Here is a 144179-nt window from a genome sequence, read left to right as displayed (position 1 = left end):
CAAAGGACCAGCATAAACCAGCAAAGGACCTGCTTAAACCAGCAAAGGACCAACATAAACCACCAAAGGACCTGCTTAAACCAGCAAAGGACCAGCATAAACCAGCAAAGGACCTGCTTAAACCAGCAAAGGACCAACATAAACCACCAAAGGACCTGCTTAAACCAGCAAAGGACCAGCTTAAACCACCAAAGGACCAACATAAACCACCAAAGGACCTGCTTAAACCAGCAAAGGACCAGCTTAAACCAGCATCACAACAGTTTTTTTTCAACAGGGTTTAGATGACAACAATGTATTAAAAAATGGAAATGTTTTTTCTGTGTGCTTTTTAAAAAAGTTTTATGTACAGACAATGAAATCCACGAATCTGCAAAAATCAATAAAACGCTGTATTACTCATTCTAGGTCAGTATTGGCAATGTCACTTTATAAAAAAACACACACTATTTGCCAGCACACATATGCCTAAAAACTGAACATACAATATTTTATGCATGACATTATCGTTTTCACAAAGTTTACCCTGTTAAAAAAAAACACCATATGCTGATTAAGTATGTTTTGAATCATGGCTGCTGGTTTGAGCTGGTTTAAGATGTTTTTTGCTGGTCCTGAGCAGGAGCTAATTGTTTGGGAACAGCTCAAACCAGCAGCCATGCTTCAAAAGATACCAAATCAGCATGCTGTTTTTTTTTCAACAGGGTACACAGAGGCGATAATGGTATTGTTTTCAAAAACTTGCATTTGGAGTTTTCAAAAATTAGCCTATTCAGGCCCCAAAATGCTGTTGTTTTGTAAATGAAGGGCCAAAATCCATACAATATTTAGTTTTTAGTTGAAAACAGTGTCGTGTTAAGACCCCCCATGAAGTTGTTGATTGCGTGTCTGTGAACTGGGCTGAGTTTTCATCAGGTAACCACAGAGATGAGACATGGAGCTTGATTGTGATGGAGGGAAACTGCTGACCAGAAAACACTCTGTAGTGATCAGCCTGTCATTTGCTGCCTGATTATGCAAACACCAGAACACTCTGTCAACATGAATAGTAATCCAGAGTGTCATAGCAGCAATAACAACCTGCAGTCTGAAAGAGGGGTTCAGAGACTGATAAAGAGAAACATTTATCTAAGTTAAATTTAAATGATAATGTGTGTGGCTGTGAATTTTGGTAGACTAATGTTAAGCACATCCTGCACAAGCCATTTGGACAGAGCATGTAAATACAGCACATGATTTAAAATATATAAAACTCTTTATATACCCAGCAAACATAGAACATGCCTCTAACGTTAGTTTTTATATCATGTTTGTTTTTTTGTTTGTTTTTTGAGAACCAAGAAATAACATTCTAGCAATGCTCTTTTTCATTTTTTTTTTTTTTTGCAACCATAAAACAACGTTCCCAAAACGTTGCAGGGTGGTTATTTTTCAATAACCCAAAAATATCTTACACAGAACATTCCCTAATGGTTATTCTTTTATAACTCTGTAAACTATATTTCCACTGAAAATGTTGCAGATGTTTTTATGTAATAACCTACACACAGCCGTGAAATTTATTTAATACACCATGAACTAAAACACAGAAATTAGATCAATCAAAATGTTTTAAATTATAATATTAAGCCAGGGTTTTTTTTTTTTTTTAACACAGAGGGATACCAGAAATAATAGTCCTGTTCCAGGACATCTGGCAGCAGATCTTGAGGAAGTCTTCCACATAATCTTCACCTAATCTTCCAGAGGGCAGCCACCTTGTTGTTTTCAAGGGATTTTTGGCTATGACCTGTGCTTTTGTTATTGGTCTGCTCTTCTGTCACAGAAGCTCAGGATGAGACAGAAACTAGACTCAATTGTAAGGGTTCATTTACAAAAGAGCTGATCTATAAAACAAAGAGCAAAAACACAGGCAAACTAATCCAGGTAAGAGCAGATCTGCAGTCTGTGTAGAGAAACATACATTGACAACTGCAGACAGAGACTGAGTGTTTGCACTGGGGTTATATGCTGTCTTTGATTGGATGCTGATTGAAACCAGGTGCAGGTGATTAGTCCAGGAGCGTGAGCAGAGTGAGGATGGTGAGGGAGAACTGAGGGAAACCATGACAGACATAAACCTACAAATCCACTATTAGTAGAAAGTTTGGTAACACTTTAGTATAGGGACCCATTCTCTATTAACTAGTTGCTTATTAGCATTATTTTATAGCATATTGGCTGTTTCTTAGTACTTATAAAATGGCCGTATTCTACATCCTTAATCCTATCAAATAAACTCTTAAATATAAAGGTGCTTTAAAGGGTTCTTCAAGTGATACCATGGAGGATCCTTTTTTGCTTCCACAAAGAACCATTCAGTCAAAGGTTCTTTAAAGAACCATCTGTTTCTTACCTTTTTATAATCCGAAGAATCTTCCGCCACAAAGAACCTTTTGTGAAACAGAAAGGTTCTTCAGATGTTAAAGGTTCTTCATGGAACCATTTACACAAAAAAGGTTCTTCTAATGCATTGTGAAGAACCTTGATTTTTAAGAGTGTACCTAAACTTAACAACTACCTTATTAATAATCAGTAATTATGAGTTCACTGAGGCAAAAGTCATAGTTAGTAGTTAGATAATAGTAAGAACTGAACCTTAAATTAAATTGTGACCAAAAGTTTACATTTCTAATGACAAAGTGCTAGCACTTTATACATTTGTATTAGTCATTTTAATAATTTTTATCAAAAAAAAATGGTCAGCATCAAATGCACACAGATATTTATTTCATTAGTAAAACTTTATAAACCAAGGCTTCTACCAGAAGCACATGACCAAACTATCAAACCTTTAAAACAGAAATGTATTAAAAGAAAGTTTATTTTACTCAAATACTCCTGAAAGTTCACTTTACTTGACAGAAAAAAGTAATGTGAACTCAGTTGAGATACAATGAATGAGATACAACAAATTTCATTTTCATTTTCAATTGAATTGCTTAAGGAAGAGTATATCTTGCTATTAAATGTTTTTTGTGTGTTTCTGAACAAGATTAATATAGGAGGAGATCTGTTAGTGGTGAAAATGCTGGGATTTATGCTATTTTTGAGGTAGGTTTAATGCAATATAGTGAATATTTAGGTACTGTAACGCTTTATTTTGATGGTCCCTTTTGAAAATTCTGTTGACAACAAGTAGCATATGTCAACTAACTCTCATCAGAGTTGAGACTGCTTAACATCTGCTAGCTTTATATTGTGATGGTCACCCAACAGACATTCTACTGACTAAAAGTAACTTTGTAAGTACATGTCAACTTATTCTAACCCTAACCGTACCAGTCTTGAGAGTTAGTAGATATGTAGAAACAATGTAACAGTCAACAGAATGTTCAAAAGGGACCATCAAAATAAAGTGTAACCAATATTTAATATTTAGAATTTCTCAGATGAAGTTCACGGTACTTGAACATTAGTCTCAAAACTTAAATGGCAATTACTTCCTTAAATTAGTTACATTAACTCATTGTGTTTTGAGAGGTGTGCACTTACACAGACATTACATTTAAGGAGTAAGGCACGTGAGGTGATGCAGTCACACAGTCGCTGTGACCCTGAAGCTGCGGTCACTAATCTGCAGGGATTTACCTCTGCTGGGGCTTTTCAGCTATTTTTAGCCTGGAGGAGAATGAAGACTGTAAACCACCCTGAGGACCAAATCTATCACATTAACCCCCTCTTACACCACCTGAGAGGCTCTGAGCTTATGATCACATACCGTCTAAAGTTGCACTATAGATTTTGCCTCCAGTGTGCCCTAGGCTATGTGTCTTCATGTCATGCCTACAAAAACCAATTCATGCTCTCATATAGTAACATAACAGTTTTTAAACCTTTATGACTTTTAAGACCTGCTTTAAGACAGGGTTAGTGTCACTGAAATAGTTTTATACTTTTTGATAAATAATGAATGAATTACACTTTGATTTTTTGTTTTAGTAATTTCTAGTTACGTGTAATAATTAATCCACTGAGGCGAGCGTGCAGAATCCAATTGCAGTTTTATTTACAGTGACGTAATCCAAACATAGACGTCAAGACGTGACTTGACGTGGCTTGAACAAACTTAACATAAACAGACTTGACTTGAAACATAGACTCACCAAACAGCAGGTACATACATCAATACACAACAAGGAACAATGGAAACATGAGGGTTACTTATACTAAACAAAGCAGGTCACATGACAAGAACCAACAAATGGGAAACAAGACACATGACTAAGACAACCAATTAGAACATGACACATTGAACTAAGGAACCAATGACAGGAATACATGAGGGAAAGGAAGGCAAGTCTAGACAAGGACCTAGTGATGGGTCGTTCTTGAACGATTCGTTCATTTTGAACGAATCTTTAATGTGACTCGGGAAGAACGAGTCGTCTCGGGGAGTGATTCGTTCAGTCGCGCATGCGCAATTGCGCAACTATGAATGAACGACTCAAACCCGATGACTCGAGAAATGAACTAATCAATTCTGTTTCCGGCTCAGGCAGCATCGGTAAAGCGTATGGGGCTGTCACGTGATGAACGAACGACTCAAACCTGTACAGATAGAGGTGAGGGAGCTAATCATAGACTGAAGACCCAGGTAAACAATGAATTAACCTTTTCTTTTTCTAATAGTATTATAGTTTTGTCTTGTTTGTAGTGTAATCAACGTTTGTACAAGCAGTACATGTGTTATGAAAGTAACACGTAGCTTTTTAATTATATTTTGGTAAAATGAACTAAATGACTCGAAAAAAGATTCGTTCATTTTGCTGAACGAGACTCAAAGATCCGAGTCGGTAAAATGATCCGAACTTCCCATCACTACAAGGACCATGGCAAAACTTCAAAATAAAAGACATGAAAACATGAACATGAACAAAACCAAACAAAAAAGTTATATTATATGTCTATATTGTTTTATATAGTCTATATAGTATGTATGTATGCATGTATTTATTTATTAGTTTTTTGTTTTGTGCAGTATTTCAAGTTAAAGTAAATGAAAATAAGAAATTAGCCAAAATACACAATATATACAATCAGAAGCCATTGTCCATTAGCATTGGGTACGTTACTTTAGAAAAGTAATTAGATATAGTTACTAGTTACTTTTTACAAATAGTAGTTAGCAACTGAGTTACATCATTATAAAAGTAACTAATTACCAGAAAAAGTAACTTGTGTTACTTAAAAAAAAAAAAGTTTAAATATATCAAATAACTTGGATGTCCCCAATATTAAATATGGTAAATGAATAAAATATTGTAGACTAATCTACACTATTTTAATGTTTCTGTGGGACAATGTGAGAGACACCTTCTAGGGGCTAAATATCAGGTTGTTGTGGTCGCTTCAACCTTCGGACATGAAAAACATCCTGTGCCAACAGGATGTTAAACCCTCTGGGGTCAAAGACCGCACCAGTGAGATCTGTCTCATTTTTTTCTTGATGACTGCATAAAGAACTAAAAAAAAAATACTGTTACTCTGTGAAACTGCAAAGAGTCTACTTTAATTTGTGTATAGTCACAATAACAACAAAACAATGTGCTTTTGTAAAATAAACTAAATAAACAGGGTGCGCTCTCTGCCGTCTCGATCTCCGTCACCTCTCTTCACAGACACGCAAATAAAACAACCAGAATCTCTGTGAATATGTGCCTCACAGACATGAGAAATATATAGAAAGTTTGAAATGTTTACTTTTAAACGAAGTAAGTCATGTCGAAAACAAATATTCTCTGATAAAATAATTTCTATGACACCAGCGCAAGCTCCAGTTTGTCCTGTATAAACTGATCTCTAATTTAATCACTTTTAACTTAATTAGGTAAACACCCAGCACAGTTCATCTGGCTACTTTTCATTTCTGAAAGAAGACGCGCTGAGAGGAATAAGCCAGAATTTAATTTAGAAGAAGAACTCAATGCGAAAATTATGAAAAGCCACATTTTATTGTCAGTAACGGTAACGGTGTTTTAATGGGGGAAACAGTAATTACTTTGATTACTTGTTACTGAAAAAAGTAATGGCATTACTTTTTATGGAAAGTAATGCGTTATGTTACTTTTGCGTTACTTTTTAAATCTGGGCAGGGCTGGCTTGTTTGTTTTTAATATAAAAAGTTCTGTTTTTGGCAAATGTAAAAGCCTTTTCATATCAAAAGCCGCAGAAGAAAAAATGTCAACTCTTCAGCAATAAAAAAAGGAAAACAAATGTTAGATTATCTTGAGTAATTTTTACTTATTAGTATGGATGAATTGGATCATCGAAGGTTGGCAGCAAAGACATCGGTTAACAAAATAGGATTGAATACATAAAGGATATTTGTATTATTTAACATATTTAATTATTGCAGGTTTGCATTTAATTGCACTGTTTTTATTCATTTTGAGAAATACTGTATCTGTTTTTTTTAGTGAGTGAGAATATTTTTTTGCATGTTCACACTTATTCTACTCACAATTTCTCTCAACATGGGGACAGAAGAGCTTTTAATCAATAAATTGGGGGAAAAGTAACTGCCGTTACTTATTTGAAAAAGTAATTATTTTTCATATTTTCTTGTCAATTAAAAAGTAATGCGTCACTAGTTACTTGGAAAAAGTAATATTATTACGTAACTTGCATTACTTGTAATGCATTACCCCCAACACTGCTGTTGTCCATACTGACAAAAAGTGATCATAAGTTGTCTACAATAAATATGAATGAATAAATTAGGTTCTAAACAAAAGCAAAGCTCTTAATGGTGGGAAAACTGCATGTAAATGAGATGGTAACAGCGGAGTGTATTCCATGTTGATTTACCTTCTCGTAAATACAGTCACAGCCGTACAGTGTAACTCCAGCAGATGTGTTCTGACTTCTCAGGATGACTTTCTTCTGTCTTACAGATACAGATGGCAACACGCGTCATATTACTGCAACAGCCATCTGCCTTCAGGATATAGTTAGGTTTGAGTTTGAGGTGTGGAAACAACAGATCCGGCATGGAAGGATTTATAACATGTACATTATATATTATATACATTATATTTATATATATATATATATATATATATATATATATATATATATATATATATATATATATATATATATATATTTAGAATTGTTTTTTTCAGTGTAGTGGCTGAAGGAGACAATTACCACATATTTGTTGTACAGTATCACATCATAGAAATTCAACTCCAGCCACTGTCCCAAGTTTAAATCTAAACTCAAACAAACACAACCACCTGTAATAAAGACCTGGACTGGCATGTTCATGTGTATTTGATTAAGGTTGGAAGTAAATTTCGCAGGACAGTGACCCTCAAGACCGAGGTGAAATATTGCTGGTCTAGAGAGCAGACATGCCCCACAGTTTCTCACAGGATTGAATTATGTGAATGCTTGGGTCAAGACCTGAAATTGGGCCTGTGCCAACAGAGAGATTTTATTAAGCTGTTTGGGCTACAGTTAACTAAGTCCATAGTGGATTAACCAGCTGAGATCTACTTAGAGGAATTTCAATAATATGCTTTCTCTGAGTAGACTGTACTATCTGACTAAAGAACGTTGTGTTGTTTTTGGGAGATTGTTTTAATTGAAGGTCGGGCCATGCAAGCAGTGATACAGATAGATCGCTTACAAACTGTAGTACATTACTAATTTCAAATTAAGTGAAGAAAAATGTAATTGTGACCCTGGACCACAAAACCAGTCATAAGGTTAAATTTTACAAAACTGAGATGTATACATCATATGAAAGCTCAATAAATAAGCTTTCTATTGATGTATGGTTTGTTAGGATAAGGCAATATTTGGCCGAGATACATCTATTTGAAAATCTGGAATCTGAGGATGCAAAAAAAATCAAAATACTGAGAAAATCACCTTTAAAGTTGTCCAAATTAAGTTCTTAACAATGCATATTACTAATCAAAAATTACATTTTGATATATTTACAGTAGGAATTTTTCTAAAAATCTTAATGGAACATGATCTTTACTTAATTTCCTAATGATTTTTGGCATAAAAGAAAAATCAATAATTTTGACCCATACAATGTATTTTTGGCTATTGCTACAAATATACCCCAGCGACTTAAGACTGGTTTTGTGGTCCAGGGTCACAATTAGTAATGTAATCTGTTAGATTACAAGCTTTAAGTAATCTAATTAAGACTTCTTTTTGATTACTTTTAGATTTCTAGTGATCAGTAACATGATGTGCATTTAAGTTTAATGTGCATTATGTCAGAATTTTCCAAACTGGGGTTCATGAAAAAACTGCGAGATGTATGGGAGTTGATGAAGTGAATAATTAATTAAGTCATGCAAATGTCAAATTAAAATAATTAAATCATTTTAATATGCACATAATAAACAATCTAAATACAATACTTAGAAAACAATACTAAAAAATGATGTGACCACTAACCAACATCAGAGAATTGTGAATTGTGAAATGTCTTGCCAATATGTTAACTTTAATATTAATACTGTATATAATTATTAACTTCAAAATATCTGCAGGCAGTTAAACGAAAGAAAAGATTAAGTTGAGGAAAAGCAATAAATTATGAATTATGTACTGCACTGTGTGAATAACATCAATAAAAATTTAACTAGTCTGTTTATGAGCATTTTAAGTACTTAATTTTTGGAATCTGATTACTTAATCCAGATTACATGTAATCAGTTACTACCCAGCCCTGCATGAACTATACCCAATGTACTGTATATGACATTATACAAGAATTTCTGAACATTTACTTCCTCATTTATGTAGATAATTGTAAGCATTTTAATCTTAAGAATATTACTGTTACGGAGAGATGAGAGCGAGAAGCGGGTGGATCGAAACACAAAGCTTTATTAATAACATTGCCAAAAAAGGATCAAACACAGGCAAACAGGTATACAGAGGGCAAGAGTTACAAAAGGGTAATCCAAACAGACAGTCAGCAGATCAAATGAGGGGTGAACAGATCTGAAACGGCAAGATGAAGGGTTAATCCAAAACAGGCGAGAGATACAGGGCAGGTGTTGAAACAGACAAGACGAGAGAAACCAGGTGAGGAAATCAAAACACGAATAACTAGACTAGGTGACAAGACTAAACTCATTCAGAACACTAGAAATGGCTCCGTAATGTGTTAACACAGAATGATTGTAATGGCCTCGTATTTATACAGATCATGATTGGCTACGGCTGTGTGCGTAATGAGTGAGGTGGAGCATGGGAAGTGTAGTCCGGGGTGTAGTGCAACAGTCTGTGTAGTGTGAATGTCCATAGATTGGTGAGGCGACCTCGGGTGGCGGACAGAAGCAAGACCATAGACAGTTCGTGACAATTACACATATACAAATATATTTTCCTGAGCTATTGGTCTACGATAAGAGCACACTTCAGTAATTCCACCAGGCTTCTTCTTCTGCTTGAGCTAGAAGAACACAAATGGATTCACAGATGGAACAAGTGCACCCTAAAATTACAAAATGATCACAAATTGTGGGTGGAAGTTAACTGCTCTTCTTGTAGAAAGAAAATAAGGACGTTTACTGTCAAAAAAAAACACTGGAAAAATGGTGTAGGATTTATTGTTATAGAATTTTTGAAGACCGAAAAAAAAAAGTTTTTCTAAATTGCAAACTTTAAGATTATTGGAGTACATTTTTTCCTGTAAACCATGCACCAATAATTAAAACCAATAGCTACAATGAATCTAACAGTGATGCAGTCTTACTGCATATTTTATGGTCTAAGACAACACAACAGAAGATGAAGGTGACAAACTGACCAATAACGTTCCTCCCTCTTCTCTTTTTGTGTTGAAATTGAGGTCACTGTAGATCTGCTCACTTTAGACTGAACCCTCTGACCAGCCTCTGTCTGATTCATGACATGTTCAATTAGAGGAACTCACTTCATTAATCAGAAAGACTCACTTCTTCCCTTTTTGCGCTCCCACAATTGTGAGCATTGAAATCTCTCCCTTGCTTCTCATCTTCCTCCAGGGTCCTCATTATTTGTTTGCCCTGGGTTTCCGCAGGTTTCCGCTTTTATAAAATGCCAAGTTATGATGTAGTAGTTGTATGAATAATTTATCACACAGCGTTTTCAGTTATTCTTGCATTACCAAGCTAGCAAAAATATGTTTTGAAATAAAAATGTGTATAATTTGAAAATTCAATAACCTTTTCATATTCCTTTTCTGTTTGACAGAAAATAATAAGAATCATAATAATAATAATTACACATAATTACACAAGATTTCTGTTCTACAATATTAGTGCACCAACAGAATTGTAGATTCCTGTCAGTATACCCTTTTATTTATTTTTTTTTTTATTTATTTTTTGTGGATAAATTAAAAACATAATACACAATGAAAATCTCCAGTAATAATTTATCTATTTTTCCACTGCTATACTAAATTAAAACAAAAACATTATGATAATAATAAAGCTGTTAATTGGTTAACAATAAGTTTATTGCAAAGTTCCGGCAACCACAGATTTTTTTTTCTTTCTTTTTTTTTCATACAGTGTATGATGGCACAACAACCTATTTTAGGTGAATAATTCTAATAACACTATCTCAGTGACAACTTCATCACTGATGAGGTTCATGAAGTTCATCTGCTTGAGGCCTGTTTCACACTTCCTGCGCCTGAGCATCGCGTTGTGCTTTCACACTGACAGCGTTTCAGTCATTTCTGGGTTACTACTGTGACTGCACTGAATATTTCATGAGAAGAGCAAGATTTGCATCCAAATGAAAAACTACACAGAAATCAAACATAAAAGAATCAGGATTCAGTAATATTTACTAAATAGAATGTGTTAGAGTGTGTCACTGTGTGTTTAACCTGTCTCAATCACAACAGGTGTTTGTTCAAACCAATTTGTTTGCTACACTCTACATTGCTTTATAAAAGCTTATATTGCAAATGATTATGTTAATAAATACACCGAAAAACATAATTGTGTAGGATTTACTTTGAAACAATTTCTACTCAGAAATTGCTAGTAAATTTCACAAATGATTACAACAAGAAATAACAAGTAATGCATTGAATTAAACATGACATTTTGAGAATGACTGAAATAGCATTTTCTTGTAAACATAGGCTACTCCATTAATCTTTGTTTTATTTACAACTTTGTGCATTTTCAACTTGGTTTTTATTAAGATGAATGTGAGAAAAATAACCTCTGCACAAAAAAGCACTGCTCAAGCCTCACAGATGCAGGATGTGTGGAACAGACTAAAGGCTTAGAGCGCAAACTGAGGGCACAGAGTCATTTTACATATGCTTTTTTATCCACAAAGACTAACAGGACATTAATTGCAGGGACAGTTCACCTAAAGCCCCTCTGGAAATCCTCTCATGTCACATCTCTGCTCAGGTCAGTGCACTGCCAGCAGAGGCCAGAAGCGAATTTAGGACACACCAGGAAAGTCACTCTGACTGCCTACAAGCTCACTTAAAACCTTCAAAAGTGCAATTTCCCTTAATTTAGGTTGGACTTAATTGTTATCAACTTGCAATAAAGAGAACTGGATATTATTTACAGATATTGGCTGCTTTTTAAATATACAGTCAAGCCCAAAATTATCCATACCCCTGGCAAATTCTGACTTAAAGTTACTTTTATTCAACCAGCAAGTTTTTTTTTTTTTTTTTTTGACCGGAAATGACAGGCTTCTCCCAGAAGATATTAAGACGATGTACAAGAGGCATCATTGTGGAAAAAAAATTTACTCATATTTTATTTACATTTGAACAAAAAGTGGCATGTCCAAAATTATTCATACCCTTCTCAATAATCAATAGAAAAGCCTTTATTGGCTATTACAGCAATCAAACGCTTCCTATAATTGTTGACCAGCTTTTTGCATGTCTCCACTATTTTTGCCCATTCATCTTTAGCGATGAGCTCCAACTCTTTCAGGTCAGAGCACTGGTCTCAAACTCAATTCCTGGAGGGCCACAGCTCTGCACATTTTCACTCCAACCCTAATCAAACACCTGATCCAGCTAATCAAGATCTTCAGGATTACTAGAACTCCAAGCAGGTGTGAGCTGAGCTGGTTGGAGCTAAACTCTGCAGAGCTGCGGGTTGGAGGGTCTCCTTGCAATCACCCTGATCTTTGCTCCCTCCACAGATTCTCAATTGGATTTAAGTCAGGACTCTGGCTGGCCCACTGCAAAACGTTAATGTTTTTGTATGCTAACCATTTCTTTACCACTTTTGCTGTGCGTTTTGGGTCGTTGTCATGCTGAAATGTCCACTGGTGCCCAAGGCTTTCTCTGCAGACTGCCTGATGTTGTTGTTGAGAATTTTGATGTATTGCTCCTTTTTCATGGTGCTGTTTACTGTGATTAGGTTCCCTGGTCCACCGGCTGAAAAACACCTCCAAAACATTAGGTTCCCACCACCATGCTTGACAGTGGGGATGGTGTTCTTAGGGTTGAAGGCTTCTCCTTTTTTTACACCAAATTAAGGCTACATCATTGTGGCCAAACAATTCAATTTTTGTTTCATCTGACCATAAAACAGAAGACCAGAACGAGCATTTGCAAAGGCCAAGAGGGCTTTTGTGTGCCTTATCTGGAGAAGTGGTGTCCTCCTTGGTCTGCTTTCGTGGAATACAGCAGTGTGCAGTGTCCGTTGGACTGTCTGCCTTAAGATGTTGCCACCAGCAGAGCTCAGATTTATCAGGATGGCCTTGGTGGTGATCCTTGGATTCCTTTTTTACCTCTCTCACTATCCTCCTGGCCAGCAGAGGTTTCACTTTTGGCTTCTGACCACATCCTCTGAGATTTTTCTCAGTGAGGAATGTCTTGTATTTTTTAATAATACTTCACACTGTAGCCACTGGAACTTCAAAACATTTAGATATGGTATTTTAGCCCTTTCCTGACTTGTGAGCAGCCACAATGCACAGCCGCAGGTCCTCAGTGAGCTCCTTTGTCTTAGCCATGACTGTCCACAAACCAACAGCAGAGAGCTTCTGTTTTTCACCTGCTGAGTTGATTAAAACAGCTGTTTCCAATTAATCAGGGTAATTAGGATGCTTTATAACAGCTTAGACTATTTGGAATGGTATAGAACGTTGGATTTCCCCATAGACTGTGACAGTTTGCAAAGGATATGAATAATTTTGGACATGCCACTTTTTGTTCAAATGTAAATAAAAGCTGAGAAATATTTTTTTCCACAATAATGTACATCGTCTTATTATCTTCTGGGAGAAGCCTGTGTCATTTCCGGTCAAAAAAAATTGCTGGTTGAATAAAAGTAACTTTAAGTCAGAATTTGCCAGGGGTATGAATAATTTCGGGCTCAACTGTATATAGGTAATCACAGCCATGCTGATATAGAGCTATATCACATGGCTACAAGAGCTATGCTGCACAGAAATGTGAGAAACAATGAATGACCTTTAAATTTGCTGTTTGTTGAATGAAATGTGGTGAGGCGGACAGGATTATGAGGATCTAATCTTAACCATAATCCTAATGTTCCTATCCTTAACCCCAATCCTGTTAGGCGGTGCTTTAATTATCTGGACGTGATTTGAAATTTTCTGATCTTATTTTTTTTGTTCTTATGGATCAGATTGCTTTTTTCTTTTGTAAGTTAATGACAAAGAATTCCTTTTTTGTTTTTTTGTTTGTTTGTTTTTTACAAAAAATCATGAGCATTTAAATGAGAACTGCATGAGCAGATTTCAAGAATGAACTGAGAAAAAGCTATAAAGTTTTGTTAGCTGGACCATCCTGTAAGCACACTAGTAGAGTTGATTTAGATCCACTCATGCATACACACAACTATAACCACATTCAGAGGCACAGAACCCTGTGAACATAACGCAGTGAATTTGAGTGAACTGAGCTGTTGGAAGGTTGCCAGTGTTGACAAGATCCCTCAGGCCTGCATTTGCCCTCCACATCACTCCAGGCTGGCAGAATTTCCCTGCTGTACTGCTGGAGCCCCATACTGATTAACAGCCAAACTATATAATTAAAAATGCATAATCACCTTTTGTTTCTTTGCTCTAGGGAATCCCTTGCTGAATGTCTTGATGCACGTCTATTCTCATTTAACCAGACCCCCCACTGACTAAATGACATCAAGCCTGTTTGATCCCAAAAGCAAAACTTAATGACTCACAGCAATGTTTTGTCACAGTTTGGAAACATATCAACTGCATTTTGGTAAGACAATACACTGTAAAGAGGCCACCTGCAATTGGTACCTATTTCTACCTGATTGTTTTTGATGTATGTAGGTTGTATTAAATGTACGTTACCATTTTTGTGTAAAATTAATACAGAGGTTTGCATGTCCTCAAGCAAGGCCCAGACCAGAACAGAACAACTTAAGTTACTGAAGTGGTTGTTTAAAGGGGCCATCGGATGCAAAACTAACTTTTACATGTTGTTTGAACATTAATGTGTGTTGGTAGTTTGTGTACACAACCACCCTACAATGAAAAAAATCCACCCAGTGGTATTTTTTTAATCTTTAAAAGTAATATCCCCTTTTTAAAATCAGATCATTCTCAGCTTCTTGTGGGTGTGACGGCACACAGACAGAGGCCGCTCCCACTGTAGATAGTTGACATGAACGCCTTACCTTAGACCCACTCTCACCAAGCTGAAACAGTCCGATTCCGATCGCCATTGTGTGCCTCAGGTGCAGGGGAAGACAAGAATGTCTCTGATTGACCGATTGAGGTTTTCTGTTGTTGGATGTAGTAATGAACATAGCAGTCGTCATTTACTCCCAAAATATGAGCCGCTGAAGACGCAGAGGATTAACATTACTTTCGTTTTTGAAAGGAAAGTGCCAATCCCGATCTACATATGCGTCTATGTTCGTGCTAATCATTCCTGATGCAGCTTCACCCACAGCAGAAGTGAGGGTATAAGGGTTTTTTATGCATCTTTGCAAATGGCCTTTCTTAATAATGTGCTTGTTGGCAAGTTTTGCCTCTAACCCACTCTAGATCAAGTTCAACGTCAGTTTTTTTTATTTCCAGCTCCCTGCTTGCTAATGAGAGAAACCCCAGTCCAAGTGATTTTGGAGAAAGAGAAAACACACTCTCGCTGTAACTAAAATCACTTTTGATAAAGAACTTACTTAATGAACATAATATTATATAGTATGCAAATGTCTAACTAAAACATTTTAGACAAAAGTTGCATTCCAAGGAACAAGGAACTCTGGCTAATGTTCTGGCAAAATTCTCATGGCTAGCCCTTACATTCTAATCCCCATCCTGTTAGAAAAGCATCAGTCGAGACTAGAGTCCAAACGATAAATGTCCACTAGTGGGACTCCCAGAGTCAAAAAACTGATATCCACAGAAGACAGGTGCAAAGACATCCGTACATAATTTGCATTGTTCAAAATGGGTGCTAACAAAGCATAAGCCTCTGCTGCTGATTCACCACCACTGAAGCGGTGTCATATGGAGCAGGCCCAATGAATTCACCAGGGACGCTGTTGCCATGAGATCCAAAAGCCTTTTTAAACAGACTTAAAAGGGACTTTTTGGTGTATCCTGAACAGGCATGGATCAGCTGCACACGAGCGGAAGACAATGTGGCACAGATTGTGCAAAATTCCCATTGAACCGTCTGTGCCAATAGCCTTGTGGGCACTGCGCCGACATATGGTGCAGTTGCGTCTTGGGTGTCCAGAGATTGAATCCCGACTTGTGGACCCTTCCTGAACCCTCCTTCTCTTTCTCCCACTCATTTCCTGTCATATCTCCACTGTACTGTCAAAGAAAAATGGAAAATGCCACAAAAATAGTGAATCCCATTGAACCCCGGCCTAAATGCTAAACCGCCTAATCTTCAGACTGCACTAAAATCAGCCAGTCATCAAGGTTTCAGCACACAGATGCCCTGGAGTTGCAACAGAGCCAGAGTTACATCCATACACTTTGTAAAGGTATTAGGTGATAGGGATAGGCCAAAGGGAAGAACCCTAATTTGGTAGCTTCACCTCCAAAAGCCAACTTCAATTTCCTGTGCATGTCAAAATACGTTTTTTTTTTTTCTATCGTGACAAACCAGTCTCGTAGTTATATTTGAGACACAATGTGTTTGTGTGTCAGCATTTTGAATCTGCACCTCTCCAGAGTGTGATTCAGACATCACAGATCTATGCAACCTCCCTGTCTTTTTTCGGGACCAAGAAATAACAGCTGTTAAAGCCAGACTCTCTTAGAAGAAGAACACTTTCTATAGCCAATGCCTCCCAGACAGTGTCAAAAGCCATTGAACTGTGGTGGACACAGCTAAAACTAGATGGGGTATCCATTGCCCACGGTTTGAAGACCCTCGAGTAACAGATTTGGCAGAAGTGGCCTCGCAGCCTAAATGTTGGAAAAGGGTATTAATTGATAAGGGTTGAAATGCTCCTTTTGGTGCGCTGAAATGTCTCGTCAACAAGGCACAAGCCAAACTCTGGAACCAAGAGCCTCTACTATCAATCTCTTGAACCTAAACACTCTGCAAAGAGGGGAAAGCCCTTTTGTGTGCAGCAACAGCAAAACACCCGGTGGGAAACGTTGCTTCCTGAAACATCTGTAGTGGGTTTAGTGAAACAGACCCCTGAGGGCATAAAGGAAATATGTATGTGGAAATATGTAAGGGCAACGGGGTCAAACATAGTTCCTGGAGGGCCACAGCCTTGCAGAGTTTAGATTCAACTCTAATTAAACGTACCTGATCCCGCTAATCATGTTCTTCAGACTTATTTTAAAACTATATGGTATGTGTAGCAGTTAAATGAACTGGAACCAAACTCTGCAAGGGCTGCGGCCCTCCAGGAACTGAGTTTGACAAAGGTTGTAAGTTGTAAAGGTTGGGACACACCAAGTTGTCAGTCAACATTGGGCCGTCGACCAGTGTCAATGGGGCTAGTTTGTAGTGTGTGTTCCATACGCCGGCTCTCATTGGGCTCACGTCGATGAGAGTTTGCCAAATTCAACATCGGCGTCTGGATGCTCAGTTTAATGAGCAAGTCAGAGCCAGAGAATTAGTAAATGAAATATGTAAACCAAGCATTCCAATATACGAATATTTTCATAACAACATGAGCCAGTCAAAATGAATAAAGTTATCAACATAACTGATATTAAAAATTGTAAGGGCTGCTTTGTTTATGTTTCGTATATCTGTGTATCAGTGTCGGCTTTTGTTGACACTAGTTCTTTAAAGTCGGCTTGGTGTGTCCCAGCCTTAGAGGGATTATTAGGAGGCCATGAATGATAAAGGCCAATGAGGCCAGGACACTGGTTTTACGATAAGTCCCATGGGATTTTTAATGACCACAGATAACCACGGTTTAATATCTCATCTGAAGGACAGTACCTGCAGTAGTGTTCCCATCACTATGGCTGCAGGATAAGCACCCCATGCTGATCTCACTAATACTACTTTCAACAGCAACCTAGTTTCCCCAGGAGGTCTCCCATCCAGGTACTGGCCAAGCTCAACCCTGCTTACTTTTAGTGGGCAACCAGTCTTGGGCTACAGGCTGATATGGCTACTGGCAAGAACAAGAAAGCTTTCTCCTTATCATTTATGCCTCTCCGCAGCTATCAAGCCTGCCATAGAACAGCCCATTGAATATGCCATCTGCTTAGTAGCCTTAAGGGATAAATCTGTGGCCCGACAAAGCTCCTTCAACAGTTCCGGCTTTTATTTCTTGCCTTTATCCATATCTTTTAGCAGGTCAGCCTGGTACACCTGCAACACAGCCATTGTGTCCAGTGCTACACCAGCCTGACCCGCCATTACATAAGCCTTACCAACTAAACTCAGTAATTCTACAAGGTTTAGTTAGTGAGGATTTTGATAACTTGTCATGGAAAAAATGCACGAAGATCTTTAGTATTTTTTGTCTTGTTTCTGGTCAAAAATGTAAAAAAAAAAATTCTCGAATCAAGATGCATTTACTAGATAAGCAAGATGACATGGGTGGGGTAAGAAACATAATCTTGTTTTAAAAGTATTTTTCTTACCCCACTGGCAGATATTTTTTTTTACAAAAGAAAGATAAGCCTTTTTTATTTTTTTGCTGTGTAGAAGTTGCCTTATTAATATTGTGCGCACTGAGTAAGGCCAGTCTAAAATGAGTTTGGCCACGGCACACATTATAACATTCATTGACAGTAGACTTTTGACTTTTGTGACCATGCATGCTTTGACATGGCTCAGCATATAGCTCCTCAGATGAAGTAAATTAAACTTGTGCAATCCAGACCTCAAGAAATGACAGCACAAGATTCCAGATCTGGCTCGGATTGAATGCAGTAAGGAGAGAGTATGAGAGAAAGGTACACATCCATCAGTTTACTCTCTACACTCAAGAAGAAAGCAAAATTGAAGTAAAGTACTTTTATTCTGAAGTTTCATTCTAAATCCTTGCAATGCACACAGTCAGTGCTCAAGGGCATCTCTGAGTGTGTGCGTTGCAAAAAGTTTAGGAGGAAAATTATTCACTCCCGGTTTGCTTTCCTCTTCAGAGCTGCGTTCCGAGATACTTTCTTAACTGCAAATCAGTGAACAGACAACATGGATTGCAAGCTTATTGCACCCCACTGTTTTGATTTGGAGGAGTGATACCCAAAACAGTTATGTAGTGTGAAAAGAACAACAATCCAATTACATTGAAAATGTCTTAAGATGTTAAAGAGAAGATGACTGATCTAAAGATCTTTGTTCATGACTTTTGACAGAACCTTCTGAGAACATTCTCTGTTTGCTGAAGTGTGCATATCTCTACTTTAGGATATTAATACGCACCCTATAGGTGTAAATAAGGTACAATTTTAACTTTATAAAATTGTATAATATTATATATAAGCCTGTATGAGCACCACACTGCACATGTACAACTCTCCACATGTTTTTGTTTGCAATCCCAATCAGCCTTATGATGAATAGTAGAGCCAGACCTCATAAACTCTATTGATTTAAGCAGCCAATCTGCAGGTTAAACCAGAGAGAGAATTATGTGTGTGCGAGCAGTATTGCAGCTTAAACAAAGCTCCATCATTCACTCTGCTCACTAAAGCTTCAGTAATAATTGGAATAGAATAAATGGAGCATGATTTGTCAAACCATTAAAATATGGATTCTGGGCAAGCACAGGGCAACTCCTTGTTCTAGGAAATCCAGTGACAAGGAATAAAACTAAGTGGAAGCAGAACTAAGAAGAGAGATATGCCGGTTTTCAGGTACAGCAGCACTGAAAACCCCAAGAGAGAGCGCTTGCAAAGAGATGTACTGTATAGAGTACTATATTAGAACTAGATTTTTAACACTTTACAAGAAAATGTAATGCTTTGCTGGTATTTTGTGATTGATATTTTGAAGAATTCTGATAACCAAACAGTTTGGTGCCCATGACTTTTATTGTATGTACAAAACACACAGGCATTTCCTAAAATATCTCCTTTTTTAGTCTCTAGATATGGCTTGGGTCCTTCATTTAATGAAAATCTGGGATTTTTTTAAACTGTTGTATCATCTGTCAGGTGAAAAGCAAACCCCTGCTTCAACAAGACACACGATCTGAGGAAACATCCATGTTTAATAATAGCATTGGTTCTTTTAATCTCAAACCTTCTTTCCTTTTCCTCTCTTTTTATCTCTTCTCCTGTCCTGCATTTGATCTCGTGATTCATCTTGTTTCTCTCCTCCTCTCAGTTCTCTTCTGCAGTAGAGATCACTGCCAGACCCCTGCTGAGGCCCAGATGAGCAGATCTGAGCAGATCTCGACAGGAGCCTGTGCTGCAGACCCAACACATGTGGATGGCAAAAATTCATCTCTGCATTGCTGCGTATCTTCCAAATGACGTCTATCTGAGCCTCGTTGTGCAGTTCATTTAGCTACAGCAAATACTGGGCCTAAACACAGCTGTGTTTTGATCACAGCAATATCTTCGCTGGCTGAAAATATGAAGTATTTTCTCATTAGTGGGCTTTCCTAAATGGAGAATCACTATAATTGCTTAGTGGTAGCCAAAATGATTAGAACACTAGTATTTTTTTTACCAGGTTAAAATGGTTTTAAATAAGTTATTTTCATTGTTTGCTGTATAGTGCGTAAGTAGGAAATATCAGTTTACATTTCCAAACATGAATTTAGCCATTAATTGTTATAATCCAGTGAGATTTTTGTTTGCACAAATGAGTCTGACACATCCAGTGCTCCACATAGAGATCTAATTCCATCATCCATTGTCTGTCTGCAGAGAAACAGAACAAGCTGAGACAGATTCAATCCAGAAGAACTGTGGCAACGTCTTAAAAATGCTCTGCAAAGCTACAGTACTGTTAGTTGATAGTTCACCCAAAAATGAAAATTTGATGTGTATCTGCTTACCCCCAGGGCATCCAAGATGTAGGTGACTTTTTTTCCTCAGCAGGACACAAACAAAATTTTTTAACTCAAACCGGTGCAGTCTGCCAGCCAAACAATATGAGTAGATGGGCACCAAACCTTTATAAGTAAACAAAAACATCCAAAACATCCAAAAACAAATCCAGATTACACCCTGCGTCTCGTGACGATACATTGATGTCCTAAGACACGAAACGATCGGTTTTTGTGAGAAACTGAACAGTATTTATATCATTTTTTACCTTTGATACACAGCCACGTCCATCTGTCCTGAGCACGAGTTTAGCATCCGGCATGTGAACACGCTCTAGCGTAAAATACGCAAACGCCGGAAGCGATCTGTCGCGTGTATACGACACTCATTGTTTACATAGAGCACAGAGATTGAGGGTATTAGCGGCTATTCAAAATGGTAATTACGTGCGCTTATCCTGATTGTTCAAACCGATTTAAAGCTAAAAGATTACGTTTGCTTGCTTAAACTCATCCAGGACTTTTCACTGATTTCCCCTTACAACGTTTGCGTATACTACGCCAGAGCGCATTCATATGTCACGAGCCGGAAGTTAAGCTCGTGCTCAGGACAGATGGACGTGGCTGTGTATCAAAGGTAACAAATGCTATAAATACTGTTCAGTTTCTCACAAAAAACGATCGATTCATGTCTTAGGACATCAATGTATCGTCACGAGCCGCAGGGTGTAATTTGGATTTGTCTGTGCATGTTTTTTGTTTACTTTTAAAGGTCTGGTGCCCATCTACTGCCATTATTTGGCTGGCAGAAAAAAAATCTTCGTTTGTGTTTTTCTGAGGAAACAAAGTCACCTACATCTTGGATGCCCTGGGGGTAAGCAGATAAACATCAAACTTTAATTTTTGGGTGAAATATCCCTTTAATGTTTGCCTACAAAACCACCACTGGCTCTGCACCCCTTTATCTAAATTCATTACTTCAGATGATGTGCCCACAATAATGTCGTTCACTTGTAGAACGCAAGCTTCTAGCCCCCATCCCAAAGAGGCACAAAATCACTTTCCCAGACTTTCACATTAACTGTTCCCTCCTGGTGGAATGACCTGCCCAACTCAGTCCGAACAGCTGAGTCCTTAGCCATCTTCAAGAATCGGCTAAAAACACATCTCTTCCATCTTTATTTGACACTCTAACTCTAGAATCCTCTATTCTAATTCTATTCTTAAAAAACTTGTCCTTTTAGACTTATTCTCTATTAATTAAAAAAGAACATTACCTTTTCTGTTCTTGTCATATTCTATCTATCTATTTTTAGGCCTCTACCACTAGCTTGCTTTTTTCTTCTTTTCTTCTATTTTCTTTTTATGTATTACATAATTAAGAAAAAGCTTGATACATGTACTGCATTAGACTAAATGAGACTTGTCATAGCACTTGCATGTTATTGCTCTTTTGTTGTTTTTGATTGCTACCATTGTCCTCTTTTGTAAGTCGCTTTGGATAAAAGCAGCTGCTAAATGTCTAAATGTAAATGTAATTAAGTTCTATTAAGCACTTGCACATAGTTTTTCAGGTAGCTTTGCAGGTAGGTTTCTTCAGACATCTTGGAGAAATTGCCACAGTTCTTCTGGATTTAGACTGTCTCAGTTTGTTCTGTTTCTTTATGTCATTCCAGACAGACTGGATGATGATGATGAGATCAGACCTCTGTGTGGAGCACTGGCTGTTGTCAGGCTGCTTGTACAAACAAAATTCTCACTGGATTATTACAATTACTGGCTGAATGAATGCTTGTAATTGTAAAATGATATTTCCTGCTGACACACTACAGCAAAAAACAAACAAAAAAAAACACATTTTTGCTGGTGAAAATACTAGTGTTCTAATAATTTTGGCCAACATCTAATGCTAAGTATTAAGCCTTGTCATGTACCTTGTCCTGGAGTCTTTTTGTCTTCATACAGATGCTGAATGTGTGTTTTAAAATGCAACAACACACTGAAGTTAATTGAATCAACACTGAATTGCTTGCTCTAGCATTGTGTGTATGTGGCCAAACAGCAGTCACTGCAGCTTCACAGTAGACATCTTGTGTTACACTCAAGTAGAACAGTACAAAATGTGCTTTATAATATCCATAAAATGTCCATAATCTAGTGAAATCAGAGAACATCATATTTCTGGTTTAGAAGGCATTACAGTATTTGTACTGCTGCGATCCGTCAGTCAGACAAGCAGAGGTGAGGATAAAGATTTTTGACGTGTGGAAGATGCTCAGTAGCTGCTAATTGGATAAGCAAACATATTTACTGGTTTTATAGCCAATAAATTTCTAAATGTAACAGGAATGGTTCACTTCAATTTTTACTTTGCATTACATTTATAATGCCTTATTTCTATTACATTCTTTGTCATATGGAAAACAATGTTGTTGTTGTTGTTGTTGTTGTTGTTGTTGTTGTTGTTGTTGTTGTTGTTGTTGTTTAAAAAGAAAATGGCTAGTGTGCCTGTATATTTTCATTGTGACTGTCAAACTACAATAAGAAAATGTGTGTGCTATACAGCAAGTTTTCTGTGGCCATATAGTGCCATGGCTTTGTTTGTGTCGAATCTTGTTAAATTCATCATGCATCATACCAGGTCTGACGTCAAACATCATTGATTCTCACATAGCTGAAATGCATTTTTGAAATATGCGTTCAAGTTTTAATGCCGGTGCATTCGTCGGATTTGCCTCAGTATATATCTTTCAGGAAATGAAGTATTCTGAGATATGCGTATAAACGTATAAAGGCAGAACAGCACAATGTTGTGGCCTAAATAGCAGCGGTGCTGACTGTGAGCTGGTGAGATCCTGCGGCTTAGATGTAGGTTCAGTAAGCTGTGTTTTTTGGAGTTTGCAGTTTATGTGAGCGAACGGTGAGACGAGCACATGACTCAGCAGCTCCACAGAAGGGATGACTCGAGGAAATACAGACATTGCATTATGGGGATGTGATCAGGCCTCTAAAAGCATAATTCCTTATGGTTATGACAGGAAAGAGAGAAAGTGAAGTAAGAGAACTTTTAGATGAGCAGAATATGAATACACTTGTTCAAAGTATGTTCTTGTATGTCAATCTCAAGAAACCTGATGAGAACAAAATATCATATCCACTAATTAATTATCAAATAAATCAAATTAATCACATGTCACATTTATACATTTATTGTATTAAGCACCTTTCCTGTAGCGCCTTTTCTCACAATTGTAAAATTCTCTCCAGAAAAAAGACAAAATATGCATTAATTGAATATTTAAAGTAGATTTTTGTACTGCACTTTAAAATGGGCTGATACAAACAAAAATAATTGAGTTACTGTAATTTTACACTATAATACAGTAAAATATTACAGCATAGCAAAGTATTACTTTTACTAACTAGTAGTGTGTTTGACTCATGACCTCAATAACAAGGTGTTGTATTGCTTAATTAATGATTAAATAAATCAAATTAATCACATATTTGAATATTTGCTGACAAAAGTCTCCACATTAAGTTCTTTCAAGGATATTACGTTATTGCATAAGATTAATATTTTTTAAGGACAATTAAGCACAGTTTATCTCAGATTTTCTCTATTGAAATGAAAAAAGTATGCATTTGCATTATTTACAGTAGTTTTTTGTATTTTTATATGTTTTGATATAAACAAATAACTGCTGTATTTTTACATTGTAATGCAGTAAACTATTACTTTTCACTCATAGTGTGTTTGATTTATCCTAATGACATTGTAATATAGAAAATGACAGTCAGCCATCATTATTGCAAAATAAACCCTTACATGTTTAGTGGACTGTACTTGATACTGCTTACATGCTTATATACCAAATAAATAATTTGTGTATATAAAATATTGATTTGAAATTGTTTTATATTAATTCCATTCGTAATTGTTTATTTAGAGTCATAAATGTTTTATCTGTTATCTGTTTAATGCATGGCTGTACCAATGTTATGAATTCAAGTTGGCCGGTTTAATTAATAATGTAAAAGAGCACACTGAAAAAATGACTTTCTTCCTTAGTATTTTTGTTTTGTTTTCTAGTATAAATATCTCTTCGATGATGTTGACACAAATGTTGAAAATGTACAAATACCTTATTTTGAAGTGGAATACATGAATATAAATAAAAGATTCGGAGTATGATTATAAATTACTACAAATGAAATCAGCAGGACATAGGCGTTCTCTTACTTTCTAGCAGCTCTTCTATAAAACTAATAAACTTTGACCCATCTACACTTGTCTACATACAACTCTACACGGCAAAAAATATTTTCTTCCTTCGTATTTTTCTTTTTTTTTTCTCGAGTGTAAATATCTAAAAATTCTTGAATCAGGATGCATTTACTTGACAAGTGAAATGACTTCAGATATTGACTTGTTTTTTTTTTAAATATCCAAATTTTGTTATTTTTTGCTTATAACAAGCAAAAATATCTGCCAATGGGGTAAGAAAAATAATCTTAATTCAAAGGCTAAACAAGATAATTTTTCTTGCCCCATTGGCAGATATTTTAACATAACATAACACATTTTTACATAACATCTTTCGTCATTTTACTTGTCCAGTAAATGCATCTTGATTCAAGAATTATTTTCGTTTTTACAATAGAAAACAAGGCAAAAATACGAAGGAAGAAAATAATTTTTGCAGTGTAGACCCAGCAAGCAATTTTTGGTCTAAAAGACGTCTATTAGCCGTGAAAACACAGCCCAGACATCTAGGCTAAAACAAGTTTGTATTTGGGCTGTCAGTGAAAATTTAATAGACGTCTAAACATATCCCAATATTAGACTAGCCAGCAATTTAAAAAAAAAAAAAATTAAACCATAAAACCTTGTAAACGTTGCTGAGTTTGCTTACAGGATGGAATATCATACATAGTTATTTTGCCAAAAAAAAAATGGCATGCAACCAAATTCAAGGTTATTCGGGCTGGAAGTGGGTTACACATAGCCGGACTATATCGGGTTTATAGTTAACCCAGATGGTGAAATGACGACTATTGCTTGCTGGGGAGTTACTGTATGTAGACGCGTCAAAGTGTACCTGTTTTATAGAAGAGCTGCTGGAAGGAAAGAGAACTCCTGTGTCCTGCTGTTTTCAATTGTGGTTGTATAAAAATTCTCTGAATCATTTATTTGTATTCATATATTCCACTTCAAAATAAGGTACCGGTATTTGTACATTTTCAACATTTGTGTCAACATAATCATCATTTTTCAAAGAGAAGCGTTGAAAATGACAAAAGCAAGTGATCATTTTCTCTAAAATATTCATGCCGGTTGTGACACAGGGGAAATCCATGCTGGAAATAATCATTTGCTTAAAAGAATATACTGTATGTAAAAAGAACCAAATCTGGCTTCATGCCTTTAGAGGGTTAGCATGGCGTTGGCGTAGAGCTTGGCTCTTGTTGAATGTAGCTGTGCTGGGCTGCAGGTGATTGATAGCGCCGCCGCTGGGATGCGGCCTGCATAAATTCTAGCCTGAACTGCTGGGGAGGAGGGAGGCCTGATGGGAAATGAATCACACCATAAAACACAATCCGATACCAGAGGAGGGAAGTGCGTTCAGTGCCATAAACTGCTGTGCCAAACTGGACACCTATTAGCGTTCCTCTGAGCAAACAATTCAGTCAAGCATCACACCTTATATTTCTGGCTTACAAAGGGAAACGCAGGGAGACAGTAATTGTTTTAAATGTTACTGACACAGTCCAAATTGCAAAAAGCTTTCTTTAGATAATTTTGGATTAAGCATTAACTCATTTTTAACCACCAATGGGCAATACATTTGTTACAGTAGGGGAGATATAGTTGCAACAAGGGGTAGATGCAACATGGCTTATTTCTTCAAGCAGGAATAAGATACAGAGATGATATTCATACAGCATGCTTTATTGGCCCCTCATACTTACTAGAAGAAATCAGCCACATGTGATCAGTCCTTCTACCAAAAATCATATTCATGGTAAAAAAATAAAAAAATTTAAAGATGAGATTTTTGGTTATAGTGTCTAAGTTGTTTGTGTGACGCATTGTAAAAAAAAAAATTACATTTTAATCAGTGCATTCTGAGCTTCTAATAGGCATAGCTAGCGTGTGTCAATGATATGTTCTCAAGCTAATATACCAATTTTATCATGGCTATCACTGTAGGGACAGCTGCAACACACTGTTGCAACCATCCCAACATGCTGTCCCTTACCACAGCATTGATTTAAAAGCTTGCCATAACATTACATACAGTTCCTTGTGAAATTATTCATACCCCTTCATTTTTTTTCACATTTTGTTATGTTGCAGCATTATGTTAAACTACTTTAAATTACTTTTTTCCCCACATCAATTTACACTCCCTACTCCATGGCAAAGCAAAAATAGGTTTTTAACATTTGTGCAAATTTATTAAAAATAAAAAACTGAAAAGATCTCGTTGCATAAGTATTCATACCCTTTTCTGGGACACTCGAAATTTCGCTCAGGAGCATTCATATTGCTTCTAGATGTTACTACACTTGGAGTGGAGTTAAACTGTGGCAAATTCATTTGAGTATGAGTATGATTTAGAAAGGCACACACCTCTCAGAAAAGGTCTAACAGCTGAAAATGCATATCAGAGCAAAAACCAAGTCCTGAGGTCAAGATAACTGCCTGTAGAGCTCAGTGACAGACTTGTGTTAAGGCAATGATCTAGGGAAGAGTTCAGAAACAAATCTGCTGCATTGAAGGTTGACAGAAGCATTATCCATAATGGAAGGTGCTTCAAATAGTCAAGGGTATGAATACTTATGCAATGTACTTCAAAAAGGTGCTTCAAATAGTCAAGGGTATGAATACTTATGCAATGTACTTATTTCAGTGTTTTATTTGTAATAAATTTGTACATTTGCTTTGTCATTATTATGGTGTATGGAGTGTAAATTGATGTGGGGAAAAACTAATTTAAAGCAGTTTAACATATTGCTGCAACAAAATGTGAAAAATTGAAGGGGTATGAATACTTTTGCAAGGCACTGTAATTATAATTTTATAATGACAATAATAATGAACCCCTTTAATAGTATCTCTCTTTTTTAAGTGAATAGGTAAAAAAATCTACTTGTTAACTAAAAATGTTTTTCATTTACTATTGTTTTTTTTTTTGCATTAAATTTACCTTATTAAAGACCGTGACTGTGCACAAATTCAATAAAGAAATTGCAAAATTATATTTTAAGAATGATTTAATTACATTTTATTGAATGTTGCAACTGTCCCCTGTTGTGGGGATGGTTGCAACATTTCACTTTGTCTTTTAAAGTGTAAATTGTACGTATATTATCATATGTACACATGTTGCAGCAAAATGGGTGAGTAGCTGACAGATGTGGCTTTATTGTATTAAAATTTTGGCTTTCTAATACAAAGAGTCTCTGAGAAACTAAAGTAAATGCAAAAAGTGTTGCAGCCGTCCCCACTCTCCCCTATTTATTCATATTTGTTAAACGTTAAACATTAATGTAGTTAATAACAAACAAATGTGTCATATAGCATAAAATTGCACACAGCACTGTTATGTTAAAGCTAAAAAATATATATTTTTGTATGCCTTTTTAAATTGCAATAAGACTCTTGTTATACCAAAGCACCATTTTCCACACCCATGCGGCCCACGCCCTGAGTAATGCATGCAGTCACACCCAGCGTGTCCTCTCACACCCCTGCAGCGCTGCAGAGGACATCCCCGCTCTCATCCCGTCCCGCTGCAGCTGTTCCTCACCGTCACGTGATTGCAGCCCTCCCTCCAAGAGAGACCAGCTTGCAGCCAGTTGAGACCCACAGAACTTCATCAAAACACCACGACCTCTGTGAAACAGTGACAGAGCTCAAGATCAATTATGCAATGTTCAGTTGTATGCAAAAAATATTAGTTTGAGAATGCAAGAAGAAGACCCACATTATTACGTCATTTGCAGTGTTTGATGGAAATGAGAGAGCACTGCTGAGACCATTTTCCTTTATTTTCATTGCCAGTAACACAGATGGTGGATCTCTCTCCAGGATTGTGGGGTATGTAGTTTTGTGTAGGAAAGGACTTCTAAAGATGATATTTTAAAACACTAGGGGTAACACATTTTTTTAAGGTGTCCTTGTTACTCGGTACATGTACTTACTCTTATAATAGCAATAAATTATGCAGAATTATGTGCAAGTAATCCCAAACCAACCCCTAATTCAAACCCTAACCATATCGTAAGTACATGTGGTTAATTAATATTACTTAGTACTTAAATGTGTAATTACACTGTAACTAGGACAAACTGTAGCAAACTAGGTTTTACAGAATCTTATATCACCACTGAACCTCAAAGCTTATATGGTTTCTGTATGGAGAAAATGAATGAGATTTTTACTTCCAGAACCACTTACTTATAGAGTTTTGTGACATCAGAATGGTTCATTAAGGCATATGTATATATATAGGCAGATATATTTCTGCAGTCAGAGCCCCATACAGTGATAAAGAAGGCCTGTTCTATTGTTTTCATGCGATCCAGATTCATTCAAGAGCAAGTATGTGTAAAATAGATAATAAATCATATAGAAGGTGTAGTAGAAACATCTGCAGAAACCTCTTATTAATAAGCAGGGTGCAAATGGTGCATTAACTAGGTTTACAATCCATGAAAGGTTACACTCCTTGGTATGGAATATAGAATTGTTTGGCAATAGTTGTGGTGCAAACGTAATAATTTAGGGATCAAACAGTGAATATTGTGTGGGAAAAAAGGAAATCTCTATTACAGTGAAAAAAGGTAACCTAAAAACAGTAACATTTTAGTCAAAAATCACTTCATCAAACCCTATACATCAATTTACATTGACAAAACTCATTTTATATATTAAATCAGGTAGAAGTAACTATTTTTGGTAATATTTGCAGATAAGATTTTTAGCCAAGACGGTTATTTGCTGACATTAAAAGATTACATTATTCTTTATAAAATTAATAAACTAAACAGAACAAACATTTGTTTCACATTTTTGAGTCCCACATTATATCAGGTGTCTTTAACTACTATATACTTCAAAACTCTGGTGCACTCTTAAAAATTAAGGTTTCAAAAGCATTTTTTGCAGTGATGCCATAGAAGAACCATTTTTGGTTCCTCAAAGAACCTTTCAGTAAACAGTTCCTAAAAGAACCACTTTGAAGAACATTTTAAAAATCTAAAGAACCTTTTCTGCATTTGAAAGGATCAATGGATGTTCAAGGTTCTTCACGAAACCATTGATGCCAATAAAGAACCTTTATTTTTAAGAGTGTGGTACCACTAGGTAGCTGGTTAAAGTGTAGAGGTTAGGTTGACAGTGTATTATTGATTATAGATAACTAAGAAATCAATTTAATTTAAAAATCAATGTTGTTATTTTTCTCATTATTTCCCTATAGCGGCTAATGAACTGAAATTCTCACCCATAGGCTTTCTTCTGCATTGAGTAAAAGGTGGATATGCAGGTGTTTTTCAAATGTTAGTATGTACGTACAAAATATGTCCGTTGTTAAAATTTAAATGTAAGGACATAGAAGTTAAAGACTATATAAAATGATTCCCATTTTTGTGGCAGAATCCAATTCTGAACCACCAATATTGGTTCTGAACCTTCTTCAAGATGGCTTCTCTCTGTGCAATATAAACTTTTAGACTTATTATTTCTTTACCTCTTCCCCCATTTGCTCTTGCATTTGCAATACCACTTTCTTTTTTTCACTCGCTCAGTCTGTTTAGCCGGCTCTAATCTTGTTAGACAGAGAACAGCTTTTTTAGTGATTCGGGTTGGTCATCCGGTGAATTTTATTGGCTGGCAAATGGTGCGTATCGTATACATTTATCAGGAACAATTGGTCTGGCTAAGAGGGCTGCTCGCTTCACCTGACAGCAGGGAGAGAGAGAGAAAGAGAGAGAGAGAGAGAGAGAGAGATTGCTCTGGTTGACAACAAATTACAGATAACATCAGGAAATTATTGATTTGTCAATTCAGCAGGCTCTAATTGGAAACTATCAGCTTGATTTTCAGTACTACATGTTAATTAAACCATTAGTGTGCATATGCATATGAATATACCGCAACAACCATAGATAACCCTGATAGTTTTCATCTAATGAAATGATTCCATTGCTACTGTTAGCACTGAATGACAGGCATCACCTTGCTCTGCAGGTGCGTGTGTGTGTGTGTGTGTGTGTGTGTGTGTGTGTGTGTGTGTGTGTGTGTGTGTGTGTGTGTGTGTGGGTTGAAGCTCTCAGAGTAATTGCTTTCATCACACTAGTGTAAGATGCGGTTAGGTTAAGCTGTGATCCAGAACGGAGCCATAATGAAAATATGTTTTCATCATGTTCCGACAAGGATAAAACATCAACCAACGTCTTTGTGGTGCATATATTTGATGGCCTTTGGCCTTTTTGGATTATAGCACTATCATACTATGGTGTCAGTCATTTTTTGATATTTTTACATCAACTTTTCTTTTATTAAACCACTGTTAAATAAAGGTTTCAATTTGTTAACTGTTATATATGTTAAAAATAACTGTTTCTTGGTTTCAGTGATTGATTCTTGAAAGAACCTTTTAATAATCTTTAAGAACCTTTTGTAGAATGGAAAGCGTTCAGGAATGTTAGAGGTCCTTTATGGAACATCTACCCCAATAAAGAACCTTCTTAAAAATCGTAAAGGAGCTTCACGATGCCATAGAAGAACCTTTTTTTTTTGTCTAAATGGTTCTATAAAGAACCTTTAACATCTGAGGAACCTTTCTGTTTGTGGCAAAAGAAGGTTCTTCAGATTATAAAAAGAAAAGAAAGAGATGGTTCTTTAAAGAACCTTTGACTGAACGGTTCTTTGTGGAACCAAAAATGAATCTTCTATGGCATCACTGTGAGGAACCTTTGAAGCACATTTATTTTTAAGAGTGTAAGAACAATTTCAGTCTGTTTTTATACATGCAAATTGAATTCATAATCTCCCATAATAAAATACAGATCATTCTGACAGAGAAATGAGCTGATGTGTGGGGTGGTGAAATCCTGGCCAAATCCGTAACAACACTAATCATGACTTCCAGATCTTGTCAATGACAATCAAAAATACATCAGAAATGTTTTTCATTAATTAACAAATAAACAATAATAAGATGGATGTGTATTTTAAATTAGATATTTATTTTTATTAATAGCTCTTTGTGTTTACTTTGGAAACCTATCAACATCAAATGATTTACACAATACTTTGACAAACATTAATATACACTAATAATATACGGACCCCATCTCCCTGTTTAACAGTCTTTAAATAAGATCATACTTTGACATTTGTGCTACTTTTCCATATCCCAATTAACACAGACACACAAGAAGCGTTCACACTGAAGAGATTTCCAATGCCCATGTTCAGTGATGTGCAGGTGAGAGCAGTTGTGCATTGCAGAGTTTCTGCGCAGCCCTTCCAGGACACTGCAGTTCAGTGAAATCTCAGAGGAGCGGCATGAGTGAGTGTGTGTGTGTGTATGTGTGTGTGTGTGTGTGTGTGTGTGTGTGTGTGTGTGTGTGTGTGTGTGTGTGTGTGTGTGTGTGTGTGTGTGTGTGTGTGTGTGTGTGCGCGCGCAGAAAGAAAACAAAAGATCAGGCCCATCACTTGTATCACCATCTTTGTAAAGAAGTGGATTTAATTCACAGTATATCATCCATCTTCATTTCATTCAGTTTACACATGTACCATCCTCAAAACCACAAGGACTGGAGGCTCAGAAAGGAACAGCCCGGCGTTTTCCGCGTTCACTACATGCAAGGCCCTTTTTATCAATATGCAAATCGATCAGGATAAAATTACAATGTATATGAGGTACTGCGACATTACACGCTCATATCGTCGTTTGCTCTCGGATGATGAAGCTCCAGGGAGAATCGCCTCCTGAAAACAGAAAAAAAGACTGACAGAACTCTTCATTTGTGTACCTGCAGTAATGGCATCCCATGCTAACGTGTTTGGTCATCTCAGGCCTGCAAACAAGACATTTTTTGTTGGTTTTAACTGCAGTGGAGACATCTCAGCGTGCACAATGCATCTCAAGAGCCTCTCCGCCTGTGGGTTCGCAGCACACGTGAATGCGACCGCATCGCCTATCCTCTCACATGATGTATGACACATCACAGCATGCAGAATTACATTCATACATAACCCAATCATTTTGTCATTTAGGAGGAGCTGTAAAAACACCATGTCGGCTCTTGCAGAAAATGCACGGGAGAGAATGAGAGACACGGTGAGGGGAGGGAGGGAGCGGAGACTGCAGTACATATAAGGCAAGAGAGATACGAGTTCATGTTTTATTAAAGCTTTGCTCTGTCAGGTCCAGTACAGTCCTTCGGCTCTGGTCTTTCTCAGTAAGGAGCACAAAGTTGTTGTAAAAATCTCAGGAGTCCTGGAATGCTTATCCAAGGAGAGAGGAATTACTGAGAGAAAAGGGAAGATTGCACCGTACAGCCAAGCCGATTTTTGTTCCCATCCCCACCACCCGCCCCTTCTCATAACACCAACTGTCCATCCTCCCGAGGGGCGTCCCGTCAGGTTTGATCCGAGACGGTCCGTCCCGAATGCTTCTTTATCCTCGGTGACCTTCAAGACATGTCAGTTCTTAAGCATCAGTAAACTGGGGGTGGGGTGATGTATCGATACTCGAGCAAATGCCGCATAGATTTCATTTTCCCTTGAAAGTGTCCAGATTCTCTTGAATATAAGTTCTTAAACATGCAATACTTTCCCTTCAAGCTCAGAAATACAGAGAACGTCTCCTCTCTGTGCACGCATTTGCTTGTCATAAATATATGGTGGCATAATCATAAAGAACCATTCAAAGAGGAGAAACAAAATGACATCCTAATGATCAGACGTTAAACGATAATGCACCGGATTTCTGAACAAGGCCTTAAACCAGTTTATGATGAAAGCGCACGCCTGCTCGGACACGCTTGCATTGCCGTCGAGAGTGGAAGAGATACAGCAGGCGTGGGCTCTCTGCTTAACAGTACATGAATTCCGAAACAAACTACTCTGCTTACAAATATTGCTGGAAGTGCTGGGTGAAAAACCAGCACCGGAGCACAAAACATTGCTGAAACATTGTTCTGTCATTTGTTGGCAAGAAAACGTCGCTGTCCTGTGTAGAAAAAAAGACCAGCACTCTGGTCGTTTTTTCGAAATGAAAGAGAAGGAAGAATGCATTATGCCATTTTCAGTCCATTTACAACGAGTAGAGCTAAAGCAGGTCTGGACGCAGTAAGCATAATTCAAGCAATAAATCTGCTTTATGGATATGGTTATATTCTTCAGAATAGATTTTATATGTATATATGCATATATTTATATACAAGTATGGCACTTGATTACACTTAAGCGCGAAAAAACACGTCACAAATGAAAGCAGAGGGCGCTTTGGTGTTGAAATTAAGGAAATCATCATCATCATCACAGACTTTAAGCGTTTGCAGCAGATTCACCCCTGCTCTCTCTCTCTCTCTCTCTCACGCACACACGCGCACACGCACACGACAGCAGATTAGCAATGGAGCTCATCACACAGCCTACGTTAAGGTCAATGGTGCAGTACAGGCAACCAAAAACGAAAAACCGTAGCAGAAGCGATAGCGTTTGATACATGAATGATGTGTCGAGACTCTCCCGATGTGCGATATTATTTCAGCATCACGTTCACTTTTTAGTGCAAGACGCATTTACTCCCTTCAAGTACAGTAGAGCAGCTTGTTCGGTCACACTTCACATGTCAGTGCTCATGTCACAGCAGTTGTCGTGGAGCCGCTTTGTAGTTTACTGTAAATGAATCATATAAGCATGCATTGAGTGCAACACGGACAGTGGCATGTCAAGTGTCACCGCAGCTTCTAGAGAGGCAATACGCATTCAGGTATCAGCATTTGCTCTTTGTGTACGTCTCAGAGTACAAACGTTGCTAAAAAGTTGCATTATACAGTAGTGAACCGCGTTACAAACGTGTTGGTCGTCCACAGTTGCCAATGGAGTCTTTAAAACAGTAACAAAAAAGTCCTACCCCGTGTTCTTGCATTTCATGAACCTTACGTGGCGACGGGACTCGACGTCCACGGTCTCGATCTCGGCGGCGCGCGGGCTTCGGGTTCTCGTTCCGCACCCGTTACACGTAGGCGGAGTCACTGGACTGAGTGCGGCCGAAATTGGGCATACTCATCCGGGGCAAATCCTTGTTCCGGATCTCGTAGATGGACTTCCTGCGGGCCCGCACGCCCCGCACGGCCGTTTTGATCTTCCTCCAGCCCAAGTGATTGAGCTCGGCCAGATTGAGCACCACACAAAAGCCACTGACCGCGAACATGAAGACGAGGAACACGGTTTTCTCCGTGGGTCGGGACACGTAACACTCCACCTCTTTGATGCACGGGTATCGATCGCACTCGTACACGGCGGGCACGTTGAATCCGTACAAGAAATACTGGCCCACCAGAAAGCCGATTTCCAGAGCGTTTCTGAAGACAACCTGAATGATGTAAAACCTGGAAATGCCCTCCTGCCGCCGCATTTTGGACTTGCCCGGTTTCGTGCCCGGGGGGGCCATCTCTTTGGACTCTAGGCAGTCGGGCTCGGCTTCTTTGGTGGAGTTCTCCGTGTTCTGCAGTACTCCGTTCATGATGGTGTTCTTGATCTTTTGGTTCTTGGCCTCCTCTCGTTTCAGCGAATCCTGCTCCTTACTATCCAGCGTGAGGAGGACGGTGGCGGTGGAGTAGCGTCGCTCCTTTTGCTTGGCCGACTGATGGACCGAGTACGTGATGAAACAGAGACTCGGCGTGCAGACCATTATGATCTGGAAAACCCAATATCTGATGTGTGATATGGGGAAAGCTTTATCGTAGCACGCCTGGTTACAACCCGGCTGTAAGGCGTTACAGACAAACATTGTCTGCTCGTCGTCATACACTGTCTCTCCCACTATAGCTACGATTAGGATCCGGAAAATCACCACCACAGTGAGCAGGATCCTAAAGAACAAGCACACACAAAAATAAATGTGTCAATATACGAGCTTGAGCGACAGGGAGCTGTCCGGTGCTGAAACCGGGCTGCGCTTCATTTCGCCATCAATGAATGCTGCATATGGATTATGCAGATAGCACTTGGAATGTCACGGTTGATACTGTTACGTTTCACAAAGCAACACATTAAATACAAAGCAAACAAGAATAAATCGGAATAGTTCACTAGCAGTGGCCAGTTCTGAAAATGTGGTGCATTCTCAACCACTGAATGTTTTTTTAGTTTCACTCCAAACATGCTGCTTTATATTTTACATACACATACAGATATGTTATAGCATTCATTTTCTGTTGTGTATAAATTGCGCACAGTTGGCAAAAGAATCACTTTGCCTTAAAGGGTGGCTTTAAATAAAGCAATGCAAAGAAACTGATACAAATAAAGGTATAAGTGGCAGGTTTAGTAATGAGAGTGGGCTATTAAGGGAGCTCAATAAATACAGGTGCGTTCGCAATCAATAAACGACGCATTTCAGTCACATTTCACAACAAATGTGTTGCGTACTTGGTTTTGATATACGTGTTGAATTTTATTTTCTATGGTATTTGAATAGGTCAAATAGGCGGTAACGCCTTTTTTGTGCACACCTGGCAAGAAGCATCACTCTGCGTTCAAACATGGCTTCGAATGAAGCAAAAATATTAAAATACATAATGAAAAATAATGATTTCAATATAAGGCCGGTTCAGTGTCGTTTTAACTAAAGGGTGCTGTCCAGTGCTGAAACCAGTCGCGTTGACAAACGATGGCATTATATTTTTTATGTGTACTACGGAAGAAAAATCTGACATGTCATGTTTGTTTGTTATTCTTATTTTATACTGTATTTTAAAGGGTGAACGGGCGACTACGCCCGTTGAAAGGGATAAATAACGTCTTTTTTTTCTCCAAAGCTTGAAACGAGCGGTTGCAGATGCACTGACATTATAGCTCTTACCTTCCGATCATAGTGGAGTGCTGCTGGACAGCAGCCTCCAAGAGCCTCTCTAGTATGGTCCATTCCCCCATCGCTGCTCATCCGCAGACTCTGCTCCAAATCCAGGGAAAAGCGTGAATATTTCCTCTTACTGTTCGCCGTTATCGTGTGAACGCATGGATGAGCTGCGCCAGCTGTGGCAGTGCTGATGCTGGAAGATGCCACACTTCTCCTCGTCTTCCAGTCTGGAGTGGAGTCATGTGAGCCCTCCTATCTTCGATCTCCACATCAGATTGATGGTGTGGGTGGAGGGCGGCGGGCTTTAATATGGCATCAGTGCCGTGGAGAGCCCTGCTGCGTCATATGGGGCTTTATCTCGAGCTGCCAAAACGCGCGGATTTCATATGTGTGATGCTCATACGCTGGGAATGAAGCCGGATTCGGTCCGGTGATGGTGAACTCGTGTCATGGCGAGGACAGCGGAGGTGACCTCCACCTTGTTTTATTTGGGGGACTTGAGTCTCATACTTGTTGCAGTGTATTTTGAAAGACGACACAGCTGTTGGAGCGCAAATGTCCTTGAGTACAGTGAGGACCTTCAGCTCCGCCCTGTTCACATGAAGCAGCAGTGCTCTTGCTCTGGATACAGTAAGGTGAAAGTGTCAGCTGATCCTCTGTTTAAGTAAAGACACTTTTGGCCCCGCCCATCGAATGCCCGTAGACATGCGCAGTTCCGCCTTTTGACTATTTTAAGGCACTACAGTGTCCCCAAAAATATTTGTTCACGTTGACAAGCACATAGTGTCACAATATGTTATGTCTTCATTTTAAGACTTTATCAGTTATCACCTCAAGTCTTGAAAGTATGCTTGAGATCTTCAAAATTATCCCACTTGCACTGATAGGATACTTTCAAATACAGAATGATTAGTTAAAAGGAATTTGGCTCATCTGAAATATTCGAATACACATTTTTATAATTAATTGTGGTAATAGCATCTACTAAAAATTGTATTGGTAGCTTTTGAGATGAAGATATTTTATATAACCTTTCATCAAAATGCAATTCTGTCATTTCATCTGATTAAATTTAGTAGGAAAGATTTTCACCTACCTTTGTGACTCACTGACAAGTGACTCACCAAACAGCACAGCAAAAATAATGACTGTTTTCAAGCAGGTTTCCTAAACACTCTCCCACCAGCCACACAAAAAGATAGCCCCATCACAAACGCACACCATTGCTGATGGCTGAACAACATTGATTTATTTGCAAATGCCAATAATGAGTGTGAAAGAAAGAAAGAAAATGAATCTTTGTACAAAGCTGGCAAAAGCAGACCAGCCCAGGAAGACAAGAGATTACACTGCATTGCCAAAAGTGTTGGGACACCCCTTCTAATAAACAGGTTTGTCAGCTTTAGTAATTTCCATGAGTAAAAATCTTAATTCTTAAGCATATAACAATATTCTAGGGAATAGTATGCTTCTAATTTTACAGCAACAGTTTGAACAGGACCATTTTCTATTCTAATATAACAATGCATCTGTGTATAAGGCAAGGTTCAAAAAGAAACGATTGATTCAGTCAGTTTGGAAGAACTTGACTGTTCTGCAAAAAGCAAAGTCCTAATCCCATCTGAACACCTCTGGTGTGACTTTAAATGCAGACCTTGAGCCAAAAACAAACAAATCAACAAACACCAATGACATGTACAAACACTATGGATGAGACTACTGGGACACCCCTTCGTTAGAACAAAAAAGGCACTTCCAAAATTGTGGCAACAATGATAGAAACATAATTCACGTATTTAAATTGTATTTCCATCTCTAGAACAGTTTTGGAAGTGTCTAAAATGACTGTACACACATGAACAAGTAATTGGTATTTGGTGATGAGTTTATAGCTCAAGGTCTGCATTTAAAGTCAGATGGGATTAGAATTTGGCTTTACCCAGACCAGTCAAGTTCTTCCACACCGACTGAATCAATTATTTGATTGTGTACCTTGTCTCATACACAGATAGCACTGTTGCTATAAAATTAAAAGCGCATAGTTCCCTAGAACAGGGGTGCCCAACCCTGTTCCTGGAGATCTACCTTCCTGCAGAGTTTAGTTCCAACCCTGATCAAACACACCTGTCTTTAATTATCAAGTGCTCCTTCAGATCCTAATTAGTTGGTTCAGGTGTGTTTGACCATGATGATTAGGGTTAGACCTTAACTTTGCAGGATGGTAGATCTCCAGGAATAGGGTTGAGCACCCCTGCCCTAGAATATCATTATATGCTTAAACATTAAGATTTGTACTCATAGAAATTACTAAAGGAGTCAAACCTGTTCGTTAGAAGGGGCTGCCCCAATACTTTTGGCAATATAGTCTATATCCTTCCTTGCTAAAATAAAAAATGTCAGGTTTCAACACCAGTCCCATTCTGACATCAAGAACAGGGAGAAATGAACAGTTCAGCACAAGAGAGAACAGGCTGCTCACATCATGAATCTGACTGGAATATTTAGTGAAACAACTTACTGTGCACAAAAAATGGTGAAGAACTAGATCAGTATGCTACTAGTTCAGAAAAAAAAAGTATTGCATTGTTCATATATCAAAGTCAGTAAATCAAATATGGCGAAATATATGGCAGATTTTTTTTTAAAAAGGACATGAATCCATACACTCAGGAGGGTTGTTCTCTATCTGTGAGGGTTAAATGAGAAAAGCAGTGTGGGGTTCATCACATATGGCAGAAGCACAGCGAGGCATTCAGGCCTTTTTCCATTCCATCCTTGATCTCTCACACAAATGAAATATTTAGAGGCCGAGTCCAACCACAGCGGCTGTCAAATGTGCTTCCTCCACCCCATGCTGCGAGACAGCCCTGTGTGTATAGCCGTGCTGCCAGCACAAACTTGAAATTAAAACCAGGCAATTTTGGCTGGTGAAGGTTCCCCTAAGGACTGCTGGGAGGAAAAGACAGAAAGACGGAGAAAGAGAGAGAGTGAGAGAGGCTGTGCACAGACAGAGGAACTGGGTCTTGTGCGGCCATCACAGTATTAACAACTAAAAGAACAAGCTGGGTTTTATTTATTTTACGAACAGATGGAAGAACAGAGCGATAGAATGACAGACAGACAGACAGATGTGTGACTGTGGTCCTGCAGAGGGCAGCACTGAATGAGCTGCAGGAGCTCTGAAGGTTTCTCTGGTTACATTGCGTGGCTCTGCAGTTCCTGAAGTCTCTCTAATCTGACACCGCCGTCAGTCTCCAGTTACTGCCTCCATCCAAACTCAGCACAATCCTGTGTGAACTCACATTTCCTCTCACATCCTGAACCTGGAGATGAAAGCGAGCTCTGATTCGTCAGACCATAACCTGCCATTAGATTTTAAAATAGCAACATTTCCACTGTAATATTCATCAAAGATAATCAGTACTCAACATGAATGTACTATTTCATCCTCACTCATCCCTCCTAAAACAACCTGCCCTCAGAGCATCACTCACTACTTGTGTAAATGTATTATGTAAAAATTAAGAAAAAGTGTTTTTTATGCCCCATGAGGTGTTTTGAAATTTGAAAAAGAAATATTTAGCAAAGCAGCAATGGAAAAGTTTTCCTTTTTCCACATTTACAGGTTATATTTGATTAAATATGATCAAAATCCCACAAAAATCTGTTGTTGAGATGAAAAAATGATGTTTCAGTCTTGTAACAGCGGTTAATGGAACCGCCGTCATTTCGCAATACTTTTTAATCGACATTTATAAAATAGTGTCAAAGTTGTGCAAATCTGTAATGGAAACACAGCTAGAAACACAGGCTCTGAAAAGATCCCCCCCCCTAAAAAAATAAAAATAAATAAATAAATAAAATAAAATAAAATAATGGAAACAAACAAAGGGCTGCTGTATTTAATGCACGTGTGATATGCAAATGATAAATTTCATGTAGACACTTTTATTTGGTAGATCTGTGCTATTTTAGCTTTTGAGTTTCAGTAATTTTAATAAATGTATGTATTTTTTCCATTTTTATTTATAGTTTTACAGTTTATTGGGGGTGTTTAATTTATACAGTTTTCAACTAAGAACAAAAAGCCTTTTTAGCCATTCGTCTACACGACAATACTAAACTTTTGAAAATAGGTTTAAAGGTGCTAGTTTTTGAAAAGGATATTTTTGACATCTCTATGTAAACTACAAAAATGTGAATTTGTGAAAACGGGGATGTCATACGCATGCAAGAATTGTGTTTAGTCTATCCACCGTTTTCTTCAATGCAGATGTAAGCCTATGGGAGAGACTTCCGGTTCATTATGTGCTATAGGGAAATAATAAATGGTAAAACTGTTTGCACCACAAACCATTGTGTTTATAATTCAGATAATACATTAAAATAACATGCAAGAAACACCCACTTGCAATATCAAGCCACAAAACGAGTTGTTTTGTACAGCTAAAAATAGCTGGATGCAGATGAAACCAGAAGCCAGACCCATAAAATGTTCAAAAGGTTCACATCCGTTTTACAGGGAAAAAAAGGAGATGGAAATGTATATGCACAGGTGTATGTGCTTCTTTACAAAGTGAAATCACCAACTACTGGCCTGACAGTAGACCTTGAAGAACCTTTAACATCTATTTAACCTTTCAAATGCAGAAAAGGTTCTTGAGGTTTTTAAAATGCTCTTCAAAATGGTTCTTATAGGAACTGTTCACTGAAAGGATCTTTGGGGAACCACAAATGGTTCTTCTATGGCATCACTGCAAAAACACCCCTTTGGAACCCTTTTTTAATAGTGTAGTTTTAGTTTTTTTTTAGTACATAAAGTTAAACTTAATGAAGAAAAAAAAAAAACCTTCTGCAAACTCATCTTGTAATATAAATATACTCATGTGTTTCAAGATTGTAAACACAGACATCAGTAGCAGAATACTGAAAGAATTTTTTTAATTTTTCATATTCAAACAGCCTAAGAGAGGAAGCAAGAACGTGTCACTAAGGCTTTACGGAAGCAACAAGCTCTAGTCACAGAGAATCAAAGGCACTGTAAACTGTCAAAAACAGTTCATGTTGACTATTAACACTGCTTAAATTAAAATATGTGGAAACTCTTCTTGGCGGTGAGCTGAAGGGCTCTTGGTCTCAGCACAGCGCTTTGCCGTGCCTCATGTTGAGGGCACACTTCCGGCCCATATTCGCTCCCTCCATCAGCAGGTCGGCCAGCCGGTCCAAACCGAGGCAGACGGTGAATGGGGCGACGAGGCCGTACAGACCCCCCAGCATAATGCTCAAGGGCCAGCCGATAATCAGCAGCACCAGCAGCCAGACGATGCTCCACAAACACGAGCCACACGACATCCTCCGCTGCAGGTATAACAAACACTCAGCTTCTTAACATTTCTTTCACATACTACTCTTTTTTTTCATAAACTTTACCAAGCAACGCTGTCCTCCAGAGAAAGAATTTGGTTTTTAATTAGGATGCAAATGCAATCTTGCCTTTAGAATATTAATATATCTCTTGCAATAGTGTTTCAGTGCTAATGAGCGCAGTAATTAGCTTAGATGAGTCAGAGCCTTAAAGGAATAGTTCATCCTAAAATTAAAATTTGCTCACAATTTACTCATCTTTAGGTCATTTAAAAATGTAGATGAGTTTGTTTCTTCATTAGATTTGGAGAAATGTGTCATTCCATCACTTGCTCACCAATGGATCCTCTGCAGTGAATGGGTGCCGTCAGAATGAGAGTCCAAACAGCTGATAAAAACATCACAATAATCCACACCAGTTAACATCAGTTGACATCTTGAATAGCCAAAAGCTGTGTGTTTGTAAAAAAAACAAACCCATTAATAAGATAAACTTAAACTTAAAACCTTAACCGTTTACAAACCAAAACAGTCCAGAACAAATACTCTTAAACAAATATGTGTGTGGATTCTGATTTGAGAAACAACAGAAGATGGACTTATTCACTGGAGGAAGCTATGAACTTATATTTTGTCCAGAAGCAATGGTTTGAAGTTAAAAATGTCTTAAGGATGACTTTGTTTCTTACAAACACAGCTTTTGGCTTCATGTGACATTAATGGAGTGGTGTGGATTACTGCGTTGTTTTTATCATCTGTTTGGACTCTCATTCTGACGGCACCCATTCACTGCAGACGATCCATTTGGTGAGAAAGTAAGAAATATCAAATTTCTTCAAATCTCTTTCCATGAAGAAACAAACAAAAACTTAAGATGTTTGAGTACATTTTCAGGAAATTTAAATAATTTTGGGCAAACTGTCAGTTTTCAGCTGCTTCATAGTCTTATCCAGCTGAAAGCATTTCTTGCATCTGGATGTAAAGCTCACTCACTCATCTCACTAAAATTTGAAGAGGTTGCCAAATTCCTTCAGATCATCTTGAAGTGCTGACTGAAGAAAGCAGCTTTTTAAACAGGCCTCACTACAAACATGAGCAACATTTCGTGCAGCCTTAATGTTGAGCAGGTCCAATGATAATGCAGTATGCCATTCATTAAGTTGATGAATAAAAAATACAGTTTGTTAGTTCACTTTGCATTAACAAACTGTACAACTTCTGATTTTAAAAAATGGTTCATTATTACTTAAGTTTAACATTATAAAAACTACTGTTCAAAAGTTTGGGGTCAGTAAATTTGTATTATTTCTTTTTTTGAGAGAAATTATTACTTTTATTCACCAAGGATGTGTAAATTAATTAAAAGTGATAGCATAGATGAATATTGTTAGAAAAGATTTATATTTTGAGTACATGCTGTTCTTTTTAACTTGTTCATCAAAGAATCCTGAAAAAAAAAAAAAAAGAATCACAGGTTCCAAAAAAAAAAAAAAAATTGGCAGTAAAGCTGTTTCCAACATTGATAATTTTATAATAAATCAGCATATTAGAAGGATCATGTGACACTTACTGGAGTAACAGCTGATAAAAATTCAGCTTTGCATCACAGGAATAAATTACATTTTAAAATATATTCACACAGAAAAGTTATTTTAAATTGAAATAATATTTTACAATATTACAGTTATCATCAAATAAATGCAGCCTTGATGAGCATAAGAAATGTCTTTAAAAAAATCTTACTGATCCCAAACGTTTGAGTGGCAGTGTTGTTTTATGCACAAATCTGACCAGGTTTACATTTCAGTTGTATTCACATATAACTACATATAATTCAACAAAAACTACAAATCTAACGTTAAATGTTTTTCGTGGAGCTAGAGTTTATGTTTGAAAGCAATCATGGGAAATAAAGGAGGAAAATTTTAAAATAATCTGACAGGGTACTTCATAATTCTGAAAGTGTTTTGTTTGATTTATGCACTAAAATAATGTGAATTAAAAGTCGACTTTAATGGTATAAAAGGAAAAGTGTATAAAAATGTCTTTTTTTAAAAGCAGAAGGCATGTGATCAGCGTGCTGTCTGTCTACCACAACAATAAAACCCACGGCTGGTTTGAGGAAATCACAGCAGTCTCATGCTGCTGCCAGTATGTTCTGCTCTGGAATGGCGCAATCTTCTGTGCTTCTGTTTTAAATATCCAGCTATTATTGAGACCATTTACAAAAAACATTCTATAAGCTGATGAAACAACATAAAACACATTTCAAATCACCATTTATGGTGGAATTATATTTAGCTCATCCTGTTGTGTTACTGAACAAACACTGTTAGTCTTGAACATGTGAAAATGAAAGGACTTACTGGGAGTGACTGCTGAGTTGCGTAATAAATTCTTCTTGAAAGCTCTGTTAATGTTTCCTGGAGTTCCTGCTGACAGACACCAGAGACCCTGATGAAGCTGATGAAGTTGAGTTTCCAGCAGTCAGTCACAGCTCTAGCTGCGCTCAGGACAGCTGGAGACAGACACACGAGAATGGACGTCTTTCACGAGTTACACAACCAACACATTCATGTGATCTACGCTCAAATATGTGCTCAAGTTCACTGAAACACTGAACACTGAAACCACAACTGTGGAGAAAAAAAAAATTCATTACTTGAAACTGATACAAAATCTGAAAAAACATAAATTAATTTCTCATTAGTTGCCAAAGCAGCATTTCTCATTTGATAAAATATCTAAAACTAAAAATTACATTAAGTTACACTACATAAAAAAAAAAGTACACTAATTTTATTTCAGGTAGTTGCTGCTAAGACGGTATTTCTCATCTTCATTCAAGGCGAGACACTGCAGGTGAATAGGGTAAAAAACAAACAAACTAATAGTTATCACCTTACTTACTCACTTAATTGATTACCTTTTTTGTATTACAAGTTTTCTAAAATGTCAGGTTTAAATATGCAAATGATCCATTATTTAATGAAATATGCACTAATTTGCATACATTTCTAGTACAAAAATCTAAACAATGGATCTTGGGTATCTCATTTTTCCATAATTCAGAAAAGTTTTTTTTTTTTTTTACCATTTGGGGTGAATTAAATATTGTATAAAATCAAGCAAATTATATATAATCAAATCCCTATATATATATATATATATAGTTTGGTGTGTGTAAGTGCTACTGAAGTGGAGATTTATGGCTCAGTGTAGAAAAAACTCATTTTGAGAAAACAGCCTTTAAAAATATGAATTGTAATTGAAATCTATTGACACAAATAGATAAAGTGCTATAAAATAAACACGTAACAGTGTCTTTTGGGTGTTTTCTTTCCACTAGTCTGAAATAACACTATGAAAAACCAAAAAGCCTAAAATCTCAAACTTGATAAATGCATGAAAAAACAGTGTTTTTGCCTGCAGCGTCTCCCCTTAAACTTAAAAAAATAAATAAATAAACTTCTTATAAACTCTAAAACATGTATATATATATATATATATATATATAAAAAAAAGGAAAAGCTATTTAAAAAAAAAAACAAATTCAGTATATAATAGTATATCAACAATACTACATTTACATTTCAGAATAACGGTGTAATGGAAATCTGACTGTTGGGATACAAATTGAGACTTTTAGGGGGAAAATTGTTATATAAATAAAAAAACAAGACTTAAAGAGTGCAGTTTTAATTCAATTTTATTACAAAACTCCTCTTACAAAAAGTAAATGAACATTTAACGCTCAATGCTCGTGAACGGTAAAAATCTAAAAAACATGAAATATCTGTTGGTGAATGAGGTTCTCTAGGCTCCTCCATCCTCGTCGCTGTCCCCGCTGTCACTGTCTCTGCCTGGGTGTTCAGGCATTTTAGTATGATCCTGCTCCTGCTCTTCCTCATCTTTCTGGACCTCCATCTTGGTCTGTCCCTCCTCTTCCTCAGCGGCCTTCGGCTGCTGCTCTTCACTCTGACTCGGAGTTTCGGGACGCTCTTCTTCAGCCTCCATGGGCTCCTCTGAATTCACTACCTGACGAGGAGGATCCAGGAGATGCGGCTACAGAAAGAGAAACAGCAAATGAATCAGTAAGTCATGAATTGAACACGTGTGAATCAGTTCCTTTAAGTTAAGATTTTGTAGCTTCATAACATTACGGTTGAAACCAGTGGTGTAATGTAACCAAGTAATAATACTTTGTTACAGTACTCAAGCATTTTTTTGGGAGTATCTGTACTTGACTTGGGTTTTTATTTTTCAGCCTACTTTTGCTCCACTACATTTCCCGAAGCATATTCGTTACTAACTACAAAATAGTCTGAAGTCAGGATCTCAGGAAGTTTTTCTTAATTTTTCAAAACTGTATGAAAACAAATTATCTCACAAAAGTATTGCGTTCTGTCTAGAAAGTGTTTGCTCACAAAAATATTGCCTTTCCCTCAAACATTTTTGCATTTGGATAAATATTTAGTTTTCTTTCTTTCACCTCTTTATTTCCTGTCAGCAAACACAAAGTTTATAAACTCATAATTAGTCAGAATTGTGAATTTTATCTCGCAATTCTCTTTTTACTGAGATACTGAGATAATTCCCAATTCGGACTTTTTTCTCACAAATGTGAGTTTGTATCTTGCAATTCTGACTTCTTTTCAGGAAATTTCGGGCTTTTTTCCCCAGAATTGCATGATTAAAAAAAACTTTTTTTTCCTCAGAATTGGGTTATATAAATTTGCAATTGCGAGAAATAAAATTCTGACTTTTTTTCTCAGAAAGTGATGATATAAACTCGCAATTGTAAGAAATAATTTCTCCCAAATGCAAGTTTTTATCTCGCAATTGTGAGTTTGTATCTCACAAATCGGACTTCTTTCCTCTCAAATGCAAGTTTGTATCTCGCAATTCTGACTTTTTTTCTCTGAATTGGGTGATATAAACTTACAATTGTGAGAAAGTCAGAATTGCAATATAAACTGATAATTCAGACGTTTTTTTCCCTCAGAAACGGATGATATAAACTCGCAATTGCGAGAGAAAAAAAATTGCATTTACTTTTAATACTTAAGTACATCTAAGATTAAAAAAAATGCCTTTTATACTTAATTACAATAAATATCACATACATTAAGACTTTTACTCAAGTAAAATTCTAAATGGTGACTTCAACTTCTACCAAAGTTGTTTTCTGGTAAGATATCTGTACTTTTACTTAAGTATGGCTTTCAGGTACTTTATCCACTGGTTGAAACACTGATGTCACATGGACTATTTTAACAATGTCCTTAATACCATTCTGGGCCTTGGATGTGTCACAAAGCTCTCAGATTTCATCAAAAAGAACATTTGTCATTTGTGTATTTACTACTCATGTGACACCAATTTGTGCTCTATTCAAGGATGCAAACTATTCTGCAAACATGAGCACACTTACTTGTCTGTGCTGCTGCATGCTCTGAATCATGTGCATGTACATGTTGTAAACCCGGTTAGCCATCTCTGGCATGTCCTTGATCACCTGATCAGGCTCGGACGATCGCTGCTCCGTCTGGATGGACACAGAGAGGGAGAGAGGAAAAGGAGAGAGAGGCTTCAGCACAGTTTTCCAGGAAACAATAATTCGGTTTTGTTCAGTCACAAGACTCAAATTTAAAATCTATGTGCCAATTTGTTTATTTTTCTTGAGAGAGACAGAGAAAACCGAATGATTTAATTTAAATCTAGTGATATAAACCCAGTGACAGCCACATATGAATAAACAGCATCTGTTAGACAGCATCTATAAAGCACACAGTCAGTTCTGAAAGTAAGAAGTAAAATCCAGAGGGAAACTATTTCAACAATAACTTAAAAACCTGTATTAAGACAGACCTACTCTGAGCTACGAGGTTGTTAATCGATGGTATACGCTTTTGTTTGAAGCAACCAGTTTGCAATTATTTTTAAATCATTGTTTGCACCTGAAAAAACTACATTACCCACAATGCTGTACAGAAAATTCCACCAATCAGCAAGTCACGTGAGCAAATTCTGCCGAAAGAGCTTCTTAAGGAACACCTCTCATGAAGCACCACAAACAATGCAATCGCCTTACTATACTGTCAAAATTCTTAAATATATGTATATTTTATTATTTGAAACAAAATTCAAATATGGTTTATATATATATATATATATATATATATATATATATATAATAAACTATTCATTTAAAGTTGTTTATTATGTTTCTTTTGACCTTTTATTTAAATGATGTCATTTGCAATTTTTCATTAGATATTTTATTGTAGTTCTTTCTGTCACTAAAGCCAAGTACAGTGTCTTTTTCTTTCATTTTCAAATATTTATTGCTTCAAATCAAAGTTTGTAATGCTGTAATTGGCCTTGTAGCTGGTTGGTTTGGTTCATGGCTTTAAAGTCGTTTTTTTTGGTCAAAATACATTCAATAAACCCACTTTATTGTTCATTGACTACTGTCAATGCCATTCATGGGTTTATTTCCTTCAAAGGCGTAAACATTGAGACTCATTTAGACCGGTCCGCTTAGATCTGTCAATCATTTCAGGTCAACCAATAGTGAGAGTTTGGGGCGTGGCTACTGTTGCAGACTGAGCCAGAGGGTGTTTAGCGACTGATGCGTTACATGGGAAAATAAATTCAGATTCCGTTACAGAAGTGCGATGCAAAATGTGAAGACTTGCCAAAATACGCAGAGTCTGTCAATAGGGTAAAACAATGGCAAATACTGGTGGTGTTCTACAAGATGGAAGAATTTGAAGGAATGTTAGGGTTTCAATCAAGATGCCAAACTTATGGAGTTTTTCGTTGTCAGGTAGAAAGTACACTTACATGACAAAAAGAAAACTCTTTATTGTCAAACCCCAGATTAAACAGTACGAATATGTGACCCTGGACCACAAAACCAGTCTTAAGTCGCTGGGGTATATTTGTAGCAATAGCCAAAAATACATAGTATGGGTCAAAATTAGTGATTTTTCTTTTATGTTAAAAATCATTAGGAAATTAAGTATAGATCATGTTACGTTAAGATTTTTGTAAAATTCCTACTGTAAACCTATCCAAAAGTAATTTTTTATTAGTAATAAGCATTGTTAAGAACTTAATTTGGACAACTTTAAAGGTGATTTTCTCAGTATTTTGATTTTTTTGCACCCTTAGATTCTAGATTTTCAAATAGATGTATGTCGGCCAAATATTGTCCTATCCAAACAAACCATACACCAATAGAAAGCTTATTTATTGAGCTTTCATATAATGTATATATCTCAGTTTTGTAAAATTTAACCTTATGACTGGTTTTGTGGTCCAGGGTCACATATAAAGGGTGTGAGGAGTGTAAAAAGCATTTGCAAAAGTTGTCTGAAAATATGCTTTATTTTCGCAGTTCAACTAGGTTACACTAAGTAGAGCAGAAACTGCATAATTCACTTTTAACTTTTTTTAAAACTTTTTTTCTCTGGGTAGCACTAAAGTACTGTATTGTAACTGATTGAAAATTCCAATTTCTCCAGCAAGCAGAGAGCCCAGGCATAAGGAAAGCAATCTTGAGGTGTGATGTGTCGGCTGTACTCACAGAGCTGTAGTATTCATGGGGTCGGATGTGCAGCTGCAGAGGTCGGGCGGTCAGCTGGCTAAAGGCTGGCGTCAGCTCATAGCAGTTCTGGAAAAGAGACACTCGAGCAAATATGTAGAGGCCGAGCCTTGCTCGAGACATGGCCACGACCAGACGCCGCACATCTCTGAAGAGGAAACAGGGAGATAAAAACATCATCAATTACTTCCTAGAACATTTTTCACAAATACATTTTTAAATTTTATGTTTACATTTAAATTTGAAAACGTTTTAGTAATTTTATTTGATCATTTTTAAACGTCAATACAGATTTTTTTTTTAATTCGAATTATTTTTAGTAACAAACTAAATGAAAAAAAAAATGTTTTGGCAACTAGCTAAAAAAAACACTTTACTTTTTAATATTTTATTTCAGTTACTGATGTTACATTTTACAAAAAAAAAAAATATGGTTTTAACTTTAGTTAACAATAACTCAGGAAGGGTTTGGGGGAAAAAAGATTAATTTTAAGACACTCAAATAAAGATGTACAGTCTCACTTTTTAATTATTTAAATACATTTGTTTACATCAAACTAAAAGCTGAATTTAGAAATGATTGATGAATTATTTAATTGTTACATGTAGGTAATATTTAACCAATAGTTTAAATAAGTCTTGATCAATTAAAAGTTAAATAAAAAAGTAAATAGTTAAAATACTTAAACTTAAGCCTAATTTAAAAAAAAAATATAAAAAAAAAAAACCTAATAAAACTACAGACACAATTTGTTTTTATAAAAATACAAATGAGTAAACCTTTACAGGAAAAAAAAACAAAAATTGAAAAGAAAATATTAACAAAAATAATTTTATTTAAATGATAGTAAAATAACAGATTGTTCTACTTATTTGCTTATTTTGCTATTTAACCGCATTTTAAAACCAGAATTAAATGGTCTTGAATAAGCCAATTTTGCCATTTTAAAGTGACTTTTTTTTTTTTACTTTAATCCACATTTTTGAATAATAATTACATTTTTAGATAAGTGCTCACCTCAAATGTCCTACGGCTTTGGTGCGGACCAGTGAGAGGATGATGTAATCGTTCTGTTGACCCTGGAACCTGTCCACTGTGGTCACCTACAGGACAACACGGCAGTTTGTTATATAAACAACTCAGAGGCTCTTTCTTCAGTTTAAAGAGGGTTTATTTTAACTGAAAAGCATGTGCTCGTCTGCATTGACCTGGTTCGAAACATGCTGTTTGTTTAGCGCTAGTTAGGTTTTCACATTACGGTCTGACCAAATGCAGATTTCTGAAGTTACGGACTGTCAACTCATCTTGTTAAAAGCGTGAAGAGTGTAAAATCAGACTGAAAAATTATATGTCTCAGAATGTGATTATCAAAAGGACTCTTCCTTTAGCTCTGAAACTCAAACTCTGACTCAATTCATCATCAAATAGTAATTCCATGATGAGAAAAACACTCAAACTCATTTTCTACAAACTATTAAGCAGCAGCAATGTTTCTAAAGGGAAATATACAAGGTTAAACTGAGCATGAGCTTGCTTCCTAACTGGTTAGACAGAACTAATTAACAGCAACATCTGCTAATTACTCAAGTATTGGCTTGTCCAGCACTGTAAACAAGTCAATAGTTGAAATATGTCAGACCTACAAGATGCATTTGGTTAAAATTGAACACAAAGCATGGTTAGCTGTTTTCTATGCACCACTTCTGCATCAATTCAGTTGCAAAACACAGCTATGAATCTGATTGTTTCAGCACATCACTGACACAAATTGACCATGTTCAAATCTATTCCTCTGAATTCTCCCTAAAACCAGTCTAGTAGTCTGTCTGGGTCTACTCATGACATAACAGCAGACAGCAGAAACCAGCGACGTATTTCATTTCCTGCGGGCCGTGTGTTAAAACCGGCTGGTGTCTCATTATAATTCTGCTCTTCTTTGGTCTCTGTTGCTGGATCTCTGCCTCTCAGCAGATGGTGTCCGATGTGAAATTCATCAGTGAGTCTCGAGGAGCGTGGACACGTGCTCTGCTCCCGCTCAATACATGAGGCGCATACTCAAGCGAGACTGGCCCATTTCTGTACTGAAGAAATGTTAAATGCTAATAAGGGACTGAGCTCATCTCATCTCCAGCAGAGAGTCCAGTTAACCCCTGCAAAACCCTCCGTATACAAATGAGTCTCATACAGGTTCCTACGCATTTACACACCAAGCTATTGGAATGAATTGGATTTTCCCTTAAAATATCCTTCATATCTTAAATGGCTAATTCATCTAAAAATGAAAATTGTCATAACGTATTTACTCAACGTTATTTGTTTCAAACTGTATGAGTTTCATTTTGATGAAGGCTGGAAACCAAACAGCTTCTGATAGCTGTTGACTTCCACAGAATAAACTGTATGAAATTCTACTCGCCCTCATTTGTCATTAATAGTGCTGCAGAAAGTAGATGAATCAAGAATATCAACATATTAAGTCAAATTTAGGTCATTAAGTAGTTTAACTTAAAAAAAAAAAGTAATCAATGAAACATGTTTCTCGGGGTGGAAAAGCAGACTTTGAATATTAAAATGATTTTATGCATTTTATTATATCAGAAGTATTTTTTTTTATATAATTACAATTACTAAATTGTATAAACAATTATACATAAACACTGGAGGATTTTTCTTTTCTTCCTCAACATTTTCGCAGCAAAGTAATCGATTCTTTGCTCTCACCTTTACTGATTTCACAACTTTACTTTAGTTATACTTCAGATTAGTGGATAAAGATACTGAAGACATTGGATATGCATTGATCTGCCCTTTTACAGCAGGTTTAGTTCACAAATAAATGACAGTCAAGACCTAAATATGATTTTCATTTATAAAAATTAATATCAAACTCTGCATCATTAACTGCCCACACCGTCATGGTTTATTTTGAGTCTGTCATAAACAATTCATTGTATTCACGGTGACCAGATTGAATCAGTGAGTTGTTGACTCGAAAAACAACAAACTGAATCAGTCCAATTGACGAATAAATCATTCAGTGCAAGCCGATTAAACAGGTTCACTGGAAAGAATCAGTTTTTCACAATTTTGACATCCTTCTCACTTCTCAGAGCTGGTGTCAATTTCTTCAGTGCAAAATAATGTGGAACAATGTTTTTTATGAAATATTGTGGACTCAAATGTACAATATTATGCTCTGAAATGTTGTGAATAGGGCTGCTCTCAACTAAACCTTTTTCTGGTCGACTAGCAGTCGTTCATTTTAAGCATTAGTCGACTAAGGAGACTGCATCAACGTTTTAATAATTTATTGATTATCTGGTGCTTTCTTTGTTTTCGGCTTAAAAGATAAAGTCGGCACTGACTGTATGCATGTTTTAGATTACATGAATCTGAGAATATTTGTGACCCTGGACCACAAAACCTTAAGTCTTAAGTCGCTGGGGTATATTTGTAGCAATAGCCAAAAATACATTGTATGGGTCAAAATTATTGATTTTTCTTTTATGCCAAAAATCATTAGGAAATTGAGTAAAGATCATGTTTCATGAAGATTTTTTGCAAAATTCCTACTATAAATATATCAAAATGTAATTGTTAAGAACTTAATTTGGACAACTTTAAAAGTGATTTTCTCAGTATTTTGATTTTTTTGCACCTTCAGATTCCTGATCTTCAAATAGATGTATCTCGGCCAAATATTGTCCTATCCTAACAAACCATATATCAATAGAAAGCTTATTTATTGCACTTTCATATGATGCATACATCTCGGTTTTGTAAAATTTAACCTTATGACTGGTTTTGTGGTCCAGGGTCACATTTGCTTTCTAATTGAATTTGATCATTTAAAAATAGATATTCATGGATACTTTCATATCTGTAAGGCAAGTATACACAGAGTTTTGAAGTTTGGCACACAAGTTCACAGAGACATCAGAAAGCGCATCCTGTTTGCTTTCATTATTTTACAAAAGCGCAACATTTTATTGTTATTGTCTTATTGAATGAGTCATTACACATTCGAAAGATGTATTACTTTTATCTCTGCGCTACTGTTCCGCACAGACACTTGAATAGTGCACATTTTTCTAGGTTTAACATTAGATTGAGCTGCCATGTAAAGTTGCTTCTACATACATCTTCCAGATGAAAAGCCATATTTGATGTCAATGAATGATAGGTGAGCATTTGGATGTCCTGCCCGATTTATATAGCCCGATTCTGTGACTAAGCGACTAATAAACTTTTGGTCGACTAAGCCTCTTCTCCTCAACTAATGGTTAGTTGACTATCGAGGGGCAGACCTAGTTGTGTAGTAGAAGTTTATCAAAATAAAAATAAAGTATAGATACTTGACAAATGTGAGGAGCAGCTTAGACACTTAAATATCTCTTGTTCCACAAAAGAAATTAATTTTTTTCCAGTGAACCATAGAGAATGATCTTCATTACATCTTCTAGAGGCAATGAGATTGTTGTTTTGTGGTCTTGAACGCTCATCAACTAAATGTCTGAGCAACCAGTAGTCGTCTATTTATTTGGTTTGTACTCAGTCATGACTCTAACGAAACGGCTGACAGAAGCCATCGCAGGATCAATTTGCACTGTTGTAAAATTCTGACAGACTGTTAGCAGCATTTCGACCAAACACAGGCCAGTAGGACCTTTACACGCTTTGGTGAGCCCATCTGACAGTCACCCTGAACAACAAGCAACAGCAAACCTGTCCACTGCTGCAAAACAGAGAAAATAGTGAACGCTGGGCAGAAAAAAAGTCATTTAGAGCACAGGGCAAGCTGTTCACACACATTAATCAAATCCAGCTGAGTCCCACTGCAATTCACTCGGCCATCCATAGGAACACAGCAGCATCACGGGTTTGAGGGTTAAACACACATTTCTGAAGATAAAACATATGACATGTTAAGAAATCATCATATCAGCTGTTCTTACTTTACTGGGCTGTCCGAAGAACGAGTTGCTGGCACATCTCTGGTTGATGACGTCTCGTATCAGATGTTTCTGGCCGTTGTAGGTGGTCAGTATACTGATGCGTTCGGAAGGATATCCCAGCAGACGCATGTACATGTACAGCGCCACCGCATACTCAGCCTCTGCCAGATTCTACACAGCAAATAAAGAAGGAAAGAGCATTAAACAGACTAGACTGACTGATCTTGGTTAACAATATTGATCATCAGTGTAAGCTGCTTCAGAAATCCCATGCACTTTAACAGAACAACGTGTCAATACTGTAAAATTCCAATATTTGCAGGGGTGCATATGTGCGACCAAAATAAAATGCGCTGTGTAAATAAGTTCAGAGCGCACATTTGCCAACTGACATGGTTGACAGCTGTTACACAATACACAAATACCATTTTAGATTGACAAACTGTAATAATGTATAAGATTTCTATTTTAACTGAAAGCATAATTCTAGACTATCAGTGTTGTTTTCGTCAACGATGACGATGGCGAAATCATTTTGTTGACGCCACTTTTTTTCATGACGATAACGAGACGATGACGAGATAAAAATGGCTCGTTGATGACTAAAACATGACGAGACGTGTGTGAGTTTTCGTTGACGAGACGAGAATAGACGAAAATGTTAGTGGGTGGTCCGTCAGACGTTTAAAATGCATGACATTTCCGCTTATTGTGCATGCCAATTAAAACTTAAAAAGTATTTGACGCTATGGCAAGCCGTTTTAGCATTAAATATTCTTTGCTATACTAGTATGGCAAGCCGTTTTAGCATTCCATCCTTTTTTGTCTTTTATGTTCTAAAACATTCCTTCATTATTGTAATTATTGGTGAAAATAGTCGATCCGGAAGCTCACATTGTGTTGAACTATAGATCTGCTATTTTCACAACTTATAAGTGACACTACCAAACAGCAAAATACTTACTGACCTACATTAATTTGTTAAAAGACTACTTTTTTCCCTTTTTTTTTGACTAAAACTAGACTAAAACCTTTTTGACTTTTCGTCGACTAAAACGATCACATATAGAAGTGACTAAAATTTGACTAAAACTAAGAAGCATTTTAGTCCAAAAGACTAAGACTAAGACTAAATCTAAGATGGTTGTCAAAATAACACTGTAGACTATTTGTTGCCGTTTTCAAAGTACAATGTAAAAATGTCACATTTCATTCACTGAACACTTATGTGCTTAACTGACACTCTATGGACATATATACCTACTTACTGGCAACCCGCCAAAATAAAAGCTTGCTAATTTAGGTTTGAAAATGATGAAAATATATATTTAAATGTAAATATTATTAAATACTTTATTTTTAAGTTTACTATAAAATAATTGTATTTTAATTTAATACACCCTTTTAATTTTGAAACAGTCCAATGACATTATTATCACTTATTATTAATACATTTTTATATATTAGTTATATTTTATGGGTCACACTCTGTGCAGTGCGAGGATCAAAACAAATCTCCAGACAAATCTCCAGTTACTCTTAAAAAACAACTTACATGCACCTCTGCATATCTGGTTTATTTTACTGCAATGTGATGATGGACATTTACATAGTAAACACAGCTATATTTTAAGTAACAGCTGATAATATACATGTTCAGGATGTGCACATTTACTATGGCTCTAATAAATGTTCAAATATGAATTCTGAACAAGTTTATAATATAATGAAACACTGAATGCTTAAAAACCTTTACCCCCGGTTTCACAGACAAGGCTTAAGCCTAGTCCTAGACTAAAATGTAAGTCTGAGCTGTTTCAACTGAAACAAAATTGCACTGATTGATCATAAAATATATCAGTGCCTTTGTTTTGTCTCAAGATGCACACCTGTAATGTTTTTTTTTTCCAAGCATGTTTATAAAAATGACTTCAATGTCCTAATTGAACTATGGCTTAATCCTGTTTTAGTCTAAGCCCTGTCTGTGAAACCGGGCCTTAATGACTAACATACAAAGCTGAACAGATTATTTGCATTAACAGGCTCATTGCTGCATATTTCCATCCCATCAGATGTTTAAAAAAAATCTCACATTAAATTATTATTTTTAAAAATCACATTAGTTTTCCTTTAACAATAAACATAGTTAATGTACTGATGCAAGCTAACTACTAGTCCCTCGCTGAGCGAGGACTTATTTTTGCTCTTTAACTCCATGCCATTCATTTTCTTTTAATTACATAATTTGTTAGTAAGCAATTATGTTACTTCTGAAGTAAAAAAAGTTTGACCAGGGTACATTTGTATTAAAACCCATTTGATAAAAATACCTACAAGTGCAACACAAACATACTTGCTTCAAGGAAATTACAAGGTCAGAAAGCACTGCATGTGACTGCAAGAAAACCAAAACAAAAACTTCTAATTTCTAACTCTTTCTAACTTAACTAAAACTTCTGATCATTATATAAACGTCAGTGTTATTTTAACTATCTTGAATTTTAATGGCCAATTATGATTACCAATGATCTTAAAAAATAAAGTGAAATTAAATTAAACCCTCGTCTTGACCTAATTTGACTAACAAAAAGTTGAATTTGCTCTGAATATTCAATCATATGTACGAGTACATCTGAAGACTAATGAAGACTAATGAGTGTCTAGTATGTGGAACAGCTCTAAACTTAAACTTGAACTAACAGAGCACTGCTGACAATGGCAACAGCTCCAGCAGGACACTAATAAGAATACAAACCTACTAATAAGAGACACCACTTCTGTGTCCACAAGTACTGACTGTGCAAACAATGTCCTTCCTATTGCTCTGTGAGAGACTAATTCATAGGGCCCATTAGAGCCATGTGTTTGTGTGTGTGCGGGTGGTGTGTGTTGGCATGGATACTGTAATGAGGACAATTCCCTCCAGGACCCCAGTAAACAGTAGCGGGGCACATAGCCCAACTCATGTGACTTGCACACCACATGCCGTACGGTCATTACTTAGGAACAATGCAGAGTTTCAGGAGCTTCAAGTCCATCATGAAACTCAGGTCTTGTGTTTCCTCAAATTAAAATGAAGGGCAGGGTTTGAAATTAACTTTTTCACTCACCAGCCAATTTGGCTACTAAACTGTTAATTTACTGGCAATTCATAACCTCTACTAGCCAAAAAAAAAAAGAAGAAAAAAAGAAAAACATGGAATAAACCAATTGCTTGAGGCTGTCTAGACTGGACATGACAAAGCAACCGCTGCAAATCATTTGGTGTCAGTACTAGGGGTGTGTAATATTGACAAAATCTTTTCTGGGATTTTATTGATAACGATAATCAGACAATATTTTGCATGGACAGCTGCCTCCTTAATTCTTTGATATTCTTCACATTTTGTGTGAACGGTTTAAATTTATTTATAAATTTAAAGCCATTTTTTCTAAAAAAAAATGTGCATCATCTTTTGAGTGAAATTTAATCAGTCAATTATAATAATAATAATACATTTAGGCTGTTACCAAACAAATTAAATCAGTATCAACAAAATTCATTTTTGCAGAAGTTGCATCTTAGGTTGCATTTAGATGCATTTACACACTGTTTAATGAAGCCCAGAGGGACTTTATCCTGCAGTTACAACTGCATAAATAATGTTTTGATATTTTAAACATAAAACGTTGAATACTGATATTTGAAATTATTTAAAAAATGAAAAAGAAATTAAAACCACCAAGAGGTGGCAGTAAGTCACTGTTAATAAGCGAGTCATTGCGATTGAACCGAATCATTTGAACGGTTGATTATTTCAGGAAAGAAACACCATCATGTTGCTCTGAGATGCAAAACAGTGCTGTGGCTGTATTTGAAAAGATTTTTTGTTGGTGAAATAGAGCAAAACAGCAATATGGGGTCTAAAATGTTCAGTTTTTGTGTTAAACCTGCTTAGATTTGGCTTAAACTTCCCCAATATATTAATGAGTGAACATATATTAAAGTAACTTATAAAAGTTTCCTTTATCGTATATGAAGATTATATTGAATCTTTTTCCATTCAATTACATTTTTAGCTATTTTTACCTTTTATGCACAGATTTTTTTTGTCATGTCCCAGATACAAACTGCTTAAGAAACTTATTTAATAATGCAATATTTGGATTTTCTTAGTTAATCTAATTACCTAAACAAAGAGTCAAACTATTCATGTTAATATCTATTCAATTGTGAGTTTTCTATGGCGTGTGTGGTATATAAATAAGCTTGCATTGACGCTTACCTGATAAAAGTATGGGTTGGGTTCTGATTCACCCACGCCGTTGAAGTCTTCCACGTTAATGAGCTGGAAGTCGTATGTGAATCCGGGATTCGGCGCCTGGAACTCAGGCTGGAGCTGAACGTGAGGGAGGTTCCCCAGCTGCTTATAGCGCCAGTTATACAGGTTACACAGACTGCCAGACACACAAGAGAGTGTCAAAATAGGACACTTCACATCAAAAAGTGTATCTGAGGACACTGCAGCTCTGCTCTGAAACAGAGAGTAGTCTAACTAAACAGCTCCCTAAAAGCATGGCAGCTTATTTTACGCACCAAGTGTGCATTTTTCCTCTTCATATTTTTCTGCTTATTAAAATGTGGTCTAAAAGAAGAAACCTCAGATCACAATTTTTGTGCAAGCAGTGTTGTTTTAGTATTATTTATATACTATTACAACATGCATCAACAGCTTGAATGAGCTTTTATCGTTTTCAGTTCTCTTTTTAATTAAGGTTACATTTTAGTCACTTTGTTACAGTGTTGTTTTTGACAGCCATCTTAGATTTAGTCTTAGTCTTATGGACTAAAATGCTTATTAGTTTTAGTCAAATTTTAGTCACTTCTATATGTGATAGTTTTAGTCCAATTTTAGTCGACGAAAATTCAAAAAGGTTTTAGTCTAGTTTTAGTCAAAAAAAAAGGGGGAAAAGTAGTCTTTTAACAAATTAATGTAGGTCAGTAAGTATTTTGCTGTTGGGTAGTGTCACTTATAAGTTGTGAAAATAGCAGATCTATAGTTCAACACAATGTGAGCTTCCGGATTGACTATTTTCACCAATAATTACAATAATGAAGGAATGGTTTTAGACATAAAAGACATATATGTGACCCTGGACCACAAAACCAGTCTTAAGTCGCTGGGGTATATTTGTAGCAATAGCCAAAAATACATTGCATGGGTCAAAATTATTGATTTTTCTTTTATGCCAAAAATCATTAGGAAATTAAGTAAAGTTCATGTTCCATGAAGATTTTTTGTAAAATTCCTACTGTAAACATATCAAAATGTAATTTTTGATTTGTAATATGCATTGTTAAGAACCTAATTGGGACAACTTTAAAGGTGATTTTCTCAGTCTTTTTGATTTTTTTGCAGCCTCAGATTTCTGATTTCAAATAGATGTATCTCAGCCAAATATTGTCCTATCCTAACAAACCATACATCAATAGAAAGCTTATTTATTGAGCTTTCATATGATGTATAAATCTCAGTTTTGTCAAATTTAACCTTATGACTGGTTTTGTGGTCCAGGGTCACATATTTGAAATAATGTGCAAACTGCCGCCATCATGGTTAATCGTCCGTCTGTCTGAGTGACAACAATGTGACGTGTTGACCATGTTGTGCGCTGCACGCCAGGTGGTGGGCGTAACCAAACAAGGATAGAATGATAAAACGGCTTGCCATACTAGTATGGTAAATAGTATTTAATGCTAAAACAGCTTGCCATAGCGGCAGATCCTTTTTAGTTTTTAATTGGCATGCACAATAAGCAGAAATGTCGTGCATTTTAAACGTCTGACGGACCACCCACTAACATTTGTCTATTCTCGTCTCGTCACCGAAAACTCACACACGTCTCATCATGTTTTAGTCATCAACGAGCCATTTTTATCTCGTTATCATCATGAAAAAAAGTTGCGTCAACGAAATGATTTCGTCATCGTCATCGTTGACGAAAACAACACTGCTTTGTTTTTATTATTATTATGTGTTTTATTTTATATATATTTACCTGTAGTTTTAGTCATTTAAAATGGCTTTAGTAATTGTAGTACTTCAGCCAAAGTTGTTTTTATTTCAGATTTGTCAATTAGCAAAAATTATTTTTTAAAGGAATAGATGTTAACTGATGGACTGGAGTGGTATGGATTATTGTGCTGTTCTCTGCAGAGGTTCCATTGGTGAGCAAGTGATGGAATGCTACATTTCTCCAAATCTGAAGAAGAAACATACTCATCTACTGCAACAAAGTCTGTGTGATTGGCGGCAGTTTTCGGCTTTCAAACTAAACAAACCAATAATGTCACATGGGTACATAGTAAAACCATCTTTTCAATCTGACAAATGGACTCACCTGGCCCTTGCTCTGCCCTGGGCGTCCAGGTCTACAGTAGGGACACCCAGCCGCACAAAGCGGGTGAAAAGTGACTGCTCCATGTTGGAATATTTCTGAAAGGCCATGTTCTTAATGACAGGAGGCAACTGATGATGATCGCCAATCATAATCCAGCGTTTGAGTCGACTGTAGCCGTCCTCCGGGTTCTATGTAACACAGAGACACAAAGTTATGTTACATTAACTCCGTTTTGATGATTGAAAACACCACCCTGCATCATACATGCTGAATGAAACCCAATACTTTCCTGTTTAGCTCAAGAACGTCACACTTTCACACAAAAAATGATGCATTTTGTATCATTTTTGATTTCAACAACCATTTATAAGTTGAAGTCGTCTTGTATTATCTTTTAATTCTTAATTCTAATTCTTAAGACAATATTTTATGCCTAATCACGAGTTCCACTTTTTCCATTCAATTGCTGATTGTCAAAGTTTCTTGAATACTTTTTGTCATTAAAACCGAAACCTTTGACATTTGACTGCTTTTGTTATTTTGATAAGTGTATTAAAGCAGAGGCATATCTATATTTAATTAAAAAATATCTTCATATTTTGTGAAAAAAAGTTTTAATTACATTTTGGAACTCAAATTAAGCACCATTTTTGCAAATCAGCTATTTTTTCAAGATGCATAGCTGTGAATTTAGTGTAGAAAATATGTCTTGATTAATTTTTAACTAGATTTTTATTATTGATTAGTTTTGCATTTAATTGGCAATAACAGCTATATGACTGAACTAATGGTTCCCCTAAAAAAAACTATGAAATAATATTTAATAATACACGATTTTAAACAATATAATATAATACAATAACGATTTTAACAGAAAAGCTGTACCTGTAGCAGTAGTGGGATGAAGGTCTCAATCTCCAGGATTTGAGCTGCTTCCTCCATCAGGATGTTATCATACTAGAGAAAGATCAAGTATGTGAGTATTGAGGCAACAAATGTAGACATACAGAATTATTTTATTCAATGAGTTCATTCATACTAGGATGGGCGATATTTCAAAAACATCATATCACGATTTTTTTTCAGAAATATATGTTGTTTTTTCTATTTTGCAAGTTGTCAAAGCAAGACAGCCAAACTAACTTCCCTTTTTAAAAACAAAGCCTTTCAAGGTAACAAAGTATAGAATAAAAATAAACGGCAGATATTTAGGCCAAAGTGAGCAAAGATAAAAACCTGGTGTGTTTTGACAGTATTATCATAATCAGACATGATACATCACTTCGTTCAGTAATCAGGTGCTATTTGACAGGCTTTTAGTGTGTGAGAGCTTTAGGTACACATGCACTGGAAACGCGTGTCAGAACAGCACACATATAACCGGGAAGACTTAAAGCAAATGTGTTTTTTTGACTGTGAATAAGTGCAGTGTCCTGTGAGTGTAACTCTACTGCGGAGTTAAAGGAGGAGTTCACTTTCAGAACAAAAATGTACAGATAATGTACTCACTCTTTTGTCATCCAAGAGGTTCATGTGTTTCTTTCTTCAGTCGTAAAGAAATTATGTATTTTGAGGAAAACATTTCAGGAAATTTCTCTCCATAATTTGGATATGTATGATGCCCCTGAGCTTGAACTGCAGCTTCAAAGAGCTCTAAATGATCCTGGCCAAGGAAGAAGGGTCTTATCTAGCAAATTGATTGGTTATTTTCAAAAACAAATTGACAATTTATATACTTTTTAACCTCAAATGCTCGTCTTGTCTCGTGATGCACATGCGTAGTCTGTGTGATCTGGGTCAATGCACTTAGGGTATGTCAAAAAACTCCATCTCGTTTTCTTCCCCAACTTCAAAATCCTCCTACATCTCTGCAAAAGTACAGACCTAGTATTTACGAAGTGAACATACAAAGATGATCAAACGCCCTTTATAAAAAAAGGTAGCGTTATAGGATGAAGTTGAAGTTGAAGACAAAAATGAGATGTTTTGACCTGGATAGAGACGAAATGAGCATATGAGGTTAAAAAGTTTATAAATTGTCAAGTTGTTTAGAAAATAATCAATCGTTTCACTAGATAAGATGCCTCTTCCTCGGCTGGGATTGCTTAGAGCCCTTTGAAGTTGCATTTTAACTGCATTTTTAACTGAAACCATTATACGGAGAAAAATCCTGAAACGCTTTCCTTACAAAACAATTGTTACGACTGAAGATAGAAAGACATGAACATCTTGGTTGACAAGGGGTTAAGTACATTATCTGTAAATTTTTGTTCTGAAAGTGTACTAATCCCTTAACACTGATGTGAATTTATGTCAGGTTGCGTATGACGATCAAAAAAAAAAAAAACGTCACATGCCACAACCCTAATTCATACCATTTTAAACTAAATAACAGTAAGGTAAAATATCTAACTAAAATAAATAAGTAAATAATAAAGAATCAAAAATCCCAAAGTCCTGATATCCTCTCTGATATCACACTGATACCTTGAAGCCCAGCTCTACCAGGTCGTGGCGTTTGAGGGCGGCGTGTGTGCAGGTCATGGCGATGATCTTGGCCTCCTTCACTAGCAGATATTTGGATCGGTCCAGTCCACTGCGCAACAGCTCAAACGCCCTGAACTCCTGCAGAAGAGAAGACGAGTTTATGAAGAAATCATTGCTAAAAATCACAAACACTGGTAAACTGTACATATATACCAGTCACATTTTAGAGTAAAACAGCAGGCAATGACTCCATCGAAACAATTTGAAAATCCGTCCATTTCTAATAGCAGCATATTAGAATGATTATTCGAAACAATATTTAATTCCAGTCAGCTCTTTTTATAATTTATGCCATGCTGATCAAATATTTTGTTGTTTCTAGAACTAAAGAAAGCGGCAGATTTTCATTTAAATATAAAGCACCTTATGATTGGAATAATTTGCAAGCTTCTACTCGACCCTTAACTTCCTTTTATTTGTTTAGAAATGCTCTTGTACATTACTTACAGAACACTTGTTTTTGTTTCTGATTTTTGTTTGTATATGGTTGAATATTTATGTTTCAGTATAAGGTTAATGCAATATTGTTAAATAACTTCTGTAACACTAATAATGTGAAAGATGCAGATTGTTGGGTGGTTAGGAGAGTTAGTGTATGTGTGTGTGCGTGAATTGTTGGGTTGTCTTGTTTTTGTATTTACTTTATGGTATTGTTGTTTTACTGCATTGATGCAGTTTCCCTACTGCACTGCTTTATCTGCCATTTTTGTATATATTTGTGTACATTAAAGGTCCCATATCGTACACATTTCTGGAGGTTTATTTTATTTGTTGATGTCCTTAAGAATATATATTTGCGGTATAAGTGCCAAAATCCATCTCAATATATTTTTACAGCTCCTTTTTTAGGAGCTCTGTCAAAAACAGGTCGATTTTGGCCCATCTAATTAATATTCATGAGCCTCTCTTCTGATTGGCCTGTTGTTTTCTGAGTGACGCACAACCAGGCCAATCACAGTTAACTACGGTCATGTATGCTGTAAGCGTAAGCGAGCTCAGAGCAATAGAGAGAGCTGATACTCAACAGGATATTTTAGAATGATCATTAATGTTTTTTCTTTTACAAACACCGAATGCAGTAGGCTACATAACTGTTGCTTTAGTAAAGCCCCTTTCACAATGCGCGCTGATTCTGGAAAATTACGGGAACGAGCGCTGTGTGAACCAAAGCCAGAAGCATAATGGCAGTGTTGTAGTAATGATGCACGTTATCAAGCGACTCTTCACAAAGAAAAATAACGTTACGTGCAAAGTGGAATGAAGCAGCGATCATCGGGCAGAGCCAGCTCCTCACTATCAGCGCTGAAGCACAGTTTGTTCAGGTTAGTTTCAGTTTAGTGAAACGTACGCGTCGCATTACATCTCACATCCAAACGTCACATGTCTTTATGGTTTGTGTGTAAAGCACGCACAGATTCCGGAAAACAACTGTGAATGAACCAAATTAAACAATTCCGGAACAAATCGTGGGACACATTATGCGTGTATTTACCGGAATGGCTGTGTGAAAGAGGCTGAAGTTGACGTGCCACTGGTCTCTTATATTCACGTTGTTCTGAAGCCTGTGTAATGATCGTAGCTTGACATCTATCGACTGAACAGGGTTTTCTCAACTTGTTTTCCTGTTGTTGTTGCTCAATGGAATGGATGCGTTGTTGTCTGGGGGTTTGACAAAAGGAGGGTGGGACGTTGGTTTGTGACTGAAGGCGGTGACTTGAGTCGATCGGACGTCACATCGTTACGGAAGTCACAGCTGCTTGTGAAAATGAACAGCTACTTTAAGCAGGCTGTGTGCAGTTTACTGTGGATTGACTGTTTTGAAACTCATATGGTAGTTAGATAGCCCCTAGACCTTAGTTATCATGAAAAAAGCCAGGAAATTTTGATTTTGACGATATGGGACCTTTAAGGACTCCTTCGAAAACGAGATGATTCATCTCAAGGGGCTTATCCTCTTAATAATAAATCTGAATTTGAATTTATCATGTGACACTAAAGACTGGAGTAATGATGCTGAAAATTCAGCTTGAATAAATTACATTTTAACATAGTACATACTTGTTTCAATTTGTTATAATATTGCACAATATTAAGTTCTTATAGGGTTAAATTTGAAAATCACCACAATATTTTAAATGACTATGAATTTCACAAAGGTGAGGCTGGCGTTGAAATGTCTAGCAGAGGAGATTGTGTTTCTTTCTACTTCCTGTCATTTGTTAGAAACAGCATCTCTGGTTTCCTCTCAGCATGGGCGTCACATGCAGATATTGAGTATCTGTTTCTGTTCAATCCGTGCAGTGAAGAGAGGTTAAACCAGCTGGATATTTTCAGGACCGCATCCATTGGGAAATGAATATTTGATGAGCTTCAGCATTAATATTAATCTCATCAAAGCATTCAATATTGATGAGGCCATTTTTTAACCCTGAGTCTTCAGCAGTGACGCTTGAGAGACAGCGATGCCCTAGCAGACAGACCCAAACACACAGCAGCAGGACTGCAGCTCTGACGCACAACTTTATTACAGGAACATGGCTTTGTTGTCAGAGGATGAACACAAAGGATGAAAGGATGAGAAATCAGCATCAAAGAAGGGGGCATCCCAGAATAATGGGCTTTAAAAAGAGGGGAGGGAGATGATTATTGATGGGTTTCTCTTCATGGATGAACAGACTATAACAAGCTCCGATTAGAGCAGACATGTGCAAACTACATTTACTGTCAGCCATGTTGGGCCTTGGCCATTTTGAACTGTATTTTACAAATGCACTGGTGCATCATGATGAAACTGTTTTGCATTACCAATTATGTTTAATACAGTCTCCTTCAGTTCACTGGTTAAACACAGTCCACCATAGCACCTCTACACCATTTAGAATTTCACCAAAAGCAGACTTTTTCAAACTGTTCTAATGCTATTTATTTAATCTTCACCAAATTTGGGGTAGATCATTGGTATTAAAGGACTGATTATTAAAGAATTGACTTAAAACATAATACTTTTTGATATACCCAATTGTTCAGGTCAACAAATTTAATAACTATTTCAAAATATATTGCTGTGGCATACTGACATAAAACTAGATCAATCTGTTGACAATTTTAACAGGTCACGTGTTTTCTATTATGGTATTTAAACCATTTTTCTCAAATTATTACTGGTGATGCCACGTATCAAATCAACAGACCTGCTGAGGTCTGACTTTGGTCTAACTTTAAAATTAGGAGCAGTGTCAATTTCAGGAGCACCTTCTAATCAACAAATAAAAACATCTGATCAAAAAGTGGCATTCCCATTACGAGGTGATATTTATGGAAGCCCATTTCCACCACTGAATAAAAAGGGAATTGCTACTTTTTTTCTCGCTATTCTGACGTTTTTTCTCAAAGTTGCGAGATATAAAGTTAGAATTGCAGGATATAATCTCACAAGTTTGAGAAATAAAGTCTTAATTGCAAAATATAAACTCCCAATTCTGACTTTTTTCTTGCAATTGCAAGTTTTATATTTGGCAATTGCGACTTTTTTCTCAGATTAGTAAGATATAAACTCATAATTGCGAGTTATAAAGTCTAGTTCTGAAGAGAAAAAAAAAGACTGATATGTTAACAGAATTGCAAGTTTATATCTCACAGTTTTAAATGACTGTTTTCTGTGATATCTGTCAAAATTATTAAATTTATTGCAGTGTTCAAAACATCATTACTCCAGTCTTCAATGTCACATGATCCTTCAGAAATTATTCTAATATGCTGATTTGCTGCTCCAGAAATATTTCTGATTATCATCAACCATGATCCATTTTAATTTTCAGGATTCTTGATGAATAAAAAGTTAAAACACAATTATTTAACGGATAAATTTTGTAACATAATAAATATCTTTAATGTCACTACTGATCAATTTAATGCATCCTTGCTGAAAAAAAAAAGTATTTGTTTGTTGGCCCCAAACCCTACCTCCAGCTGGGTGAAGATCTTGCGGATGTGGCGGTAACAGCCCTCAGCGATGTCCATGTCCTCTTGAAAGGAGTGGCCTTTGAACACCGGCTGAGGAGCGTTAGAGAAGTACTTAGGGAAGGGGAAGTGTGACGCCACGTCCTCAGTCTTCACCTCTCGGCCGGGCTTTGGCTTCACTTTACTCATGTATTCCTCCCAGCGTGACATTACCTACAACACCCGAAACACACAGACAGAATCAGTGCCTGGGGATTTCATGGGCAGAACTCATTAAAGGCGCTTCACTGGACAAACAGCCTCGTCACAATCCACACTTAATTAATGTTTGACTGTAATCTGTGATCTGAGCTAATGGTCCGTACGGATCCCCCGGGGTGTTGATATGAATCTACAGCCCACAGCATAAAGGATCAAACCACAGCAAACGAACAAACGAAAGCAGACCTGTGTGAACCTCAGCTCAGATTCAGATGTTAATGCTGCACTCTAGACCAGCGGTCCTCATTAAATTACCAAAACACTACAATCAAAATTACAGTTTTTATTTAGCCGAAAACTGGACCTGAAAATAAAATGTAATTATAATTTAATCAAATCTAAATTACAAAAATAAAATCGACACTCAAATAAAAACTGTTACATACAAACATAATTATGTAGCTTTTAATATAATCTACTTCAATTCATTGCTCAAATATACATTAAAGAGTGGATGTAATAAAACCTTTATGACAAATTTATTAAAACATACATTAATGAAGATAATAGATGTATGAAATACAGTGCAATGCATTTCATTCTAAAAATGACAGAATTTGAAAGCTGAGACATTGTTTCATATTAAAAGTAAAGCTTATAGCGATTGCTGGATGGCAGGCATTCAATTTTAAGACAAATGTTTTTCATAAGAGTGTATCATAAGATTGCATTATGAGATGCACCTGCCAAGTTTGAGATTTTGGGCTTTTTGGATTTTCATAGTGGAAAGAAAGCATTCAAAAACCACTGTTAAGTGTTTCTTTTATAGCACTTTATCTATTTGTGTCAACAGATTTCAATTACAATCCATATTTTTAAAGGCTGTTTTCTCAAAATGAGTTTTTTCTTCTTCACTGAGCCATAAATCTCCACTTCAGTAGCACTTACACACACCAGACTTTACATTTTTATTCCTGCCTATATCCTGAAGGTTTTTGCAGATGGATTTGTTCATATATCATTTGCTTGATTATTTGACAAAATGACATACCCAAAATTTTGAAACTGACTTCATCCAGTGTTTAGATTTTTGTACTAGAAATGTATGCAAATTATCATGCATTTCAGTAAACAATGCCTCATTTGCATATTTAAATGTAACATTTTAGAAAACCTGTAATACAAAAAATGTCTGCAATTATCAAAGTAATCAATAAACTGGGTAAGTAAGGCGATAACTATTAGTTCATTTTTTTACCCTATTCACCTGCAGTGTCTCGCCTTAACTCTAAAAGTGTTTGCAAATTAATACAAAAAGCAACTAAAATAACAAATTAAAACAATGAACTTTTGAATATTCTTCATGATCCTTTAAACAAAGTTATGACTTTTCACTCTTAAAATTTGGCTACCTTATACGTCCAGGTTTTCCAAAAACATTGAAATTCTGGTACTTCCGAGAAAAAAAAAAAAGAAAGAAAAAAAAGAAACAAGAAAAAGTTTTGAGGTGATGAATTAAGATCTCAGCTCATTTAATTCATCTCAAATAAATGTGAGTTATTGGCTGGCAGTTCGGATCACTGGGTACTAGAACATCCAGGCACAGGAGCAGCTTATTCCCACAGATCATCTCCCTCATGAACACTTAAATGCCTCTCAAGGTCTCTCTTAAGCCTTATTCGGACAGGATTCAATTTACAAGGGTAGATGGAGTAATGCAATTTTACCACAGGACGTCTGTAATATTAATGGCCAATTCACACAGGCTAAGAAATCTTAGTAAAACTACCAGAAGTGGGAGGGCAAACTTAGTCTACGCACCGCTGTCACCTCTCTGTCTTCATGTGCGTGAACAATTTATTAATTAAACTGAATTCTAATTGGATTTTGTTGGTAACAGGCACTTGCCTAAAGCTAAAAGACATTTTGTGCTTATAACAAGTGCTTTCAAGCTTTTTGTTCTGAATATTATGCATCGTTGCATGTGAAAAAGACTTGAGGTCTGCCACAGACTTGTTCCACCACCTAAAACGCAACTGAATACTTCAAGCGCCTCCATATTTGAAAAACCACAGAAAACCGGAAATGACATAATATTTTACGTACATATTTACAGCTGGTCTGTTCACACAGAATTAGCATTACTTAAGGTAATTTTTCCAGGCCATTTTAAACAAGGTAAAGTCGCTGTAATCTTTATGGATATTGTCTGCGATGATTACAGAGATGGCACATTCAGATGGGACCAAAATCTCTGAGGAGCTCTGGTTACAATTCGTAGCTAGTTTAGATATGGGTGCATTCTAAATACGAATAAACAGCCAATATGTTAGTAATGTGCTTGCTCAAAGGAAATTAATTAAAGGTTCCATAGAATGGAAAACTGTATTTACCTTGGCATAGTTAAACAATAACAGTTCTGTACATGGACATGACATACCATGAGTCTTAAACACAATCACCTCCAATGAGCCAATCAGACCAGATAAGGTAATAACAGACCATTTCATTCTATGGTTTTTGGAGAATGTTTGCCCTCACCCAAGCCATATACCTTCTATGTAGATATCAGAGAACAATTTACAATACTGTATCAATGCATTCTATGGCACTTTTAATAGAATACTGGTCCCTAATGTAAAGTGTTTAGGGCTGTCCCCGACTATGAATTTTCATAGTCGAATCAGAATTTTCGAATCTTTCTATAGTCGACCGATAGTCGAATCATCTTATGTGCGTGTGTGAATGGGTTGGGAGGGGCACGACACTATAGTCAGCAGGAGGGTAAAACTATTTTTATTTTATTTTATAAGCGACCAAAACTGCCTGCCAACTGACAGACAAACTTATTTAGGTTTAAATAAAAACACAGAACGCGTCTTTTAGTTCTAAAAACGCGAGGCGCACAGCACTGCCTTTTTTGGTGACTTTTAATGAAAGAGCAGTGTGCTGCGGTTTTTTTATGTTGCTAAGCAACGACCAAAACAGCTGTCCTGTCAGTCAATTCAAAGGATTATAGCGCAAGCGCTCTAACTTAGTTTTTTGCTGTTAAGTAAACTGTCATATTAGCAGAAACCCTAAATAATACAGCTCCGGGTTACCCACGATAGACACCAAAGGTTTCTCCTCCATTTCTTGCAGTCTCCGGACTTTTTAAGCAACGGTAAACTTTCGCCATCACAACAGAAGACCCGCATCTCCATTCATTCGATTGGACAATGGAAAAGAACGCGAATGACGTTGGGTGTTTTTCCGCTCAGAGTTGATTTTTTTTTTTCAACTTCAGGCGCTCAGAGCGCTCCTGCAAAACGCGAGGCGCAGCAGCCGGGGGCGCATAAAGGTTGGAATTATTCACAAACACGTTAAAAATATTTACTGAACGCTTCTTTCTTTTCACTTTTGTTTTTACTGCATTATCATAATCAAAGGCTGTATATAACTTAATATAACCGTACAAAACCAGTAGTTCTGTGTGCAATTAGACATTGAGCACCCCCATATTGGCAAAATGGTATGATGCTCGTTTCACCCGCGAAGATTCGACTGTGAGATCGGTGGTCGAATCAGGCTCCGCATATCGATGCATCGAATCTTCGACTATTCGGGGACAGCCCTAAAAGTGTTACTGTTTTTTCTGCAAATAGCATGGCTTTTTGATTTCTTTTTTTTACATAGGACCAATTTGAAAGCAGAGGTGTGAGCTACCATCTTTATTTGTACAGAGAGGACAGTCAAAACGGTTTGCAACAGATCATGTTCAGAAGGGAACAAAGTGTGTGGTTGTGCACCTGGTAGAGGTAGAAGTGTCCAGCGGTCTCACAGGTGTAGGAGACGTCACCGGGAACATCCAGACTCTCCTGCAGACGTGCCACCTCTCGCAGGAGCTCCAGACGGCGGGACAGAACATAGTTCACTCTTCCATACCTGATACAGGAAAAAAAATTTAATATTCAACAATACTACATCAGAGAAGACCATGCTGTCTAGGATAGAAACCTGTCTGCTAACTCACTATTAGGGCTTGATGCTTCATTTTCCCCAAGTAACACATATGCTCCTAATTTGAGATATATAAAAAGCGTATATAGCGTATAAAAAATTAAATAAAAACTGAACCGCAAGGAAAATGTATTGAATAATGCGTTTTATAAAGAAATACAAGGAGACATTTACAACCAAAATTATATTTTATAAAATACAAAAAGTCGAACAAACTGTTTTTATTAATTAAATTATTAAGGCCTACTTTAAACTGTATACATTTACAAAGTCCTTGTACACTTGTAAATCAATAAATAGATTCATCAACAGACTTTTTTTTATTATTAGTACATGTGCTCCTAAATACATTTTACAGTTTGCACATATACATTTGAGTAAGACGCTCAACCTGTCGAGCTCGGTGTATTTTTTCTCAATCTTTTCGCCACCCCTGTGTGACTGTAGTAAAAACTGTCAAGTTTCAATTCAGGATTTAAGTGCTTTTGTTAATACAGAAATGAACTCTATTTAGGTACCAGTGAATATAACATCATGCACACGGGATGAAACATTAATGCTGCGCGACGTGGAAACAAGCACAAACAAATACACCTTATTCATTATTAACTACATCTAATGTTGAAACATTAACACTAAGAACCACACATCTGAAGTTACTACCTTTGGTTAAATCACTTATGGTTTTTTCAACTGCAATCTAGTTTTTTTGTGGGGCAATTCATTCAGCAGTTGCTTTGATAACTCATGTTAGTATTTATAACTGATTCGCTGGAGTGTAAGAGCTGTACCTGCTGAAATCTTTCTCAGTCTCTAGTTCTTCTTCTCCATGTCCCAGACGCAGAAGGTGACGCTCATCAATGTCTAATGCCATAATCTTCTCAAACAGCTGGTTCAGAGCCTGAACAAGACAAACACATGCATTCAGATTTGTGTTTCTTCAGATTTTAACTCATTTAAAATTCTTATACTTCCTCACAGACGATGAATTTGGTTTAAAAGTCAAGCTTTACCAGCTTGAGAGACTGATTGTGATCCTAAATGAAGCATTTCCTCAGTAATAAGAAAACGTTTTGTGTGTGTACCTGATTCGAGTGTGTGACGATAAGTGTTCTCTGCTCAGGGAAGTTGTGGTACACGTTGGAGATGATCTGAACAGCCACGTCTGTTTTTCCTGTGCCGGGAGGACCAACAACCTACAGCAAAGAGAAACAACAGATGATTTGAGAAGAGGTGTTAGACTGGATACAGTACAACATTTACACAAACACACAGACAGACAGATTCAATTACAGATTCAAAACCAGCTGACAGATATGTGAGTAACTGCAGGGAGAGACAAATACATTTCCCCTCGATGACTGGGAGGAAAATACAGCAAGAGGTAAAGTGAAGAACAGGGAAAAAAGAGAATATAACAGTGAATAAAAACAGTGTTATGTATTAGAAAGAGATTTCTTACCATAGTAAGGCCTGGTTGCATTCCGGCACGAATGGCTTCAATCTGGGTTGGTGTAAACTGGATGGTGTTTCTGTTAAAGTAGACAAAAATTAATGTCTGTTTCCAAAGCAGGTATTATATGTATATTTAGTGCATTTTGTCTGATTAGCCTACACAGGTACAGCTGGGTGGTCTATAATCCAGTAGGGCTGTTAAAATGGCTAAAAAACTAAATTTGAATTTTGTACTTAAATATTAAAATTCAAAACTAAATTTGCATTAATTGTGCATAATTTCAGTTGGGGTGAAAAAAAAGCTTTTGGATAATCTCCTGAGGCCACAAGAAGGTGCATCGAGCAAAATACTAATGCATGATTATTCAAAGAAATAAAATAACATCTATCTATGAAAAAAGTGCATGATGTTTAAAATAATGTTTAGAAATCAATTATAATTGAGTTGCTTAAACAACCATAAACAAAACAGTATCATGCATGTAAGTTTGAGTTTACTACATAGGACAATCATAAAACATTAGATTCAGGGGGGTGGGGAAAAACCTGCCATAAAGTCTCGAGATATGTTTTTCAAAGTTGAACTTGCATTAATTTTAGAGAGGTTTCTAAACACTGTGCAATGCACCACTCTTGTGCGAGACGCAAGTGCAACGGTGATGGAAGTCCCTCTAGAAAATGCTCAAAATAATGCTTTCTGTGTTAACGGTTTTGATGTAAACAAGATATTTTTCTGCACTATATTTAATGAACAATGCAGCAGTGCCACATCTAGTGGCTTCAACTGGAAAGGTTAATAAAAATATCATAATCCAATCTCGTGCATCACTGATAAGGCTGCCTCCTTAAACCACACCTAAAATTCGACTACACCAAAATTTTTGCATTCGAATGTGGGTTTTTATTATAAATTCAATGAATATTTGAAATCAAGGCAGTTATTGTACTGTCTAGCTGTTGAAGAAAAAGCTGAAGAGTTTTGGCCTTGATGAAATCCCTGCACCTGTGACAGTGAGCATGAGCTCTACATACCGCTTGGGCTGGTTGTAGGGATACGGGCCCCTGTTGGGAATCACATGAGGCTCCACCACCAGCGTGAGATCTTCCTCATCCTGCTTCTCCTCCTCATTTGCTTTACGCTTTTTACCCTTCGCATTCTGCACAGGAAATTGAATTCTGGTACAGAAGAGAGATGCAATTTCAAAAAACATATCGCCCATATATACTATTATTCAAAATTTGGGGTACGTAAGATTTTTTAAAAAAGTTTAGTTTTTTAAAGAATTCTCTTCTGTTTACCAAAGATTGCATTACAAGATACAGTAAAAATAATGATATTGTAAATATTTTTGGAATTTAAGGTGAGACACTGCTGGTAAATAGGGTAAAAATTTTTTTACTTATAGTTATCACCTATCACATTGATAATTGCAAACATTTTTTGCATTACAAGTTTTCTAAAATGTTAGATTTTAATATGCAAATGAGGCATTATTTAATGAAATATGGGCTAATTTGCATACATTTTTAGTACAAAAATCTAAACACTGAATGTAGTCAGTTTCAAATTTCTTTAGTCATCTGCCTGCAGTTTCTCTCTTTAAAATTACTAATTTTTTATGAATATACTGTAAAATGCAATTTATTCATGTGATCAAAGCTGAATTTTTAGCATCATTCTTCAGAAATCATTTTAATATGCCGATTTGCTGCTCAATTATTAATGGTTTTTACTGTTTTATTTTATTATCATCAATGTTGATTTTTTTCTGATTAACATTTTTGTGGAGAGGATTCTTTGATGAACAAAAATCTCAAACCAATTTATTTAAAACAGAAACATTACTGTAACATTTCTAATGTCTTCACTGTTACTTTTGATAAATTTAATGCCTCCTTGTTCAATAAAAGTATTATTTCTTTCATTAAATAAATAAAATAAATAAATAAAAATCCCAAACTTTAGAATCGTTATGTAACCTTGTATTTTAAAATCTAAAAAGTAGTCTATAAATATTTATATATATATAGAACAAGGCAAACAACAAACCCTTCAGAGCACTAACACACAGTTTTTGTCCAATAATGACTATTCCTGACCTGAAAGGCGGGACCTGTCGAGCAGGATCTTCCTCTGTCACCTTCACCGTGTGATTGGGGAAACAGGATTTCAGGTGCTCAATGGACAGAAAGGTGTCATTGAAGTCCAGAGAGGAAATCTGGTTAGGCATCTTTGAATAATGGGCACTACCAGGATCTCCGTAACCCAGAATGATGTCGTGAAGCCAGTCAGGCACCACACACTCTGTGTTCATCAGGTTACGAATGGTCTCCAACACGGCCTGAACAAACAAAAATGGGAATAAAACAATTAATTTCTGGTCATTTTGAATGACGGAATCACCACAGCCGTGGCAGAACTGCTAGATATAAACTCAGAGAAAAAATTATGTAAACTCAAACTTGAGAATAGTTTTTTTAATTGAATGGTGGAAACAGGCATTAATATTTTAGTACTTTAACTTAAATTATAAATCAACATATTAAGGGGAGACACTGCAGGTAAAACAGTTTTTTCATGCACCTGTCAAGTTTGAGATTGTTTTTGTTGTGTTTTCATAAAGTGTTTTTTATGAAAACACCCAAACGACACTGTTAAGTGTTTCTTTTATAGCACTATTTATGTGTCAATATGTTTCAACTACAATTCATGCTTTTAAAGACTGTTTTCTCAAAATTAGTTTTTTCTCCTACATTGAGCCATAAATCTCCACTACAGCAGCACTTACACACACCAAACTTTACATTTTTATTCCTGTCTATATCCTGAAGGCTTTTACTTTTCATATATAATAAGCTTGATTATATACAACATTTTATTCCCCAAAAATTGCAAAAAAAAAAATATATATATATTTCTGAATTATGAAGGGACAAAATGAGATTCTATGAGATCCAAAATTCCCTCTGTTAATTTTTTTTACTTTAATGTCAAAAATTTAAAACATGAATTTTGAAACTGACTTTATTCAGTGTTTAGATTTTTGTACTAGAAATGTATGCAAATTAGTGCATATTTCATTAAATATTGCTCATTTGCATATTTAAACCTAACATTTTATAAAACTTGTAATACAAAAAAATGTTTGCAAGTATCAATGTAATCAATTAACTGGGTAAGTAAGGTGATAATAAGTTTTATTTTTACCCTATTCACCTGCAGTGTCTCGCCTTAAACTATAAATTTAACCAAAATGAAAAATTTTGCATTGGTGAGACTGTGAAATTTTTTTTTTTTTTTTTTAATTTAAAATTAGTTCATTTCAGTTATTGTTTGTTTGTTTATATATATATATATATATATATATATATATTTAGTTGTAGTTGACAGTCTGGCTCTGTGAGTCTAGTGGCAGCAACATATCGGGAATCGTCTGACCTTGAAGTTGTTCTCTTTGGGTTTGCGTCTCATGATGATATTGAAGGTCTCATAGGGGTCTTCTGCTCCGTTCTGGATGCTATTAGTCATGTCCTGCTGGTACTGGTTTGGATCAAGCCATATCCGGAAGGTCCTAGCATCACCTCTTAGTTTGGGCTTTGGATCAGGACCTTTGCACAAATCAAACATAAATGAGAGTCACAAGGACATCTAATGATTCCTCATTTGTAAGTCGCTGGGGATAAAAGCCTTTGCTTAATGAACAAATGTAAATGTAATGATGGAAATCAATGTTCAGCACAAATTGCTAATCCCTCTAAATATTCATTGGTCTGGTGAATTGACACTGAAATCACTAGACCAGAAATGAGCAGTGATTCAAGAGCACATTCTGAAGGTCCAACATTGAGTCGGTCCAGGGTCAGTGTGAGAGAGATTTGGGTCAGTTAACGGATTCATTACTTGTGTTCATGAGTCATTTGCTGCCTTATGGCTGTGCAGGTCTCTCTCTCTTCTACAATTGGAAGAACATCACCCACACATTCCCTCCTCAGAACATAGTAACTTGTTATGGTTAATAAAATATTGTGTGCTCGAGTAAAAAAAAACAAGTTAAAAAAATTAAATGTAAAGGCAACACCAAAGCTCCAAAAGTATCAAAAATGTATTTGAAAACCATCGCATAACGTGTGACTTTGAGCATGTTGAAACACATTCGTAGGCACAACTGTTTTTAACATTGCTAATAATCAGAAATGTTTCTTGAGCAGGAAATCAGCATATTAGAATGATTTCTGAAAGACCATTTGACACTAAAGACTGGAGTAATGATGCTAAAAATTCAGCTTTGATCACAGGAATAAATTACATTTTAACAGATATTCACATAGAAAACGTATTTTAAATTGCTTGCACTTTTTTACTGTATTGTTGATCAAATAAATGCAGTCTTGGTGAGCAAAAGAGACTTCTGTCAAAAACTTTTACAGTATATGATATTTTTGTATAGTGATGCACTGAAATGAAATTTCTTGGCCGAAGCGGAACAAAATTAAACACTGGGCCGAAGGCCAATTAACGAATACGTTTTTTCACTCATGTATTTTGCCAGTTTTTTCACCATTGCATAAATTAAATAGCCAAAATGTGCTTTTTACAGTCTTGCTTTTCAAAAACAAATCAATTAGAAAACAACAATTTAAAAATATTCACTTAACACTGAACATTTTGAACATTCTAGTAGACATTATAGACTACCAACAAAGCACAATTTAACTTAAAATTAATGTTAAAATAATTTTCTTTGGCCAATTTAAGACCCCCCTTCTTGACTCAGGCATGTGTTTTTAACAAAGGAGCAAAGAAGAATGTTATAATTAAATGTATTAATAGAGCTGTTGTAATGATTGTTTGCATTATTTTTGTCTTTCTTTATTTTAATTTATAGAACAACAGTAAAATTACAACACTAACATTTATGAATGTTGACTTTTATTTTGGTGGAAACCTGCAAGAAGACCTCAGTACTATTTTTCGCTGACAGCAGCAGATTTATGAATGATTCTCATTACGTCGTTTCAGCGCAGATTTTCCTCGTGCTTTGGACTTTGAACCCTGGCTAAGGAGCTTGTGCAGCACTGTCAGAATAAATACTATTTATGCATGTATTAGACAACATAACATTCTGTAGTTCATTTACTAATGGTTTAAGGCCATTTGGTAGATGGCCAGCAACATGCATGTTGCAGTAGCCAGCAACATGCGATGCGATACTAAACAGTCTCATGCTGTCGGCGCTTGTAATGATTTTTGCGTCTTTCTCAGACAGTTTTTAAATGCTTCCACATTTCCCACGTTTGCTGCATTAGTGTGCGCCTCTATTTGATCGCGTCACATCATTGTTCGGTATAAATTTTCGGCTTTATCGCTTGTTCAGTTGCCGAATATTTGGTGCATCCCTAAGTATATGGTATTATTGTATATAATGTATCAACTGTAAAAGAATGACAATCACATTACAGTTATCGCATAGGCTTTGCGTATGTAGCATAAATATTTTTCATCTGTAAATACATGGCAACCCCCATAAACCTCTATGCTTCTGACTTACAAAGCATTGAGAGTCTAGTCTGTATGCTGTCTGTTCACTGCAAACTCATCATATGGTTCAGTGAACTCAGTAAACAGTCTTACCTTCCTCTATGACGCGGCCCTTATCATCCAGCATGCCCTGCACCTCACAGCCTCTCACGTACACCAGACCGGCCTGATCCACAAACGGCTGCCGGCGGTCAAAGCGCGTTCCGTAGAGCAGGTTGGGCCGCACCGTGATCAGAAAGCAAACATCGTGCTTGCGCAACCCTGTAAGAACGAACAATGATGTGAAGATATGAAAGGATGAAGAGGTTTTGTTGTTGTTGTATTTATGTTTATTGCCATGTTAGCTTCACCAGCTATTACTAGCTATTAACTAAGGCAGACGCAGAGGAAACATTCAGTATAGACAAATAAGACAATATTTTGTACATGCAATTCTATAAAATAATCTTTTGCGTGATTAAAAATGATATCATAGTTTTTGGTAATATTTTTTAAAATGTCTACAGTTTAAGGTTTTAGTTTCTTTAATTTTAGTTATTTTAGTAATTAAAGTTAATAAAAATTAAAATGCTTTTTTTTATATACACTACCACTCAAAAGTTTGGAATCAGTAAGACTTGTAATGTTTTTTAAATAAATATCTTATGCTCATCAAGGCTGCATCTATTCGATCAAAAATACTGAAAATGTAAAATATTGAAAAATGTAATATTGCAAAATGTTATTACAATATAAAATAATGTTTTTATATTAATATACTTCAAAATATATTTTTTTCATGCGTTGCAATGCTGAATTTTCATCAGCTGTTTCTCCAGTCTTAAGGGTCACATGATCCTTTAGAATTCATTCTAATACGCTGATTTATTATTAGAATTATCAAAGTTGGAAACAGTTGTGCTGCCAATTTTTTTTTGAGCCTGTGATTCTTTTTTTCAGGATTCTCTGATGAATAACAAGTTAAAAAGAACAGCATGTATTCAAATTATAAATCTTTTCTAACAATGTAAATCTTTGCTATCACTTTTTATTAATTTAACACATCTTTGGTGAACAAATATTAATTTCTTTCAAAAAAAAGAATAAAATGTACTGACCCCAAACTTTTAAACAATATTTGTAAGAAAACCTTTCTAATTTTAATAAATGCTGTTAGTTTAAATTTTTTATTGCTCAAGTAATCCTAAACAGTATCATAGGTTCCAAAAAAATATTAAGCAGCACAACATTGATAACAAATCAGCATATTAGAATGATTTTTGAAGGATCATGTGACACTGAAGACTGGAGTAATGATTCTGAAAATGTAAGTTAAATTACAGATATAAATAGAAATGTATGTATATTAATATAGAACATTGTTCTACATCATTTTGTCTGTATTTTTGATCAAATGAACACAGCCTTGATGAGCATAAGAAACATCTTTAAAAACCATTAAAAATCTTCCTGATCCCAAAATTTGGAGCTGCAGTGTATATATAAGCTAATGTTTTTACTAATGGTAATAACTGTGGCATTGCTAGATGTTTTCAAGAGTTTTGTGAATAGTTTTTTAAAAGTGTTGCTAGTGCTTGCAGACAGAGAGACATCTTTACCCTCCCACTCGTTTTTGATGTTATCCCGGACGTTGAGGTTAATGGTGACGTCAGCACGGACGCGGGCAGGCCAGTTCTCTCCGATGTTTGGCTTTGCCACCTCCACGATAGAAAACGACACTATGGTTTGAGCCATTCTAGCCCATCCTCCAAACACCACTCCTCCATACTCCGACTGCCTGTGGGACACAAACACACCAAACCATAAACCAGGATGCTCACGTTGCTCACTTTTCCTTTCAAAATTAAAATCTCAAGTACTCTTAAGTTAGAAAATACATCTTGTGTGTACATGCGTATCTTTACAAGGGCATTTTTCTTTTTGTGTTATATCAATTACCAAAGCAATTGTCCTGACTTTTTTTTTTTCATCTGCTTTCACTATTTCGTCCATTCAAATAAACATACATCTTGTTAATAAAACACATTTCATCAAGTCCTGATGCAAGTCGTGGGAAATTGCATTCAGAGGTCCATTTGGATAAAAAAATAAAATAATCAAATAAACAAAAAAAAAAATCTTTTAAGATACTAAAAATGAGAACAAACCATGGCTTCATTCGTAACACAATGTCCTCAATATCCTGACGGATTTCATAGGTGGACTCCAGTCGGAAGAGGTTGAAGTTTCTCAAAAGATAGTCATGCAGGGTCAGAAACTGCAGGTTCAGCTTGGGAAGAGCTAAACAACCTGCAGATTCACAAAAAACAAAAAAATAGTTTTAGACTGTTTTACTGAAATTTAGGGTTAATTAATTTTTTTATACACATAAAACTTGTAGTGATGCATGGAAATGAATTTAGTTTACAGTGTTTTGGTAAAAAATTCAAGTTTCATTTAGCCCAAAATTTATTCAATATCATTTATTTTAATAATATATTAATATCTAATATCAAATACTAAGTAATTATTTTTTATAACAATATTTAAACAACTAATCAATATTTAATACAAAATAAAAACTTATGCACATATAAAAGTTCTATATAAAAAAAGCAGATGAGAAATTTTTTGAAGAATCTTCACTTGTTTTAGATTTTGCACAAATCAAAGCACCAGTGGCATTTTTCATTAATGAAACTTAATACTGTTTTACTTTGTGGTTTTTTTGTTTGTTTGTTTTTGGAAGTGTTCAAAGTTTGTGTGGAGGGAAAGATTATCAGTAAATAATGAAAAAAATGTGTCTATGTCCCTCACACAACACAAAAAACCTTCATTAAGTAACGCATGAGTCACACAGGCCAAGTTATGATATTTTTATGTATCTTTTGTGCTTCATGGAACTAAATACATGGTCACTGTGAACAGAAAAGAGCTGATCATTCTTCAAAAATTTTCTGTTTGTGTTCCATTAAAGAGAAATACATTAATACAGGTTTGTATGGAGTAAATTAGTATTTTTACTCATTTTTGGTTGAAGTATCCCTCTAATTCCATTAATGCATAGGTATATGACATAACATACGTGAAACGTAGTGAACTCATATGCCTACCTTCTCCTGAATAGTATTCAGTGGGAACAATGTTCTCGTCCCAGATGATCTTCTCAGTGGGGTACAGAGGCATCTGGTTGAGCTGTTCTATCTGGGAGATTCGTCTCTCATGGCGGGACACCTGAAGAGCAGAGAAGAAAGGTTTCATGGGGTTTGTTTCATCTTGGCCAGCTTTTCCATTAACCAGTGAATCATCTGCCCGCTGGACAATGCATGCTGGGTAAACCCGTGCTATTATGGTTTACCCTTCAAACACAGCAGATGGCCAAATGTAGGCTACATATATCACAGTGCAAGAGGGCCAACCACATCCCATGAGCATTTTAAAGTGACATCCAGTACCATCAAGCAGTGCTTAAATTGAGCTGGATCCTGTTCCGGAAAATGTAAGATTTGGGATTTTTGATCCAGCATTAACAAGTGCATTAGACCGTAATGGTGCATGCATAAGAGACAAAGCAAGTGCCGGTTTATGTAGATATTTTTGGAGGTTACGTATTGATCCTCAACATATTTTTGACCAATCAGGTTTCTTAAGAATAAAATTGCTCTTACTGATTGGTGCTTAGTCCTTAACCACTCTTTTCAAATGTGAACTGCTCGCAAAACATAGAATGATACCAGAATGATACCAAATCAAGTGAAATATTCTAATGTATAAACATTATAAACACTAGGCCTATAATGAAACAAATCATTGAAATGTAATGGCGTTTAGAACAGAACAAGAATAAAAAAAAATAAGAAAACAAGACAAAGCGAAACTGGAAGTACCAGGATTTGAGCTCACATACCTCTATAATTCTGCACAAATCCAAATGTTTTCATATTCACAATGTATTTAAAAGATAAACTATTATTTATAATGCATACTAGGCGAAAAAAAAAATCCTCCTTCACATCGAATAACTGAAACAAATACTATTTTTTGTTATACAGATAGTTAGATTAGTTGTGGCATCAACGTTTAGTGACGTCATTGAACGTTCCAGGAAAAAAGTTGTATTGCTAGTGTCGGTCACAGCACCTTTTTACTGCTGTTTTGGATCCGGCAATTATTCATTTACAAATTAAGCACTGCCATTAAACCAAGATCTTTGATCTTTTAAAAAAGTTTATTGTAGATTGTGATTTTTTAGAGCACACGTTTTGGTCCTTTTTCAAAATTTTGCCTGTAAATCTAAATGGTATGTTTGAGTCATTTATCGTGAACTATGCAGTGCAAATCCCAGTCTTAAAAGAACCTGTTATACACAGCGAATGCATAATAAAGACGTGGATTTGTCTGAATTAGGTTCTCCTTTAAAACTTTTCTGGACTACAAATCCTTTCTATTATGTTTCTGTTCAAAATTCAAATGAGCAAACGCTGTGAGACAACTCTGCTGAGAAAACATTAAACAATTTCAATGAGAAAAAGAGCCGGGCAGCTCACGTGGGACACAGCTTTGAGAAAATCAAATGAATTAATCAGGAGTGTTTGGGCAGCTTATCCTGTTGAAGCTTAATTAAGTGTTTTATCTGGTTTGTGACCTGCTCTGACTCCATTGTGGGCCGCAGCACATGCACTTAACCAGATTTCAGCTGCTCAACACACAAATGACCTGCTGACACCAGCTCCATCAACACAGCGACAGCACTAAAGAGGAAATACTCAAGTTCTTGATGAGATTTGGAGCGAGTAATTAAAACACGCTGAAGCAGGACCACCAATGGGCCTGAAATATCTTAAACATCTGCTATAGAGGTTAAAAACTCACTATAAGAGGGAGAATTAAAGCCATTCACAGCCTCAAACACTAACAGAACTTAAAAACTGAGGATGTAACAAGCAAAACTCAATCCACAATCAAAATCCAATTTAGCAGCCCTGGGCATTTCATGGGCATTTCAAAACCTTTTAAACATGTTTTTCCCCTCAACACTACAGTTCTAAGCTAAGATGAAACCAACTACATGGGAACCACTTAAACCAAACGTACAAATACTGTTCCTTACATCAGCCAATTTATTTAAGCCAATCAAGTGCACAATGAAATGAAAGAACACCATTTAGTAATTCTAACACTGAACTGAGTTCTCCTTCACGTCTTTTTGCACTTGAATGGACAAATCCGAATTAATTGTCAAAACACCAGCTTTGGCGAGTATCCTCATGAACACAGTCGGTTATGTTTTGAGTAAATGTAAATAGTCCATAGAAAAACAAATAGTAAATAAAAAAAGAAATCGGATGTGTATTAGTGTATTAAAACCGTGCGTTAAATCTTAAAGTGACAGTTTAATTTACCAGTTGTCATTAACAATAATCAAAAAACAAAAGACAAAAAGGAAAAAAAACAAAAGATTAATCTGTTTTTAATTTATAAACTGAAGACAGTATTCTTTTACTTTTAATTATTAAATGTTAGACCCGGTTTATTTTATTTATATCTTTCCATGGTTTAATTTATTTTATTACTGATTGTTCACTTTAAAAATGTTTGAACTTCACATGAGTTAGGCTAGTAGTTTTTACTGTGGTATCAAAACTGCAATCAAGACTTGTGAAATTTTACACTATAGGCTTATTTATTAGAATACAAGATAACATGGGTCAAAAACATCAAAAATAACTTTTTCAGCAGGGCTAAATCTGTATTTCTAAAATATTTGGTAAAAATGTATAAATTGTATAAATGCATGTTTGAAATATGCAGAATAACCCCCAGGGTGAACTATTATAGCATGTGAGAATGTTTAAACAAAATCTGCATGGAAGAAAATAAAAATTATTGGCAAGCAGGAATATCATCTGTGCATGTCAAAACTTTCCAATGCTCATTTGGGCACATGTGACAAACATATTTGCTAGAAAAGAAGGTTTGTGTGAATTAAAATATTCTCCAATCACAAATGTGTGAGGCTATGCTGTAAGCTATAAACAGTCACAATAACGTGTCATATGTTACTTGGCCTATTTTGTATTATTATTTGTCAGTACTGAACAAAACATAATTACGGTCTGTTTCTCTTAATCTGCCAACTCCCCCGACATTATGAATTATTCTGTTTTGGCAAGCTTGTTCTAATGCATTCTGCTGCTGCCTTAGAAACTGGCCAAAACAAAGTACACAGTGGAAATAAGTGAACGTTTTTATATCCGTGTTTTTTTTTTTTTTTTTTAAGATGTCCCTACCAGCAGTTCCAGAAGGAATTCTTTATCATAGGATGTATCCTCTCCGTCAGGAAGCTCAGGGAGGAGACACAGGTATGCTGACACCCGGTGGAGGGTATTGGAGCTACAAGTAGAAAGATAGACAACAGAGTTGCAAATTAACAGAAGTGCACAGAGCTGTTTCAGAGGCCACTCCACCTCCAAGCAGCTAAAGGAGGATTTTACATTAATTTGCACATGTAGTTTAATTATTCTAGCATTTGTGAGAAATATCATACACAATCTGAATTTTTTTTTTAATTTAGCCCAAAACATTTGAGTTGGCAGGATTTTATATCTATGAAACAAGCAAATTATCACATCCCATTTGCCTCCTATAAGATATTCTGACATTAATTAGTATCCACTAATCTAATTATTTGTAATGTTTGTCCTACAGAAGTGTCACAGAACAACACAAAAGTGGCTTGTAGGTGTATTTTCATGATTACTGAGGCTCAGAGGTGGCATCAGTGCAATCAAGTTCATAAATTCATGTTGAGATTTATGTTTTAAATATAACATTTTGAATACTGAAATATTAAATGATTTAAATAACTCACAATATTTTAAAAATAAAACTAAATCTGCCAGTAGGTGGCAGAATCACTCATTTAATTCATTCGAATGGCTGATTCATTCAGGAATATAGCAAGTGACTGTCTTTATGAATGGGGAATTTAATCATTTCACTAGATTCGTTTAAAAAGGCATGTTCATTCATAAACTAAACACCACTGTGTTTGAATGGAGATGCACCGCGGCTCAGTTGTGACTTGTTTCAGGCTATTTTTGACAATGAAATGGAGCAAAATCAGGCAATGGGGTTATAATCAGACAATGTAAGTCACTTAATAATAACTTATTTTATTTAACAGTATTAAATCAATATCTCATTTACAAACTCACTTAAAAAAAAAAAGCTGTTACTCATTTTATTTCATTGTGATCTCACAAAGCTCCATTATAATCAACAAAGCTCCCTACACTGCACTGTGAATTATTTACACTCTTTCTAATCTTTGTTCATGAAAGAATTCATGAAATGTCTGTGATACATTACTCAACGTTGCAAAAACACATAGAACCATTGAAGCTCCCCTGAGCACAAACACAAATGTGACCCTGGACCACAAAACCAGTCATAAGGTTAAATTTTACAAAACTGAGATATATAAATCATCTGAAAGCTCAATAAATAAGCTTTCTATTGATGTATGGTTTGTTAGGATAGGACAATATTTGGCCGAGATACATCTATTTGAAAATCTGAAAGCTAAGGGTGCAAAAAATCAAAATACTGAGAAAATCACCTTTAAAGTTGTCCAAATTAAGTTCTTAGCAATGCATATTACTAATCAAAAATTACATTTTGATAGGTTTGCAGTAGGAATTTTACAAAAAAAATCTTAATGGAACATTATCTTTACTTAATTTCCTAATGATTTTTGACATAAAAGAAAAATCAATAATTTTGACCCATACAATGTATTTTTGGCTATTGCTACAAATATACCCCAGCGACTTAAGACTGGTTTTGTGGTCCAGGGTCACAAATATGCTTAGTGTCAATTGCACATGATGCTCCTAAATATGTTTTCTGTCGCAAATGCAAGAGAAATGGTCGCACTGTAGAGCCCTGGTTGTAGTCATATTTTGTAAAACACCAGTCTAAAATTCCCTGATATTTCTATTAGCACTTTATAATTGTGGGAACCCTGTCTGCAGTTAACAGACTTCATCATCAAGCTCTAGCAGGAGCCATTAATCTAATGGACCTTATCTCTTTAAAGAGATAACACCTCATCACATTTAACTGCTCACAGGATCTGCTGTTACTTACCTGAGATGGCCGAAGTGTTTAGTGAGGGACTCTCGCGTGTCCACAGCGGCCACATTAGACAGGGCAAAATCATTGAGCTCAGGGAAATGAGCAAACGCTGCTCTCTGAGAAATGAAAACCAGTTACAAAACTTCTGAAACAGACTTAATCATAGAGCAAATTAATTATCATAAACCACATGGGTATTACGGAATATGCTCAGGTGGCTATTAATACATCTTTAAAGATGATATGTGAACCATCTTTTCATTACGGAAACCGAGTGTTGCAGATAACAGCAGACCACTGGCTTAGGATCATCTACTCATGGGTTCTTCGCAATTTGAAATTTTATTTATTTAGGAAACTACATAATACAAATTACTTATAGATTAAATAGAGTGTGCACAGTATGGCTTTTCCATCACTTAAATCCACATTTTTTTATCTGAAACGTTTCTGAAAATGGCACAGAAATGACAAAACCTCGCTGTTTGATGGGTATAAACTGTTTTGTGGAAATGCATCACAGTCTGCCAAACAGGTCAATATTTGTCAAACAAATGAATGCAGAACAGCTGCTGACAACTGTTTGCACGGTAAAAATGAATGATTTTCCTTTAATTTGTCACTAGAAATCACAATTTAAAAATTCACAAATTAGCATTGGACCCCTAATGAGTGGTGGATGGGTTACCTGTAGAGAAGTGATTCTGTCGTAGTGGAGCGTGGTCATCTCTTTCTGTGTGAGTGCATTTCCTGTCTGATCGCTGATCTCAAAGCCAGTGTAAAACTTCAACATGTCCAGTAGCTGAACACAATAACAACAAAACCACAATGTCAAGCATAAAAAACAAACGAAAAGCTTTTGTTTAACACAAACACTAAATTGTTAAAGCACAACAGAAAGCATATTGAATTCATCTGACAAGTATAACTTTTTCATGTTATCAAATTATCCTGTTCAGTATTATAAGTGGATACATTATAGCCAAATGACCATTTTTTCTAGTCGGCATACCCATTTTTAAACAAAAGCTAAATACATTTTTTAGTCTTTCAAAAACAGCTATTACACACTGTATTTCAGATATAAAATTTAAAGTTTTACATAAACAGCACGGTTTGGGGGCTGGATAATTGTATAATATAATTGTATCAATTTTAAGATAAAAATTGTAAATGCAATTTAAAGAGAGACAAATCCAGGTTTGTTGTGCTCGTTTACAAGGGTGCACAAGCTAAACAAAATGTTTAGAAAATATATTTGACCCTGGAGCACAAAACCAGTCTTAAGTAGCACATGTATATTTGTAGCAATAGCCAAAAATACATTGTATGGGTCAAAATTTTAAGATTTTTCTTTTATGCCAAAAATCATTAGGATATAAAGCAAAGATCATGGTCCATGAAAATAATTTTGTAAATTTCCTACCATAAACATATCAAAACTTAATTTTTGATTAGTAATAGGCATTGCTAAGAACTTCATTTGGACAACTTTAAAGGTGATTTTCTCAATATTTTGATTTGTTTTAAACCCTCAGATTACAAATCTTGACCAAACATTGTTCTATCCTAACCATACGTCACATATCATAATGTCTGTAAAATAATAATAAATAAATTATTTTTGTTAAATAAAAGTATAAAAATTACAACAAAAAAATAAATAAAAATATTGGTTTACTGTGCAGAAAACTTTTACTTTAATGGAAAACCACAAGAAGCCCTTAAAGCTTCTCTATTGTTGATAAGTGCTTCTCATCACAAGTTTGGGAAGATGGTTGGTTCATGTTTTGTTTCCAAATGCATGACTGAATCTAAGAGCAAATGCAGATGAAGTTCATGCGGAGCAGCATTTACTGTGAACAGCGACACTCTGAGACACCGAAAACACTGTCATGAGCTGTTCATGCTCACATGTAATTGAACCCAGTGCTGTGCATATATTTATTTGATTAAACCACAGTCTTTCAGATTTGAATCACACTAAGCCATATTACAATTTCAGTTTTATATCAACTAATCGTGCAGCCCTATTGGTCATGCATTATCAATTAACATTCTCAGTTCTCATTCTCATTGATAAAGCACACTGCTAAACTGTGTAAAAATCAGTGTTTTACTTCATCATGGGTGTCTGTGATGACTTACAAGAGAGGAACAAAAAGAGGAAAAGAGTGTTTTCCTGCAGTCATGTGTTCAGTTCTGTACCTGGCAGAAGAGGTGACCCTCTTTCTCCCTGTCGGTGAGGTGAGACAGCTGGCAGTTGACCACCAGATGAGCGTCATCCAACACTGTGTTGAACCAGCGGCGGGTCGGGAGGAGGGCCTGGCAAAGACAGGCAAGGTTAAAAATACATTGAAGTTGCAATACAATGGACAAAGTGACGGATCTTTTCTTCTGCATTGTGATTTACATCTGTAATGGATTATTGGAAAAGAAAAATGTAGGGTGGGGTTTGATAATATGCATCAGATCTTGATTGGATGTTGAAATGTGGGCATGGCAGATGCAACACAAGAGGCAGGGTTTAAGAGGATGAAGTTCTGCATACAACACCAGACAGAAATGTAATGTTTTATATGAAAGGTTGAGTTATGACATATTTATGTGCATATACACTGCTGTTCAAAAGTTGGGATCAGTAAGATTTTTTGTTTTTAAGCTCATCAAGGCTGTTCTCATTTGATCAAAAATACAGAAAAAAGTAATATTATGATGTAAAAATGTCTTTCTATACTAATATACATTAAAATGTAATTTATATCTGTAATTAAAGTTGAATTTTCAGAATCATTACTCCAGTCTTTAGTGTCACATGATCCTTCAAAATTTATTCGAATATGCTGATTTATTATCAGTGTTGAAAACGTTTGTGTGGTAAATATTTTTTGGAACCTGTGATACATTTTTTTTCGGGATTCTTTGATCAATAAAAGGTTAAAAAAACAGCATTTATTTAAAATAGAAGGGTTTTCTAACAATACACACTACTGTTCAAAGGTCAATTTATTTTATTTTAAAAGAAATTAATAATTTTATTCACCAAGGATGTGCTAATTAAATTAATTATTAATAAAGTGATGGCATAGATTTACACTGTTATATTTTGAATAAATGCTGTTTTTTTTACTTGTTATTAATCAAAGAATCCTGAAAAAAATAAGTCACAGGTTCCAAAAAAATATTTGCCAGCACAACTTTTGAAAATTCGGCTTTGCATCACAGGGATAAATTATATTTGAAAGCATATTAAAATAAAAAACATTATTTTATATTGTAATTACATTTTGCAATATTACTGTTTTTTTTTCTTCAGTATTTTTGATCAAATAAATGCAGCCCTGATGAGCATAAAAATCTTCTTTAAAAAACATTACAAGTCTTACTGATCCCAAACTTTTGAGTGGCTGTGTATAACTACCTCCACAAACACACACATTTCTATAAACACATTTTATCTCTCTTTGTGATGTAAAAAAAGAAAGAAAGAAAGAACGAATGGTGGAATGTCATCATTCTGTTTAATGCTTTAAATGATGTCTTTCACGTCTCACTCAAAAAAAAAAGGTTGTTTAAAAATAAAACAAATGCACAGATTAATTGTTCACAATAAAATCTATAACATGCATTTAGTAAACAGGCGTGAATTTCCATTTCATACTGACTTTTGCATAATGAAAAAAACCAAAAGCAGCAGCGGAACAAATGCTGGAATGCCAACTTACCTCCAGGTCAATCATGAACTCAATGAATCTCTCGCAGTAGTGAACCTTCTCCATGGAGACAGAGCCTAGAGCAACATGAACCATAAAACACACATTAAAGCAGTGATGACACACCTCATTTGACACAGACAGACAGGAATGGCATTCTGAGGTGGATGGCAGATTTGGGTTTGAAGGGAAAAGCAGTAAAGACAGAGTGACAGTATTATGATGGCCTCATAAACAGGATGCGCTGGCCTCTTGCTTGTCACACCATCTCCGGCCCGAACAGGTGGATGATGGGAGGAGGGCACGTCGGCACGCGTTAGAGTAGCGGCGAGAGGCACCCGTGGGCGAGCATCAGCTGCTCTGAAGCTGGGTCACGTCACAGGACGGCGAAAACACGGAGAGATACTCAAAGCACAAATAAATCACTGCCTGAGGGGCGGCAGGAACACTGAGGCATATGGGCAACAGAAATCAGCCACATCTTAACTTGTAGCACAAATGTAGGCAAGTACTTATCAAGTAAAGGGTCTTTTAGTATAATTGTCTTTTTTTCCCAAAGTAAATGTAATAACTACATTGATACTGTTAGAAATATTTCAAAACGACGCTACTAGACTAAAGCAGATTGGCTTTACTTGATTATTTGTTATTTTCTACAAAAATATGGGGGAAAGGTAGTCTCAAATATGATCATCAAGCTTTTGAGGAACGTTTATTTGTTTATCTCCCAATCATCATTGGATTGCATTGCATTATATGTTTGGATCATTTCACTCTCATCTTACTAAGACATATTATTGGACATATAGAGTGACAACCAATAGTTGTGTAATTTAATGCCAGTATCTGTTATACTCTAATAAAGATCCTTTGATTTACATATAGGGCTGTTGAGATTCGTCGTTTCTAATTGACCATTAGATTTTTTTTAATTAATTGAGTTATACAGTTTTATTTTTAACAAATTCTTTTCTGGATTCCATTTTAATGGTTTCATTCAATTTTAATAATCAAAAAAAAAAAAAATAGTGTGAGAAATTAGTCATTTAGAATAATCGATATAAAAGAAGTCATTAGTGGCAGCCCTAGTTACATTACCAGCACCAGAATTTCAGCTTACTTTGAATCCACATAAATGTCAGCATCTGTGCCAAACTACATATTCTTAAGTCAATGTAAGTCTGTGAATAAAACTGAGCTGTTTTTTCCTTTATATTCTCACTATAGCATACTATAAGAGCCAGGAATGTTTCATGCATCAAATATGATCCTCAACAAACAATATGCATATGCAAGCTTAGCTTTTTCTGACTTACTTCATATGTCAGGCTTCATAGAGTTACTATAGAACAGCTATTTACTTTAAATTGTAATTTCACAATATTATGGTTTTCACTGCATTTTTTGACCAAATTTGTTTTTAGCAACCTCAAACCAAACATCTACAAAACAAGGTATAAATACAATCAATTATATTTAACTCCAAAAAGAATATTACACAGAAACGTTGGTGTGAATAAACAGGTTTACCTGCTTCAGAGACGGACATGAGCACCGCCTGAAACTTCTTGATGAGAGAAGCGAGAAATGTGCGCTCTTTCTTAGCCCTGTGAAAACACAGTTCATGAGACTCACAGGACTTTGTTTTGATGCGTTTCAGGTTTATAGGGTGTGAGGCTGTTTCTTACTGCTCCATTTCCTGTGGCTCCATCTTTTCGTAGTTCTTTTTAATGAGGTTCCAGAACTTCTGCAGTTTTGGGACCTTCTTCAGTTCCTGCTGCAGTCTCGTCTGAATAACCACAAAATCTGGAGTCAGCTTCAAACATCTGAAGTAGTGGTCAAAACAGACTGGAGTCTTGTCAATGTGTGAAAGTATATAGGCTGTGACATGGGGATTTGTCATTCATCAAAAGCATTTTTTTCCCTAATTTTTCTCTCAAAATCTCTCAAAAGTATGGGACCACTACTAACTTCACACTGATTAGTGATCTAGACAGCAGAATCTAAAACATTTCTTCATTTTAGCTCTCATACTTTTTTACATTTTTCGGAATACAGTATGGATGATGATATCGATGACTGCGATATTAATAAATACAATAATTATGAAATTCTCTGACTATTATTAGTAAAAATAATGTTAGATTATTTATAATAGCTATAATTATGTGAATGACAATACATCATTTGGTACTATCATACATACATTTTATTCAGAACAATAAAAAAACTTTAGCATAGAACTATGAATCTCTTTATTGTTCTGTTGTTGAATGACTTGTTGGTCCAGTGAACCACACATACAAATATCGTCTTTTTTTTTTTTTTTTACTAACAATATGGAATGAGGCAACACCGTTTAAATCGATATACAGTAGTTTGATACAAGGCGAGTGCATCTGAAAAATAGCGGAGTGAGCTGCTACGGGGAAACGGCATAATCCACCACTACAACATTTAAATGGTAATGGTAACTCTTGAATACCCTAATTCTAGACTGGGGGTTCAGTGCCTTGCTCAAGGGCACTTCAGTCGTGGTATTGAAGGTGGAAAGAGCGCTGTTCATTCACAATCCCCACCTTCAATTCCTGCCAGTGTGGGAATCGAACTGGCAACCTTTGGGTTACAAGCCCAACTCTCTCAAGACTCCACCCATTACAGTAGCGACCACTTTGAAAAGTACAGTATTCTGTTTTTTTTTTTTTTTTTTGCTGCTTCTCCTTGAAAATTGATCCAATTCTTCCCAAAATTGGCTCAGATGATCCCCAGACTGAATTGCACAGAAATGACTGAACAATTTATTTTTTTTAGTCATCTTTGTCCAAAATTGGTTCAGAGGATATATCTTGGCCTAACTTTGATCAATTCAAATGCAATTCAGTATGCTTCATCAACACCATGATCTGAAGGTCTATGCCAAAGTTGGAAGCAGCGCCACCTATACTGCCCTCCAAAGGCAAAGGGCAGTAACTACGCGAACACTGAAACTGAGAAAAATGCCTTTAAAGTTTTTACAACAGCTAGTCAAACATGTTGACACTCTCGTTTCTCTGAATGTTTCTCTGAAACAGGACAAAATTGAACCAGGAGACTGTGCCACAAGACAAAACAGTTGTCACAAAGTCCATTTTAAGCCTTAACTAAATTGACCAAATGTGTAGTTACTGCACTTTGCCTTTGGAGGGCAGTATAGGTCATGAAATACCAAAAGTGCACATTTGTGCTTATAACTTTTAAACAGTTAGGCAGAAAATCATTATATTGCCATGGATTCCTTGGGTCATTTCAAATCTGAGGATTTCAATTTTGCCAGGATCGGCTGAACCACATGTCCACCATTTTGAAATTGGACATAACTTTCAATATCTTTTGAACCATTTGACCATATAGCTACACAGAATTCAATGTAATGATGTAATGGACACTGTTTGGAGACTGAAATGCTCATGAAATGTGTGTGATGCAGTAATATTCACCGGCAGCAGACACATCCACATGGGCAGAGAGACCAGCTTCTGCACCTGCTCACGGATCAAGTCCACTTCCTGTAGTCACAAAGAAACAGAAAATTATTTGATTAAGATAATTAAGATAACACACAATTAGGATAATTTGTTAGTTCTGTTTTATTTGTGATGGGAAACAAATGTAATAACACAATTAGTTACAATGCATTTATTTCCTGTGACTGAAAATTTACAAACACAGAAAATAGAGATTTGCTACAGGTAGAAAGCTTTAAAGGGATGGTTCGGAGTAGAATTGACTTCATTGCTATGCACTCCGAAGCCCATCTAATACCCCATCCGAAGTTTTTTTTACCTTAGTCGAACATTTATGGAGATATTAGAGTTTTTCGAATTGCTTGTTACAGGAGTGAATGGTACATGTAATGTATCCCGTAAATTGCACCACTAAACGTGCAAGTAATCTTACCAAACTTGTACAGTAGTGTAAATAGGTTATGTACTCACAAAACGCTGCATCAGAACATTTGTAAGTCCACCATGAGTGTTTTAAAAACACGTTTTACCCGAGAACTACTAGTCTCAGAAACTACAAGTCGACGTCACTTCCCTGGTTTGAAAAAAGCACGTAAAAGTCCTCCTACTACATCTGTGTGCATGTCAACTTGTAGGAGGACTTTTACGTGCTTTTTTCAAACCAGGGAAGTGACGTCGACGTGTCGCCATTTGTAGTTTTTGAGACTAGTAGGGATCGGCTAAAACGTGTTTTTAAAACACTCATGGTGGACTTACAAATGTTCTGATGCGGCGTTTTGTGAGTACATAACCTATTTACACTACTGCACAAGTTTGGTAAGATTACTTGCACGTTTAGTGGTGCAATTTACGGGATACATTACATGTACCATTCACTCCTGTAACAAGCAATTCGAAAAACTCTAATATCTCCATAAATGTTTGACTAAGGTAAAAAAAAACTTCAGATGGGGTATTTACATGGGCTTCGGAGTGCATAGCAATGAAGTCAATTCTACTCCGAACCATCCCTTTAATCAGCTCATGACTTGCTCCATTTGCCATTGCGGAGTTCAATAATGTTTAATGTTTGACCACAGCATGATTGCAGCATCTACAACATTTATCAACAGGCCTATGATAGTGATTTCTAATGCTACTCAAAACAATAGTCATCATCCACAGCACACACGGAAGCAGAAATGTACATGATTAGCATACAAACACAAGACAATGAAATCTCATCAACAATGCAAATGGACCATCTGCTTCAGGGTGGGGAGATACCATGCCTTCAATTAGCAGAAGCAGCAGCCCAAAAAAAGAAGAAAACAGCTTTGAATTGAAGCCGTCATTACACACATCAACCTCCGAGCTGCTAGTGGGGTTATTTTCTGAAGTGGTTCGCACAATGTTTTAAGTGCACTTAAAAAAAAAAAAACATATATTATAATGTGTTTTCTCTGTGCAAGGGAACAGTGCCACCAAGTGATTTGTCCAGAAAACAACAGGTCATGCAGTAATGCTTGCAGAAGAGTAGCCAAACCAACAATTTCTAATGATAGGTAACTAACCAGACTGTTGAAGCAGTGATCGAGGAAGAGCAGAAGCACTGTTTGTTCCTTCAGTGACAGGCCGAACTGCTCGCCCGACAGACACGACTCCATTATACACTTGAAGAAGTGAGGGAAGTGTGTGGGCGCTTTCTTAAAAACCTAGAGACAGAAACAACATACTGCATCACTGCACACTTACATCATGACACTCAAACCAATGCTACCTAGGCCAATAAAATAATTAAATAAGTAAAAAACGTGTAAAATCTATTATAAAAAAACAGCGGCTGCGGTTGCCAGAACTTTACCTTAAAAATTGCAATAAAAAAACAAAACAAGTTTAATTAATTTTACAGCTAAAAAACTATATTTTATTAACAGAAATAATGTTGTAATAATGTTTGTTTTTTAAAACACAGGTGGTAAAGAGAAAGCTCCATGATGAGCTTAAGTTCATCACAAATAATTTTTCCACAAGGTGATGCAAATATTTACAGAAGTTGCACACAATGCCATTTGCACAAATACCATAATGGCATCAACATAAGATGGAACATAAACCTAATGTACATAGCTAATAAGAAAAAAAAAAATATTTAAATGAAAACATCAGTTTCCTCGATGGTTCTTACTCTAAATAAGATGATTTGTTCTTTTTCACCACTCCAAACTGTACTTGTAATAGTATTTCACTGTGAAATGACATAAAAAGTCCTATTAGACCGGTTACAATTAACTGGGTTTAATGTACCTTTTTTATTTATACTTTTAGTGTTCAAATTATGATAATTTTTTTAAACAGTGTTCATTTTAATCAAACTGCTACTGCAGATCTTAAACAGGGTTTCTACAGATATGAACAAGAGAAATTTAAGACTTTTTTAAACCTTATATTAAATGTAATACCTAAACCTGTAATGGAAAAACACACATATGTAATATTTAATGTCATAATAATACTAAAATAAAACTAAATTTCATCGCTGTGATTAATTGTATTTATTACTATAATATACAGTGAACTTTTCATATCAGCAGATAATATTCCATACAAAATTTTGCCATAAAACTACCACATCGCTGTGATTTTTAGTGGTGTAAACTATTTATTCTGAAGCAATATTTTCAATCGGTGAACTTTGGTCTGTCTAATGATTGTAAACAGTCATAAGACCCATCAAATCTGAATTTAAGACATTTTAGGGCTTTTTAAGGACCCGTGGACATCCTGTTAAATCAGTTCTGATCTCAATGTCAAGTATGATCAAACATTTTGATGACACATTACAAAATGTACATGAGTACAAATACGAAATGCATGTTCTGGCAGTTTTTTGTCATTTTTATGTGATCAGTGAGTAAAATAAGACACTTCTGCACACTGAAGGACTCTGCTGCTCATTCAAATATCGATTAGTGATGAACTGAAACTAATATCTTAACTTTATTAACTTTTTACTGAAACACTAAATCTGAAATTAAAGTTTTCATTTAGCTGAAAACCAAGATTGAAAATGACATTTCAGTCATTAAAAATGACTTTTTTTTTCCCACTCCCACAATTTTTAATCAAAACATTGGTGTATCAGTAGTGAAAGTGTAATCAATGTCTTTCATCTACAGAAGCTTAATTTAGTTTACATTTCAGCCTGTTTGTAGTCGGTGTTTCATATGTAATTACCCATTCATCAACATTTTAAAACAAACCTCCCAAGCAGGAACATTTTCACGAAACTTCTCATTGACGATACAGCAGATGGACATCAGGTAGCCGTTAGAGGAGACTTCAGGTGTGTAGTTGGGCCACAGGTAGCTCTCCAGGTACTGACTGCAAAACAAGAACATCAGCAAACTACAAGTCTTACAGATTCACTATTAACAAAATCAGTGTGTAAACCACCAACCTGAACTCCAACAGCATAATTTTTCTAATGGCAAATCTAGAAAGAGACAACCAAAGTCAATACGCATCAAAGTGGTCAAATTGTTCATTTAAGGGGAGACACTGCAGGCAAAAACGCTGTTTTTTTCATGCACCTGTCAAGTTTGAGATTTTGGGCTTTTTGGTGTTTCATAAAGTGTTTTTCAGACTAGTGGAACGAAAACATCCAAAAGACACTGTTAAGTGTTTGTTTTATAGCACTTTATCTATTTGTGTCAATAGATTTCAGTTACTATCCATATCTTTAAAGGCCATTTTCTCCTACACTGAGCCAAAAATCTCCACTTCAGTAGCACTTACACACTTTAACATTACATTTTTATTCCTGACTATATTCTGAAGGTTTTTACAGAGGGATTTGTTCATATATAAACTGCTTGATTTTATACAACATTTTATTCCCTTCAAAAATGGCAAAAAATCTATTGTTTTCTGCCTGTTCTAAGTATTTTCTGAATAATGGAGATACCCAAAAATCCTTCTGTAAAATCATTAAAAGTAAAAATTAAACAAGAATTTTGAAACTGACTTCATCCAGCGTTTAGATTTTTGTACTAGAAATGATTGTAAATTAGCACATAATGCCTCATTTGAATATTAAAACCTAACATTTTAGAAAACTTTTTGCATGTTTGCAATTATCAAAGTTTTTTTTTTTTTACTCTATTCACCTGCAGTGTCTCCTTAAAATATTCATATAGAGCAGAATACTCAAGACAAAAACAACTTTCTTCAAGAAGCTCTTAGTAGATGGTTCATTTTGACAGACAATAACAACAACAATCGTATTATTAATAATAATGACAATATTATTCGTTTGTTTTGTACAAGTGCCCTTTGTATTCCAAGAACTATACAAAAAAGTCTTACTTTGATTTAAGAATCTCATTCTGGTAAATGTCTTCAACGACCTGAAAATGAAAATATTCATCATTTATTAGCCACATCGTCTAAAAAGGCAGGCTAAAGATAAAAATTGACTTGAAAATGCAGTTCTGCCCATACACAGCAATACTCAAAGCAACATGCTTTCAGGATCTATAATGCTCTATAGAGTCAAATCCAGACAAGCTAAACGAAGAGTTACACCTCAGATGCTTACCTGAGAATCAAATGGTAGTTTGTTCTTGACATGAGGAGCCCAGTATTTGTTTGAAAGCTGAAGAGAGAAAAACACCACCTTTCAGAAAATGTTGCCAAATGAAGTGATTGTGTTTGTCAGAGCTCATAAAGTAATCCTAACTCACCTGAGTGACATATTCAGCGTTGATCTGAGACACTGGAGGCGCTGAGGTCTTTATTACTCTCGAGTCCTTCTGCATGATTTACACAATCATTAATAACGATGATCGAACACAAAATAAAACAATCCTGGAGTTTACTGATCAGTACAGGCTACTGTCTTTCAACGTAATGCCTGAAAGTTTCATTCACATCTTTCAGCATTCGCTGCTGAAAACCAACAAGAGTAAACATATGCTGCAGTGTAAACTTAACTAAAACTGCTAATCAATACAAACTTTGTTTATAACACAGACGTCATGAAAACGTTACTAGCTTTAGCTGTATGCTAACATGTGCAACTGAAAGTCGCGGCTGATGACAACTTCCGCTTACTGCGTGGTCGTTCAAAATAAAAACCGGAAGACTTTTATTGCAGTAGACGAGGTATTTAGAGCAGTGCTTCTCAACTTTTTTAAAAAAAAATTATTTCAAGGCCATTTTTTAAATATATAAATTAAAATAAAGAACTAAAATCATTTCCCAGCCGGCACTTGACCGACATTCAACGGTGAACTTTGGTTGAAATAAGGTCAGTTGTTGTTTCAACGGTGAAACAATGGTGAAACAACATTAAAATGCTAAACGGTTGAAGCCCAGTCAACACATGAACAAAATTCAACGTTTTAATATGGTTGAAGTAACCTCAGTTGAATACATGTAAAATGGCTGAAATAAGAAAATCACTTTTAAATCAACGCTTAAATGTGCTTGTCAAAAACAAGTGTTTACCGGCTTAAATAATAATAATATATATAAAAAATAATAATGTGTCGATTTAGACCCAATTTAGTAATTTCTGCATCAGTTTGTTGCTACATTGATATTTCAGTTTTTGTTTTAACATTGAAACAATGTTGAAATAATGTTTAATGCAACAAATACTCTTATAAATCAACACTGCGTTTTAAAAAAGATCTGTATGTTACATCATGTCTTCAACATACAAATACATTTCTGCATTTTAAATTATTATTAAATAATTATATTTCTGAATTAAGATCAGAATGTTCTAGATCCCACTTTTTTGACCAATGAATTTACATCATTTTTCCAGTCATTACTTTTATTTTATACTTCTATGATTTTTATTCCCAATTTTTACCCGATTAAATAATTGTAATGCATGGCATAACAATAAATGTGGATATGCTTAATAAAAAAATAATAAGGATTTTTTTTTAAATTAATCATCATATTTACATGACTTTTAAGTAGAATCAGCTCTCTAAATGCAATGTGAGGACTTTGACTTTTCAAATCACTTTAATTATATAAACATTGCAATCTTAAAAACAAAACTTAACCAATCATACAGATTTCTAAACATTCCCAATTAAAAACCAAATTCCCTGAATCACACACAGTCACCAAAGCCCCAGCAACACCCCATTTCCATTCAAAATAAAGAACATTATTAGTATAATGCAGTGTGAGGAGGAATAAGAGGAAGGACGATTTCAGACAAGTTTGGAGTGAGAAGACCTAAACACCTGATAAAGACAGAAATCCTCCAGCCTCTTCACATCTGACCCACAAGATGTAAATAAACATCGATACTTCATACTTCAACAGAACATCTTGCTTTTGCATATTATTTTTTAAAGTATGTCACCACACATAATCATGTACACAAAAAAAATGCTTGTATTTACAATGAGTAAATGTTTATTTCTTCATTCAATAGAGTTATCATGAGTTAAATAGCAAAATGATCAAAAACATAAACAAGTCAGTGAGCTATCGACGGATCTAATGAGAAAAGCTGCGCTGGAATCCCTGGCAATTCTAGCTCTAACTGCTGAGACATTCCTTCATGCTGGACTAAAGAACTGTGGGATTTCATTTGTGTCTCTAACTAGATAAGCAGAGTATTTCATGTTCTCTAGTTGGTCAGCAGCACAGACATAGACCAGCCAATCTGGACAAGTGTTACATGAAAATGTTCCTTCTTTGGTATTTACTGGTTTGTGTGCCATAAGATACATGGCATTACAATTAGAGCATACTAACATATGCATAACTGTGCATACATTTTGCTTGCAAAAATCAATCTACAAATGATGCACCGAAATTAACCTCGAAACCAAAATACATTTTCCATTTAGCCCAAAGCTTACACAGGAATGTTTAATAATCAATTAATTAATAAAATGCATTTACTAATTAACACTCAAATACATTTTTTTTTGCATATAAACATTTAAATTAAACAATTCAAGGCGTGTTTCATAACTTTTTAATGCTACAATTAAGTTTACTTTGTTGTTAAAATATAAACATTTAAACGGCGTCTGTAATAAAACGTAAAAATGTAATGAATATGTAATATAGTGCATATATATGTGCATATTTAGCAACATTACGTGATATTGTTTAGAAGCTGTTTTAATTTTTCATGCAGTTGAAATGCTGATTAAGTAATTAAAAGAGAGGCATGATTCATTTCAGTAAGTTGTTCTGTTTCTTCTGATGTTCATTCATGTTTATTTGCTGCTATAACTAGTAGTAAAGAGGAAGAGATGATCGGTTCATGCGCCGTTTAAACTGAAGCACTGCGCCAAGTTTGAGATTTTGGGCTTTTTGGTTTTTCATAGTGTTTTTTCAGACTAGTGGAAAGAAAACATCCAAAAACACTGTTGAGTGTTTCTTTTATAGCACTTTATTTAATTGTGTCAATAGATTTTAATTACAATGCATATTTTTAAAGGCTGTTTTCTCAAAATGAGTTTTTTCTTCTACAAACAACAATTTTGAAACTGACTTCATCCAGTGTTTACATTTTTATACTAGAAATGTATGCAAATTAGTGCATAATTCATTAAATAATGCATCGTTTGTATATTAAAACCTAACATTTTAGAAAACTTGTAATACATTTTTTTTTTGCAATTATTAATGTAATCAATCAACTGGGTAAGTAAGGTGATAACTGTTAGTTATTTTTTTTACCCTATTCACCTGCAGTGTCTTTCCTTAAACGCAATTTAGTCAATGATTAACAAAACAGCCAAAATGGAAAATTTAAAAAATTCTCGGTTGTCTAAATTTCAGTGCATCACTAAAGTCTACACATTCAAAATACACGAAAGGGTTCCAAAGCATGTTAACAGTTTTGTTTTCAACTGCTAGTATATCCTACATGTTACAACAATAGCACAATAAAGACATAACTCTTGTTTTACAGTGTCAATGACCTGTTAATAATCCAAACTGAACATTCATTTGCACTTAAACAGTTACACATAAAAACACAAGGAGATGCTGTTTAACACACAAAGATAAATAAACTCTGATATGAACGTAGCTGAAATACTGAATGCACCAAATCTCAGTTTGACTGATATCTGAGGTCAGTGTTGATGTGGAGTTAAAGCAGCTGGTGATGCTGATGTTGAATTATGAGGTGAGTCTCTGTAGGCGGTGGGGGAATGTCAGTCGTAATCGACCAATGAGGTTGTTCGATTCATTGCATGTGACCTATCTGATTTGTCTGGGTCTATCTTTGTCCCTGGCATAACTGGCACAGCTGGCGCAGCAGAAACTGGAGTAATACTGGCTGGAGCACAGGCGCGCGTACACAATCAGCCTACAGTTCGCCAGTTCAGGCTGATCCACGCAGTCCGGTGACAACCCGCTGAAATCTACAGATAAAGTCAAACACATTAAAATACATTCACAAGTACACAATTATCAGGGAGAGAAAAAGGCAAACTAGTTTGGTGTTCCAGTGATTATAACAGGAGATTTCGCAGGAGTGCAGAACTCGTGCTGAACTATATGTGACCCTGGACCACAAAACCAGTCTTAAGTCGCTGGGGTATATTTGTAGCAATAGCCAAAAATACTTTGTATGGGTTAAAATTATTGATTTTTCTTTTATGCCAAAAATCATTAGAAAATTATGTAAAAATCATATTCCATGAAGATTTTTTGTAAAATTCCTACTGTAAATATATCAAAATGTAATTTTTGACTAGTAATATGCATTGTTAAGAACTTAATTTGGACAACTTTAAAGGTGATTTTCTCAGTATTTTGATTTTTTTGCAAATATTTTCAAATATTGTCCTATCCTGACAAACCATACATCCATGGAAAGCTTATTTATTGAGCTTTCATATGATGTATACATCTCAGTTTTGTCAAATTGAACCTTATGACTGATTTTGTGGTCCAGGGTCACATATTATAAATATATTATCCTATATTATCCCTTATTTGAATAAATGTTTTGTTTCTGAAGCTGCTAGGGCTGCTTGATTATGGCAAAAATCATAATCAAGATTATTTTGGTCAATATTGTAATCATGATTATTTAACACGATTATGAGTGGGTCTAAAACTTTATATTATTGATTAATAGATACAGATCAATAGAACAGAAACAGAAAAAAAAGAAAGAAAAAACAGTGCTTTTTTTGTAAAAAAAAAAAAAAATATATATATATATACTGAATACTTTTATGCAAGTCTAAAGTAGTCTACAGAAATTGAATGTAATTATTTGAATGTAAAATAAAACAGCGTCTTCACTGTCTTCACATGCTTTGTTTCTTATTAAAACTACAAAAGTCCTTCATTCGAGAGAAATGAGTGATTTTTCTTTTAGTATTTTGACGTTTTATTAATATTAAGCACAGAGACGACAGAAGGAATATTATTTGTTGGTGCTTTAAGAGCCACACGCATCCGATATACTGTCACACACGTATTTTCATTTTCAACTGTTTATGATCATTTAAGACATTACTGACAAGGGTTTACATGAACAATCACCAAGCACCTCATTTTGAAATATTTTCAAAGCGCACCACTGGAAAGGGGTGGAATGGGGCCCAATAATCGTTTCACCTTGATTACTGTATTTTCATGATCATTTGAAGCTGAAATCGTAATTGAAACTGAATTTCAATTATTTGCAAAGCCCTAGAAGCTGCTAAAACAATCAATGTGAAGTTTTGATTTTCTTAAATTTAGCTTGTTTTGTCAGTGTTGCCAGAATAAGACGTGCTGTTAACCTATACACAATATCAAACATAAATGCTGTGTGGATGCAGGTTCTGTTTTGAAATGGTGTAAAAATAAGCATAAAATTGCTCTTTCAAAAGTAAAAACGCAAAATATTACTGTTTAAAGGAATAGGTCACCCAAAAATTAAAATTCTGTCATGTTGTATGCCAAACCTGTATGAATTTCTTTCTTCTGTTGATCACAAAATAAGATATTTAGAAGAACATGGGTAACAGTGTTACTTTATGTTACTTTAAAGGTGCCATAGGATGCATTGATACAATATTTTAAATTGTTCTACATCTACATAGAAGGTATATGGCATAGGAAAGGGCACAAATTCTCCAGAAACGGTTTTACAGGTCCATTTACAACCCTAGGATTTGTTCCTAGAATGAAATAACGCTGAAAAAATACTGATGTTAGTAACGCTATTTATTTATGACGCTGTTATTCCATCACTGGTCATTAACCATAGAGTTGCTGGTAATCATTGACTTATTTGTACTTATTGACTTATTTATCATTGACTCATTGTTTTTTTTATGCTAATGAAATCAATGGCTACTGTCAGCTGTTTGGTTACACATGCTCTTCAAATTATTTTATTTTGACTGTAAGTAGAAAATGACAGAATTAATTTGTGACTTTTGCATTGCTCATAATTAAAACAGACCTTGTTGAGGGGATTTGGCCAGTCGCACTTCAGCCGCTGCACTGACGGAGTACGTCCCAGTGTAGGCATTGCAGGTGTACGTCCCCTCATCCACTGACTGGACATTATTTAGTATTAGCGTCCCGTCTGCTGACACATGAACGTGATGTCCGTCCGGTCGCACTGGCACACCGTTTCTGTCCAGAGAGACAAGCACAGCTATGAAGGCTTCCTTCACACTCAATACAAACTATAAGCTATAAAATGTGTTCTCTGAACTGACCGTGACCAGCCAACGTTCACATTTTCTCCAATCACTACGCAGGGCAGTTGAGCAGTGCTGCCCTGCTGTACATCGACATCCGTGGGGGCTTTAGTGATCCTGAGGTCACCTAAAGAAATGGGAGAATATTACAAGCACACTGCAGAGACTAAAAAACTCTGAGGATGTTGCATTTGATTCCAATACTGAAAAAGAGACACACCAAAAACCCTGAGCTGGATTTGGCGTTCTTCAGACTTCTGGGCCTCTGTGATTGTGCAGGTATAAAGCCCTGAATCATCTGACGTCAGCTGGTTAATCACCAGTGTGCCGTCAGAGTGTTGAGAATGCCTGTTAGGAGACATTTAACTTGTAATATCGCAACAGAAAAATGCAGTCCCAGAATGCACTGCAATGAAAACCAGAGATGGTGGGTGAGACAAGAAAACCGCCTTTAAAAATAAGTATTGTAATTGAAATCTACAGACACAAATAGATAAAGTGCTATATCGGTTTTTAACTTGAAATTCAAGGGCATTTCAATGACTCTCTAGGTCCAATACCCTCAAATTCAAGTACTTAATGTGGGGACACATTTCAAGTGAGAGCAAGGTTAGATCGTGTTACCTTGTAAGATACATTGTAACAGTTTTCATGTGTCAAACTATGCAAAAAAGCCATATGACAGAGATCAGATATTCTATTTGTCGTAACGTACAACACAAAGTTCCTCACGTCGGAAACACTTAATGTAACACGTACGAAGTGTTGGCAAATAGTGGACCGGAGGAAATAATATGGAATTTTTTTCAGAAAACTTCTTGCACAAAATAAATTCAAGCACTTTCAAGGACCTGTATCTATGCATGTTTATTTTTAAAAAAAATTCTAGAGCCTTGCAATTTTTTTTGCAGATTCACAAACTTTCAAGGATTTTAAGGAGCCGTGGGAACCCTGTATAAAAGAGACACTTCAAAGTATATTCTGGATGCTTTCTTTCCACTATCTGAAAATAGACTTAATGAAAATCCAAAAAGCCCAACACTTCACAACTGACAGATGCACTAAAAAAGTCTCCGTTGCTATTTATATGATGCTGAGATGTGCATTCCAAATCAATCACTTTTAAGGTTGCATTGAGTGTAGGATGCAGCTCTAGAAAAGATTTTCTAGTTCACTAGGGTTCAGCTCACTAGGGTTTGAAACAGAGCCACAGAAACACATGCAGATGAAGGCACCTGAGTGAGTTGAGCGGTTGTCCAGCTTTGCTCCAATGAATGGTGACCACATGCATGGCGGAGGCTTGTAGCACTGAACACCGCAGTTTGGCCGTCTGACCTGCTCGAGCCTCGACCAGAGACGAATAGTCAATGTTGAACCTGACGAACACAAAGGCCACAGTGAGTAATGGGTGAGAACATATGCTGCATAACTGCATTAACATTTAGAGATGATGTCTTGTACCTGGAAGATGAATGTGATGTGATTGATTGGGAAGAATCCACCTCTAATATTCCTCCACCGTTCTGAGATGTTCCTGTATGTGAAAGAAAATGCATTTTGTTTATGTAAAAATCTAGATATGGCTTGATTCCTTCCTTAAAAGGTTAATCTATTGATTTTATTGGACACCAGACAAAAAAATGTAACCCAGATTGCTTCGAAAAGTAACAGTGCATCTCTCTCAGCATTAATGTTTAATTTGTCAATGTTTTTTTTCAAATTATTAGCCCTAATTGCGACCAATAGTGAAAAGTATAAATGAATAGCAAGTAAATTAAGAGGTTATATTGCACTAACCTGAGACAGACAGGTAAATGTAGCGGTGATCTCTGTCACGGTCTTTCGTGGCCAAACACAGAAACCAGCCAGAATCCTGCCGTGTTATGGGACCCACCAAAAGAGAGCCGTCCGACTGCGGTTGATGCCTGAATTATCAATTAATCATCAACAAATCTAACAGAGACTCATTAAAGAAATAGTACAGCCACCGCTGAACATACTAAATATGTTTACATGCACAGTTAAAATCAAGTTACAACAGGTTTTTGTGTAGCTGAGGTTCATCTCTCTCAAAGTACACATGGCACAATGTATAATCAAATATTTTTTAAAGATAAAATGACTTTCAGTCTTTTTTTTTTCAAATTTTAAAAATAGAAAGATAATTTAAAAATATGAATTATGAGTGAGATTTTAGGTGGACTAAAGTAGTGCCTTATTATAAACTTAAAATTGGAAGGCAGGTGATTTAATTGTATGTAATAAATTCCTTTAACACAGAACATTTAGTGTAATTATTATCTCAAAGTTTTGCAATATATACACAACACATACAATGTTTGGAATTATTAAAAATTAAAAACTTTCGAAAGAAGTTTAACAATACTGTATTAATTTGGTTTAAAAATATAGCAAAAACAGTAATTTTGTGAAATATTATTATCATTTAAAATAACAGTTTTCTATGTGAATATATTGTAAAATGTAATTTATTCCTGTGAGGCAAAGATGCATTTTTAGCATCATTACTCCAGTCTTCAGTGTTACATGATCTTTCAGAAATCATTCTAATATGCTGATTTGCTTAAGAAACATTTCTGATTATTATCAGTGTTGGAAACAGCTGTGTTGCTTCATGTTGTGGAAACCGTGATACCCCAAACTTTGTTGAATATTTTTGAATGTTGAATTAGTCATTTAAATAACTAATAAGTAATTTAAAAAAGAAGTAAATACTTGTTTCCAGCAAGGAAGCATTTAATTGATCAAAAGTGACAGTAAAGACATTTACGGTGTTACAAAAGATTACTTTTTCAAATTGATGCTGTTCTTTTGAACAGTCTATTAATCTAAGAATCCTGAAAAAAATTATAGCAGTTACCAAAAATATATATATTAAGACATTTACAGTACAGACCAAATGAATGAGAAGGTGTGTCCAAACTTTTGGTCTGCACTGTATATATTTTCATATCATACATTGTTTATTGAAGAATATGAAGTGGTTCAGGTACTCACCTGGTGGGCTCAACAGGGACACCATCACGTCTCCACTCCACAATCACAGTGGAGGAGGGTCGAGGACTCACCCTGCAGGGCAACACTACCTGCTGACCAACCAGCCCCTCTATCGTGGAGGGATCCGACTTGTCTATACTCACACCTAAAGCTGTCCAACTGAAGCAAAGAAGAACAGACAGGAAGAAGAAAGAGACACGGGTACAGAAACAAAGGGAAAGGGGGGGAAACAGACATGCATAAGAAAGAAAGAAAAAAGGAACACATAACGGAGGAAGAAGAAAACATATATGACTTTATGCTGTATTATTGGGAACAGCAAAATTCCCAACATGTGCTGCAGTCACCACAGCAAGCATAAAGATCAGCCATGACCGGCTACAGCTGGAATACAGGATCCCCAAAGAATAACACCAGCCCAACATGCTGACAACTCAACCACAAGAGACCACAGGAAGAGGAAGACTCAACTAGAAAAACTTTGCTCTACAATACCAACCAGTTTTTGAAATATTCAGATAAGAGATCTGAATAGGTTAGAAACTGGATGGTTACTATTTATGAGTTTCCCTTTTGGACCAACCATAGAACATTTTTTGTTGGCCAAAACCTGGAAATGAGTTTGCATTTTAGTACTTTTGGTTAAATTGTCCTGAAGTCAATGGGTTTTTGATTAAATGCCTGAAATAAGGCATTTGTGAAGATTATATTTGGAAACGAAACATATTTTCCGCAACAATCCAAAAGTCAATGGTAAATATTGGGGTTTTTGTCAAGTGAACTGGTGTGATTTTGGCCTGCAAAAATGTCACCAATTCAGCACTTTATTGCCATTTCTCAAATCTCAGATCAGCTTATTATCATGCTCTAAACTGGCAATTAATTACTCTGAGTGAAGAGGGGAAGAAAATTACAGGGATGTTTCAGTTACTTAGTCACAGTTACATATTACTGACCGCCAAAAGTTTTTTTAAACAACATTAAGTCAAATATTGCATCTGTTGCACCTTGTTTCATTTATATTGCTTATATATTGCTTGCTGTGTGTTTAGAACAACTTGAAAAGTCATTAGGAATGTTGCCCAAAGACAAACATTAGGAACATGAGGGTTATGCCCGGATAAAATCTTTAGTAAGCTGCATCAAGTATTAGTCTCTCAGGATAAGATGGTCAGAAACAACAAAATTACTTCCTCAAAGGGATTATTGTTTGTACCTTTTGAACACTTCATTAACAGATTTGGTAAAAGCAATAGTGTTGTCTTCTGGAAATGCCCTTCAAGGACATAAACACAATGACACTTCCTTGCACCATGGAAGAAATTCCATTTTTTACTTGACACTTTATTATTTAGGACTGGGTGTTAGTATTAGGATGGGGAAGTCAATAAAAATGTTGTTGTTGGCCCTGGAACAGTTTATTGGTTGATGAGCTCTAAACCCTAAATCTGACTGGTTGACTAAAATGTTGTTCCAGGATCAACAAGGATACTGATCCATGCACAGTTGGTGAAATCAAAGCAAGCATAAGGGGAGGTGTTCTACTCTACAACAATCTGTTTGGGACTTGGGACAGACACACAAACAGTCAGGGATGATTAGGACCCCACTGATTTTATTAGTCACAGTGTAATGAATCATGTACCACACACACACGTGGGTATGGGAGGGGGAGGTAAACTAAATCAACTAAAAGCAACAGAAAAAGGAGGATAACAGTCAAGGTCAGGGGAAATAAACCAGTCCCAAAAGCACAGCAATGTCCAACATGTCACGGTGAGGAGTGTCAAATTCTACAGGGAGTGTGTGTCAGAGTATATCAATGCAGTAGATTAGTATGATTAAAAAGCGTGAGGCAAGTCATAATACATCAAATGATATTACACTGCATTAAAATTGCCAGACAAATGTGTTTTAGACATGTTATGAGTGTGTACACAGGGTCCAAAATTAACTAAACCTTCTAGTTGACCAATAAGATTTTAGGAACTTTAAAACATCACAAATAGTTTAAGTCAAACTTTCTGAATGATTCCAATCAAAGGCATACAAACACTGTCATCAGCTGAAATTTCAGGATTGTCTATGGGAAGTCTCTCCAAGTTCTCAAGTTCATTTGAGATGCAAACTTTTACTGAGAGACCAATTTAGCTTGTATATGATGCTAAGTGATACTGTCATGAGGACAAAATGTGGCAAAAAGTTAATTTTGGATCCTGTGTAGTACATATGTAGAGCTCTGTTAGTGAAGCAATGCTCACTACTTTGTGCATGTAAAAAGCATATGCATTGAACACGCCTATATATCTGTGCATGGCCTGCGGTTCCTCTCTTGGCTCTTCAGCAGGGCATGAAGGGCAAACAGCAGAAGAGAACTTACATGGACTTGGGTTTGGGCCTGGGAGAGGGGTAGAGTGATCCAGGGCAAGCTGGGGAATCTTACCTGGCAGCGAGACTGCTCTGCTGCATGACGCTGGGGTCCGGCCGGTGAGCCCAGTGTTTGTGGGTCACACCACTAGAGCTGTGGTGGATACGTTTAGGGATGCGACGTCCACCCTGCTGCAAAGACAAGACGTGCGCCTGGTCCCGCTGGCTCAGTTCGGATCTCAGGCACATCCTCTTGCATTCTTCCTCCGAGGCAAAGTTGTTGCTATTTCCATGGCAGCCACCATACCAGAAATGCATGCAGCGTGAGGCAGAGCGGTCGAAGTAGTAACGGGATGTCCACTGATCGCAAGGCCCGACCATACTGGGTAGGTCACAGGACAGAGCATGTTGTCCTGAGAAGCCAAGGAGTAAGAGACAATATGCAATCTGTTCTACAGAGTTTGAGTAGTCAACAATGTTCTTCAAATACCAGTGTTCAAGTCTAAGTCAAGGCTTAGACCAGAAAAGTGTCAAGTCTGAGACGAGACTGAGTTCACATGCTCCTGAGTCCATGACAAAAACCAAGACCAACAGACTTGAATATTACATTGTCTTGGACTTGGTCTTGCACATATTTTCATGGTCTCAGGCCTTTTGGACGTGACCCTCCTCTGGCTTCAATCTTGGCTCAGACTCAAATGAGCTGGTCTCAACTTTTCTAACATTCTGATATATTATACAGTATATCATGTTATGACTTACGATTGGTGGGGGGGTTGGAGCACCCTTCCCCATTAGTACCACCAGCGGCTGTCACACCATCATAGCAGCAACCATAGGTGGATGTCTGGCAATTTGTGGGTGCAGATGGTATATCTGACTTTGTAGAGAAAATAACAGAAGCAGAAGGGACATAAAGACAGAGACAGGAAGTGACATTAGGGCATTTTTTTCAGAGGGTGTACTATGCATAAATGCAAACTGGCACTTGTTTGAAATGGAATACTCCAAGAACCCAGAATTGTTTTGGTTCCTCAAGCTCTTCCTCTCACCCATCCTCTGACTAATCCTGTGCCTGAGACCAAAACCATGCAGGAGTTACAATCATTGACCTCTTCATGGTGTTCATAATTTCCTCCCTGCCTTCCTACAGTGGGGCCAATCCTGTCACCACTGCTCTGTCCTTGTAGATTTTGGAGATGAGGGCAACTTCATTGACACCCCACTGACGGGTGGGGCCACAAAGGGAGAAGTAAACAATCTGTGTCAACCAAACTAGGCCAATATTTTCATGAACTTAAAAGTTGCTTTCTGCCAGCCAACTTTTCTTCCAAGGACACCATAGTGACATATGTTATCACCCTTCTCATGGGACTTCCCATGTCTGTTTGGGAGGCCATGTTGTTTTGATGCACAGATGTACCTGCCTGGAAGTTTGTAGTGATTCCAAAGACCTTGATTAGCTCATCCAGGTGTTTTTAATTAAGGGTTGGGGAAGCCCTGATCTGGAGGATCTTGCCATTAGCATGGCTGGGTGTGTGTGGTCGATATTGCTCAGCATGGGCCTCTTTGGGTGGCGGGTGCCAGTTCAGAGCCAGTGCTATTGCCGGTTCGGAGTTGGTTCGACTGGCGAGCCTTCTAAGAACCGGTTAACAACAATGGCGGATGTTGCAACCTACATCGGCATCCAAGCACAGCGAATCCAACATGTTAGTGTTTAGCTGCTATTTTAAAAATGGCAGTCAAATGTTTTTTGTTGGTGGAGGAAACCCTGCCCCCAGCCCCTGATGCAATCGGTACTTAATTCTAGACCAGCAAAGTTTTGGTGCTACTTACAAACCACTTTTCCTGGCTCAGAGCTGGTGCTTTGGGTGTCGAAAGGAGTAACAGAGTACCTGAAGCTCTACCTCTTGCCATTCCTCATACTGTCCCTGAGCCCAAGACCAATGAGGAGTTTCGAGTGTCATTGAATTCTTGTTCACACTTCCCTCCCTGCATTCCTACAGCGGGGCAATCTTGTTTCCAATGCTTAGTCCTTATGGACTTTGGTGCCAAGGGCAACTTCAGTGACCCCTCACAGGCAGCCAAGTGGGGCCACAAGGGGGAAATGAACAATCTGTGTGGCTCTCCATCAAAGACCTGCCAGCTTGTAGGTTGCCACAGCAGTTCACTGTGGACCTGATTATCAAGGTCCTATTCTTCAGGCTTTCAGTCTCACCCATGAGTCTCATGCTAAATGTGTCCGTCATGGTTCTTTGAATTCTCCCATCCTTAGTGCATGTTTCATAGCCACTAATTTTCACTCGCTGTAAGAGAAATGGGAATGGATGCACTGGGATAACATGATAATGTGTATCATGGTTTTGTGTGCATTTACTTTGTAAAATTACTTTTAAAAAGCTCATATCTCTTTGTTCATCAGAAAAGCTCTGTATTACCGTTCCTCGATCTTAAACTGTAAAGGTGATCACACTTTTTCTATGGCAGCTCTGAGACTAGAATGGTTCACCGTTGAAGATTAAGGCTCAATTGATGTTTTTAAATCAGTGTTAAGATATATTCATTTTCATTCATGTTTGAATATGTTTTTTTGGTCATGATGAATTGGCAGTTTGTTTTTAGCATTGTCTTTTATGTAATGATTTATGTAACTGATTCATTGCACAGTACTTTGGTGTACCTTACTTTTGAAAGTATGACTTTGAGCATGACTCTATAAAGAGGTTTTTGGTGGGAGTGTGGTAGGTGCTTACTGTAAAGAAGTCTGAATGTGCTTTTAAGTACACTTGTTGTACAATTGGAAACAAAATGGAACAGACAAAACCTGGACTTGGTTAAACTACTGAAACACTGTTTTGGAGCATTCCAACCTTACTTGATATGTGCAAATGAAACACTTACTGCTGGCGACCAGTGTGTCCAGGAGTCTGGACAGCCCTCCTTGTTGGGACCTTTGGCTATGGTCACACCATCATCACAACAGCCATGCCTAAGAGAAGAGCATTTGCATTACACTTATGATAAAATGCAGAATAATGTCACTTTAGGACCTTACATCCATATAAAAATATGCGCTGTACCGCAAATAATTATAATAAGAAACCAGCTTTTGTTTTAGACAAACATCTCTCAATTAGTCTCTTTTATTAACTCATGCAAGTCCATGTGTACCTGCTCCATGTGCATGATGGTAGGCCTTGGTCCTGGGGACAGCCTTGGTGCCGCGGTCCACCGGCTGGGGTATTTCCATCAGGACAGCAGCCATAGTAGGTCTGGCTACAGTGAGGTGTAAGGTTGTTTTTTGGAGTTTCTGTTGTGATAGGCAATAAAAAAACAACAACAAACTTATTAAACGTTCCAGACAGAGAGCTTCTTCACAAAGCAGAAAGGATAATATTCATTTGTTACTGTTATTCTTTAAATGACTTACACTTACTTAAATGCCTTAAAATTATAAAACACTTAACATTATTATAATGGAAAGAAGTCATCAAAGATCAGCCTTACATACAGCATGTGTGTATGAATGGAAAGATGGATGGATGGACAACTATGTTTAGAAACAAACCTTGTGCAGAATCCTCAATGTATGGCAGGAAGCCCTGAATGGTGTTATCGTGACCTGTTGGGTCCTGCATGCTGGGCACCTCTGCTCATACCAATAGGAGAGAAAGAGAGAGACTTTAAAAACAGAGTTCTGTAACAAACCCTAAAAAAATCAGCAAACATTTTTTGAGATCATGCATCATATGTGTAAGTCAATGCATACCATGAATGGAAGTGTGAGGAGCATATAAAAAGTTCAAAAAAGCTTGTGTACCCTGAGGCCTGTAACAAGGCTGGGCGTTGCATTTTTCCACGGTGGGAGGTTTGGGTTTGGACTGGCACTCCTCTACCCTGTATAGGTTTCTCTGTCTGTCTGAACAGATCACCTGTCGTTCCCGCAGCCCCGAGCCACAGCTCTTAGAGCACTTGAATGAGAGTTTATGAGCAGGTAAGCTTATGTCATATTTAATCAGGAGGGAGGGTGCATGCTCATCCAAAGGCTTGTCTGTAAATGAGGGGTGGATTCTTTCTTACCATGCCCCAGTCTCCTATATGCCAGCGAATGGGGCTCCTGCAGACGGGCATCTCACAGGCTTGTGTCCTGGGAGGCTTCGGTTGGGTCCCACATGCATAGTCCTCCAGAGAAGCGCCATCTGAACCCACACACACCACATCTCTCGTCTGTTTCCCAGAGCCGCATGTCACAGAGCACTACACAAACATTAACAGGTTTGAACTCATGCAGGAATCCACTGCAATATATAATCAATTAAACTGTAAAGCAATCAAATACTAGAAATGTACTCGAAGTGTTTGCACACAGACACATCACAGATTTTGCATAACAATAAAGCCTAATTATAAATCATTAATATGTTTCTAAAGCCTAATTAAGAATCGTTAATATGTTTTTACATTGCAATAATAATTTTAATGATAATTAGCACTTAGAATCGAGTAGTACTATTAGTTATAATATAATATAATGCATTAACTGACAGTAACTAACAATAAGCACTGCATTTGTTACAGTTTTATTAATCTTTGTTAACAGTAGTTGATAAAAAAATACAACTGGTCATTCCTCATGTCAATTCAGGTCAATTAAATATTAATAACAGATACAAATTGATTTGATTTTAATAATGCATTAGTAGCAGAAATTGACATTAACTGTGATTAATACATGTTTAATTCATTGTTAATTCATGTTAACTAATGTAGGTAATTAAACTTCATTGAAAATTCTCATTATTATCAATGAAGATTATTGTTGCATTACTATAATACCATATTTGTTCTTTACTGTGTTTCAGTAAAAAAAAAAAAACGATTTAAATTAGCATACAACAAATAATACAAATAGTACTATGATTGTAAACAACATTTTTTAGCATTATAAGAGTTACTAGAAATTATTAAGAATGTGCTTAATTGTCATAAATATAATACCTCTATGCAAAAATAAGATTAATTTTCATTAAATAAAGTAATGAAGTACACAGAGCTGGCTAAATTACTTACAAATTGAAATCCGTTACTGATTCCAAATTATGTGACAAAAATTGTAGTTAGTAACGTAATCCATTACATTACACATTTTGGGTGATATAATCAGAATACTTTAAGATTACTTTTAAATTTACCTAACTTTATTAAATTGATTTAAGTAGGATAATATTGTACCATTTTGACATAAAAATACAAAGAGTAAAAATTTTAACTCTTATTAATTAATTAATGTTTACTACCCAACTCTAGAAGTACATCATATTTAAAGAAACTGAAGTTTTTGCTTTGACTTAAAGGGATAGCTCACCCAAAAATCAAACTTCTGTCACCCCCAAGCTGTTCCAAACCTCTATGAGTTTGTTTATTGTGTGGAACATAAAAGAAGATATTTTGAAGAACCAAACAATAACCAAGCAGCTGCTGGTAGACAATGACTTCCATAGTAAGGAAAAAATAATACCATGGAAGTCAATGGAAGTTCCGGAGATTTGCGTTCAAATGGAAGTCAATGGAAGTTCCAGAGTTTTGCGTTCAACAGAAGAAAGAAATTCACACAGGTTTGGAACAACGTGAGGGTGGTTAAAGTATGACAAACGTTTAATTTTTGTTGAACCATCCCTTTAAATTCATTTTCATTATGACTCTGACATATTATCAACAGGTTTTTTTAGATTAATACACACACAAAAAAAAAATCTGAATTGTTCATAAAGTTATATACCTGATTCCAGTTGGAAACTCTGTATTGAGCACATTTCTGCATGTTACAGTTCTGTTGGTTGAGCGGTCTGGGCGCGTAGGAAGCACACTGTGAATCCTCAACCACTCTTGATCCTGCTGAGTCGTGAGACATACACTCCACTCTCCTCACCTGAAGACCCCCGCCGCAGGTCACTGGACACGGGTTCCACTCCCCAGTCACCCAGCTGAAACACATACACACATATTAGCAGAAAAAAAGCACAGCGACAGTGAGTTACAGCATTTAGAATATTAATTTAGCCGGCCTACTCAACACCAGTTCCCACAGTGCCAGTCTAACCCAAAGAAATGGCACGCTTTGGGTCATTTACATTCATGGATTATGATAGTTTTCTAGGTTAAATACAATTTAAGATCTATTAGCACAAAAATATTTTGACTCGTCTCTCAGTCTTGCACTTACAATGGCAAGCGACCAAAGCATAATTCATCCTTTTGAGGTGGGAATTGACCATATGCACAGATTACATCCTTGTTTTAAACAGGCCAGCAAGTCATTTCCGGTCAACTGTACTGTGCTAAAATAGGAGTGTACTTTGCTCGTTTTCTCTACATAATCCATTCACAATCAAAGAAAAGTTTTGTTTGACATTTTTGTTTCAAAAAATGACAAACACGAGTAAAAAAAAATATGTGAGTAAATCGGCCAAATATGCATCATTGCTATGCTTGACAGTAATAACCAGACGAAACATCTAACAAGCTGATGTCAAAAAAGAGCTGTGCATTAAATGATGTAGTTATTAAATTTTTTAAAAAATATTTCAAATTCATATCGATTCATATTGAGTGCATTATTTAATTCTTATTTTTTCTTATTATTATTTAACTTATTTAATTTGTAGTGAACTATATATAAGTATTTAAATAATTCACCCTTATAGGCTGTTTGTGTCTGAGCTTATTTATTTATTCAGTTGTTTTAATGACTTTCTGCGCTTGCTAAACTCTAAACTTCAGTGCGGTAAAAGCACTACAATTTATTATACTAGCAATTTTATAATACATCGAAAAGCAAGACATCTTGAAAAAACTAGGGAGTTGAAATGGCAGCTGCAGTGAATGATTGATCCTCTGCTGCCACCTTCTGGTTATTTGGGTAATTTCATGTCTTTTTCATCTTAAAAAGACATTGTTTTCCATGAAAAGACATTTTTTGGGAGTTTTTCAACATAAGTTCAACTAAATTCAGGCAGAGCAGGACAAGACGAGCGGTTAAGGTTAAAAAAAATTAAAAATGTAAAAAACAAAATTCAAAAATCAACAAAAAAACAATTGTTTCGCTAGAAAAGACCCTTCTTCCTTGGCTGGGATCATTACAACTGCATTTGGAATCGTTTGAAGTCGCATTTAAACTACATTTTGAAAGTTCAAACTCTGGGCATCATAGAAGTCCACTATATGGAGAAAAATCCTGAATGTTTTCCTCAAAAAACTTAACTTCTTTACAACTGAAGAAAGAAAGACATGAACATCTTGGATGACAAGGGGTTGAGTACGTTATCTGTAAATTTGTGATTCTGGAATCCATAGATACTGAAAGCGAAAGTGCATATATTTGTTTTAATAGCATATTTTAAACAATTATCCACAATGTTGTTTTTTGTCTATTGGATTCTGTTTTAAGCACAGTGTGAACATTTTTGTTTGTTTGCACAACTGATGGACGAGTCAAAATGATTTACAGTGGTAATTGATAGCATGCCACAGAAATTGCATTTAACCTAGAATATCTGAGTGAAAAGACGAAAGCTATTGTAATAGTTCACAAATACACACAGCTACACATGTAACATGTAATAAGCATGTATTTCTGCATTCTAAAAAAAATACAAGGACAAAGCAAGTGTTCACAAAATCACTTGGCCTGTCAAAGTCGAGCAGGTGCTCCCAGAAACCTGAAGACGAGAGAAAAAATATGAAGATGAGTCACGGGGGGACAAAAGAATTCAGTCTCTCCCACAACAAAAAAGCAAAAGCACATGTTCTCTGGCAGGTCGATCTGCTCAGGGACCACGACAGTTTCAGGTTTCTGTACATGAACATCAGAGAAAAATCCCAAAGGGTACCGCCATGACAAACGCTGCTTTCTACTTCATACGATTAACTAAATCAAAAGAACACATTAAACCAGAGACACACAGATCATGGACTTAACAAAACATCTATATCATACATGTAGGCCATGATTTACTGAAGGTTTGCATGTAAAAACTGCTGATCTGCTAATGCAATATACTAAGAATTGTGTTTTCAAAAGTGCATATTACTGTAAGTTATATTTACAGTACCTGTTCCACACTATACAGTAATTTATTTGATTAAAAATACAGTAAAAACTGTAAGAAATCATTCTAATATTATTATTATTATTAGTGTTGAAAATAGTTGTTCTGCCGAATATGTTCTTGGAAAACCTGTGAAACTATTCACACTTAGGAAAGAACAGCATTTATTATGCTTTATTATTATTTATTAACATTATAAATGTATTTACTTTCACTTTAGATCAATTTAATGTGTAAAAATATTACTTTTCTTACAAAACTTTTGAATGGTAGTGTAAGACTACATTATGTATATACATTATATGAAATCAAATGAATCAATTAAATAACATGGCATTCGACCACGGACGATATTTGGTACAAAGGTTCAATTTGCATAATGTGTTCAACCTGCGCAATTATTCCTCTACAAAGTGCACACAATATACTAATATAACACAAGCTAATTGGTGCTGTCTATTTTGGAATCTTAGTAAATAAGGTCCATCATGTATAGATCTATAATGCCCACAAAACAGACACTTCCCTACCTAGAACACAGACAGCAGCTCAGCTCAGAGCTCTACAGTTCATATATGTGAACAGCAGGAAATAGTGTAATATTTATTGAGGTGAAACCACTGCAGTGTCTATAAAGCAAAAGAGAAAGCCCTCATCTGACACATGAGGGAGGATCAAAGAGTGAGTAAAGCTCTGAGCTCAACAGTTGCCCTGAGCCTTTGTTCATCTTCACATGTGAAGGAACCAGCGCTCAAAAGACAAATAAACACTAAACATGCGGCACTAAACATGTGCACAATGAACTCAAACACATATTAATGATGTGAACAATCTCTTAGACGTGTCAGCCTCTGATTTTAATTTATAATATTATATTATATTATATATACATACTTGAAAAAAATAAAAAAATAAATAAAATATATAAAAAAAATTTACATACAAATTTGTTTTATTCTAGGTGCAAAGCAAGAGTTCTCAGTTTCATTTTGTTTAATTTGATGTACTAAAATAACTAAACGGAGATGAAAATAAAATAGAAGTACTTCAAAATTACAAAAACTGATTAAAAAGTTAGCTAAAATAAAAATAAAAACAGAAAATATAAAATACAAAAAAATAATAATAATACTTATCTTTAGTAATACTTATTACTTAAATACTTATTACAAAATACATAAAATGACTGAATGTAAATGTACATGAAAATTGTGGTTAGTCATGTAATCTAGATTATTCATTTTAGGTAATGTATTCTGACTACTTTTGGATTACTTTTAGATTACAATTGACCTAAATCGTTTATAGATTTAAATGGGATTTTTGTTGGATATATTCATGACCATTAAGCAACATCAGAGAACATGCAACTGTGTTGTTAAATTAAATATTGTAGGTCAGAGGGGTTTGACTGATAAAAAAGTTTGAGAATCCCTGCATCACTTAAAACAAACATTAATGAATGCAAAAACAGCAATAACAAGACCAAAGTCTTCCAGGTTTACTAATCTCACACATTTTTGTTGTCAAATTCAAATGTATGGATTGCAAATGAACTTATATGACATTTACATGCCCATTATATCTTGTCAATTCTGTGCATTCAATAGTAAACATTGAATTTTTAAAGTAAAATTTAAGAGAAAAAAGTAGGGAGTATAACTAAAATTATGAATCATTTACTGCTATTGAGTGAATCATTAGAAATCATGTAATCCATAAAAATAACTGTAATGTGATTATGAGTATTTTAAAATGTAATAAAATCAAATTACTGCCTAGTTTCATAGACAGTGCTTTGTCTAAACCAGGATTAGGGCATAGTTCAATTAAGACATTTAAAGAAGTAGTTCACTTTCAGAACAAAAATTTACAGATAATGTACTAGAGGATGGATTTGGACAGATATTTAGAAAGGATACTCGGGTTTGGGTCAGGCTCGGTCACATCAGCGCGATAAGGCATTGACCATTTAAAATTTAAAACTGCTTAGTAGGTAGCCAATGGGCCTGTTTCACTTGATGCAAAGGTTGCATGTGTCATTAGTATGAGAAAAAAAATGGATTTTAACTGTGTCGGGCTGGGATCGGGCTCGGACATAAATATCTTAATGCCTTTCGGGCTTGGGTCGGGTTCGGTTACTGCTCTGTCGGACGCGGGCCGGGCTCGGACAGAAAAATGCGTCCCTATCCACAGTCTATAATGTACTCACCTACTTGTCATCCAAGATGTTCATGTCTTTCTTTCTTCAGTTGTAAGGAAATTACGTTTTTTGAGGAAAACATTTCAGGATTTCTCTCCATATAATGGACTTCTATGGTGCCCCCAAGTTTGAACTTACAAAATGCAGTTTAAATGCAGCTTCAAAGGGCTCTAAACGATCACAGGCGAGGAAAAAAGTGTCTTATCTAGCAAAACAATGGGTTATTTAAAAATAAAAGACAATTTATATACTTTTTAACCTCAAATGCTCGTCTTGTCTAGCTCGGCAAGACGAGTGTTTGAGATTAAAAAGTATACAAGTTGTGAATGTTTTTAGAAAATAACCGATTGTTTCGCTAGATAAGACCCTTCTTCCTCGGCTGGGATCATTTAAAGCCGTTTGAAGCTGCATTTAAACTGCATTTTGGAAGTTCAAACTTGGGGGCACCATAGAAGTTCATTATATGGAGAGAAATCCTGAAATGTTTTCCTCAAAAAACACCATTTCTTTACGACTGAAGAAAGAAAGTCATGAACATATTGGATGACAAGGGGGTGAGTACATTATCTGTAAATTTTTGTTCTGAAAGTGAATTACTCCTTTAAGTAATATTTATAAACGTGCCTTAGAAAAAAACATTACTGGTGTGTATCTTGAGACAAAACAAAGGCACTGATATATTTTAAGATCAGTCAGTGCAAGTTTCCTTCAGTTGAAACAGCTCAGACTTACATTTTTGTCTAAGACTAAGCCTAAGGCTTGTCTGTGAAACCGGGGGTACAAGCTGATTATGAAATCCAAATTACATGTAACCAGTTACTGCCCAGCACTTCATATGCAGTGCAAAGACAGCATTATACTGATGGACTGTTTTTGATATAATCGGGTGCTGCACATACTGGGACATCAGTTACACACAGACATTTAAAATTCTTTAGAAAATCTCATAATGTAGTCCAGAGGCACATGAACACGTGAGATTCCTGAGAGATTGCATAGACAGGACACGAATATGTGTTTGAGGTCATGCGCTGCAGTATATCAGCCTCTGAAGGCTGTTACCTGTACACTTGTACATAGACTCGTGGTGCTTCCATGGGCCTCCACGAATGTGGCTCGTACACATACGCCATCCTTACAGAACAGGAACAGTACAGCCATAGCTGTGAGACCCAATGATTCTCAACAAGTCACATAGCAAGCGCAAAATTTGTACACATTTGTGGGCAGAAATCAAATTAAATAAACACTGTAGAGAGAGAAACTGTCAATGCAATGCACCAAACACACTACAGTTAGTTTTAAGGTGGAAATGCTGTACCTGCGGGTTTGTGGGCACTGCTGTTCATTGCATGTGCGGTTGCTGAGGGGTCGAGGGAGGGATGCACACAGGTAATCTGAATACGCTTCGTTATCAAAGGTACAAAAGACCAGACGTGACTGGTAACCTAAAATATATGACAGAATAGAAAAATATGTGACCCTGGACCACAAAACCAGTCTTAAGTCGCTGGGGTATATTTGTAGCAATAGCCAAAAATACATTGCATGGGTCAAAATTTTTGATTTTTCTTTTATGCCAAAAATCATTAGGAAATTAATTAAAGTTCATGTTCCATGAAGATTTTTTGTAAAATTCCTACTGTAAACATATCAAAATGTAATTTTTGATTTGTAATATGCATTGTTAAGAACCTAATTTGGACAACTTTAAAGGTGATTTTCTCAGTCTTTTTGATTTTTTTGCATCCTCAGATTTCTGATTTCAAATAGCTGTATCTCGGCCACATATCGTCCTATCCTAACAAACCATACATCAATGGAAAGCTTATTTATTGAGCTTTCATATGATGTATAAATCTCAGTTTTGTCAAATTTAACCTTATGGCTGGTTTTGTGGTCCAGGGTCACATATGTAAAATTACAGAAATATAGACATCATTTTTCAATACAAATATACCAACCATGAATAAAAGCATTACAATTATGTGAAGAAACCCCGAACCATAACAAATGCATGTAAAACATAATATTAGCAGCCTCCTAACACAATAATTATCAACAGGAAGCTAGAGTAAACTTCCAAAGTGGCCTTAAAATCATTCAAATTAGACAAAACTAGAATTAAGATAAGCTTAAACAGCTAAATATCAGGTAACATTTTATTTTTATAGTCCACTTACTAACAGTAAGTAACTTTGCAACTAAATTTGCACAAGCAGTCATTAGAGTATTAGTAGACTGTCTGCTTAATATCTTCTAACACTTTATTTTGATGGGTCCACAACATACTGACTATAAGAAACTTTGCAAGTACATGTCAACTTGTTCTACTAACCCTAAACCAATCCTAACTCTGAGAATTAGTCGATGTTTAGTTGCAAATGAATGAGAATTAGTTGACATGTAGTTGCAAGGTTACTTATAGTTAGCAGAATATCTAAAGTGGACCATCAAAATAAAGTGTAACCGAATATCAAGATGCAATCTGTATTTCTTTTTGTAATTTTATTTGTTTGTTGATCCAGGGTTGGATATATGGATGAATTTTAATAGGTTGATTTCTAGACCTGGAGAAGTCATGGAAATGTTTATAAAGACATTATAAAGACTATAAATATTTTGTTGTGTCACGCTTTAAAATATTTTATTGGGTAGAAATCATTCAGAAACAGCTATTTAAAAATAAAAATAAATAAAGTACAAATTTATTGGTAATAAAAACTTAAAACGCTAATTTCATTATTTGAACTTCTGTACATATGGAATTTAAATTATTTCAGTACGTTGCCATTAGTTTCTGTAAATAAAAAAGTTTGAAAATATGCTGCTTTTTTGTTACAGCAGAAACTTCAGGAATTATGCAATATAATTATTTAAATTATTTAATTGAATTACTTTAATACATTGTCACTCATATCTTTTGTAAATAAAAAACAGGTTTGACAATGAGCTGCTTTGTCATTACAGCAGAAGTACCAGAAATATCTTTGAATATCGTCTTTGACAATGAGTGGAGTATAAAAGGCTGAGAAACACTGTACTAACAGTATATCAGCAGACTTTTCCCTTGTTAAAAACCACAGTGTTTGGTCCTCGTTTTGCTTTAATGACAGCATAAAAAGGCTGTTATGAGCAGTGCAAGTCTGTGCAACTCTAATGAGTATGATTTGTTACCAAAATCATAAAATCTGATGCAATGCCAAACTGTTTACAACTGAGAAATAGAGCAAAGTACTTTTTTTTAAATTTACGTTTCAAATTGTCTCTGAGGTATCAGGACTAAAGGCCTGTTCACACCAAGAGATAAAATTTAATGAAAACTAAGTAGGCGATAAAGTTCTGTTTATTATAAGCGTGCTGCACTTTTGTCATTTGACGCTTTAAATGATGGAGCTCTTTTAAGCAGAAGGGATTCTGATTGACTTTCAATGCTTTTATAGCCCATCATCTAAAATAAAATTGCTCTGAAAGTGATTTCAACAATATCGTTTCTCTGTGTCGTTACTATTCTTATAAAATTACACGGATTATTAAATCTTCATGTGATTTTTGATATAATATAATTGGTGTGAACAGTTATTAAGCATAAGCTGCTTGCCTTTATCTTGGCACCCTGCCTTTTTCTGCTTACCTTCTTACTAGATACTCATAAAAACTGTTATTAAACATCATCATGTGCATCTCAAGAACAGCAGCCCTCCCAAGCCCTGATGATACACTTCCCAACTGCAAGTGCTCCTAATGTTCCTCAGTGAAAACAACATCCCCTCTGCCTGGAGACTCCTGCTGCAGCTGGTCTTTAATCAGAGATTAAATATGCCAGGAATTAAACATCCCCTTCATACTCTTCAAACAGTGCCACTTTTGAGCTTACGTTGCTCAGGATGTGCTGCTTGGCTCTACTGGAGCTGGCTGTATCAACACACACCCTATCTGTCCTGATCAGTGCAGGGTGTTTGTGACACAAACATTCCCCAATGAATGCATTTTTAACACATTTCACAAAAAAGCTCATGTAGAAAGCCTGCTTTCTGGCAGTAATCCAAATTTGAAGTGTAATAAACACTGAAATGTGTATTTTGGATGTTTCCTTTCCACTAGTGTAAAATGCGGAAGCAAAATATCCAGAACTTTTAAAATTGACCTGTGCATTAAAGTACAATGGTTTTGTTTGAAAACTCAGACACTCTTCCTGTGTGCTTTTACTGAACCCAGAAGCTAAGCCTGCCAAATTTCCTAAATGCAAACAGCTTATAGGCGTTTTGACACAGACCTGAGCCGCACTCTTTGCTGCAGGCAGACCAGGAGCCATAGCTCCAGTAATATCCCTCCGTCGAGCGTCCGTTCGGCAGATAATACTCGTACTCCACTCCCTCATTGTCCTCTTGTGTGATGAGCTATGGAGGCACAAAGACACTGATGATAAATTATGTCTCACACTGCAAAAAAAGGCATATCTTACTTAGTATTTTTGTCTTGTTTCTAGTCAAAATATCTAAAAATTCTTAAATTAAGATGCATTTACTAGAAAAGAAAAAAGACGTAAGATATTTAGTTTTGTTATTAAGTGCATTTTGCTTGAAATAAGTCAAACTATCTGCCAGTGGGGTAAGTAAAATACGCTTGTTTTAAGAATATTTTACTTACCCCACTGGCAGATAATTTTACTTGTTTCCAGGGGGGAAAAAAACTAAATTAAGTGCATTTTGCTTAAAACAAGACTAAATATCTCATGTCATTTTTTTGCTTATATCATATTCCCCAAAACCTAATGTTGGTCATATATTCTGAGTGACCTCTCATACTTGTTCTGTTTGGACTGGTGGATCACATAAACATCCTGATCTGTACCATCATTGGATTATGCAATTGTTGTTCAGATTTGCTTGCTTTGTAAATGACACTGAACACTGGTTAAAACAGCTGTAAATATGTTTATTTTTAGCTGTATGAAGAGTCGATGTTGTACAGGTGCCAATTGTTATAAATAATTATTATTATTATTAGGGACTGTTGTGCCTGTTGTGATGTCAATATGGAAAAAGTTATGATGGGGCGACCAAATCCATGTAAATAAACTCTGCTTTTTCTAGACTGATATGTCTAGATGTGAGTTCAATTTCTGTCATTTCTGTAATGATAATTAGCAACAAAAAAAAAACTTTACCAGACTTCCAATTACGGCTGCACAATAACCTTTTTTTTCTTTCTTTTCTAATAAAATGTGACCCTGGACCACAAAACCAGTCATAAGGTTAAATTTTACAAAACTGAGATATATACATCATATGAAAGCTCAATAAATAAGCTTTCTATTGATGTATGGTTTGTTAGGATAGGACAATATTTGGCCGAGATACATCTATTTGAAAATCTGGAATCTAAGGGTGCAAAAAATCAAAATACTGAGAAAATCACCTTTAAAGTTGTCCAAATTAAGTTCTTAACAATGCATATTACTAATCAAAAATTACATTTTGATAGGTTTACGGTAGGAATTTTACAAAAAATCTTCATGGAACATGATCTTTACTTAATTTCCTAATGATTTTTGACATAAAAGAAAAATCAATAATTTTGACCCATGCAATGTATTTTTGGCTATTGCTACAAATATACCCCAGCGACTTAAGACTGGTTTTGTGGTCCAGGGTCACATAATAGTGATTTTTCAATTATTAAAAAAAATTCCAGGTTTGCTGTGCTTGTTTGTAGGGCTCCAAAGGTTGGCCAAAATGGTTTGATTATATATCAGTATTTCTAAAAACTATTTATATAATAATATAAAATTCAATAAAGATATAATAATTACTAAACATGGGAAATAATAGATGTAAAGGAAGGAAACTTTTATTAATACTGATATTTTTGAGTGTGTTTACATTTTTAAGTCATCAAAGTTTTCTTTTTCTTTTTACAGAAAATCACAGCCCTTAAAGGTTATCTTTTGTTTGTTTGTTTTTCTTCTAGTTACAAGAAATTCCACTTCCAACATTGGTTCACAAAAAAACACACAAATCAAATCAGGAAACCTTATTAAAGGGATAGTTCACCCAAAAATTTAATTTGATGCTCTGTATCTGCTTAAGCAGAAAAACATCAAATTTTTGGTGAACTATCACTTTAAGGGACTCTCACCTCTAGCACTAGGGGCTCAGTGGTCGGGCCACGGCCTGTGATGATCTCAGGTGTCTTTTCCCCCTCTGTTCCTCTCTGGTAATACAGCACAGTGCCGGCAATAGGTGTGGCACGAGAGAAATCGATCACCCAGTGTCCATTAAGGTAGTACTCACCACGCAGGTTTTTAATTGCTGTAAGAGGAAAAATGCAATGATAAAAGGCTGATTCTGCTTATGAAAAGTTTAGGATTTTACATACACTCACCAAGGTAATTGCGTGTTGGTACACTTTCCTTGATGCGGATAGAGGTCGCCCCAACAGGGATGATGAACATCTGATTGTAACCTGTAAGTAAGAGGCAGAGCTGCTTTTCAGGCACAGGAATGTACATAAAAAAGTAAATGCGTTTGGATCTTGTGTGAGTTTACCTTTGGGCAAGTTGCGCATTGTGAAATTGGTTTTGACTAGACTGCATGACTGTCCGTTTCCTCCACACTGGAGACAGGGATCCTCTTCCTGGAGTGACTCCAGCATGTTATCACAGCCAAGACGCTGTCAACAGACAAAGAACAGAAACAGCGCTGTTGTTCTCTAGTTCAAGTCCACTGAAAAATCTCCAACAGCCACTTAAAGGCTCTTCTGGTTTTTTAAATAATGAAGAAGTTCACTGTTTTCACTGTCTTCCTACTGTTAAAAAGATACATTTAAAACATTTGTGTATAGGCTGATTATTCTAAATAAGCCTAAACAACAAATGACTAAATGTTAAAATGAATTGTTAAGACTATAAAGCTCTTAGACACTCATAATATTCACAAAATCAAGCCAGACAAGAAAGCACCTGCAAAACTACAGTACATTATTTCCATAATTGACTAGACAGTTGGGTGGATGGGTGATGTTTGGATTAATAGTCAGTCTTAAAGGTTTAGTTTACTCAAAGAGAAAATTCTGTAATCGTTTTCTCACCCTTCATGTTTAAAACATATTTGATGTGTTTTATGTATGTGTATGTGTGCTGATTAAAGTTTTAATGTGACCCTGGACCACGAAACCAGTCAAAAAATTTTTTTAAATTGAGATTATGTATATGTGACCCTGGAGCACAAAACCAGTCTTAAGTCGCTGGGGTATATTTGTAGCAATAGCCAAAAATACATTGTATGGGTCAAAATTATTGATTTTTCTTTTATGCCAAAAATCATTAGGAAATTAAGTAAAGATCATGTTCCATGAAGTTCTTTGTGAAATTTCTACTATAAATATATCAAAATGTAATTTTTGATTAGTAGTATGCATTGTTAAGAACCTAATTTGGACAAATTTAAAGGTGATTTTCTCAGTATTTTGATTTTTTTGCACCCTCAGATTATAGATTTTCAAATAGATGTATCTCGGGCAAATATTGTCCTGTCCTAACAAACCATACATCAATAGAAATCTTATTTAATGAGCTTTCATATGATATATACATCTCAGTTTTGTATAATTTAACCTTATGACTGATTTTGTAGTCCAGGATCACATATATGGTCTATAATATCTGAAATCTGAGAGTGCAAATAAAGTTCTTAGCAATACATATTACTAATCAAAAGTTTTGATATATTTGCGGTAGGAAATTTACTAAATATCTTCATGGAACATGATTGTTGCTTAATATGCAAATGATTTTTGGCATAAAAGAAAAATGTATCATTTAGACCCATACAATGTATTTTCGTGCTACTTAAGACTTTTTTTGTATTGTAGTCCAGGGTCACATATATGAATCAGTGATATTTTAGTATCATTCAGACACTATTGTAGTTTTTATTAATAGTTAAATTAGTTATAAAGTATATATGGATATTCTCATTTTAACTTCATTTAAGTTAAAGTCTTTTTAAAGTAAATTTGTTTTGTGTTTTTGTAATTTTTACTGATTTTATTTAAAATTGGGAATAATGTTAACCTAAACAAAAATGAGAAATGTTGTTTTTGACAATCAATTTGTTTAGTTAATGTTTATTTTATTTCAAGTTAGCTTTAGTTCTAGTTCACTTTAATATCCCTGATATGAAAAAAGCCTAAATCAAACTGTTCATTATATTAAAATTGTATTAACAGCATTATAGCAGGAACAAAGCAGACGATTTAAGGTCTGCCAGTACCTGTTGTGAAATTTGTTCATGTGGGCAGGGGATTTGTTACACAAGCAGTGTTTTGATGGCTTTAGCAGTGGTGCTGTAATGGAGAATGAATTTAGAAACCACTCTTAATTCAGCGCTTCTGTCTCTAAATTCACCTCCTTTAAAAAAGAAAGAAAATCTAAATCTAAAGATACACTACTGGACTTCAGTAATCCATTAGTTGACCAGTCGAGCACCCTGACAAATTAACAAATCTTTCAAAAGCCATATGAGATCCACACAGGTAAGTTGGTTAAAATAAGTATGGTTGACTAAAGAAGGTGTGCTAACCTTACAGAGCCCATCCACACAGATGTCCTTTCCTCCGGGGTGGCAGGGTGTGCCGTCCACCACCGCAGACTTGTGCCGATAGTAGAAGTTCTCTCCTCTGGGAATGCAGTTGAGCTCACAGGGGTTTTCTCCTGTACAGAAGAGCAAAGATACATTATACCTGTACAGATTTAAAAAATGCAACTAGGTTTATTCCATTGTAAATGAATGTCATATGGACTACTTTTATATTTGCATTGGGTGCTTGACAGTCGCTGGTCAATGCATGAGTTCACTGTGCATTGATGAACATTCTGCTAAACTTCTAGATGTACAGTATTTCATTGTACATTTTTAATTTTTAGGTGAATCCACCCTGGCATACAGAATCACTTCCTGTCTGTACATACCACCATGGTATGGCAGCCATTTGTAACGCTTTCCTTGAAAATCAGTGCCATCAAACTGAGAGCACTGCTCCTCTCTGAAATCCCTGGATCCCTCGGGACAGTCCTGATGACTCAGATGGAAAGAGAGTTTGTGGTTAGAAATGAATACTTTTCAGCAAGAATGTATTTAATTGATCAAAGAAGACAGTAAAAACATTTAGAATGTTATACAAGATTTCAGTTTCAAATAAATGCTGTTCATGTAAAAAAAATGTACCACAGTTTCTACAAAAATATGAAGCAGCACAACTGTTTTCAAGTTTATTTGTATAGCTTTTTTCACGATACAAATCTTTGCAAAGCAGCTTTACATAAAATTTAAGTTTCTACAATATATTTAGAAGTAGCTTACTAGTGGTGACTATGTCATAATAATCAGAAATGTTTCTTAAGCAGCAAATCAGCATATTAGAATGATTTCTGAAGGATCATGTGACACTGAAGACTGGAGTAATGATGCTGAAAATTCAGCTACATAATACATTTCATTTTCATATAGATTTACATTCACATAGAAAACTATAGAAGCCCGTTTCCGCCACTGAATAGAAAATGAAAAAAAAAAAAAAAAGGTTATTGGGACTGGCTATCTCACAATTTGGACCTTTTTTCTCAGAATTGCGCGATACAACTCGCAAATTCTGACTTTTTTTTGCTCAGAATTGTAAAATATAAACTCACAATTCTGAGAAATAAAGTCACAATTCCGTAAAATAAACTCGCAATTGCAAGTTGTAAAGTCAGAATTGTGAGATATAAACTCGCAATTCTGCACATATCAGTCTTTTTTTCTCAGAATTGTAAGATATAAACTCACAATTGTGAGAAAAAAAGTCTGAATTGTGAGATACAAAGTTGCAATTATGAAAATTTATTTATTTTTCACAACTGTTTATATCCCACAATTCTAACCTTATATCTACCAATTCTGACTTTAAACCTCGCAATTGTGTTGATATCTCACAGTTCTGAGCAAAAAAGTCAGAAATGTGAGTTTATCTGATGCAATTCTGTGAAAAAAGTAAACTGCGAGAAGTAAACTTTCAATTGCGAGAGAAAAAAAAGTCAGAATTGTGAGATAAAAAGTCGCAATTATCTTTTTTATTTTTTATTCAGTGGCGGAAACAGGCAATTTTAAATTGTAATAATAATATTTCAGAAAATTACATTTTTTTACTGTATTTTTGATCAATAAAATGCAGTGTTAATGAGAAAAAGAGCATTTCTTTCAAAAGCATTTATGACCACAAACTTTGGAACAACAGATATTAGTAGATATTAGCAGATATATTGCGTAGTTATTAATAATGTCAAAACAAAAATACAATTTGCAATGTGCAATAGCAATGATTTTTATTATGGTACTAATTGATATAAACAGATTTAAAAATGTTATGTTTATCAGGCACATGGGTCATTAAACAGGGCTTTTCATGCATACCTGGATATTACATGAGCGATAGGACTTATCTGGACCTACACAGCTGTGACCACCATCAGTCCTGAAAATAGAGAAAGCATGAATTACACTAGTATATTTTCACAAAATACAGTACTGCATGGTTCAGTACAGTTCTGCATGCATGCAAAATACAGTATGCATTGGTGCAGTTGACAATGCTTTTAACAAGATTCTTATTCAACATCTGAAAAATACTGTCACCCACTTCAGTGTTGTTGTTTTACATTACTGTAATTTGACGTGGTAACTGGCACTTGGCAAAAAAGAATATTGTGCACAATGCAAACAAAATGCATTATGCAAATGAAAACAGTGTTCAATTATGCACATGTTCAAGAGTTCATCCGCAGCATTTACATTTAAGACAAAATTCAATATAATTCAATGCAATTCAGATTTATCTGTACAGCACTTTTTACAATACAATACAAAATTATTTTAAATGTCTCTCAACACCCTAAAACAAGGACAAAAAGTGTGAAACACCCAATAATATCAGGTGTCTCGTAATAGAGAAATCTAAAGACGCATACAAATGCACACCCTCACTAAAGAAACACACCCACACAGACACAAAAAGAAGACCGTAACAAGTGTTCTCTGCTTATAGGTGTGTACTGAGACACAGCTAAATCTGCACTACGTCATACGTCAACTCGTCTGGTCCAAAGGGGCTTTGTTCCATTCTCCTGTCCTCATCAGTGTTGGGTGTAACGCGTTACTAAGTAACGCGTTACTGTAATTAAAATACTTTTCCACTGAAAAAGTAGAGTAACTGATTACTGTTCATTTTTAAGTATTTTAATTACAGTTACGTTTAATGTACTTGCGTTACACTGTAAAATAATTAAACTCGCTGAATATCATTATTTAATTTGATTAATTAATCTTCTAAATGTGAAAGTAAACTCTGCCGCTTTAAAATCGTTGAAGTGCAGGTGCACGTGATTTCGCGCAAGTTTGCTGCATACTCCTATGGTATTCTTAAAGGGGATGTTGGACTCGGCTGAAGCGAGTGGCTGTTTTGCGAAATGGAAATATGCCCATTACTTCAGTTTTCTGAAACAAGCAGACAAGAACATTACAGTAATATGTAAGCTATGTCCTGGGGAGAAAAAACTATCGGCCGCTGCGCTGTCAATAGCACGAGTACTCAAGCACCTGACACGGCAGCATAGACGAACACTTCTGTGTGATCCTTCATATTCAACGGATAAAACTGCGGCAACTCCTGCTAAACAGGCAAAACTTGATTTTACTTCGGTAGCGCAGAAAAGTGTCTGAATGAGCAAGGTTACAGTTCACTTTGTGGAAACACATGATATGATTACAAAAATGGTCATTAAAATGTTTTAAATATTAAAATATTGGATAGTATTATAAAAGCTCCTTGAAATTCTAAATAACATTTTAGATTTGTTTAAATAAAGTAAAACATTTATTAAACTCATTGTTTTAAATTAAGTTTCACGTTTACAGGTTGATACATGTCATGTTTAACTTTTCTTAAGTTTCTTAAGAATTATATATATTTTTTGTTATTCTGGAATTGTGTTTCTTACCAAAAGAAGGTTACATCTTTACAAAAAAGTTTATTATTATAGAATGTTTTCATAGAATGTAATATAGATTATTTAAAAAGCTAAAATGCTAAACTATTTAATGTTTGACTCATGTTTTATTTAATTATCTATTATTTAAAGAGTTTAATTTCTATTTTTTGTCCACTCAAGGTTTATAGGGATTTTAAGAAGTATTTAGTTAAATTACTTATTGAGTATTTAAGTTACTTTTTAGACACAGTAATTAGATAAGTATTTTAAATACAACATTGATGAAGTAATTAGTAATTAGTAATTAATTACTTTTTTAAAGTAACTTACCCAACACTGGTCCTCATACATCAATAACATCAATAATTAACAGATACAGCTGTGTGGAGTTTCCAGTATTTCTAAACATTATGTCAGCACAAGACAGACAGTAATACTGAGAGGTAAAAGTCAGGGTGCGGTGGCTGAATCACTCTGCGAGACAAATGCTGCAAGAGTAAACACTCGCACCAAGCTGGAAGAGAGAAGTCTGAAAGTCCCAGAAACATCGCCTTAGGGGGATTGTTTCAGTCTTGAGCGAGAAGTGTATTTAGGAGATTAAATTTCTCACAAGTTACTAAGCATGCTTTAAAAACTGTTTCTGGGAAATTCTGACACACATGCATGTTTATATTTTTGAGTGCATTGTGCATGCATAATTACTGAGGCTATTTCATTCAAACAAATCAGATTACAACTGGTAGGAATACTGTACTTTTTTTTTTGTATTAGACCAAGAAAGTATTATCGAACTTAATTTGGACTAGGTGAATAATTTAAAGAGGAGTGGTACATTTATAGACAATCTGCCTCATCTTCATTCGCGCCGTTCACTGAGTTAAATGCAAGACGAAACATGCAGACCAGATTCCAACACCCAGATTTATGGCCAAAGCTCTCCATGTCTTGGTGAAGACTTTCTCCAGCCAAGACTCTATCACTCAAACACACAATTATACAATGTACCACGTTGCTCTTAAAGTGCATACTTGACCTTGACCTTGCAAACTTCACTAAACCAGTGTGTGTGACAAAGGAAACACTGTATATTATTTTTGTAAGATGAACAGATGATACATTCTTAAAAAATAACGGTCGCAAAAGTTTTATTTTTATCACAGCAATGCCATAAAAGAACCATTCTTGGTTCCTCAAAGAACCTTTCAGGGAGCAGTTCTTAAAAGAAACCATTTTTATTAGTGTCAAGTAAATTTTACATTTCTAAAGAATCTTTTTTTACCATAAAGAACCTTTAGTGCAATCGAAGGTTTCCATGGATGTTAACAGTTATGAATGGAACCATAAACTCTTCAAAATAATTGTGAAATTGTATAAAAAAAAAAAAACTAAAGATAATTAAAGTTGCTTAACAAGCAAATCTATTTAAATCTATCCTCAATTTTTAGATTTAAGGCGAGACACTGCAGGTGAAAAAAAACAACAACTAATAGCCATGACCTTATTTACCCAGTTGATTGTTTACATTGATAATTGTAAAAAAAAAAAAATGTATTTCAAGTTTTCTAAAATGTTATGTTTAAATATGCAAATGAGGCATTATTTAATGAAATATGCACTAATTTACATACATTTCTAGAACAAAAAAAAACTGGATGAAGTCAATTTCAAAATTCTTTTACTTTTTTGGATCAGAGTCAAATGTTTTTACAGAGGGAATCTCATTTTGTCACGCCATACTTAAAGCTATATATTTTTTTTTACCATTTTTTTTGGGAAATAAATGTTTTATAAAATCAAGCAAATCATATATGAACAAATCCCTCTGTAAAAACCTTCAGGATGTAGTCAGGAATAAAAATGTAAATGTGGTGTGTTTGTGTAAGTGCTACTGATGTGGAGATTTACGGCTCGGTGTAGGAGAAAAAACTCATTTTGAGAAAACCAAAGCCTTTAAAAATATATATTGTAATTGAAATCTATTGACACAAATAGATAAAGTGCCAAAAAAGAAACACTTAACAGTGTCTTTTGGATGTTTTCTGAAAAACCAATGAAAAACCAAAAAGCTCAAAATTTCAAACTTGACAGGTGAATGAAAAAACAGTGTTTTTGTCTTCAGTGTCTCCCCTTAATTCACATTCTTTCAAATTGTATCTGCACTGGGTTTTTTTTCAATGTTTTTTCAACCTTTATTTTTAAGAGTGTAAATAATATCTTAAGAATAGCGATAGAGAAGCCAGGCATGTTTCTCATGAGGCTTCTCTAAAGCCAAAACACATAAACAAGGGTTATGACTTGTACTCTCAATCATAGGCTCTTCCCTACACTAAATAATGACACAGCTGCCTTGACCTGCCTTGACTAGGTTCGCGTCTCAATTTACAGTCTTTTCAACTGGATTTTCTCCTTTCAGCTACAGAAGAATAACTCACTCTCCTGTGCTCTCAAAGCACTATTCACCATCTCATTTTCAGCTCTGATGAACCCCTCGAACTAACTCAAGTTAACAGTTAAACTCATCAAAGGCCATTGGATGACATTAGAATAACAGGAAATGAAAGAGTCTCCCAATGCATGAGGCTATGAAAGTGATGACAGTCTGCTACTTACCGCTTGGTTACACATCGTCTCATCCTCATGGTAACCCCACCACCGCAGCTGCGACTGCATTCGCCATACGGGCCCCACTCATCCCAGTAATCACTGGTGGGTTGCTATAAACATAGTTAGCAAGTTAGAAAATCATCTGTTTCTATCACATAACATATAAAGTTGGTTAAACTTGTTAGATTACATATGAAGTTTGTGAAACATAACAAACATTTCTTTGCCACATTATGATGTGCATCAGAGCGTAATCAATTATCTGAAAAGAAAATGTAGGGCGGGGCTTGGTTCTGTGTACAGGTTGTCGATTGGATCTTGAAATGTGGGCGTGGCACTCAAAAGTGGAGGTGAGCTCGCAGGGGCAGAGTTTAACAAAATGATCAGAAAAATCCTGCTAAATGATTGGAGAAGTCCTGCATACATAACCAGAACGAAATCTGTTATTTTCATTGGAGGGTCTAGTTATGACATTCTGCTTAAATATTACATGGTCAATTTTTTTTAATGAACATGTCAGGATTTGAGTCTGTATTGGTTTAGTCATGCCCATATTTGTATTTCCCCCTCGTCATCCTGTTATCTCGTTTGTAGCCACGCCCCATTTGTAGTGTTTAAAGAGTCTGTGTCTGCTCACAAAATGGCCTCCGTTCCTGAATTCCCGGCCAGGATGGCCATCAAGCCTGAATCCCTGGCCAAGATGGCCTCCATTCCTGAGTTCCTGGCCAAGATGGCCACCAAGCCTGATTGCTCGGCCAAGATGGCCTCCGTTCCTGAGTTCCTGGCCAAGATGGCCGTCAAGCCTGAATCCCTGGCCAAGATGGCCTCCATTCCTGAGTTCCTGGCCAAGATGGCCGTCAAGCCTGAATCCCTGGCCAAGATGGCCTCCGTTCCTGAGTTCCTGGCCAAGATGGCCACCAAGACTGATTGCTCGGCCAAGATGGCCGCCAAGCCTGAGTCCTCGGCCAAGATGGCCGCCAAGCCTGAGTCCTCGACCAAGATGGCCGCCAAGCCTGAGTCCTCGACCAAGATGGTCCGCCAAGCCTGAGTCCCCTGCCAAGATGGCCGCCAAGCCTGAACCCCCGGACAAGATGGCGGTCTCTCCCAAGCCCCCGGACAAGATGGCCGCCGCATCCGGACTACCCCCCTCCTGGACTGTTTACCTGGCCACGGCTTCCTGAACCCCCTGACCCGCCGTGGCCTTATGGACTGTTTACCTGGTCATGGCTTCCTGAACCCCCAGATCCGCCATGGCCTCATGGACTGTTTGCTTGGCCATGGCCTCCTGAACCCCCTGATCCGTCATGGCCTCCTGGATTGTTTACCCGGCCACGGCTTCCTGAACCCCCTGACCCGCCGTGGCCTTATGGACTGTTTACCTGGTCATGGCTTCCTGAACCCCCTGATCCGCCATGGCTTCTTGGACTGTTTACCTGGTCATGGCTTCCTGAACCCCCAGATCCGCCATGGCCTCATGGACTGTTTGCTTGGCCATGGCTTCCTGAACCCCCTGATCCGCCATGGCCTCATGGACTGTTTGCTTGGCCATGGCCTCCTGAACCCCTTGATCCGCCATGGCCTCTTGGACTGTTTACCTGGCCATGGCTTCCTGAACCCCCTGACCCGCCGTGGCCTTATGGACTGTTTACCTGGTCATGGCTTCCTGAACCCCCTGATCCGCCATGGCCTCATGGACTGTTTGCTTGGCCATGGCCTCCTGAACCCCTTGATCCGCCATGGCCTCTTGGATTGTTTACCTGGCCATGGCTTCCTGAACCCCCTGACCCGCCGTGGCCTTATGGACTGTTTACCTGGTCATGGCTTCCTGAACCCCCAGATCCGCCATGGCCTCATGGACTGTTTGCTTGGCCATGGCCTCCTGAACCCCCTGATCCGCCATGGCCTCTTGGACTGTTTACTTGGCCATGGCTTCCTGAACCCCCTGATCCTTCATGGCCTCTTGAACCGTTTACCTGGCCATGGCTTCCTGAGCCCCCAGATCCGTCATGGCCTCCTGGATTGTTTACCCGGCCACGGCTTCCTGAACCCCCTGACCCGCCGTGGCCTTATGGACTGTTTACCTGGCTATGGCTTCCTGAACCCCCTGATCCGCCATGGCCTCCTGAGCTCCCTGATCCGGCCTGGAGACCGCCCCTGTATCCTGTGTCTCATGTGTGCCTGCCTCCAGGGCGCCCACCCTCCCTCCCCTATGGATGTTATTAGGAGCGAGACGCGCCTTCGGGGGGGGGGGATAATGTCAGGATTTGAGTCTGTATTGGTTTAGTCATGCCCATATTTGTATTTCCCCCTCGTCATCCTGTTATCTTGTTTGTAGCCACGCCCCGTTTGTAGTGTTTAAAGAGTCTGTGTCTGCTCACTCCCTTTGTCCGTCGATGTATTGTTACTTCTGTCAGTTTCGCACCATGTTCTTTGTTTTTCGTTTACTTTTCAATAAACATCAGTGTTTATTTAACTCCGATTCCTGCCTCCAGAGAATCATTCTGCACTGGTTTGGTTCCGATCGGGTGAAAAACCAAGGACTTCCAGATTTCCAAAGATTTCCAAAAAATCCAAAATACCCGAAAATATTAGGCATAAAATATAAGGCATGCGTTTTGAGCCAAGGATTCCAACAACATAAGACACTTGAGCCTGCGACTGACGGTTTATGCGTTATGAGCATTTACATACTTTTGATCACTGTAGCGCCCCCGTCAGGGCAATTGGGGCGAGCCTTGGTGACATTATCAGCTATGGGAGTACCACCATCCCTCCAAGTTTCAAGTCTCTATGACTTACGTTTTGGTCTGCACAATCAGTTTTAAGATTGCTGCTCCTTGGCTATTCTAACAATTGCAATAGGGTTTCAGTGCTACTCGTTTGAACCCTTTAATATTTGAATATATCCAAACACTTAATCTGAAAGTCACTGTATTGCATTTTCTGAATGCAACACTAATACAATGACATTCAGACAGTTATACAGTTGGCATGAAATAAAAATTCAAATGTATCCAAATATTTGGGGGCCACTATATAAGCAGATGTCATGTATTATAACATTATAACATTACGTATGTTCTGAATAAACTGTATTTTCACTCTTTTTATACAGTATTACATTTCTGTATTACATTTCTGAGTATATGCAGACTGTACTCCAGACTGAAAAGTGGCCAGCATTTACATATAAATATTAAAGTAGATAAGCTTTGTGCCTTTCGCAAGAAGTGCTAGGATGTTTTGCTTAACAGTTACATGTCTCTGCTTCAGATTTCCTAGCTGTAATCGACCTTACATGATGATGTAAGTGTAATTTATTGACTGGAAGAGTCATCTGTTACAGTGAACTGCAATACATCACTCACCATGAAAGCAGAGGCCAGTAACATCTGTAGACAAACCACAACCGACAGCATCCTGATGGCTCAGAGTCGATCCTGACTGGATACATCACACAGCACAGATGCTTAAACCATAACACCTGTGCCACACAATATCTGTCCAAATGAAACTTGAAAAATATACCTGTTTTTTGCCAATTCAACGCTCACACACCCAATGTCCTGCAACAGACAAAGGTGGGTGTTATTTTCTGTTAATTTGGAAAAGCCCTGAAGCTGTGCATGCTCAAACAGACAAGACACATCAGCTCAGCTCAAAACACGAATTATGAAAAAAACATTAGATTACCGACGTAGGAATGCATTCCATACAGACCCCATAAAGCGCTATTTGAGATTTAACATTCGCAATCATTACCATGCAAATCAAAACTTTTTTTTAGATTTGCGTTTGGTACCCTAGAATGACCAAGCTATCAAACAAGCATTAAGGCAAAGATTGCTGAGGTAAAAAAAAAAAAGTAAACAAAAACAATGCATCATACACTAAACAAAACAATAGCAATTTTTCAAGTCATTCTGAACACAATAAATTCGCACTGAAACATATGTGCTCTAAAACCAACCCAAACATGTCTGATATCCTCTGACTACATTAATTCATAGTCTGAAGCTAAAAATAAAAGTGTGCTCTCATGCATTGCACAACTTTCTGAACTTATATTTCCCCAAAATCTATAGACTGGCACTGATGTTTGGCAATTAGCAATGACTCATCCAGACTGTAAATTGGAACAAAATCTGAGCAAAAGTCTTCCCGAATGCCTCTAATATTGCAATTCAAATTCAGTTTTTAAAGTGAAATAAAATTGAAGTAGCAAACAGGATGCAGTTTTGAATGGATGCATTAATTGTTTTGACTAAATTAAAATGATATATGCTCTAAAACCAACCCAAACATGCTTAACATATCCTTTGACTAGATTAATTCATAGTCCGACGCTAAAAATAAAATCTGTGTTCATCATGCATTGCACAAATTCCTGTGAAATTGGTCAACTTATATTTCCCCAAAATCTCTAGTCTGGCACTGACGTTTGGCAATTAGCATTGACTCATCCAGACTGTAAATGAAAAAATAAAAAATCTAAGCAAAAGTCTTTCAAATGCCTCTAATATTGCAATTAAAATTCTGTTTTTAAAGTGAAATAAAATTGAAGTAGCAAACAGGATGCAGTTTTGAATGGATGCATTAATTGTTTTGACTAAATTAAAATGATCACATCAAATCATCTCGTAGTAGACAGGAGCACTTGCATAACTATGATGCAAAATTGCCAGAATTTTAGAGGCTAAGATTTTGTGCAATTGCTATCAATTGGTGAACATCTCAACAAGTGCAAAGACTGTTGGTTTTGTCCTATTACAAGAGAAACGACCCTAAAATGTTTCTCGGGCAATCCATGTCCAAGATCATAATATCAACTCAACTTTAGATTAGTTAGCAGAAATACACTAATCAGTTCAGAAAAAAATGTGTTCTGTATATCAAAATGAATGATTGTTTTGGACTAATACAACTCCTATAATTTCTTATACTCATCATCCTGTGTTTACTTCAAATCCACATGCATGAATCGAAAGCAGCCAGTTGTTAATTTCTGAATCTGCCCGATGTTGCAGTGATCTGAGAGCACTGAGGTTTGTTTGCAGTGTCAGTGCTGTATGTGTGGCACTATTGTTTGAAGCAAATTACCGTAACTGTGATTTGGGGCAGCCAACGGTGAAAGCTCTTCAACTCAGTGATGCCAATATAAACTAGACTTCTGGATAGTCAAGCAACCCTCTCAGAAATCATGTTCAAACAGCCTGAAACAAGCTATGAAAGTTCTATAATATAGTAAATGACTGCTTTGCTGCCAGTCTGAGCATGCTGTCACCTGCCAACGCTGCTGCAAGTTGTGCTTTTCTGAACAGCAGAAGAAGCCTATAGGTGTATAGATTTCACTCAGATGTGGAATACAATTCACACCTTTCATAAAACGTTAGAGATATTGAATGTGATGTACATTTCACTTGTTTATGTAATCTCTCCCATTAAAACATACTGTACAGTCATCAGAAGTGTCATACAGCCAAAATATATTAAAAAACAGAAAAGTTTTAAAGTGCCCCTATTATGCCTTTTCAAATATGATATTTCATGTAGTGTGTCATGTAGCTGTATGTGAACATAAACTATCTGCAAAGTTGTGACGCGGACAGTGCACTATAAATGAAGTTTTTGTCTAACAAAAAAAAGAGTCGGCTCACATTCGCCTAAACGAGTCGTCAGCAATTCGAATCTTTTTTCTGTAACGGCCACACGTCACGAGCTACACATTTGCGTAATGTCCGCCCACGTTCAATTTCGTGAACAACTTGCCCGCCCACAAACAGTAGGCCTACCATTTTCACGTGGATTAACGTTACATCATGTCAAGAAGACGCCCTGCGCTGTGAGAGTGAATTTGTTTTATATGCCCTTCCGAAAGATGAAACTACCAAGAATGAGTGGTTAACATTAATTTTTTTCAACACCTCAGCAGTCCAATGCCAATCTTGTGTTGTGTTCGCGTCATTTTACTGATGACTGTTTTTCCAATCTTGGGGAGTAACGTTACAACGCGAGATTCACCAAACGCTTGGTTTTAAAAAATGGATCAGTGCCCAGTTTATTTGGACCGGCTTGCTCCTCTGAACTTCTGCCTGTAAGTATGATTAATAATTGATGATTGTATTTTCTAGCGATCGTTCAAAATACGTCTTTGTGTATGTTATGGTGTGTAACAACCCCGCACATGTCTTGGTAAGCGGCTAACTTGCGTTTCTGTAGTTCTGTTGTTCAGCTGTGAGTGCAATGTAGTCTAAAAATTGTGATTGATGCAGCTTGACTGTCTGTCTGCCTTATTAGTTTAAGTAATGATAATGATAAACGATGGCTTAACGCAGTGTTATGGGTTGTACGTTACAGTGTTGAAGTTCACAACGTAGAGGTGTGCCCGGTTCGCTTACAAAAGCAAATTGCAAGCACTTTCCACTGTTATAATATGACACCCACTGAGAAACGTCCTGCTCCAGTCGTGCTTGCAAAACAGTTTCTTGTCGATGTGCCACTTCAACCGTTTCATCGTCAGACTCCGGCTCGAATTGATAGGGTAAAATCGAGGCTATCTTTTCTATGCATTAACAGGTCTCCACAGCTGTCATTCAGTTATGCCAATGGGCGTTTCGTTTTGCGCTGAAGCGGTAGACCAATCCAAAAGGACTGCACCATCTGACCAATCACAGCGGTGAGGGCTCACTGAAAGGAGGGGTTTAGAGAGACTGATTCTTCGAACTGCTTCACACGAGTCGTTTACGAATCATTTAGAAACGGGGTAAAATTAAATCTAATTTTTGAGAAAACTAAAGTGTTTTTTGAACTTGCATACATGTAAACCTGTTTTAAGAGACTATTACAACAATATTAACTACCTTTAACATGGCATAATAGGGGCACTTTAACAAGAAAACTTGATGATAGAGCTTGACTGCATCTCAAACTAAACAGCATGCTAATAATTAAATATTTTAAATATTAAGTTTACACCACATGACTATTGAAGGGAAATTGCAAAAGGTCATTAAAATAATGTAAAGTGACAAGAAATGTTTATAAAGGACATTTAAAACTTCTTTCGATTAATCTGAACTTGCTTTGTTTCAAGTAATGTCATCAATTACTCTTGTACTGTTTACTTTCAGTTCAGTGTTTCTTAAGTTTGTTTTACTTTTTTTCTGTAAAAAAACGACATCCAACAGCACTCATTCAGATGATAAACTGATTTTTAACCAATAATCCAGAGTTAAATATTAAATCTCCAACAGACATCAATGCAACTATTTCTCAACACAGAGTTTGATGAACTGCTCGTGTTTTAGCGAGAACCTCAACTGTAGACCTCAAGAAAACACACTGTATGAGAAATATACAGTAACTCGTAAACATATAACTCACTTTGACTTGTTCCAGCTGTCGAAAGTTCGCAGAGTTGATGTTTGCATCCCACGCTGATTAATCTGCTCTCTGAACTCTCTCTTTTCTCTCTCTTTCTCTCTCTCTCTCTGAGGCGCGTGAAGGAAGACTGGTGTTAAATGTCCACACTGCGTCACACACACACACACACACACACACACACACACACACACACACACACACACACACACACACACTGTAGCGCTGAGAAGAGGAGCGTTCAGTTGTAACATTTTAATAGTGAGGAAAAGTTCCCTAACAAAAATAGTAACCATAGTTTCCGCCAATTAACATATTTACAAATGCCATACTTAGTTATTTTACTGTAGTACATTTGTGATAATGTTTTGTCACGAATGACATCAAATAAATAAATAAAGAATAATAGAAAAACAGAGAAGAAAAACGGGTAAAATTTGGCAGTTTTGGAAATAAGGTTTTTACAGAGATTTTAAATAAATGTAAGGTTTTTAATAGGCTACTTGGTTCAAATTGGTAATACTTTAAAAAAGGTGTCAAAAGAGACTTATTTGTGGTGCTCCTAATAATTAATAAAACAGCTGTAAACCTTTTACAAAATGCAAATGCATCTCTGTATAAATTATATTTCTGTTTTGTTTGTTGTTTTTACTCAACAACTCAAGATTTTGGTGCACATACCTGAACATGATGAATAATGGGATAGCTACACAGCCTCAAAAATAAATAAATCAATAAATAAAACGCTCTGAAGCAGTATTACTTAAGCAGGCTTGACTTAAGTTGCTCATTTATACAGACATTATTCCAGCTGCTATTGTAATGCTGTTTGTTCTCAATGACTCTTTCCGCAGTCTCTGTAACTCCACATTTACATTTACATTTATTCATTTAGCAGACACTTTTTTCCAAAGCGACTTACAAATTGGGAATACAACAAGAGATTCATCCTAAGGAGGCAGATCAACATAGGAAGTGCTCAAAAATACCATATATTAGGCGTTGTTAGATGAGTACAGGCTAGAAAGGGAAGATCAAGAAAGAGAGGAGAACAAATGTTTTTTTTTTTTTTTTTTTATATATATTATTGAGTCAAATAGTGTCGAAAAAGATGGGTTTTCAGCAGTCGCTTGAAAGCTGTTAAGGAGTCTGCATTCCGGAGAGGGGTGGGAAGATCATTCCACCAGGCAGGAAATAGGTGGCGCAAGTGATTGAAGTCATTGAATTATTCACTTAAGGAATTCATTCAAAAACAGTGTTTCTTTTGTGTTTCTGCAAGAACATAGCAGACTTAAAGGACTATATGTGAAATCAAAAATGGAAACAGTTTACTACCACATTATTATTCTTGTGGTGCACAATTAATCCCTACAAGTTAATCAACTTGTCTCAATCAATCAATATTAACTAATGACGTTTTGATGTTGTATAAAAGCAATATCACAGCTGCAATCATGCTGTTGGTCTGAATATCAGTCCAGCTTCTAGATTCTAGATCAGTGGGAATAACTGACTGAGAGTTGGTAATGCTGCTCCAAAGTGAAGCATTACACCCTCATGTGTGCATACATTCTTAACAATGCAACTACATGGAATCAATTATTTTTCTTGTTCCATGGTACAGTATTTTCACTGGTTTTATGGGGCCAACAAAAATACCCTGCAGTAATAAACAGTTTAATTCATGGATTATGCAAGTCTTATTCCATCATATATATTCAAATATATTTATTAACTAGGTTACTAAGGTAAGAAGTTAACTAGGTAAGAAGTAAGAGTCACATTCATGATTCATTATCTATTCTTTTTTTATGGTCTAATATGTATATGGAGCTGTTTAGGATTTATTTAAACACAAATGGAGGTGATCTAA

The 144179-nt window shown here is 36.1% G+C and overlaps 3 protein-coding genes and 1 long non-coding RNA gene across 5 annotated transcripts; all 4 read right to left on the bottom strand.

Moving 5' to 3' along the window:
- Window positions 1-32174: 32174 nt before the first annotated feature.
- LOC141296324 (gap junction delta-2 protein) lies at window positions 32175-37151 on the bottom strand. The gene is made up of 2 exons (XM_073827578.1): window positions 36563-37151; window positions 32175-35570 (listed from the first exon to the last, which is right to left on the bottom strand). The coding sequence occupies exons 1-2, from the start codon at window positions 36631-36633 to the stop codon at window positions 34712-34714; spliced, it is 930 nt and encodes a 309-aa protein (XP_073683679.1). The 5' UTR covers window positions 36634-37151; the 3' UTR covers window positions 32175-34711.
- Window positions 37152-41475: 4324 nt separating this feature from the next.
- Window positions 41476-44483, bottom strand: LOC141296361 (uncharacterized). The gene is made up of 2 exons (XR_012341238.1): window positions 44290-44483; window positions 41476-41917 (listed from the first exon to the last, which is right to left on the bottom strand). It is a non-coding gene; the product is annotated as an uncharacterized lncRNA (long non-coding RNA).
- Window positions 44484-45614: 1131 nt separating this feature from the next.
- On the bottom strand, window positions 45615-98979 carry aqr (aquarius intron-binding spliceosomal factor). The gene is made up of 35 exons (XM_073827240.1): window positions 98632-98979; window positions 98487-98543; window positions 98255-98295; window positions 97347-97382; window positions 97150-97270; window positions 95461-95601; window positions 93881-93949; window positions 92093-92193; window positions 91935-92011; window positions 90417-90481; window positions 88900-89016; window positions 87380-87493; window positions 86704-86807; window positions 84843-84945; window positions 81666-81786; window positions 80721-80862; window positions 80172-80350; window positions 78667-78834; window positions 76474-76643; window positions 75135-75376; window positions 74067-74210; window positions 73042-73111; window positions 72665-72775; window positions 72371-72480; window positions 71369-71504; window positions 67383-67592; window positions 63360-63497; window positions 61758-61829; window positions 60873-61060; window positions 58757-58928; window positions 54492-54662; window positions 50554-50639; window positions 49518-49683; window positions 47358-47471; window positions 45615-45988 (listed from the first exon to the last, which is right to left on the bottom strand). Exons 1-35 carry the CDS (start codon window positions 98704-98706, stop codon window positions 45740-45742), a joined length of 4380 nt encoding a protein of 1459 aa, XP_073683341.1. The 5' UTR covers window positions 98707-98979; the 3' UTR covers window positions 45615-45739.
- Window positions 98980-100310: 1331 nt separating this feature from the next.
- Window positions 100311-142417, bottom strand: paplna (papilin a, proteoglycan-like sulfated glycoprotein). 2 transcript variants are annotated; one of them, XM_073826647.1, is made up of 29 exons: window positions 142310-142417; window positions 138455-138492; window positions 138295-138370; window positions 134933-135036; window positions 130749-130809; window positions 129269-129371; window positions 128880-129010; window positions 126846-126969; window positions 126682-126762; window positions 126436-126608; window positions 124571-124694; window positions 121616-121742; window positions 121357-121428; window positions 115763-115967; window positions 114064-114240; window positions 113804-113954; window positions 113552-113632; window positions 113155-113293; window positions 112885-112972; window positions 110746-110863; window positions 110060-110396; window positions 107617-107775; window positions 106396-106523; window positions 106060-106132; window positions 105834-105974; window positions 104819-104946; window positions 104617-104725; window positions 104355-104530; window positions 100311-102309 (listed from the first exon to the last, which is right to left on the bottom strand). In XM_073826647.1, the coding sequence occupies exons 3-29, from the start codon at window positions 138343-138345 to the stop codon at window positions 102146-102148; spliced, it is 3525 nt and encodes a 1174-aa protein (XP_073682748.1). In that variant the 5' UTR covers window positions 138346-138370; window positions 138455-138492; window positions 142310-142417; the 3' UTR covers window positions 100311-102145. The 2 variants fall into 2 exon arrangements, with proteins under 2 accessions (XP_073682748.1, XP_073682749.1); XM_073826648.1 differs by lacking the exon at window positions 121357-121428.
- Between the last annotated feature and the right edge of the window lie 1762 nt (window positions 142418-144179).

This window comes from Garra rufa, chromosome 21 (genome assembly GCF_049309525.1).
Source record: "Garra rufa chromosome 21, GarRuf1.0, whole genome shotgun sequence".
NCBI classification, from domain to species: domain Eukaryota; kingdom Metazoa; phylum Chordata; class Actinopteri; order Cypriniformes; family Cyprinidae; genus Garra; species Garra rufa.
Note: the sequence above shows the minus strand (reverse complement) of the source record. Positions and strands in the feature narration are given on the sequence as shown.

What these genes read in the sequence shown, in the direction of transcription:
- aqr (XM_073827240.1), bottom strand. Translation starts at nt 98,706, where the DNA reads ATGCAGAAGGACTCGAGAGTAATAAAGACCTCAGCGCCTCCAGTGTCT. An exon ending in ATTATGCTGTTGGAGTTCAG is followed by an intron (nt 97,271 to 97,346) that starts GTTGGTGGTTTA and finishes CTTGTTTTGCAG; the next exon opens with TCAGTACCTGGAGAGCTACC. An exon ending in CCAAAGAGAACAACTTCAAG is followed by an intron (nt 75,377 to 76,473) that starts GTCAGACGATTC and finishes TTGTTTGTTCAG; the next exon opens with GCCGTGTTGGAGACCATTCG.
- LOC141296324 (XM_073827578.1), bottom strand. Translation starts at nt 36,633, where the DNA reads ATGGGGGAATGGACCATACTAGAGAGGCTCTTGGAGGCTGCTGTCCAG. An exon ending in CACTCCACTATGATCGGAAG is followed by an intron (nt 35,571 to 36,562) that starts GTAAGAGCTATA and finishes CTTGTTCTTTAG; the next exon opens with GATCCTGCTCACTGTGGTGG.
- paplna (XM_073826647.1), bottom strand. Translation starts at nt 138,345, where the DNA reads ATGCTGTCGGTTGTGGTTTGTCTACAGATGTTACTGGCCTCTGCTTTC. An exon ending in AGACGATGTGTAACCAAGCG is followed by an intron (nt 130,810 to 134,932) that starts GTAAGTAGCAGA and finishes CTCTATTTTCAG; the next exon opens with GACTGATGGTGGTCACAGCT. An exon ending in GGACACACTGGTCGCCAGCA is followed by an intron (nt 110,864 to 112,884) that starts GTAAGTGTTTCA and finishes TTCTCTACAAAG; the next exon opens with TCAGATATACCATCTGCACC.